Raw genomic sequence first — 111,157 nt, 5'->3', positions numbered from 1 at the left:
AGTACAGGTTATCATATATTGTAGCTTTATAAATCTTTGTGAATGTACCCTGTGGCTTACATAGAGAAGATCCCTCAGTTAATACACTACAGAGAAGTGCCTCTCATGCTTCTTTTAAAAGGAAGACCTGCAAAAAAAAAGTGTCATATCCTACTGACACATGCAATATATCCTTGTGTTTTATACCTGATGTAAGTAATAAGATTATTTGCGATTTGTATACGGTGAGAATTTGGTGTGAGAAAACCAGATCCTCAACAGGATTAATTCGACCCCTAAATGAGCTCAGTGTGAGAACATTTGGTTCTTTGGAGGGCATCTGAGGTAGACAATATAACATGGACACCTTACAATATAAGACAATTAAGAAGAAATTCAAAAGCTATAGCCTCACTTTTTTCTTACCAGAAATTCAACATTAAAAGCTTCACTAAGGCAGGAATGTTTCCTGAAAGCTTCCCTCGAGTCACGTATTAAGACCTATACAAATAGGCATCCCTTTTTATCCATATGTTTTAAGTCTTCTAACTGCCTGTAAAGTATAATTTAATCAGTACCGTCGCTCGGCCACCAGCAGGTGTCGCTGCCGCCGTTAGCTTTCACTTTCCTCGCTCCGTCTACTTCCGCCTACGTCAGTCCCTCTCACAACACGGAATAATGGCGGCCAGCTCAGATCGGAATCCCCCTCCTTTCCCTGCAACAGAGGAGCCCGGAGCCGGACTATCTGACATGGCAGACGGAGACAGTGACGAGGGAGAGGATATCTTCGTCAGTAACGTATGTTCACAGCTAATTCTCGTGAATTGTGTCCTGTTTGTGACGGGTTTATCTACACGAAATGAACGAGCCAGTAAGTCTGCCTCTTTATCTCGTCTGACCTGCATTCATGGCATCCAAAATAACTGGGAGCCACTGACGGAGAGGCGAGAAATGTTGCCGGGTTTTATATAAAAGCGACGAAATTGATTCATAAACTTAGCCGAAGTTAGTTTGCAGCGCTCAAAAAAAAGCAGTTTTGACTCGTATATCGAAAAACTTCACATTGCCTTTGGTTCTGTCGGCCTGCTCTGGTGCTTTATTGATCATTTAAAGATGCTTCTGTTTCGATCTCTGGTTGATGTGTGTTTATTGTGATGAATTGAAGTTTAGCTTTGCTCGTGTCGACCTCACAGGACCGCCCAGCCGCCCTGTTGTTGCTTATCTGTGTTTGTAGCAACGTTAAAACGGTCGTGAGACAAGAAAGCTCCCGGCCCCTCTGCTGTCATCCCTTGTGTTTGTGTATTAAGCCAAGTGTTGTGTCCTTCCTGTCTGCAGAGTAACCCTGTGGCTGTGAGTCGAGGAGTTTCTCAGCCGGATCGTGCCAATGAAGAACCTCCAGATCTGTTCAGTGAGGAGGAGGAGGCCAGCAGCACTCCTGCCAAATCCAACGGAGTTCACTCTGACGATGACAACGACCTGTTTGCTGGTCAGGAGATGTGTTATATTTACTATTTCTCTTCATTTGATCTAAACAAGTCTTAATTTTACTGTACAGAAAAGAAGTCTCGTGAGATGCTTCATTTTAGTTTGGTCATGCTGGTATGTATGCGTGCTAATCTTAAAAGCACATTCCACTGATTTTACACTTCAGTTTACTAGTCATGAGGCATAATTAGTGCTGGAATGTAGCTAAGTATATTTCCTCAAGTACTGTACAACTCTGAGGTACTTCTACTTGAATTGAGAATGTGTATTTTAGTGTCTACTTTATGTATATGCTCCACTACATTTTGGAAGACAGTAGTACAGGTTTTCATAGGGGAGGAGAATGAGTGGAATAATAAGGGTGATATCTCTGGGTCTGCTGTATTGATTTTGATCATTTGCAAGTAAAATTTCCATCATGAGTCTCACGTTGTTATAGGCGTGCCATGATAGACCAGTGGACTGCTTATCAAAACGTGGCACCTGCATTACCCACAATGCAACTTAGCCATTGCATGACATCACTGGAAGCAATTTATTAGATCACATGCAGCTGCCTCTGGTGCCACGAAAGGCTTTATACTACTTTTTTCCACATATGCAGTAAGACCTGTAAACACCCTTTAATGTGTAAAAAATGGTGGAGTTACCCTTTAAGTTGCTTTGCACATCCAGGTGATTAATATAAAAAAGTAAGTCATTGTAATATGATGTGATACACAATCATTCTGAAATGGACCATTCTGCATGTAGGGTACTTTCACTTTTGGTATTTTAAGTATATTTTGGGGCTAATACATTTGTACTTTTACTTAAGAAAGATTTTGAATGCAAAACTTTTACATATAAGAGTATTTTTTACACTGTGTTACTGCTACTTCTTAAGTAAAAGATCTGAGTACTTCTTCCACCACTGGGTGTCCCAGACACTAAAGAGTGGATGTCATTCTAGCTTGGACTAGTGATGCTGCAACAACAGACTACTTTTCTCATCAATTTAACCAGTAATAATTGTTGGTTGTTTAGTTAATAAAACATTAGTAAATACTGAAAAAAGCTAAATTTCCCAGACCCTAGCTTTTGTCAGCTCTCCCAAGGATATTTCTGTTCTAATAATAGCTGAAAAGCTGAAATCTGTAGTGAGTTATTTGAAAAAAAGTTAAAAAGTTCTGATATTATCAAAGTGCATTAGTCGTGTAAACTGTAGCTATTCTGCAGTGAAGTAATAATTACCAAAGCACCAGTTAGTGTTGTGGATAAATCAGGTGTGGTGCTGTTTAGTGACATGGTAAGTGATCCTGTCTGACATTTGTCATTTCTTTTTCTTTTTCCCTTTGGATTGAGAGGGGCATACATTAATCAAACATCTTCTCTTTCCTCAGAGGCGAATGTGGAGCCGAGCCCAGACAAGCCCGGCAGCTCTGATAGGAAGGAGCTTTCCACCTCCTCTGGCCCCCGTCCTGCCTCCTCGTTCACTCAGGGCCCTGCAGCCATGCAGCCCACCTCCTTGGAGCAGGTACAGGCCACACCTGAGCTGAGTTTCCAAGGAACTTGGAATCAATTAATTGCACGCCTGGCATGCTTTTGTAATATTCAAATATTCAGAGGTGTGTGCTTCTTTGTATTTGCAGTTGGAGGAGGAAGAGGCCAAGGATAGTTTTGATGTGGATGTTGCCGTCACCAACCCTGAGAAAGTTGGTCAGTCTCTTTTTTTCATACTATCTGTATGTTAAAACTATGACACAGTTCCGTTATTTCCTGTTCATTCAAAAGTTTTTGTTTTGAAAATGGCTAGATAATTATAACTTTGGACAGTTTTGTGGTTGTAGCTCATTTTAGCAACCTAAATTCTTTAAGTGCACTAACACATTAATTTCAGACTAAAACCTTATTAATTCTATTTTTTTGTTTTTGTTTCTGTCCTCCTAGGAGATGGCATGAATGCATATGTGGCCTACAAAGTTTCCACCAGGGTCTGTATTAAAGCTTGTGTTGATACATGTATTTGATGTACTTTATTTGGCTCCTAAAACTGCTAATATGTCTAAATCTTCACGATTGTTAGTGCCTCATTAATGTCCCTGTCTCCACTTTCAGACATCCTTGTCCATGTTCAGGAGTAAAGCCTTCACCGTGAGGAGGCGTTATAGTGACTTCCTGGGTCTCTATGAGAAGCTGTCAGTCAAGCAGTCGCTCCACGGCTGCATCATTCCACCACCACCTGAGAAAAGTGTTGTAGGTAGGTGCCCAGGTCTTTCTTTTTCAAGTGTAGGTTTTTAAGTCTGAGTTTTTGTTTGCCTTCTGTGACTGTCATTTGCATCAACAGGAATGACCAAAGTGAAGGTGGGAATGGACGACCCATCATCAGTTGAGTTTGTTGAGAGAAGAAGAGCAGCTCTGGAGAGGCAAGCATCTGTACACCTTAGTAATCATTAGTCATTAGTAATGAGATCATAGTAATAGCATTAATTATACTGGGCCTGTTTTTAATTGTTTTTAATTTTTTATTTCTGTAAATAGAGTTTACAAAGTGCTTTGACAGACAAAGCAAAATCAGGACATTCAGGAAGACCGTATAGTAGCATAAATACTCAAAACAGTCAAACAGAAGGAAGCCCAGATTTAGGAGAAGTTAAAACAAGAAGACAAAATGCAAAACACAATATAAATAACTACAAGTAAAAGTAATAAAAGCGATAAAAAAAGGCAAATCAAATAAAAGCTATACAAATAAAATAGATAAATTTTTTTTTTTATTAGTTTTGGAACCGTCTCAATTTAATGCTGATGCCTCTGTATTACCAACATAAGGAAACAAAACTATCAGTGAGAGATTGGCTTTTCTGAACAGTTATCACAGTTATTCATTGGCAGTGGTGCTCATCAGAATCAGAATCAGAATCAGAAATACTTTATTATCCCCGAGGGGAAATTGTTTGTGTTACAGCTGCTCCCATTCAAAGTTCAGAATATGCAGAAATAATAATAGTAATAATAATAATAATAATATCAATATCAACAAAAACAAAACAAAAATACAAGAAATGTACATATATACAGAGCAATAATGCCACACTCAGAGCTAGGAATTAAACAGATTGAAAGCCACACGCAGGAATGATTTCCTGTGGCGCTCTGTGGTGCATCTTGGTGGGATCAGTCTAGTGCTGAATGTACTCCTGTGGCTGACCACCACATCATGGAGTGGATGAGAGCCATTGTCCAAGATGACATGTAATTTGGACAGCATCCTCCTCTCTGACACCACCGTCAGAGAGTCCAGCTCCACTCCCACAACGTCACTGGCCTTGCGGATCAGTCTGTTCAACCTTTTTGCGTCCGCTACACTCAGTTCGCTGCCCCAGCACACAACAGCATGGATTTAGCACTGGCCACCACAGACTCATAAAACATCCTGAGCATAGTCCGGCAGATGTTGAATGACCTCAATCGTCTCAGAAAATAGAGACGACTCTGTCCCTTCCTGTAGAGGGGATTTGTGTTCTTAACCCAGTCCAGTTTATTATCAATGTGGACTCCCAGACACTTATAATCCTCCACAATGTCCACACTGACCCCCTGGATGGAAACAGGGGTCAACGGCACCTTGGTCCTCCTCAGGTTCACAACCAGTTCCTTGGTCTTTGTCACATTGAGCTGTAGATGGTTCCGCTCACACCATGTGACAAAGTTGTCCACAGTAGTCCATACCGCTTCAGTCAAAAATCCTCACTAAATGAGAGCTCCTTGTAGCCTCGGACAAACCATACCATAATATACAGTGACCATGGAACTAAACATTTGACTTAGATCCATGATATATGACGTACATAGCACAAAATACTTGAAGAGATGACTGCACACTCAAACAAATATGGTCTTGAAGTGTAAATGAGAAAATATCAAATACATATACTGTATGAATGTGCACACATTTATACCCATTACATTGACAGTGATGCAACAAGTAAACATCTGGAGAGAACGAAGTAGAACAATAATAACCAGAAATTAGTCATCTTGATTAAAAACAACACAAAGAACAGATGGAAAATAAAATTAAAAATCGCACTTACCAGGCCATTTTTTTTTTTTTTTTTAATTTAAGTGCAGATGTGTTTATAGTCCTTCCAAGGTCTTTGTCAGTACATTTCTCCCCATGTCCATGTGCATGTTTTATGTTTAATTTTACTTCTTATTCTCTTCATCTTGCTGCCACTGTGGTTTTTGTAGGTATCTTCAGAGAGTAGTGGCTCACCCATTGTTGCTACAAGATCCTGACGTCCGTGAGTTCTTGGAGAGAGAAGATGTGAGTATTCTACAGTGGAAACAGACAACATTTCTCCCCTAGAGTGTCCAGGTGGTATTATTTATGGTGCTGCTGTGTCACAGACAACTGGATCGTTTCTATTTTACTCAGAGTAACAGTTACCAACAACACAGGAAAAACATGAGTCTATTCATACATGTTGTCTATAATGGAGACATGAAAGCGGATAGAAATGGTGCCAGGCTGCCAGTCTGGCCGGAACACCAGTCAGCCTTCGTTTCCGTGAAATTTCGCTTTGAAGTTTATAGGGAATCAATAAAAGCACAGTTGGCCTCATTATTCTGTAAGCATTACACTGTGCAATTGGCACTTATTTCAGAGTGATATATTAAAGCAAAAAACTTGTCTATTGCCAGTTGAAGATATAAAAATATTTTCTTGTGGCAAAAAGCTGGATAGTGACTTGATCCCCATTTTTAATTTTGTCACGTACCTTGAGAAGGAATGCTTAATTTGTTTTTGATTAGCAAATGCTAGATTCTTCATTCTCTTCTTGAGAATGACATATTTCCAAAATAACACAAGAGCTATCTTTTGAACCATGTGTGTGTTTTCAGCTACCCAGAGCAGTGAACACGCAGGCACTGAGTGGAGCTGGCTTCCTCAAAATGATCAATAAGGCATCAGATGCTGTCAACAAGATGACCATCAAGATGAATGAGTCTGACACTGTAAGGAGACCACTGTTGCACATGTGGCCTGTATATATAAAAATACATTTTTTAATTCTGTCATGGAAAAATCAATGGTTGGATTTAACCTGAGAGGTCAGTGGAGGCACAAGACCATTTGTGAGGAAATTATTTTGATATATCCTGATTTATTTTTTAATCTGTACATTTTGAGTATATATATAAATACAGTTATTTATAATAATTTGTATAGGTTGACAACTTTATCTTTACTGAATTATGTGATTGTTTAAAATCAAATGCAATATACATTTTATAGTTTAAACTGAAAACAAACTAATTATATGGGTTATTATAATGTATTGTGGTACTGAAAGAGGAAGAACAGGTCTTATATTCTAGATATGATGAGTTTGTTTGGTTTAGTAATTTACTAAATTACTGTTCTGTTTTTGCTGCGTCTCTCAGTGGTTTGAGGACAAGTTCCAGGAGGTGGAGAACGAGGAGCAGCAGCTGAGGAAGCTTCATGCCGTGGTTGACTCCCTGGTCAATCACAGGAAGGGTGAGCTACATCTGACTTTCCTCACTTGTCTTTGTCCACCCAGTTTTTTATGTCAAATTGTTCTTTTAGGGTGAAGCAAGTACACTGAGTATGTTTTTTGTTTCCTCCTCTAAAACCAGAGCTGTGTGGGAACACGGCAGTATTCGCCAAAAGTATGGCCATGTTGGGTAACTCTGAGGACAACACAGCCCTGTCCCGGGCCCTGTCCCAGCTGGCAGAGGTGGAGGACAAGATGGAACAGCTGCATCAGGAGCAGGCAGCCAGTGACTTCTTTATCTTTGAGGAGATGCTGGCCGACTACATCCGCCTGCTTGGCGCTATGCGGGTATGCTAGCAGCTGCATAATGGTAGATATACAGTAGGGCTGTAACTAACGATTACTTTTATTAGTGATTAAGCTGCTGATTATTTTCACATTAAATCGATTACTTGTTTAGTCTCTAAAATGTCAACAACTTGAAAATGCTTATCACAATTTCCCAGAGCCCAAAGTGAAATCTTCAGATTGCTTCCTCTGTCCAACCAACAGTCCAAAACCTAAAGACTCCTCATTTACTATCATAAATGACAACGGATGGCAGAAAACTCTTACATTAAAGAAGCTGGAATCAGAAAATGTTTAAAAGCTTTGTGCTTGAAAAATTATCGATTATCAAAATAGTGTGCAAACTTTCCATCAACTAAAGGATTAATCAGCTAATGTTTGCAGCTTTGTATACGGTAAAAAGAAGTAAAGATTCTTCAGAAGCAACGAGCCCTGGGAAAGAAAAGCTGGAGTTGTTCCTGATACCAGGACTAAAATTAAGAAACAAAACATCTCTTGGGTAGTTTAAGCCACCGTTATCTTGTAAAGCTACATCACTTAAATTAAACTTTATGTATAGAGCACAAAATGTTATCAAAGATGAGGCAGAAGCACCTGTACTGAAGTGTAGTGAAGTGAGGGACAAAGTGCAAGTTAAATGATCATTGCCAAAAAGCGTCAGTGCTACCTGTTGGTACATAGACTGATCAGGTGTTGTGTTACTACTGTCAATCTATGTGGATGTCCACAGGGCTGTTTTGACCAGCGCATGCGGGCGTGGCAGCGATGGCAAGAGGCTCAAAGCACACTCCAGAAGAAGAGAGAGGCCGAGGCCAAGCTGCTGTGGGCCAACAAGCCTGACAAACTGCAGCAGGCCAAAGAAGACATCACTGAGGTAACACACACACACACACTGACCACATAGCTCAGAGGTCGTTACCTGAGTTATGTAGCTGACTTTAGCTAACTGAAGCCCACTCTTCAATAGAAGAGAATGCTTGTTCTTCCAATGTGTAGTTGTTATTTATCAGAACAAAATGATTGACTGCTCATCAAATAATAAGATTTTCATTTTTTATATTGAATGTTGTATTGTTAAAAGCCAAACCTTCACTGAAAAAAATAGCAAAAAATAACCAACAATTCCGATAATTTGTATTGTATTGTATTGTATTGTATTGTATTGTATTTGTAGAGCAAAAAAGCATTTTTCTTGCTGATACCAGCTTCTCAAGTGTGATGATTTGCTACTTCTTTGTGTTTTTTTGTGTTACTAAATTAAATATTTTTGGGACAGACAATCTAGAATCTAGAGAGATCAAGTATCAGTTCCAACAACAGTGCACCGATGTAGCTGTTGTAGTACTTTGGCTAGTACCATCAGTGTAGTATTTCAATAAAAGTGTTTCCCGTTTCTTTTGTGATTTAACACGCCTGCTTCTAACTATGTCAGCAGAGACACGTCAGAGCCACGTCTGTTAAACATAAGGACATCCTGTGTAACAGGTGTCTGTAATCCCTTAAGAAGCAGCCAATGTGTTTTTGTTCACTGTTTAGAAGACTGTTAGGGGTCATCCTCTTAATTTATTTTTTTCCTCCTTACGTGTGTCCTCAGTGGGAGTCACGGGTTACTCAGTACGAGAGAGATTTCGACAGGATTGGAATGACTGTACGTAAAGAGGTTCTCCGGTTTGAGGTATGTATATGTATTTATAGTATAAGTATAAAGTGTCAAAAGTGCTCATGTTTCAGTAGAAACTGAATTTAATGTGACTAAAAAACATGACATTTTAAAGAACATTTGAAACATTGATGAATGAGTCTTGGCCCAACATCCAAATTAAAGCTCAACAGACAACTGAGCCAGACCTGTAGCACATGGTTATAGTAAGAGCTTTTAATTAACTGCAGTTAACGGTTTGACATAAGGCATGTCTTCATGAGAGTAACTCTTTAAGAATAACTGAAGAAATGCTATATGTCGAAATGTTAGCTCACAGGTTTAATGAGTCTCTGTTATCAAATATCTCTTGTATGAGGAGAATGGCAGAATACAGAGTTATAACGGACCTGTATGGTCTTTGTAGGGTTGTATAGGATTATTTTATAGCAGCCTGGTGTCATTTGCACTTGAGTACATGACAGTAAACACAATAGACATCTGTGTGTAATGGCCACTGACGACAGATTATCAACATATCTGTCCTGCTGCCTTCAGATGGCTGCAGAAATGTATAAACAGCAGAAACAGACGTGGTTCAGAGACATCTATTCTCAGAACAGTCTAGACCGATTTTCTACCAAAATACCAAAACTTGCTCTGCGCTGTCTTATTTGAATGAACCTCCCACTTGTTTGCACCTCTCCTCTAACCTGTGCACCATGCATGCTAAACTGGGCACCAAAATACCACACAGACAGGAAAAGCAAAATTTCAAAGTCGGGAAAATACCAAACACTCAAACGCTGGGTGTCGTGCCAGTTTGAAAATGGTGCCAGCTGTCTTTTTGGTTTCATTTATATCAAGAAAATTCTTTTTCTAGTTTGTGGTATCACACCATTTGCCTCCCTACAACTCTTTCTATTTACATTTTCTTTTTAAAGAAGACCTATTATGCTTTTTCATTTTATTCCCTTTCTGTCAGTGTTTAATATAGGTTTTTATAAGAGACAGGAGCTAAAATAGTGTTTTTAGACAGAGGGCAAATACAGTGCTGCTGCATTGGACAGTGTAAGAGACCTGATACATGTTTTTGAGCATTACAGCATGTAAACTTATTTGATACAATTATGAACCTTGAAATTAGCATAATATGTCTCCTTTAAATGTGTTTTATGATGACCCTGATGAAGGCCACAAGCCGAAACATACTGGTACCACAGTTAAGTTGTTCCTCTTCTCAGTGTACCTTGGAAATAGATGAAGGTCTGCCAGAAATCCCTCCAGCTGCTTTTCCTTCCTTGTAAAGAGCTTGAGACGTGACAACACTTTTGTCTTTTCAGAAAGAAAAAGCCAAGGACTTCAAGAGCCAGATAATCAAATATTTGGAGGCAATGCTGCACTCTCAACAACGGGTAATCATCTAACTATTTCAAGTATTACATTCAACATGCATGCTTGACTTTATTAATGAGTAACAAAGTGTTCCTTAGTACTTATTGAAATGTTTAAAGATATTGCATTATAACAACATACTTTAACTTGATTTGTATTCCAGCTTATAAAGTTTTGGGAGGCGTTCCTGCCTGAGGCAAAGGCAATAGCTTAATGAAGAGGGAGACTTCTTAAAGACCCCAACTGCCTTTTTTTGAACACTTTACCTCTTGACCAGGAACTGAGAGGACAATTTTGAAACACACAAGAAACTTCCATCCATTTTTTTCTTTTGTCTTTTTAACCATAGTGTATTCTCTTAATCTTGTACAGTTCTTTGATACATTAAGCTGCCGCATTTACACAGCATTTATCTGGCATAATTTCTTGTTTATGTTCTTGACTAAAAGATGGTATAAAGCAGGAATCCAGCAGAGATGAACCTGGCAGTAGTATTTGTAAAGCCCACTGTCTGTCAGTTGGATATATGTTACTTGCTTTAACCAGTATATAAAGGTGTTAACACTGAGGTACTGCCCTAGAATAACATTGTCTATAGTTTACATTAGAAGAATGTGTAAGTCATTCCAGTCTCTAACAGCTTATGTTGATGGATGCATGTCAGATAATGTTTTAAAGCACTAAAATGCATTGTACAGTTGAAAAAGCTGTTTTTTTTTTAAAATGAAAAACCACTATTGATGACTGAGGTCATTTACCCGAAGTATTAGCACATTGTTACAGTGTATCACAATTAATATTAAATCATAGAAGTCATATTAAAACTCAGATTTGACAAGGTTACATGCTTGTCAGAGTTGTTACAAAATGAGAACAGATATGTGAGGTTACAGTAAGTGCAGGCTGAGAAAATGCAATCACTGCTTTGTTGGTATTTTCTATGATGATGTATTTGCTAGAATCATTTTTATTCTATTAATCCATTTCTTCCACAACAGTTTTAAGTACTTAGATTTCTTGTTTGAGGCCCAAAGGATCTCATTTGGAAGTGCTGCAGAGATTATTAACTGCCCATGTAAATGACTATCAACATGTATGTCCAATACTACAATACTTGAATTGAATCATACCACTACTGTCTGATATTATTAGTGAATATACATTTCTTTTTGATAAATTGGTTTAACAATGACTGAAAGGCACAGACATTCAAGTGATACGGTCCTTATTTTCTTATTCAGCGTTTGTAATTGTAGTTTTACTGTCATGTCATATTTACGTAAGAATGTGCTTTATTTTTGTAACCACTTTGCATTAGCACACACATTTTCCTGGAAATGCTTTACAGGTAGATGTACAAAATAAATATGATTGGTTAAGCTTTGGGCTCTGTTTTCATGGTTTTTGTTAGTTTGCCTTGTTTTGTGTTTGATTGGATTTCTCTTCAGTTCATTTCACGCATGAGGTAGAAAACAATATGCCTCTGAGATAGAAAATGTAAAAAGCCCATTTATTGTCCTTTTCAGTAACATTTTATAGGTTAGCCATGACTATAAACTGACGCCACTGGTTGAAAATTGCACCTGAACTTCTGTATTTTTCCCCATGCATTTCGTCAACTGCTCCCCAGAACTTTTGACAGTAGATTCACATACCAAACCCTTTTATATGCAGTAGTAGAGGTCCAACATTGGTCAACACATCCTAAGTTGCTGGTAATTTGGACATTTTGCATTTCCATGACTTTATCTGCTGATGGTTTTCATGTGATATGACCAAAAGCACCAGAACAGATACTAAGTGACCTTAAATTTGAGATCATTTTGTCTGCTGTTGTTTCCAAAGACAATCATTTTGAAGTTCAATCTTGAACTGTTGTAGCTAAAATATGATCCAGAGATCCCTTCTTTTCACCAAGTTCATCGACTTTTCAACGAGATGTGTAAGTAACTGCTTAAGGCTGCAACTAACATTTATTTTCATTATCAATTTGACAGTTGTTTTTTCGATCATTGTAAAATGTCAGAAATGTTTTTCTTTAAAATAATGCCCAACAACATTGCTTACTGCTCTTCGTCCAACAAATAAGTCATTTTGTTTGTTTGAAAAGTAACTTAAACTAATGATTGCTTATCAAAATATCTCCAGACTGTTTTTCTAATGATCGACTAATCAGTTAACAGACTTAAAGTTAATAAACTTAATAGTTTCAGCAAACTAAGTCTCTGGTTTTGGGGTCCGTTGCAGAAATCCATCAATGGTCAGTGTAGGTCAGTATGGAAAAACTACATTTATAATCTGGCCTTTTCTAAGTTGTATCTGTAATATCATAATTGGTAATAACTTTAGACCCCAGTGGGCCATTATTAATCTGACTGTATAAGTGTCAAAGTTAGCCCTTGTGTTTGGTTGTCAGTGGCCTAATTTCCCCAATATGTTTGACTTCCTGTTAGACCTCTTATCAACAATTCAAACTCCAATTACAGAAAAACAAATAGACATATGTATGATTTGGGAGGGATGATGGTGTGTAAAAAGCAATCACTGATAGAGAAGATTAAAATTCTTTAGATTTAATCATATTTCACAGCGGGGGTCTCCTAAACCTGAACAGACGTAGCTTCATTTTCTGCAGATGACTTCTGGAGCCTGACACCAGTTCAAAATCATGTATTTGAGTAACATTCATTAAACAATAGATCAAAATCACAAGTGTTTTAGGTATTTTAAAGGTGCACTGTGTAGTTATGGGGAAGACATTTTAATCAGAAGACAAAGATCTTCATTGACTATTTTTTTTTTATACCTCTGAACAAACTAAATAACTCTCTTCGTTTTCAGGACTGAATAAACAAACTGACCTTAAAAGGACAACACAATTTCATACTGTTTTACTTTGTTTATATGTGGCGGACCCTGCCACCACTTTAGCTTCAAACTGTGTTCTGGGACCTTATTTTCATCTGAGAACAGCTTGTTTATTCAATTATGAAAAAACATATTCCTGAATTTGTTTTAGTACCTCATTAATGTTGTAAATATTAAAATTCTGACTTATGTTAGTACTCTTTAACCATATAGTGCCCCTTTAAAGAAGGTTTGGGGGTCCTTGAACACAACATTGTGGTTAAAGGGCTGACACACATTAAATCTGGTTTCTCAGATGCGGACTCACATCCAGATGTGACTTGAGATTTTTTCTAACGAGTTAAACATACTATTATATTATATGTCTAATGGTGTAATAGTTAATTATCCTGTCTCTGACCTGGAAGTGTACGCTGTGGAGCGGGCGGTGCCGTTTTTCTACATCCGGTGTGTTCGAACCTTTCACGAGCAGCAAAGACAGACGAACAGCGAAGAATGGAGAGAGCCGCTAACGATACTCCGCCGTTAGCGTGAAACATCAGCAACAACAAGTAACACCGAAAACCTTATTTGAAGCTCCGGGAATTCGTGTACATTCAGCGTGACAAACACACAAGCCGTGTCCTGGTCTCCTGGATTTATCACAGCGAAGGTGAGTCTGTTGTGTTTGTTTGCGATGAGCTAGCAAACCAACATTTGATAGCAGGCTGGTGGTTGTTAGCTAATATTTTCGGTGCTAACAGAGCTAATTTCCTTGTTGCGCTCGGTCCAGCTGTCACCTAGCCATCAGTAGGTGTTAGCTAAGGCGTTAATACCAAGCAATGAGTCTGGTCGCTTTATTTATTATCCATTAACTAACTCAATATGATGATAAATAAGAAATGTTTATATCGCGTTTTTCGCTGAATATATTTTAACCCAGAGCAGCCACTATGGCTCAAATAATGTTTGGCTAACGTTAGCTTTGTGGCTTGTAAGTCTGGGTTTTATCTTGTCAAGCTAACTCAGCTATCGGTTAGTTCGCTTACTGATCGATGTGACCATCAGTAATGTAGACTGACAGGGCAGGCTTTGTCCATGAAACGCTGGCGTACAACTGCCAACTCGCTTCCTTGTTTTGATTCAACCGGAGGCCTGCTTACAAAGGATCGATCATCTTTTTATTAGCCTCAGCTGCCTCTACCAGACACTTCCTCTCATGTTGAAGTATTATCACCGCTTCTCAATGCAAGACAAGGCTGGCAAACACAGAATGGCACAGAATATGAAATTTGCGAATCTATCCAAGGCCCCTCCTCAGCCTGCTCACTGTGGGCAGAGTTGCATTGAAGCATTTAGCGAACTGTTGCAAGTTTGATTTTTGCCAGATGTTAGGAGGCAGGTTATGAGCACATTTTCTCTGCTCATGGCCACATAGGCATAGACACAATGTACATCCCCTTTGCTCTACTGCATTGATGGATTATTACTGAATCAATACAGCATGGCTCCTATTCATTTACCCTCCATCTAGTAAAAAATAATTGATTCCCCTGTTTTCCACTAAATAACACAGTGGCATGCTGTAAGAGGGCAGTGCAAGCCAGTTGTGAAGCTGACATTTTATGGACATTTACCCAAACCAGGGCTGTGTGGATCCATGGTAGAGAATTGTTGGCATCCTTTTACGTAGTCCCACTGGAGGAAATGATTATTTTATTCTGTGTTGCAATTATTCAGAAGGTCATGATAGACACTAAACTCACTGTTTATCATCATAATAATAATCTTTATTTGTATAGCACCTTTCTTAACAAAGTTACACGGTGTTTCTACAAATAAAATACTATACAGATAACTTAAAAGACAGTTAAAACAATGTAATGCAAATACACAACTGATGTCAATACCAGGGAGTAAAAAATATAAATATATCTGCCAATATTCTCTTATAATATACCAGGGGTTGACCTGTATGGCCTTTTCAGGGCCAATACTGAAATTAAAGAGACTGAAAAACTGAAAAAGTACAATTTACTTGATTACAGTTTTGTACTTTACGTGAGTACTTTGATTTTCTGCTATTTTAAACATCCTCTCCGCTGCATTTATTTGATAACTTTAGTTACTGGTTACTTTGCAGATTCAGATTATTCAGTGTTTATAGGCTATTTGTTGTGACGTGTTACCGATCAGATGTTGTTGTGGGCGGGACACTGTGTGAGAGCGTGTTGCATCAGAGCCAAAGTAGCACATTTTCATATTAGTTTATCATATCAGCAATCTGACAGAAAATCTCCGATACCAATAATCGGAAAATGCTGAATATCAGCCCTGATAATTGGCCCGGGCCGAGAATCAGTCTATGCACAAAATCTGTATGTAGACACGCATGCTATGCAATGACCTCAAATGTGGTGATCAAACACTTGTGAATACAATATCTATATTGGAGGCAGGATATTTTACAGTTTAATAATAAACTTTATTGTCCAAAAATGACATCAGTTCACTGAAACAATACATTTAATTGGGAATTTAACAGTCATACATTACCCCAAGCATCTTTTCCTGCATTACATTCTATAAAAATCAAGTTTTCATTTAGGACAACATATATACCGATACGATATATCTCTGATAGGCCAATATTAGTCGATAATATTAGCCAGCCAGTATATTGACTAGGCTCTGCACAAAACTAAAACCACTTGACTAAAATACAGAAAGTGTGAAGCTAAAGCAAATTAGACAACATTAGGAAAATCCGCACTGAGGTAAAAAGTAGACTAACTACATTTGCGTTTCTTTCATCTACGTTTAGAACAATTTTAATCATTACAGATTGCAGGTAATTAATGACAAAGCTGTGGTAAATGTCCTGTTAGTCACCATATGTGCAGTTAATTATTACATAATATACACTACCTCATTAAAGTTCAAGTAAGTTATAAGTTGTCTTTTCAAAAAGATATTTTTCTGCTTCTTGTACAACATTTGTTCAGTTGTTAAATCAAAGCCTCGGCTGATGAAATGAGATCATTTTCACGGATTTGGGTGCACACAGCAGCAACGCACGCATGTGTTGGTTTCCTCTATGAATTTGGATAATTTAAATTCCCTCCAGTTACCGCTCACAGGAGCTGTCTTTAAGGAAAGAGGCAGCTGTTAGTTGGCACTGCCACAGTAGGAGTCTGCACTATTGGCAGGCCCCCCTCTCAGGCTGATCTTTCCACTGAAGGTTAATCACTCCACTCAGAGCCTTTATGTTATTGTAAAAATGAAAAGATGTCAACAGATTAGTTATTTTTAATAGATGCAAATCAGCCAGAAGTATCTCGGTTTTTGTAGATATTTTGACTGGCAAATTTGTGTTTGTAAATCAAGGTTTTCGGAGTCAGTACCTTTTCAGTGCCACCATAGTGTGTTACTGAATGAAATATACCCATGAATAGAGCTGTTTTTTTAAACTAGCTATTAACCAATTACATCAACACTCCTGAAATGGTAGTTTTTGATTGCCAGCATCATCAAACAAGACATTTTTCGTCAGTCAGCCCTGCTGCTATGGTTTTGTGCCTATGATTAAACAGCAAACAGTTGTGTTTGTGTATGTTTTGATACTTTCTCCACACTTCAGCAGGATATTATAACAAGAGGCATTGTGACAATAATACTATTGAAAATGCCTTGTTTATATATTTCTACAAACGCCACATTCCTGCTTCATCATTTCCAGTCAGAGCAGAACTATGAAACAAAATAGTCTGATACATATCGGTGATGACACAGATGTGAGATCAGCAGAAGTTACTGTCTGTAGTCTCAATTTAGAGAGCGTCTTCAGTAATATGATACTCTGCTTGTTCACGAGAATGAGCTTCATTTTAAAGTAGGAAACGGGATATCCTCAGAGTAGAGGTGGCAGCCTTTTCTTAAAAAGAAAAAACAAAAGAAATCCTGGTTAGGTGAATTTGTGACTACATATTGACTGTAGGTGTTAGAGTGAACATGTTACTGTGTGTGTGTGTGTGTGTGTGTGTGTGTGAGGGAAGAAAAACGAATGTGAATCTATAAGAATGTAAAACATTTGTGTATTTTCTGCATTTAATGATAAATATGTAAATTATTAATGCGCTTAAGGATGTTAATATTCCTTAAGCTCTCCTACAGGCCAAGCCAGAGTCAAATTAAATGCCATTATGCAAATGAGCATCAAGCATCAGGCTGTACCGTCATAAATCTATACCACCATCAAACAGGCAGCCACATTTACCACTTATCCAGTCTAGACCAGCACAAAACCCAACTAATGGGCTTTTCACACTATATTCTTAGCCAAGAGTTGACCCTGGGATAACTTAACCCCTGATCACACACACACATTGTTAACCCAAAGTTAACATAAACTCAGGGCTATAAGATTCACACTGCATTTTCTACTAGCCCTTGGTTAAATATCTGTTGGAGCAAGCTGCTCGTGTTTACATGAGTGTGTGGTTGTGGCTCGGTTGGTAGAGCATTCGTCCACCAACAGAAGGTCGGTGGTTCGATCCCTGTCTCCCTCTGTTCTTGGGCAAGATACTGAACCCCAAGTGTGCGTGTGAATGGTTATCGCTCCTGATGAGCAGGTGGCACCTTGCATCGTTGCCTTTACCAGTGTATGAATGTGTGTGTGAATGAGTGAATTCTGGCTCGTGTTGTAAACTGCTTTTGTGGTTGGTAAGGTGAGAAAACAGTTAAGCCTGTTTCACACAGGCACCTTTTAGCCCCATGTTTAGTTGATTTTGACTCCTGGTAGTCATGCAATTCTGATGATATCAGTTTCTTTTGTTTTTTAATGCTGATTAGCGTTGTAAGAAATGTCAAAAATTATGATTTATAATATTTAAAACTGTTTCGATACTCATTTTCAGTTATTCTTTGTGTGTGTAAGTGTGATATTCAGCGTTTACTATAATTATTCCACTGTTCTGTATTAGCCTAGAAAACAAAATAGTATCTCGTTGTCATGTTATAGCCTTGTTATATTTATCTTTTAAGAAAAATCCACAATTTTCAATCAGTTTTTCCCTGTGGTATCAAAAATGGTAATGAGCATCAACACTTTGAGAAATTCCAGTATTGTGTGACAGCACATTGCTTATTCCGGGGCGTTCTTCTTAAACTTTATTTATAGCTTTAACATACATAACAAAATTGTGCACAGAGACGTTGAATCAACAGTGCTGATTCAGCCAACAGACAGAAAGAAAAGAAAAAATGTCCTGTTTCTCAGAGATAAGTACAACTAGCTTTATCTTAATCTAGAAAAAAAGACTAAATGATAATAAATCAACCCCCCAGTTGATAAGCCCAGGCTTAATGGAGCTTGTACGGTCCAAAAGGAGGCCGACTGTATCTAGACCCTTTTTTTAGTCTGTCTACATAAAATAAACAATGGTTGCCATTAGTTATAACATCTGTCAGTTGAGCCTTTAAGAGAATACTACTACTCAATTTCACTTCAACAAAATTAGGTAATTAGCTAAAGAAAAGCGAATGCCACTAATAGCCTGTTGTATGGATATAGAGATACGTCAGGACGTTTTAATATGAGACCTTAACCAGAGTATAAAAGTAAAGGTTCTTTGAATGTATGTACACATTTTACAAAACTGGACAAGGGAAAAATGCTGTATTTGTTGCACAGTTGAAGCAAGTCTGGCAAAACCAACAAATTCTGAGACCTTTGTCCGCAATGCACACCATTTTTAATTACTGTCAAAAAATGAATTGCTAATCAGTGAAGAAAAGGGCCATTAGCTTAATCTGTTCATGTCGTCTCACTCTGAGAAACTTGATTACCTTTATTGGGTGCCAAAAGGTGTATATCCTCAAAGTCATTTATCAGAAGACATGGCACTGGCTGCACAGGGATAAAGCCCGGGGATTCCCCACATTACATAAAATCTGAAGAAGCCTTTTGTTTAAACCACAGAACGTGTTCTATTCCACGTACCAATCTAGTGGAGAGCTTGAATTTGTTCTCCACTTTATTAGGTAGGTCTGAACGTCTGTCCAACATTATAAAGTTTTTGCGATTGCTCAATATTATTTATTTTTTACGAATCCCTCTTGCACACACACGATGAACAAAAGTCCAGGGTTCCCTCCTAAAATAATGCAATCTACTGAAACACTGCCATGTATTATGTCCTGAAGATTAACAACTCTCAAGCAGTTTCAGTTGAAATAGAGTTTTGATGAAGGCAATAGTTATTGTAGGGCTTTCATATTGGATAGCATTATATTTTACAGCTGTAGATGTGATTCCTCTCCCATAATGTGAGCTGTAAATGGGGTGACAAGATCTTTATGACCTAGTTTAGGAAACAATACAGAAGTAGATGAATGATACCTGCTGGCTCATTACAGCTTACAGCGTGATTCACCTTATTTAATTAAAGATTGCAGATGTTTTGCCTCCCTTCATGAGGTGTAGTTTTACTCCTTTTATATAGTCTGAATTAAGTTCCTGTCTTTACTTGACTTTAAAGTTTATTATTCCATCCTGATCCTCAGAACAGGCATGTCTGGACATGTTTAAGATACAGTGTGGCTGTGGTGATCTTACTGGTAAAACAAATGACAGATGCTTAAAACAAGCAAAGAAGCTCTACATTCAGATATTGATATACATATATACACACCCTTTTTTTTGCAATGATCCCTCAAATATGCTTATCAAACATTACGGACAACATAAACGCTGATACTGATAAATCTGTGTTCGGCCGATATCGGCTTAGACTCTAGTTGTCTGCCTTATGTGTTGCATTATAATCTTCATCAATAAATAATTACTAAAAATAAAACAAAATCAGCTTTATATCAAGAAGATTTAAGTGTCTTTGGTGCAGAAATTAGATTTTGAAACGTTTGATCGCTCTTAACTAACACCTATAAACATGTGCAGCCATTTAAAGGGAAAAAGCACATAATCAGAAATAACAGTGCATACTCATAAAATATAGCATCATGTTACCTATTTAATATCTAGTGTATCCATATTATTGTAGAAACAATGTAAACAAACTGAAAATTCAAAACTCTGTCTAGCAGCATTACAAGGTCAGGTAGCAGTTTGGGCTCTTAGGTGAACAGCAGCAGTCAGGAAATCATCTGTGATAGTCTGGTGAGCATGGACTGAACACAGGCTGAGCGTGTGTTTATTATGCTGCGTCCACCGTCTTCAATCAGGAGAAACACCTCACTGAGATAATCTAAACAGTGGTGCACCCTGGATTAGAGTGGCCTACAAATGATTATTTGCACAATGGAAACTATTACAGCTCACCATCAGTCTTTGCCGCAAACCCGTTTTATAGCCATGTTGTTCTGTTCCTGGTTTTATGTAATAGCAACAGTGCACAGTTGCCCTTGAGAGCAAACTAGCTGTCTTTGATGCTGAGATCTGTGCAGGCAATACTGAGCATGAGTCATCCGGAAGCCCACACACAAATACTTTTCAGCAGCAGCCTTTCCATGCTCAGAAATTGTCATGAAAACATTAGTAGAGCTGTTGTTGTTTTTATTGAAAGTGTAAGAAGTTGTGTTTCAATGGAAAACAATATTTTTTAAAGTATATTTTTGGGGGTTATTAACCAGTGAAACTGGTGTTTGCATCATTTATAGTCAACACTTTGTTTGCAGCTTCAGAAGGCTAACTTGCTTGAGATGAGTAACAGAATAGAAAGTCCCAGAGGAGGCCTGCAGTTGATAAACATCATGTGTCTTAGTGATTGCTGAATCATTCACCAAACTGCCTTGATGTTTTATAATCACATAATTTAATATTTGCATAATCCTTGCTCGTGTTAGAAGGGGTTCACTGGAGCCAAAAATATTCTGTTGAGTATTTGACAGAATCAGACCGCTGTCCATCAAGTTAATCTATGGTGTCCTTGTGAGCAGACGTAGCTTTATGTAATTGTTTACATAATATTCCCCACTGACTGACTGACTGACTGATTGTCTGCCAGGCTATAGCTGTGGGTGGTGAAGAGTCTTAGATGCCTTCATGATCACAAACTCTGACTTAAGGTTTGTGTTGATGCTCAAACTTGTCGCTGTGTTTTCTGTGACCACTGTGAATTGATGACTATCTCTTCTTTAGCCCTGCAGTGCTGTTACAGTAAGCCAGTCCTGTCCTCTATTACAATCCTCTACTTGTAAACAGTGATTTCAAGCATTTATAGGACTCATGAGCTTCATAAAAGATTTGTATGGTAACATTAAATTTAGAAAATATTCAGCTGTAAAACTAGTGTTTACAGGTGGACTTCATAGGTGGTCCTGATTCTTCGTTTGATGAGCAAATGGAGCTTTTTCTCAATGCTTAAAATTAAGGGCAACGTAGCATCAAAAGCACCCCAACTGAACTCTGCTGAGACATGCACTTCTTTTTTCAGATTTTTCTGAACATTCTTTATGCATAATAAAACCGTAGTGGAACCTGAATGACAAAATATCTGCCGTTCTCCTGCCATTGCCCTCAACTAAAGTACTTGATGATGATTGAATATGTTCAGCCTGAGTCGATCCCAATTTCTGGTTTATTTGACCTTTGTGTTGCGCATTTTCACTTCTCGAAAACGTTAAAGTGGCTGAAATGGCCTAAATGTGGAACCACTTTTAAAATGACATTTCCTAGGTCTGCCTTGTTAATGTTTTCATGAGGCTGTAGTAATGTGTTTTTATTATCAACCCAATTGTGGCAATATCTATTCTTTTCAAGTGGAATTTTAATTTAAAGGTATTTTTGAATGTTATAATTTTGTGGTAATTGTTTTTATTCTACTAAGAGCTACTAAGATATTCGTACACTTTCAGCTTTTTGTTAAAGAATTAGCTCACTGAAAAACATCAGCCTATATCTTGAAGTGTTCTTAAAGCCGACATTTTTGTGGGATTTTATCAGATTAACATGGGGAGAACTCCTCCAAACCACACTGCTATGTTCCATGTGCTTCTCTGTGGAAAGTTAATGTCTTGTTTCATAATTATATTTTATTGTGTTTGCTACAGGTCATCCACCTTCTCCTTCCTGTGACAAATGCTGAGAACAGAGATCAGCCTCTTCAACAGCTGTTAGAGGTGACAGGCTGAGGACGGGAGGAGTGTCGGTTAGCTGTGCCAGGTCTTGTCTCATGAGAGTAACTGTGCCATCCAGGCACTGCCAGTGACCAGGGCTGTGGCTGTGGTGGGCCCGGCCCAGGAGGCCTTTCTGTACATCACTCCTGGCTCCCACTGACCTGTGCTGCTCACACCATGGATCAACAGAGAGATAAATATGGCGAGCGGCCTGCAAGGGCCGCTAAAGTTTCCCAGGGAAGCCGCAGCGGACACTCGTCCCGACCATCTGGCTCCTCCAGCTCCTCGGGGGTACTCATGGTGGGGCCCAATTTTCGTGTGGGCAAGAAGATTGGTTGTGGAAACTTTGGTGAATTGAAGCTCGGTACGTTGAGTCTTAATCTTGTGTTAAATGGTTCAAGACAAAATGGAATAGTTCACAAAGTGAATTTGGGGTTTTTTATGACATTTCTTAATGGTTCTATGTGAAACTACACTCTGTTGCCAGTTTACCATGAACACCTAACCAAAACTAATGCAGCTCTGCAATAAACTATATCTTCATGAAGGTTGTTTTTGAGGCTTTAGTTTGTGGTACTGTTGAACTATTCAGGGTTCAAACAGACTTTTTTGTCCACTGGCCAAATGGCAAATGATGAAACCTCTCAGAACAGTTTTGTAATTTAGAAATAAAAATAATGTTTATTGCAGGGTTTTTGTATTGGACTTCTTTATTTTTGGTTAAGTGTACCTGGGCAACTGACAACTGGAAAAAAGGAATGACCGGATAATTTTCTGTCACAGACCATTTATACATGGACCTTGCATAAATTTAAATAAAAAAAAAAAAATCATATTCTCTCATTATTCTCTGATGAATCTGTTATAAAGTTTTCAATGGGGTACTGTATCTTTAAATCTATCTAATATGTGCTTCTTTCTGTCTTCTTTCAGGTAAAAATCTGTACACCAATGAGTATGTAGCTATTAAACTGGTAAGTTGTCTGCAGATAAAAGAATCATTTGCAAAATGATAGGTAAAACATGTCCAATGCCTAAAGTGGCAGCCATTTAGAATCAGGATAGAATCAATATTATTGGTAAAGAATCTGAGTATTCATAATTACTCCGATAATATACCTGAGTCAGTTGTTTGAATGAAATAGTTATCAAAAATGACAAAAGTGAAATAGTTAATTTGTATAAACATAAAACAGGCAAACAGATGCATAGTAAAGCACAAATGTAAGATATTTGAATGTTTAGCTTCAGTTAGACATGAATTACATGTATTTCAAAGCCATTTGTATTAATTTCCAGAAATATGACTCATAAGGTTGTGCTGGGACGGTTGTCATACTGGACTGATCTGGTCTTGGAGAGAAATATGAATGAGGTGTAGATTCTTGGCTAGGTGTGTCTTTCCAGTGGCTGTTGGACTGGAAATCATGACTCCTGACTCATGCGTTTATTATTGCTCACCAGAGAGTAATAAATAGTACAACAGTATCAAAGTATTGAGGTTACCAAATGAAATAGTTGTCATGGTGTGCTGACACAGATGTAGTGCTTTTATACAATAAATAAAGTTCTCACTAAAATGTGTTTTCTGTTTCAAAACATGAGTGAACTGGGATGACATTTTAGTATGTGGGGGCACTATCAACACTCTGGGAGTGTCTGTAGTTCACACTCAGGTCAGTTTCCCAAACATTATAACAGACAATGACTTATTTTCCAGGATTGACATTTTTCCCACGCTAAATGTGATGTTTTGGGTGAGTGTAATTTTTGGAAAAAGACTTTAATTAACCATTTCCTCACAGAGAGTTTTCAGAGGACAAAGATGACACATTTATAATCCAGGACATCATTTATATATTTGAGCTTTTGATAGAGGAAGGAGCTGCTGGTGATGTTTGTGGAAGCTACACATACACTCATACTGCCAGTTTGTTTTGGTAGACTAAACTAACCAATGTTACATAAATGGAGGGTATTCTTGCTTCATGCCAAATACTGTAATCACGTTTCATTGGAAATTTGTGAATGCCCTTGAGTGTAAAATGAGTTATCAAAAATAGTTGGCAAAACAGAAAAGACATTTAATTTCTGAATGAAAAAACAATAATTTACTCTCTGGTTTAACGTATCAGTGAAATCCTGTTTTAGCTGTTTTTTCACTGATACATCCCAGTCTCTGAGGTTATTGCCATTAACTGAGTTGTGGTTTGGATATGTCCACCCTACAGGAACCCGTCAAGTCGAGGGCGCCACAGTTGCATCTAGAGTACCGGTTCTACAAAACTCTGGGAACTACAGGTAAGGTCACAGATGTTTGTGGCTCCTTGTGGTGTTTCTGTGTGACTGCATCACAATGATTTGACTGTTTTGGAAGATCAGCGCGGAAGATTGCATCATTTCCACAACAAGTGATTACTCGGGTTACGTATTCATATTAAGCTGTGTCAGCAACTTATTTTAATCTCTTCAGGACTTTGTGTACATGAGTGTGTGAATGGCTACGTACATAAAGAGCCTGTTGAACAGTGACCTTGCTTTACAATAGATGTACCAGCGGTGCAATTCAATATAGCGGGTGTTGACATAAAGTTTGTTAAACATCCACAAACGGATGCAGCAGCTGATCATCTTATTAACTGAAAAGCCTTTTTGTTTTTTTCAAGGCAGAATGCAGGATGTGTTACTGACTTCATTTGAAAGTGTAACTTCTGCTCACTGCAATAGCCTTAATGCACGTGTCCAATGTCCAGTTGTGATTGAGCCAATAATAACTTGAACGTTTACTGCATTATTCAGCGTGTCACACTGGCTTGGTGTGTGTCTCCATGGGTATAATCTGGATGTGCTGGAACATGTTACGTCACAAAGTTGATAAATAAAATGCTTTTCAATTAAAGGCAATTACTTGTTGTGACAAACCATCCTTTCAATAATTTTTTGATCACACTGTGACTGATTATAAGAAGCTTTGAACACAATATTTACATATTATCACCTTACTTAGCTACTGTTGATTATAATCACATCAGGGAAATAAACCTGTGAGGTTTGACCTTAGTGTGCATAGTTATCTGACAAAACCTGCACTTTAATTTGCCTGCGGTGATGTATATCTCCGGTATTATACATTGACATGTTGCTATGTAAAGTGAAGGAACTGATTTATTTGATTAGCTTTCTGTTGTTCCATTAAAACATCCGGGAATACTGAATCAAAGTTACTGTCACTGCATGAGGCTAGACCATGTGGTCAAAGGTTGGCACTAATCCACATCACCAGATGGTCTGTAATTATTTTATGTATTTAAAAGTATGCATGCTGTAAAGTCTATCCAGATATCCGGCAACCATTAACTTCGTGGGCACTTCAGCAAATATCACTGCTGATCATTTTAGTGCACTACTGGTGTGTACTATCTACTACTCATTTATTGTTTCTGCTGTTCAGTTCCAACCCAATTGTCGGAAATGTAGCTCCTCCTGACATGTGAAGGCACATCCTGCAGTCCATTAGATGGTTATTTTTATCACTGCTGTAATTTTTATTTTTCCTTTATGATACAAAATGTCCAGTGGCAACAGTTTCTCCCCTACACTGTGTGATTTATGGTGCTGAATAATGATGTCAACACTAGTGGTACAAATACAGACATAATTGTATTTGTCCTTTGCCAGATCCCATAATCAACAAGGCCCATAATCGACAAGGCTTCTCCACTACTCTTCCTTTAACTGTTTTCCCCTGAGAGTTTCTCAGTTTGTCATAAAAGATTAGTCAAGGTCTGCTGACGCATCACCGTTGCCGCAACCACTGACCAGAATCTTGTGAGGATGAAATGACTACAACAGAGAAATAAATTAAGGGCAAACTTTTTCAGTCATGGTACTAGAGGAAATGGGTGGGACCATGAGAAACAATAGAACAATAGAAAAATCTTTTTTAATAGTTGTTCGCTGCTCTTCTGGTAAAATGGTTAAAAATAATGTATACATTACGCTGGTTGTCACATAAATGCACCTAAACCTGAGCTGTTGATTGATTACAGATACATTTGATCATGCTGTTTGTGAATTTAGTCATTGAGGCATTTATTACAAATCAGTTAAGTCACAGTGTTACAGGTTAAGGTTGGTCTCAATCACAATTTAGATAAAAAAAACAGCTATGTTTTTGTGATGTATGGTCCTTGATGTGCTTTTTGGAGTTCTACATTTATATATGATAACCAGACTGGGAATATAATGGCTATTGTTTTGCAAAGGCAAGGGCTGGAAAAGGCCAACTGTGCGGAAACTCATTAAATATTTAGAGAGTGGGTCTGCCTCTCTTAGTACTAACCTGCCTCTGTCCTCTCCTCCAGATGGGATAACGTGACCTCATTTCTTCTTGGCTGTGTGCTGCGGCACATTCCTCTCAGCCAATGTGGTTGTCACAGTCTCTGTGTGACAGGGTCTTTATGAATTAATGTGGTTTGACTCAGATGCTCAATCAGGTGTCGTATCTGGTGCACAACCAACTGTCACTGGATATTAATGAGGATGATTCAATTAGAAATGAAACATCTCTTTCCAGGCATTATGCAAGAATATTTGTCAGTGCTGTCAATAACAGCTTCAGTGCTGCTCTTGTTTTATTAGACAGCCACTATGAGGCATTAATGTGTTGAGGACAAGACAGTTTTGAAGATCAAGAGGGTTTGTTCAAGGGTGGATGCACACTATTGAGCTGTTGAGGGTATTGGCAGCCAGACCTCCTTGTGAAACACTAAACCAGCTCTGTGACCATTACAATCCCAAGATGTAAACATTTCCCACAGTGACAGAGCTTACTAGATTTTACAAACATGTAAAGGAAAGGCTGGAGGTCTTATCCGGGATATCTGTTCCCACTAATGTGAAAACATGGATCATTGTTAAGAATAGAGTTTCTCTTAGTGCACTGTTTGGCTTCAAGTATTTTAGTCGACTTTCTTAAATTTTACAACCCTACAGTTTTATCAGCCTTAAAATGAGGCATATTAAAAATACTGCACATGTGAAAACTCCTCCATTTTAATTAAAAACTAGAGAATTTTTTCCAGTGGTCACGTGATTGACAAACATTTTTCAGGTGCAACATCGTTGTTTACTGTCATTTTGGCTGCAATCATAAGTCATCATGACTAAGCTGTCTGTCATGAACATTTCCTTGTGAAATGTGATCCGGCATTATAGTCATACCGTTTACAACATGAACGCTTATGTGTATGTATTAGATAAAGCTGAGATCATGCTGTTAATTGACTGAAGTCTGAAGCATGCACCTTTTTACTTTAAAACGGAATGATTCGCCTGTGCCACGTAGCCAGTGTTTCATCGGCACTGAAGAAATTGATTTACTCTGCAAGTCTTTAATATTCAAAAAATCCTATTGAACATGCTCAGACACTTGAAAAGCAAAGACAAAACAGAATGCTCTTCTAGCTGTCGTGCTGCATAGAATGATAGTGTACAAGGTTTGTTTCTTCACCAGAGTTACGATATAATTACAAATGTTTATTTCTTTCAACCCTGACAGCAAGAGTCTCTGACTATCATGTCGCATTGGATGCTCTGTGTCCACACTGAATCCATTAAATATGCACTTCTTTCACATCATGTAAATAAACCATGTACCTATCAGCTGTGTGCTGGAGATCAGTTTGGAGACGTAACCACTCAAGTAAAAGATGGATGAGTTTGCAAAGATAGCCTAATTTCCTACGTATGTACTTTTTATTCAGAAACACATTTTACATTGTGATATTTAGGTGTTTCTTTGCTGGAAGTGACATACAATATAGCCAACAGCAAGTAGACTTTTATTAGCAATGGCCGATGTAGTTGTTCCGTTGTGAGCTTCGGCTTCTGTGAAGCGAGAAGAGGTTTTTGAATGATGAATGACAGCATGTCGGCATTTTATATAGGGAAGGGCTGGCGGCCCTACAACATTCATGTCATCAGGGCCAGCCTGTGGTCTGGTGGAATGCAATAAAGAGCTTCTGTTGAGGGCACGCAGAGGCGTTACCCCATAGTGAGACACGAAACGAATTCTATGAAGGAGAACCCCTCATTTCAACATCATGAATCATACGATCCTCATCAATGCATTACTTTCAGCGTAAGCACCAGGAATAGATAAAAAAAAAATACAGGGTGTCTGATAGAGCCCAACCGATGTGCGGTTTTTGGGGCCGATACCGGTAATGGGGAGTAAAATACTCCGATATCAATATATCAGCTGATATACACACAGTTTGTGCAGTGATCCCTCAATTGTAGTTTTCAAACACTTGTAACAAAGAAATATGATGGAGGCAGGATAATTCACAGATTTACAGTAAACGTTTATTGTCTAAAATGACACAAGTGCAATGAAACAGTAAACATCACTGGGAATTATAATTAATTATTGGAATAAATGATCCAACGCATCTTTTTCTGCATTATTTTCTGTAAAAAAAAAAAAGTTTTCATATTGGCTGATATCACACAACATATAGGCCGATACCCATATATCTGTGATAAGCCAACATTGGCTGATAATATCGGCCAACCAACATATATATCGGTTGGGTCTAGTGTCCGACGAAAGTTCAGCTCAAAACTGCACATTGCGCAGCTCTGCGAGACTCTTACAGCTACTTGCGGATACAGTTTTTTAAACAATGAAAGGTTGCAGATTTTTTGGTCCTTTTTATTAAGTATTTAAAAAATATATTTTTTTTTTATTAAAGTTGATTTTATGTCTCTGATTCTGTAGCTCTGTAACACACAGAATGTAAGTGAATGGCATGGTAGTCAAATAAATGATCAAACAAATGGACAGATTGACAGCCAAAGGCGCAGGTTTCAGTAAAGCAGCTGCTGAACTGAAGCAAGCCAGCAAATATGTCTGACATAAATTTAATTTAAGTAACTAGTCACAGGCTAGAGTTATCGTGCAGGCATCGTGCAATCACAGAAGAGGCATAAAATGTTCTGGAACGCAGAATCAACATGAGCAGCACGTCTCTCCTTATTCTAGGTCGCCACTTCAGTCACAATTTTTGCAGAAAAAAAACAAGTCATCGTTTTTCAATGCAGTACGGTGGGGTACACCCTGGACAGGTGACAGGTCTATCACAGGGCGCACATGCACACACACACAGAGTAACAGTAACATGTTCAGTCTAACACCTACTGTCAATTTCTAGTCACGAATTCACCAACCAGGATTTCTTCCGACTGTGGGAGGAATCCCACACAGGCACAAGGAGAACATACAAACTCCACACAGAAAGGAAGTACACAGTAATCCCAACATAATTAATTATGTTTTCTTTCATCGTCTATAAAAAATGTGATGTTTGTTGACAAGCATGACGACATCACCATTTTTAATCTGTAACATGAACATTTTTGTTGAGTCATAGCCCTTGTGACGTGGTGTAGTATTGCTCTAGCTTTGCCGATGTTAAATATAGTGTGAAATCGGTCTTCAGAGTAGTGGCACACAAAAAATCAAATATGACATTTAAAAATAGACTTGGAGTGAGTTTCTACAACTCTTTGTCTCGTCACAGCGATGGCTAAATTATTGATAATAGAAAAAGTGCTACCAGATGGTCAAAATAAAACATCCAAGCTCAGGACTGGTCTCATCACAGTCCAGAGAAAGATCTGGTCTTTGACAGCAGGTGGAAAAATTGCACACAGAAATTGGTGTGCAGTGAGATTTGGGCGAGTGCCTTTCAGTCGTATTCATTCATCACATTCATCTTCATCATCTTCTCCTTTTGTTGTAAATGACTGCAGCCAGTACCTCTATTAGACTACAGTAATGCAGAGGAAAAGATATTCTTTTGTCCTTCTACACAAGACAGGCTGTTTTTATTAAATGGCTGACAGAGCTGATACATTTATGAAAGTCGTCATAAAACTGTATTACCTATGATTTCTTTACTGATTTTTTAAAATTATTTTCTTATCACAGAACCTGCCACATTGAGGAGTGATGTACAATATGGATTTTTTCCGCCTAAACTGATAACTGACCTGAGTTTAAGATGTAGTAAGCAAAGATGGATGATTTAATATTTATAGCTCTCATATTTGTTGTGTTAAACTTCAGACTTCTTTCCACCTTTTTAAACACCTGTGAAACACTTGCGATTGCAAATTACAATGGTGTCATCTTTCAATGAAACTGTTAAAAAAACAAACTCCCACAGCAGTGATGACATTTTTGGCTTTTCTAGACTACACTACCTGCTCTACCCAGGTGACAGTCATGAGCACGGGGGGCTGTAGTTCTTAGAAACCGCTTTCTCCATCTTCCAGCAAAGAACAGCTGAAACAGGTGCTTTTCAGCTCGAGGACAGCAAACTACCAAAGGAAAAAAGGGGACTGGAGCACGCTGATAGATTTACAGCTTTAAATTGTGCAAACATACGTCTGTTTCAACACTACTGTTACTCTGATGATTGTTTTTTAGCACATTTAAAGGCATTTAAATTTATCAGTGTGCTCCAGGCCCCTTTTTTTCTTTGGAAAGGCTGTACTTCTTCTTTTCCTTCCTCTCCTAATGCTCCGTCTTCTTCTTTTCTATGTTAATTGGCAGATCACAAACCAACTTTCAAGGTGCAAACAGCTGCTTTATATCGGGCCCAGAATGTATTGGTCCTATATATATTGTGCATCTCTATTTATATGGTACATCTTAATCCAATATTTGTAGTTACCTACATAATACAACTACATACTATATATTCTTTGCATATGAAGGCCATTAAAATTAGTAAAACTAACTCTGCGTTCAAATATGCCTATGTTGGTCTGTAAGGTTTGAGCAGACATCATCTACAGTATGAGCTAAATACTGAAATTCAAAAGCTCATTTAACAAACAGAAGCCTTTTTGGAAGCATAATACCTGCAAATGTTGCTTGAATAGAGGATAAACAACCTTTATTTTTTGCCCTGTGCTGTTATGCTCCTTCACTCACTGATTCATGCCGTCAGTGGAGATGTTTTTTTAGAAAATGTTGTTTGTTTGTCTGTGCCACATGCAGTTCTCTTGCCTACATCTCTGTTAAAATCACTTCCAGCCCAAGTCAGTGCTACACCCAGGCATTGCTCTCATTATTTTTTAAGAAAATTGAATGAGAGAAGTCAAAATTGGTACCTACAAAATTGGAGGCTTTCATCAAAGTTTGAGTCTTTTGTACAATTAGAGTATACTTTGCAGTACATGAGACACAGATTCAGTCTCTCGTGAGGACTGCTTTGCTCTATGTAATGATGGTTCTATGATCACTGCTTTGCCTTTGCTGGTAAAAAAGCTTGACCAACCTTGTTAGGAATCGAACAACCCGTTTATCCACTTATTTACAGCACATCTCCAATCTGACACATTTTTAGGCCTCCCACAGGCACCCAGGGTTTCAAGGCACTCATTCCTATGGTACAATTAGCAACCCACAGAACTGCATAATGGTGTCCAGAAACACAGGATGGAGCTCTGCATGACTCCTACATGCCCATATGCTAGCCGACAGCATTTACGCTACCTTTCATACTGCAGTGTATTTCCCATTACCCAGCTGGCAAGTCAGACGTCTTCAGCGACATATTCACATGAATATGTTAACGCACGGCATCAGGATTAGTGTTGGTATTTATCTTTCTGCTTATCAGTCTCTACTAAAACTACTTGAGCAGAATAATAAGTTGATGATGGCAATTTGATCCCTTCACTAAACTTTATTGTGCCAACTACTTTCTCCTTAGTCATGGGACACAAAATATGAATGAATTGAGCACATAACCAATATATTGCATGTGTGCTATAAATTTAGGCTTCAAACTGCTTAATCAACATTTTATGTTAACTTAGGATCAAATGACTGTGTGTAATGTCAAAAGAAGGTGCAAAGATTGAAAAATGCTCAGACTCTCCTCATCTCCATGAGGCATCTTAACATGTTTTTTGTCAGCTCATTGTTTTGGTTTTACAGCCAGAACCACAACTTCAAATCCATGGTCATTTTGCTCCGATTCTGCTGGATGTTTAAAGCAGCGTTCCAGCAACTATTTGCTAGCGTGTTCACCATATCAACTTTATACAGTGATAATATGTCAATATTAAGATTCATTCTTTCTTTGTGATTATAGTTTGTTGCGCTGCAATCATGTGGCCAAATCAATCCATAAATAAACTTAACATGCATAAATGCACTTACACATCATCTCCCAAGTACCCATACAAGACAAACAACACTACTGTATATACAGTAATACTATCTCCAATAGATTTTTTTAATGTTGCAGTCAGCAGATCCTCAATATTAAAGGACTAACTTTCGAATCAGGGACATGAAATGTAATCAGGATGTCCCTACTTATTTTATTTTATTTTTTTCTTCTCTGCAATTATAATATTTCTAAGGACTGAGTGCAGCTTAGGCAGTCTGTTAAAGCAAGGTCTATATGATTGGAGCTGCAGCATTTCTTTGAAGTTTCTTGAGGGGACCTTTTTAATAGGACCCTGACTAAACTTTGAATCATGCTCCCCTGAAGGCAATTAACAGTTTGACCTGATTTCCTAGTTCTTTGAAAGTGAAGTTCAGGATGTGGTCATGAAGACAACAAAGGATGCAGACATTCCCAATTACAAAATGTAAATTGATAAGACTTGCACGTGCATAAAATTTTAAATCCTGCAAAACATGAGGAATTTCATACTGTGCATGCGGGAGGGTGAGGCCCTTGTTACAAAAGTAGAAACCTCCGCTGTGTGCTTTAATATAATGTTATTAAAACTGCATGAATGAAGGAAAAGTTGAAACGCTTCACACCCTGCCATCCTTTTACATTCAAGCTCACAAACTTTTCTAGAACTCTGATAGCATAAGGAGCTTTAACTCCCAGATCGCCAGTATTACAAACAACCCATATGAAGGAGTAGAGGGATCAGAGCACCAGCACTACCATTATTACTATTACATTATACTAACTAAACTGCACAGTGACAAGAAGTAAAATAAGAGACAAGGTGACAGATGGAAGGGATTTTGGAGCAATTAGAGTGAGTAGAGCAGAGAGGATATGATTCAGCTGGGAGGATGTGATATGAGGCAGTGAAAAGATTAGTTTTCAGCCTGCAGTGGAGGAGTGACACACTTCTGTTTGCAGGCACTGTGTTGTATTTTACTTTAAGGTTAATGTTTACCTAGCAGATTTCTCTGCTCGCTCTGCTCAGTAACCTTGTGGTTCCCCTCCTCCTATCTGACCAGTTTGAGGCCTCTTATGGTTAACCTTGGACCCAACTTAGAAATATCATTAGTCAAGAGAGACAGGAATAATAAACACTTTTACCATCTGGACTCTCCTAGAATTCCCACTAAGTATATACAACACATTGGAGGCTTTGCTTTTTTTTCCTGCTTTTTGTTATCTACTAACTAGTTTTGTTTTTGTTATTTTCCCAGCAGTTTGCGATTTATTATCTAAGCTATTAACATTGATCTTTTATATCTTTGATGCACTTCTGTGAGAAATATGCTGATGACTGATGACACTAGACTAATTTCTTTCTCCGTGTGTTTCAGCTGAAGGAGTTCCCCAGGTGTTTTACTTTGGCCCCTGTGGGAAGTACAACGCCATGGTTCTGGAGCTGCTGGGCCCGAGTCTAGAGGACCTCTTTGACCTTTGTGACAGGACATTTTCACTGAAGACTGTCTTAATGATCGCAATTCAGCTGGTAAGTTCATGGCAGTATGACACTTGAAGTTGTTGTAAAATAGCTTCTACTCGCCTCTGAAGACTGATGAAATGTTATTATTCAAAATGTAAATGAAAAAACAAACAACTAGACAGATTTGTGTAAATTCTTCATTAATGGCCAGTTAAAATTGCTGTGAGTGCTGTTTTCTTGAACTAATAGTCCACATAAAAAACCTAATAATCATATTTTGATGCCGTGCATGGTGAATTTAGCATACTGGTAGTTTACATTTTTAGAACATTAACTAAATAATTGCTCAAAAACTTTATGTGTCGTCTGTTTTTAACGGAGAGCTTATTTTCAGTCTCTGTTTCAATAAATCCTACACACTGGTCACCAGTGTTGGGGGCTGACCCACTACAAAAGTAACACATCACAATAATATATTATTTTAACCAGTAATGAAGCAATGTGACACATTTCTAATAGGATTTTCGGCAATATTATACAGTTACCACCCGCAAGCTGTTGAAGTTTTTCTACCTGGGCAGACTCACTGGGTAGTCTTTATAAAGGCCTAATTTACATTAGGACCTTGATATTTTTTATTCCTTTAGTTTAGGGTCCACTGATCAAAATAATCAAAAAGGGTTTTTTATGAAATGAATCCATGTTGTGAATCTTGTCCTGTGAATTTCATCGCTCACAGTCTTCTAGCTACGTTTGGAAAACAAAAACATATTTTCTTTCGGCAGGAGAATGGAGAGCCACTAAAATATGATGAATGTAAAATGGGAAATAAAAAAAATCATGCCTGTCTCAAATAAAGGCCTGGTTCTGCCTTTCTGTGATGTTAATCAAGACGCCAAACGTTATTTTAGATTTACAGTAGTTTTAAGTTAATCTTCAAGAAACTCCCTCTATAGCAGTTTCACAGTGTATTCGAATAAAGTAAAGTGATGTATAATGTGTTGGGTTGAGTCCTGCCTCCAGACCAGAGGCCTGTAGAGGTGTTACCACTGCAGTCTCCCATTACCCAGTCTGCAAATTAGCAATCTGTCAGTATATCTATACTATTGGGCAGAGTCAGGAAGGCTGGAAGCTGTCAAAAAGAGCAAAGCCATCACTGAATCTCATTAGGTTTGAGCAGCTCAGAGGGTGGTTTGACCCAGTCTCTTAGGCACCTCAGACATCTCCAAATTTCTAACATTTCATTTTGTCAGCACAAAATCTGCAGTGCTCTTGTAATACAGATAGCCTCTGCAAATTTGTAAGGAAACCTACAAAACAGCACTACATAAGCATGGTGTTGCAGAACAGAGAGTTGTTGCATCTCAGCCAATCTTTCGTCCTGTATTCATCACATGGGACTTCCCTCTTTATTCTTTGGCACAAATGAGGGATCCCACAATAAGTGCTGCGAGCTAATACTCCTACTCAAGCTCTTTTTTTGGTCTGGTAATAGGCGGAGTGTTTCAGGGTATCAGGATCCCTCAAGATCAAACACAACTAAATGATCTTATTACTCACACCACTGCTTACAGTATTTCCCATTGTGTTTGAGCTGTCATTCTTGTCAATTACAAATCTCTTGGAAGGAAACCGCTATGAGTGCGTGGTTATAATTACCCATTTCTAAACACATTGTCGTTCTGATCATTATCGCTTGTGCTTTTGTTGTCCCAGATCCCTGCAGGATGGTTTGTCTCTCTGTTGGTGTTGAGCCAGATTTTCTAACCACTATATTAAGCTTTTTTTGTGATAGTAGTGGGACACTGTGGCTATGCAACATAGTGCTGAAACAATTACTGAATCAATCATTAGTCAGTCAGGATAAATTCATTGATGACTACTTAATAAATGATTCATCACATGTCAAATTGATTACATCTGTCAATAATGAAAATAATCATTAGTTCCAGTCTCAGGTTATTACAATGACAATGATTTAATAGCAGTAATTGACTAATGTTTTGGTTGATGTCTTTGTCATTATGTCTTAAATAGGATACTCCATTATTTATGTGTTGTACTTCCATAAAGTTTAAACTTATTTTAATCTGCTAGATCCAGATTTTTATTTAGATCTGCGTCAAATTGTACTCATTCATTGAAACCAGCAACCTAAATATGCCTGTTTTTTTTTTCATCCAGATGCATTACATTATTCCCAGAGAAATTAACGAAAATGAGAAAAAATTCCTGGACCTAGACCAAAAGTTAAGGGGCTCTGTTCTAGGCCAAGACCTATCCTCCAGCCATTTTCATATAATCTTGCTGATAAACCAACCAACAGGTTGACAAAAAACATCCTTGGTGGAGGTAAAAATTACAGTCAAACTTGATGTTGCAGAGGCCAAGATATCCTGACTTTTAGTCCCTAGTATGGGGGAAACACTGGATCCTACATTTCTTATTATACAACTCAATTGCATCATTCATCAGACCTTTCCTGACGAGTATAGGTCAACGTCTTTCAAACCTGACACCCTAGTTTGCAACACAAGGTTTCTGTTATACATTTGTGATGTTACTTGAGTAATTTTCACAGACTTATGTAACTGTTTACGCTGTATAGTATAAACCGTGACTACTAAATTGATCTTGCTGTGTAAAATCAGTGGAGCGCTCCTTTAATGTGTAATAATGCTGAAATCAATCACTCAGGAAGTATTGTATTACAATGCTCATGAGACGACTGACATACTGCAGCAGTCAACTGTCACTTTTGACAGTTTGACAGTAATTTTGACAACTTGATTCCCATTTTTGCTGACTTTGTCGTCTGGTTTGTGATTTGATAAGATCTGTGTTCATGTTTCTTTTTGCTGACTCGGTTGTATTCTTTCTCAACAGATTTCTCGAATGGAGTACGTGCACTCTAAAAACCTCATCTATAGAGATGTAAAACCTGAGAACTTTCTCATCGGACGGCAAGGGAATAAAAAGGAACACATCATCCACATCATTGACTTTGGCCTGGCCAAAGAATACATCGACCCCGAGACCAAAAAACACATTCCATACCGGGAGCATAAGAGCTTGACTGGCACTGCTCGATATATGTCCATCAATACACATTTAGGAAAAGGTGAGATCCATTCCTTAGCTTTGTTTTTGTTTTGCTACTTTATTATAGATAAGTGTCTATTGTGTAAGGTGGTTTGGCACTTTCTCAGTGTTATGATATATCTGTTGATATAGAGCAAAGCCGGCGAGATGACCTGGAGGCCTTGGGCCACATGTTCATGTATTTCCTTCGTGGGAGTCTACCGTGGCAAGGACTAAAGGTATGCCAAGTACATGGAAGTGTTACATAGAAAAAAATCTATAAAAATGTAAAACACCTCAGAGCTGACTTGATTTCATAACAGTCTGCCTCTAAATCATAATCTGTTAATAAGACCAGTATCATTCTTTCATGCAGGGTTTTATGACCAAATTGTGTTGAAAGTCAATTTTGCATTAAAATCCAACTTCTGAATTCAAAAGTGAGTCAATGTTAATATCAAAAAGAAAACGTATTTACAAGAGGTAATAGAACAAATTTGAAATTAACCAATCATCACTTTGTGTAATCCAGTAGACGGACAGTCAGGAGTGAAGATTTTCTTTTAACCAATCTGCATTAAGAAAAAAAAAAATATATTAAGAATGTGCTCGACATCAGAAATGGTTCACATGTCTTTCTGATTTAAATCTACTGCAGGCCGACACGTTGAAAGAGCGATACCAAAAGATCGGAGACACAAAACGAAACACTCCCATCGAGGTCCTCTGTGAGAACTTCCCAGGTACACTGATGATTGATGGCTGTAAAATACTTGATCATACAGATATTGGCTGTGATTTTACCTGTCCCCCCCCTTCCCCCCCAAATAAAATCGTTTGAAATGTCATCCCACAACATTATTAGAATTACAGTGTCCATAATAAAGGTTAAACCATTATTATTTTTGTCTTTTTTTGTAATTCAGAGGAGATGGCCACCTACCTGCGATATGTGAGACGGTTGGACTTCTTTGAAAAGCCTGACTATGAATATCTGAGGACTCTGTTCACTGAGCTGTTTGAGCGAAAAGGATACACCTTTGACTACACTTACGACTGGGTTGGCAGGCAGATAGTAAGTGACGCACATAAACTGTTAAACAGAATCTGTTAACAGTACTGACTGCACAGCATTTAACTAATTATCATTCCTCTCAGCCTACACCAGTGGGGTCTGTTCATATAGACTCTGGAGCATCTGCAGTCACGAGAGAGAGCCATCCTCACAGAGACCGGCCCTCACAGCACCAACCGATTAGAAATCAGGTACACAACTCTCACCAGCAACATTCAGTGTTAAGCTCCCGCAAATGAGCTTTTCTGTCTCTGGTATGTTTCTGTCTCCTGATAGACAAACACAGACGGGACAAGCTTCTCCCCCCGTTCCGTCCCCAAATATGATTGGTTGCCTGAGAAAGGGCGATAGTGACAACACTAGTGAAAAAGTCAAAAGTAATTTTTCTGTAGGCGGCTGCATGCTGCTGAATACACAAACAATTGGAGGAGGATACCTGATATGCATTCACATACTGTAGTACTACATTGAAATGAGAAAGATTAAGAGATAATGAAGGCAGAATTAATTTATTTCTTTATTAGATTGAACAGGAGAGAACATTAGAAAATGTGCTCAAGTTGTCAGTGCAGGTATGTTTCATTTCCAACATTTTCAAGGGACTGCAGTTAACCTTTGCATAATTATGTTGTTGTGGTTTCAGAGCTATGGTGCAAATTCTTGTTTTTCCAGCAATTAAGGATTTTAGTGAGTTTAGCGCCGAATGTACATTGGATTATGATTGTTAATTGCTGTCTCGAAGAAAACTCGTTGATGAACAACATCTTGTTCATCAAAAAAATAAATTGATCCAGTACAGTCCGCTACTTCAAGTTTAATTTGTGTCTTATTTAAGTGTAATGAGATTGAGGCCAAAGTTTGAGATGTGAGAGCTTTACCTCCATTTGGCTTCAGGCTCATTAGTTTCTGGTTCAGTTCTCTGGCTGAAGCCTTGCTTTGATTTTGATTTCACTTTTTTATTTTGTTACATTTATTTTTCTTCTCCATTTCTCATGCTGCTTTGCATGTCACCTGGCCTCGCTCACCCATTTACCCATCTTTCCTAACACAACTATTCCATCACTCCCCTCACCCCCACCCCCCTCCCATCGCACCCCCCTCCCATCACCGACGCCCCCGAGCAGACAGCGGTCTCAGATCGACGAGGAGCATGGGAGGTGCAGCCCACACGCCAAGCAAACTCCTCCTATCTGACCTCCCACCTGGCAGCGGACAGGCACGGGGGCTCAGTGCAGGTATACACCCCTCACCTGATCAACCAACAGCCCCACCCAATCTCTATGGAGTCAGATCTGTCCCACGGGATCTAATCCAGAAAAATGCATAATGTTTAAAATTGCATACCTAACGATTCTCAGGTGCGTCAATAAAACGCAATGATCGACTTTTTTAAAGGAAATTTTTTAAGCTGATTTTGGTTGCTATTATTAACTTCAGGCTATTTTAACACTTAACACTCAGATATACTGACCAGGTCATTCAGACGAGATACAATTTATTTTGTATTCATCTAAAAAAAAAAAAAAAACTTCATAAATGTTACTGGTTTATGTAATAACTGCCATTTCTGGTTCTCAAGTAAATGTACAATTGTAGATAAAAGACATTTTACCAGGACATGACATTGATCTTTTAGTTTAGCCTTGTGTGTGAGACAGATCTACACCCATATACCTCCCCCACCCTTTTACCCCCTGGCTGGGAAATGTTATTTTTCTGCACCACCATATGCATGTCATCTGGTGCCACCCACCCCAGATGGTGAAAATGTGGTTTAGCTGTATAAACAGCAGCCCTGGTTGTGGCATTTTGATCTCAGGTCCTACAACTCTTCATGGCGCTTCCTTGCAAGATCAAGAAGCCTCTTGCATGGCAGGGTGACCTGGCTCAGCCGGCTAAGTGCATGCTCTTAAGTCGTAAAAGGTCATTATGCTTAAAGGAACATCCTGGTGTAATTTTGACAACTTGCCATTACCCAAGATTGTCCCTGTCAGTAACAATCTCTGTTTGCATAGGTGTGTACAGTGTAGGCGTTAATAGATCTGGCTATTCTACTAAATGCCATTCACTTCCATTCATGTTGAAGAGGTATGGAGATTTGGTAGTTGCCAGGCAGGCAGTGGGTTTATCACTCATGTAAAAACTATTTTATGTTCACTTTATACATGAACTGTGTCCACTGGTTGGTTTCCATTAAAAGAAATTGATTGATTGTACTGTCAGTTCAGGAGGATGCACAGAAGAGACTTCCGCTGACCGAGCCAGCTAATGCGGCATTCCAGATGCATGGTACACCACCTGCCTGAGTTGCAAAGTGGGAAATCTCCCAGCTATCTCGCGACATTTCACCGAGGCACGCCCCCTTTTGGTCATAATATCAACTGTCCCACTCAGGGCTCCTGAGAGTACACCGAGGAGAGCGAGGATAATCGTACGACTAGACAAACAAAGATGGCTGCGCCCGTAATTGAAATGTATTTTCTTTGTATTTGTACCACGTTGGTCGTTTTAATGTCAATTTTAAATGCTCTTACACACTTGATTACATTGCTGCTTTAATCCGGTCACCAATTTATGCATTGCACGGTCTTGCTGTACGTGCAATACAATGTAAAGTTTTGTTTTCGAGCTGGTTTGCTAAAGAGGCTAATGTAGCTAACAATAACAATGACTAGCCTGCTACTGCCCCTCGTGGCTCGAGAAAAACGCGACAGCACTTGTTGAAATTGAAATAGGCGAAAATGGCAAAATATTATTGAAATGTAAGGCTTGCAATAACGGAGTTACTTGAAATGTTTGTGTTTCTGTAAAAAAAAAATGTTTATTATTATTTCACATTGACAGCCGAGACAGTTGCTGCCCTGATGGCGTCCGTGTTCTTCCCCGACTCGTCGTGTAGCGATGCCCACAAAGACAAACGGGAATGCTAAAAGTGCTACAAGCCAGGAAATTACGTCACGTTCGCGCGTAAGAGCAACTTGGGCGGGTTGGTGTACCATGCATCTGGAATGCAGCATAACTTCCGGTTTAGCCCCCAGCTAACTTGAATGGGGATACAATGATTTAATCATGCTGCCCATTTAGACTGTCCAAAGGTTATCACAACAAATGGCTCAAATTATAATAGTGAAAAGTCTCATCTCGGGTGGGTTGTGATGCTCAAAAGAATGTATCCACTTGTACAACAAATCAATATCTTTGTAACAGGAGGTGGTGATGCTCATACTTTTTGTCCACAGGGGCCACCAGAATCATCAAAAAATAAAAAGTTCCTTGCAGCACCTTTTATTTTGTGAGGTGACTCAGAAATCAACAACTATCAACACTGTTGAGGACATCTTGCTGTAGACATAGCTGATAATGAAGAAGGCAATCCCAAACACAATGCTGTGGATGTCCAGTGAAAACAAAAGTCCTTTTCATTCACACCATGTGATACCAAAAATTGACCTATTTTTCTGTAAACTCTATGACATCGAGTTGAACCCAAACAGACGGCAACATTCTATACGACTTCTTATTAAAAGCAGTGAGCACATAAAATAGTTTGCTTGACGAAGCGTCCTTATCTCCAGCAGTCACACGACCTTCATGTTTTCCCTCGTTTTACCCTCCTCCAACACAGAGTTCTGATACATCAGCAACCTTGAATGAGTTATATAGTTGCAGTAACTCTAATTTTAGAGTAAACCGGTTATTACAACAGCAGTGTTTTTGTTGCTTCCAGCAGCTTCATCTCCTGGAGAGTGTTCTACAATATGAATGGAAGTGAATGCTGTTAAGTTGGCTAAAATTAGAAAAGGTGTACACTGTATGCATTTATGATCACAGAACACACATTCTTACAATAATTACAATGAATTTCTTCTACAGGTTAATGGAACAACCATCAGTGTTTGGCAAGCCATGTCTTTTTCTTTGTTTGTTTGTGTCTGATTGTTCATCCATGTCTTTCTGGCTTGAAAAAGTTGTATGTTTTCTTCAGGGCTGCACAATAAATCTAAATTTTATCAAAATCGCAAAATGGCCAAGTGCAATATTCACATCGCAGAAACCGCAAGTTTTGATAAAGGTAAAGTGCTTTTTAAAAAAAACAAAAAACCCAGCATTATAATGAAGTACTGTAGCACTGGAAGGCTGAGCTGCCCCACAGACTGTGTTCTCCAGATAGCTACAGTTCCCAACAAACGTCACATCGTCATGACTTTAATAGTTTTTTCAGTGAAAATGAAAATTGTGATGCTAAAATGATCATTACCTTTAGCTGTGAATCATATCGCTATTTCTGTCAAAATAATCTCAACATGATTTTTTTTTCCTACTGTGCAGCCTCAGTTATCTTCTATACTGGCATATAGCCTGGGAAGTGAATTTCAAAAAAGCCATATAATTGTTTTGATTCGTATAGATCAGCAGTCCTATTAGCTCCCTTCAGAAGTAAATGTTTTAAACATGCTGTAAATAAAAACTTTACTCATTACATCCTTCAAAGAAATGAGCTGTGTGATTTAGAAGTGGAGCTGCAGCAAAACTGAAACACCCATGGTTCATAATTTTTGCTGAAGTTTTTATTGTCAGCTATGGTCACTGATAAGAACCAAAATTTTAAGAGAATAATACAACTTTTGCTGTCTACTGATGTCAGCATACACAATTATTTGGGTCCAAAAACTCTTTGGGACTAACATTCAGGTTTCACTTAATTACTTTAAACGACTATGACGGTATCGAAAAGAGACACAGACATATTACAGTTGGCTACCGATGTGAAATGCAAGCAAGAAAACCACGTTCATGTTATTTGCTTGTGTTGCCTGTATTGATGTGTTGTTGTTCTTTGAAGCTGTTAGGTGTGTTTCCAAAGAGGAGACAATCAAATAAAGTGAATGGGTTTTGAAATCTCCATCACAGCAGGACCTGTTTTTCACATTGCTTCTGACCAACATCTTCACTGTTTTTGAAGTAACACCCGTCTGTGCCACAGGTGGTCAGCTCGACCAACGGGGAGCTGAACGCAGACGACCCACTGGCAGCTCATTCCAACGCTCCGATCACAGCTCAGGCAGAGGTGGAAGTGGTCGACGAGGCCAAGTATGTGTCACACACCCGCCACACCACTCCCTCATGTCCATCTGTCGCTTCCTCTCTTTCCCGCTCTTCCTCTCTACCTCTCTCTGTCTCTCTCTCTCTCTCTCTCAATTTTTGCTATGCTGTTGAATTGTGACAGCCCCCGTCCCCACCCTCCAGCTGTCATCCTGCTACTGCTTCTCTTATCTTCTGCCTGACTGTGTGGGTTTTTGATCTTTTCTGCTGCCTGTCTCTATGCTGTTCCGTTAATAAGACTTTTTTTAAAGAAAGAAACGCCGATGCAAATTAACTTCTCAGTCATGCTGCTTCTCATACCTGTAGCCTGAGCAGTCAGACTCTAACATAGGCTGCACTAGCAGCCAATGAGGACAGGGTTTCTGTGGCTCCTTTGAAAGTCTTAAAATAAACTAAATGCGATTAAGGTCATAAACGGTCTTTTATTTGCTATAGGTACTAAATTTGCAGATGGTGCATTTAAGACTCAGGGAAAAATTGTCATGCACAATCGCCTACTACTCAAATAGTGTGTATTATATTAATTTAGTATTAGACAATGAGAGACTACACCATTATGGAAGTTTTACGTTACATTTACATTACAGTATGTTCACTAGCTACAGATGTCGGTGTCTGGCTGTGTGTGATCTTTTTGTTGTGGTAGTAAACAAAGCAAGGTGTAATTTATGCTTAAAGACTTTTACCTGAAGGACCTTGGAATTGAAAAAACGTTGAATCCCACTTGCCCCTAAAACGCCATTGTCGTTTGGTCATTGTCAAAAATGTTAGTGTTTTATGCAAAAACCTTTGAAACACTTGATAAATATGAATGATGTTGCTACTGAGCAGTGTTTTTGACACTCGGTGGTTGTAACTTCCGCCTACTGTGACGTCACGTGCATAGCCTCTATTGAGCTATTCAAGTTATCTGGTGAAAATTCCTGTTGCTTTTGTGTGTGTCTTTTTTCAATACCTTATATTTATCGCAGAAAACCAAAATGTTGCATTGTCAGTTTTTAGTAGAGCTATGCTAATGCCTGCATTGTTTGCACACAGTGCACCTGAAACTTCCCCTGAATCCCTCGCAACTTCTCAACGGTAGGCATGAAGCACTTTTGTGTCACTCTGAGAAACACAAGGGGTTGAGGTGCTGAGGGTTCTTTACATGCTGAGCAGGTATCATTCATCACACGTTAGCGCTCAAATTCATTTGTAGAGGTCTTCAAAGGATCTTGAAAATCATTGAATTGACTTTAAAAAGTGTGTAAGAACCCTGGAGGATGTCACTTCACTCTCTAGCAGCCAGACCACTGTAAAAAAAAAATGCTCCACTGTTGATCAACCTGATTATCATGTCTTTAATGGTACCAGTAAGGATTATAATGAAGAATCCTACAGTGTCTCATGCTAGCAGCAAGTTGAGATCACACCAGATTGTCCATGTCACAAACGAAACCAAAAAGAACTGGTAGCAGCCCCTAAACGGCTATTGGTTCAAATCTTCAGCACCAGTAGCTGGAATGATGGCATGCTGCATGGCTGGCCGCCCACTGTGCAAAAACTGCGCTGTTGGCTGAATGTCACATTATTCAGCTGACTGAGAAGAACTGAGTGGAGCACTTCTGAGACAAAAAAAAAATATGTCGAGGGAGAAAATAAATGCTTTGCGGTTGGAATTTATGGTTGCTGGATATTAAAGTAGATTAATTTTGTTTGATGAACAGAAATGGTGGAGTGAAACTTAACTACATAACACAGAGATTTAGTTGCAAGCTACAAATGCACTGAGAGCTACTCTTGCACAAAAGCTTCGTCTTGTGTCACCAATACAACCGCTCATACTAATGTTGAGCCAGTCATTGTATTGCAAGCGTGCGGGAGGAGACTGTTCGATTTGGCCTCAAGTCACCTTTGTTACCAAGCAGGACCTCAATAGTGCAGTTGTTGTGAGGCTTCAGTGTAAAATGAAGACGGTGCAGTTAAAATTGGCTTTACTGGCCTCACTGAAAAACAGTTCATGATGAAAATGGATGCAAAAGATGTAGTATTATGCTAAGTATTAGCTCGGTTGGCCTGTTTGGGGTTGTGGGTATGTAGCTGTAAGCAGTGTACAGGTGGTGGTGTTACATCTGAATGAGTACTAGCATGTATAGTATGAATACTACTTATCTTTAAGCAGATAAATAGCTTTTTTCTTTGACATTACTGGGTTTAGAAGAACACAAAAAAATGATACATAAACAATTAAAACAGTGGAACATTTCTTTAATTCTAACAAAATGTTCTAACATGTGTTTGTGTTCAGTTCAAATTTTTCACAGATATTAGCAGCTTAGTTACACATTTCTAAAGGTTTTACTTGATAGGACATTTAAAGTCCTACTCCAATCAGTCTTTGTTCCTGTTTAACAGAGAATGGGGGTATGGTAATAATCGTATGTAACCAATTACCATTGCAGCCAGACTGCCGTTCTTGCAAGATCAACACTACAAGCATGGATTAGTGATAACATCGATATTAGCATGGATAAGCAATAGCATGAATATTAGCAGGGATAGCGATAGTTGTCAGTCAAACAGAAGTTCTTCTCGTGTCTTGAGGAGCTGCAGAGTTTATTCATGGACAAACGGTAAACTGTATTGTACAATTTCTCCAGATGCTAACACCTGTTTGCCCTGAGCCCAGCCACCGTCACACAAACACTACGCACTGCCCTCTTCTTAAAGGAGCCAAGCTACTCGTAGAACGACTCATAGATTCTACTGTAGTCAATGTGTCATTTTTTTATTTAGTCCATTCACATGAAAGGAAATGGGGGGATAAATTGAGCATTCATGCCAGATTCATGATCATCGAGCCAGCTGACCATTTAAAATGAGGGGGAAGTTATTCAGAAACAAAAAATGTATCGTAAAACAAAATGATCTCTCTGTCCTGTATCGTAAAGTAGATTTCATTCTGTAGCATTGTAATAAATAAGTATGTTATTGCACTAAATCTTGGCATGTGTATTTAGCTTCAGTCGAGCTCTTTTAGAGTTATGATAAAACACGTTACAGGGATTCACCATCTAATCAAAGCCACTGTAAAAGATGATTTTCCTCATGAATCTCCCAGAGGTTCATTCACTTTAATCTGCTCTCGTTTCTATTTCTGTCCAGATGACAGGCCGTCCTCCTGTTGTCTCCATTCACACAATTGTTTGATATGATGATTGGTGCGTTTACTGCCAGACTCTGACACCTTGTCAGACAAGTTAATGTTGGATTTAAGAACAAGAAGTAATGAATGTAAATCATGTGTCTGATACTATTGAATTAATATTTTTCCTTTTTGAGGGAATAACAGTTTTCCATGGTGAATTTAAACCACATGTATAGTCGGTTCTTTTATCTTTTATTTACATTCATGGTCTGAAATTTGCTCCTGACTGTTGAACAGTAAAACAACATTTTCATTTTGTGTAGGATCAAGATAAACTACTCTGGATTTTTTATGCTACAGATATAAAAATCATAAATTACATTTATGCATCTTACAGCTGTATATAACAGCAGCAACAGGGCACTACAGTGTTTTAGTTCATTGAAAACATTCTCATATGTTTATACCAAATTAAACTACTTAACATTTTTGTTTACTAAATGGAGATTTGGGGATATGAGGAGTCCACCCAAGAGATTATACACAAAACAAGGGTTTAATTAAGTTAATTAAAGGTTACACGAGTGAACAGTGATGTGTGGCAGTAATGTCAACAATGCAAGCAATGCATGGATATGTAGTTTAAAATGCTGAGGTTGTGTTACGGTGCCTAAAGAAGGTGATGCAGGATGGATGCCAGCGGAAGGAAGGGGAAAGACAGAGTGAACACATGGGCCAGCTTTTATAGCCTCAGGGCCCAGGTGAGCTTAATCAGCTCCTGTATCTGCCAGTTGTCTGCTGAGTTTGCCAGGACGGCCTCCAAGACTGTAGAAGGGACATCACAACGTATCACTAAATAAAATGGACCATATGCACCATATAATCTAGTTCTTCCATACAGATTAAATGTAACTAAATATTTAAAGTACAACTGTTACATAGCTTACTGTAGTGACTGACAAAACTGTCTAAATCTGGACCTGGAGAATTTTAAATTACATTTAAAAAAAATAAAACAAAAAAACAACAACCTAATTTTACTAAAATTACAGAATAAATACCAATGACTAAATAGATATTTTAAAAGGTTTCACAGTCATGCTCGTCTTGGCCTCCTAAAAATGTGTTTTATGTCAGTTTTGTTACAGCTTGTGATGCTACAGTGACTTCCTGATTACGTGGGTGATTGCTTTTGATTGGACGGTGCTGCAAATGTTACTTAGCAGCTGAGTTACACTTTTCTAAAGTTTTTACTTGATAAGACATTTAAAGTCCCACTCCCATCAATTTTTGTTCCTGTTTAACCTTCTTTCTCAAACAGATGGGGGTTTGGTGATAATCGTATAAACCAAGCTCGGAAGATGACGCATGACTCTACTGTAGTCAATGTGTCATTGTTCCATTTTAGCAACAGCTTAAAATGATTTAGCACAAAATTAAATTATTTGTCAAAAATGATTTAGCGAACAGTGTGGCTCATGAGAGGACTTTTATGAAATAGAAATAGGAATATACACTGGAGTGGGACTTCAATGTTTAGTGGTGCAACCAGATTTAGTAAAACAGTAGTTAAAAGAACAACTTAGAGAGGACTTAACACACACACTGTAGTTTGTGATGGATTTATGACACATAGTTGGGTCACATATTTCCATCGTCCAATATGTTTTCAAAATCCACCAACCTTTATTGTAGTGCAAATATAGCTTACATCACACAACCTATTCTCATAGCCTACGAATGTTCTCTTGTCCTCTGCAAACACAGGAAGAAATCACTGCAGAGTAAATGTTAATCTCTGTAATCTTTTTCTCCTTTAACCTCTCAAACGTCCCCTCTCTGTGTCCACCTGTGTCCTGTTGGTGTGTTTGTGTGCATGTTTGTGTGTGCATGTGCCCAGTCCCATCATCTTGGTCTTGCTGTATTAATCTATCTTACTTTTCTCTTTACACTCTTTCCTCTCTCTTCTTCTGTAGCTGCGTGAAAATGCTCAACCTGTGGTGAGTCCCTCTCTGCTAGTCCACATCAGACTCATGGGACAGGGAGTGGACCAGCCTAGGCTGGGCCCAGTGGAGTTATTTACAAATTTTACCTCGACTCTCACTGGTGCAACTGTACATTATACCATTATGTGTACTACCAAGTTTCTGCCCCTTTCTGCCTTTTTTCCACCGCTGCCCGATGTTGATAGGTGACGGATGAGTAAAGAATACTGTAAACCATGCTAACTTTAAATTCGAAAATGTCACATCAGGGCAGAAAAATACACTTTGTAAACTTTGATATAAGTTAACAAACTCCTTCTTGATGTCGTCTTAATGGCCCCTGTACTATATGTAAGCAATGAGATTTCACTCCTATTAGCAGCACATTTGGCTTCAGATTAAAGGTCTTTAAACTCTTGTTGCATGGTGCACCATCATTCATTATTAATGAATTAATCTAAGAGCACCCAGTCACTGTCCTATGTCTTGATCCACAGCTTTTTTCTTGTCTTTGTATGTTTTTATTGACCGTTCAGGCTCACCGTGTCTTGTGCTCTTTGTGTGCACTGCCCCATTTTTTGCATCGGAGAAAAACTTCCTTCAGTCACTGCAGCAGTTTGTAGTTCTCTGCTGTTTTTCTGTTCTTAAAAACGGTGGGAGGTGAATAAGCATGCAAACACTTGGTGGATGGGAACCCATCCATCTCGTCCTTGATGCTAATGTTTTACTAATCAAACCTTTTGCCAGCTGCAGTTCTCACTATTATGATCCCAAAAACATGTCCAGATTTGGAAGAATCAAATTGTAATATTTAACACACTAATTTAAGCAGCCCGCTCATGTTTTGTTCTTTCTTTTTGCTTCATCTGAAGCCTTTCTCATCTACATGTCGGTTTAATGTCCGTCTCTGTCTGCAGGTGCTGCTGCTTCTTCAAGCGAAAACGGAAGAAGAACACGCCGAGGCACAAATGATCATCCACCACCGGCTTGAAACGCTCCAAGTGTCCGGCTCAGTTGATTGTGATTTCAGAAATCAATAAGGTTCCATTCAGAGTAAAAGAGGGAGACAACAAAGATCTTGATTGAAATGTTCTCTGGAGGGACCCGTTAAAAATGGTTTGTTGAGATGTACAAGACGCTTGTGTCTTTTGATGGGAGTCCTTTTTTTTTAAGTTTTTCTTTTTGTCTTTTTCCCCCCCCTTCTTCCAAGATCTGTGGGACTGTTTTGCAGGCCAGTCGTCCAAACGGGGAACCTTTTTGTTGGAATTGTGCAGAGGATAACCTTGTTTTTGTTTTTCCCCATCCCAAGACACCCAGCATTCATTTTTCTCTCCTCTTTTTGGCACATTCTTTGCTACCGTTTCTCTCCTGTGGTATTGCAAAGGAAGACACAGATCTTCCCTGTGGAATCTTGCCACCTTCAACCTGTCCCATACTATGATTTTTATAGTGTGACTCGCGTTTTCATTTCCCCTCTGTCAAGTCCCAGTTCAAAATGCTTTGCCCCCTGGTTAGATTGCTAACTCATTGAGACACTTTGGTCTTTCCTGGCGTGGGACTGAATGTAAACCTCAACACACGAGGAGCCAAGAGTGTAACTGCCTATCTTCACGTACAGGCACACAAAGAGCATCAGTCTGCCATTTTGGCCCCTGCACTTTTTTTCCTCCAAAAAGAGGTCGACCCTGGCACTGGGACCCGGGCCTGAGAGAACAGAAGACCAGAGACGCCTCCTGCACTGTGTTCTCTGAGGATGACTTCTGCTCACGCTGCTTGGTTAAAGCACTCCCACTTAACCACGCTGTTGTCAAAACACACTACAGTCTCTACTGACTCTCATGCAGTTTTTTGCTCCTGTTGGCTTTGCGATCATTAACGGCAACCTGACACTTTTAGATGGGGCTGAAAAAAAAATGCTATTTATGCTATTTATCTCTTGGTTGCCACCAGTTTTCTTACTAATTCTAAAACATACACACTGAATGTATGGACAGAAGAGTAAATGACTTTGGAGCATTTATATAATCTGTCATGTGCATGGGAAGGAAATTGCAGTTAAGGAGTTGAGACCAATGTTTAGAAAAGGAAAAAAAGTGAGACCAAAACTAAGTGGATTATAAGGTGGGAGGCTCTTAAATGATTTTAATAATGTGATGGTTAATAATGGACTCTACACCAGTACACACTGGGGGATGTTGCTTTGGAGTGACAAGAGAAACTGGCGTGATGTGTTTTGGAGATTGAATCACAGCCTCTCAATGCTACTGTCCAATGCCTTAACCCCCCAACCAACCGACCGACCGACCAGTCGACCACCACATCACATCACCAGATGGAAGTTGGCAGAATGACGGTTATGAGATTCGCAGCGCAATCTTTGGGGTCACCTGTATAATAAAAGCCCAAAGTTGCGGACTGTTCCCAGCTAGCAGTTAATGACTTCCCTTGTAACGCTGATGTATTCCCAAGAGAGCAATGCCAAATGGAAGGTTTGGTGTAATAATCTGTAATGGTGTTACGGCGTCCCTGCCCCCCTGCGTGTCCAGTCTGAAGACCCCTGTGCTGCAAAGCGATGTTTTATGTTTGGATGGAGAGGAAACCTTAGCGGGCGGATAAGTGAACGTGTCCATAACCATTTTGTTTTTAATTTTGTGTCATGGAGGACTGCCTTGAAACAATATCCTCGATATGTCACCTTGCCTATCCTCCGAACATAGAGTGAAACCGTACATAGGTGTTTTATTTTTTTATTTTATATCTTGCTAATGTGAATTTTTTTTAATGCAGTTTTTGTTTTTTTTTTGTTTTTTTTGTTTTTTTTTTCCATTCCAAATAGCCATGGTTTTATGGGGAAAGAGAGGGTAACAAAAAAAGCTTGAGACCATGACTGCACTACATTTGTTGACCCCGGCTTTCCCTGACGAGACCCTGCCTTCTTAATACTGTACTTTAAACGTGCTTATTACTTTAATTGTAGCTGCCTCGTACGCTAGGCCTCTTCCCTATAGGGTGCAGGGAATACACTTTAAATTGATTTTTATCCCCACCCACTCCTTTTTTTTGTGCCATGACACTTCCCCTTTCCTCTCTGCACACACGCATGCACACACGCATGCACACACACAGACGCACACACACACACACACACACACACACATGCAAGTCCTAGATGAATCAGCTCTCAGTGGAGTGTTAGATTTGGCGTTTTGTGGACCTGCTCCATCATCTTTAGAAATGTTGTAGATGTTGCAAACTATCTCGATGAATCAGTATGTAAACCTGCTTGTTGCGTGTATTTACACTGTATAGCTTTTGGTTCCTTCTCACCCCCTGATATGTCAGTTACTCCGGGGTCTAAGTTATTGTGTTAATGAAAGTACTTGAATATGAAAATCTACGGGACCTTTTCTGTTTTGTTTTTTGTCTATTTTCTTGGTCATTATTATCATAGTAATTCCACACATAGGATTTGAGGGGAATGGTGGGAAAACAGGCTATTTGAATGACAGGTATTCATTTGTTTGAGATGTCTTAGTGCCTCTTGAGTGTGTTGGACAGGTGACGTTTGTCAGACTCACCTGTGGACTCCTGTGCTAGCTGGTGTGACGTGCAGTTAGATGTTGGTTTGGAGGTTAAAATCACTTATTTTGTCTCTGTGAAACATTCAACATTATGTATTTTGATCCTGTGTTGGTAAAAAAAAAAAAAACCTTCATCTGCTGCCTGTGATTCTCCCCACAAAGCATCAGCAGGCACCTGGACTGTTTCGTTCCAGCTACTTGAGAAAAGTTGAAAGTATTTCTGTGTAGTGAGATGGATATCCAGACTATATAGCCTTCAATGTTCCCCCTGAATTCCCCGAGTGCCATTCCTGAGACTACTAGCCCATGCCTTTTTACCTGTGCCAGGAAAATATGAAGTTGAATGTTTTTTTTGACCATTCCACCTTATGTCCTCGACGTGTCCACTGTCATTTTTGAAAAATCACGGCTCAGTTCAGAACCAGGAAGTGTTGTTGGAGAGGTTCAAGAGCGTCAGGAAGAAAGAACAAAGTGTTTTGTGTCAGTTTCTTTCTTTTAGGAGAAACCAACACCACTTTTATCGACTGAGTTTGTTTCAGAGTTGTCATCTTTGCAACATTGGCTTCTTCCTCAAACTGTCAGTCGCCTGGTTCTTTAGCTCACGACTGAAATGGTAGATATAGATATATTACTCTGATGTATTTACTTTTACTCTCTGGGCCACATACAGAGCCATATAGGAGTACTCTGTGTGCTTTGTATCTGCATGGCTTATCTGGAGACGACAGCGAGCGGTCTGACTCCAGAGACTTTTCTCACCTGTAGGGCTCATGTACTGTTGGGTCAGTGAGACGTTATGGCTTCCAGTCCTCATGTAAAAATAAAAACCTTCCTCACGTCTTCTCACAGCACATTCCATTTCAGTTCCCATTATTTCTGATAAACTTCACTTCAGTCAGACTTGTGTTTATGGCTTTGGTTGTGTGTAACTCACATTCCTGTGTGTCAAAGCTGTGTAAATCAAAGCAAAGGACAGTTAACGTGTGAATGAATGGCTTCGGTCTTTTTTGGGTTCTCTGGCACTTTTTTCTTGTTGCTGTACTGTAGAATTGTCTTGGATTTACTGTATATTTTTCTTTGAGGGAGAGGTTTAGGGTGACATTTACTGCAATATTGTGATGATTATTTGAAAATTGTAAATTGTACAGAGTTCACAATTATACTCTTTGTTCTTTCTGTTGGGATTCCATATAAAATATGTATTCTTTGATTATTTTTTTGTTTCCCTCTCAGACTGTGGAAAATCAGATTGTACAGCTCCAAGAGTTTATCCTCCCCTCAGCATTGTTTTTTTTTCAGAGCTATGATTAAGAGAAATCTTAAAACTGTAAATAAATATTATTGTGTTGAAATATGAATGTCACTTCAAAAATGTATTTGAATGAGTTAGTCAAGGGCTTCAAGAATGAAGGACCCACATTTCTTCTTTTTATGGTTTCAGATTTTTAATTTACAGAAAGGTAAAAGGTCCTTTTTTATCTGAGATGCCTATGTTTTTTTTTTTTCCTCCTTGGATTCATATAATACAATGTTTCACACATGAACCTTATAAAATCACTTTTTATTCCCTCCACACCTAAAGGGAAACTCCAGTTTGCACCCTTTTTTATGTAAAATAAAAGATCTCTCCACCTTGTGGGAATGTCTTTTGTGAGATGATTTTGTACTAATTGTTTAGATTTGGACTTAATGAAATAGCAAATATACAAACATGTAGATGATGGATCAAGTTAGTTTACCTTAATGTTAGATTTATACCTTCACGTTCAAAACCAGCCACAGTAGCTGTTGTGTTCATGGATGAGAAAAGGTTGTCTCTGTGACTGTTTCAGGACTTCAATCTTTCTTCTCTGAACTTTTTTTTTATCAGATCCATACTGATTATTTTCTGTTTTCAAAGTAAATGAAAACACAGATTTTCATTGTGTATGAACAGTATGAGAAATGGGGAGAGGAGGGGACATTTTTTGTCTTTTTCTTTATAAATTTACTTGATCATACTTGACTCGACTAGATTTTTATCCTTTCCCTCTTTTTTAGGGATACAACAACATAACATACCATCAGGACCATTAACGTGAACATAGACAGCAAATCATTCAATATATCTTTCAAGACAAGAACAGGGCAGTTTACTCTAGAAAACATGTTAAGTCTGTAAATTTAAGCAATATCCCTCGTCTCAGGTAACATACAGCAGTAACTGTTAATACAGGCCTAACGATGTCTATTGAGTCTTTCACAGTTACAAAAGCAAAGTTTAGAGAAAATTAACACAATTTTTCTAGCGAGTACTTGTTCTTCTTTTATTATTTCATTACTCCTAGTTTTATCTTGAGATCATTTAGGGGGCTTTGACCTCGGGGGTTTAACACTGCTGACTTAGTGAGCAAAAATAAATGCTGAACAGTGAATTAGCTAAAAATCCATGAGCCTTGTTTACCAAAAAAAAAACACAAGGCGAAGGCTTCCTCAGCCTCATGGAATTGCATTTCACAAGTTTCGAAAAAATCTATTAGATTGTCATAACAGGGAGTCGTCTGCAAATACTTTATACACAGAAGTGTGATCAACATTTTCAGAGGGGGTAACTAAGGTTTAACTTAGTGTATTGTGTATAAGATCACCACTAGCTTCCATTTTATTTTTCAAGATGTGATTCACCGTAGTGACGTAACTAAGGTAAATGACAGAGAGAACAAAAATGATTAAAGGACGAACGACATCATTAAAAAAAAGGGTTACACATACAAAAACAACTATAGATCACCACTAGCTTCCACTTATGTTAGATTTCACAGGAAATATTGTACATTTCCTATAACACTTACTGTATTCCACAGTTGTTCTTAATAGTTTATTTGCAGATTAAAGCTTAAGATCAAAATGTGTCTATTAAAAAATTAAACCTTGATAAATACACACTATTGTTTCATCTTAATTTTATTTTATTAAAAAAAAAGTCAAAATTACAATAACAAAGAAGTGTTTTATTTGTCGAATGCAAAGTATAACACAGGGTGATTGTGAGTAGAAATTCTTGTGACATGGCAAATGACAACTACATGCATTAAGAAACAACAAATCATCAGATTGTTAAGATTACAAGTAAGGGCAAAACATAACAAAAGAAAAAAGATTTAGAAAACTAAAATATATATAACAAAAAACCCAAATAACATAATATAATATAACAGATATACATATATTGTAATTTAAATATCTATCTTTTAAACCTCAATAACATAAAACATGAAAAAATACAATTACTGCATGACTTGTTTCCTTTCCTACCTGCACTTCTCACCTCTCGCCGCTAGTGGTCGCTGTGGGCCGCGGCGCTGTGACAGCGGCGGCTGTCAACTATAAACTTCCTGTATGAACATCCGGTGCCTCTCTTCCACCGGTCCGAGTCAACATGGTGGGTACAGAACAGATCACTTCACCTCATCGGTCCTCACAATCCTGTTCAATCCTCACTGTTTGTCAGCCCACCAAGCTGTTACAAACATCAGTCTGCACACAAATGGCACAAAGATTTCTAAACGCGGGGTTTTGATGCACATTAATGGAGTTAAATAAATGTAAACACAGGCTAAATGTTCCTGTGGTGCTAGCTAACCGACCACCAAACTGTTAAAACCACTGCCTGAATGTCACCGGTACACATGTAGTAATACTTTTACTGATAAAGTAATAGCGCTGGTTTGTATCGGTTTATGTAATTTTATGCTTTTTATATGTCACTTGACTTTGTTGCCTTTAATTACAGAGAAAAGAGGTCATAACTGACCAGGGCTAATGTTTGATATGATAACAGGGGTCTCACCTTAGAAGACCCGAGCAAATCCTACAACTATTTCAAGATTTTATACTGATCAGGTCAAAACTAATAGACTGAATTCGTTTTAAGCAACACTTTTAGCTTATGTCATTGACAGAGGGGTCATACTGGTGTTATGATATACTGAAAAAGTATGTACACTGAAAAAGTAGTGGTTGTCTTTTACTTTGATTAAATTGCTCTTAATCTGCTCTCTAGTTCACCATTAAGTAGATTGAAAACTCTTGGATGTGCGTTGAGAAAAAATGTAAAATGTCCTCTGCAGTGTAATTGCAGTGGTTTTATGTGTTAAGAACAGTCTGAGGAGATTTGCAGGTTTCGGTAAGAACAAGTGGAAATGTGCCGCTTGAATAAACGGCTGTTGATTTATAGTACTTTGTAATAAGATCATGCAAAAAGGCAGTTAAGTTGTGTGTAAGGTAATGCTCGATGCAGGGGCTTTCTACCTGGACGTTATTGTAACCAAACATTGTGATTTGTACTATTGTGGCAAATTCCCACTCTTTAAGTCATCATATCTCTGCCTAGAGGTGTTTTGGTGATTGTTTTTCTGTCTTTTGAAACATTAAACAATGAATTAGTGACAGATATTTGCTGAATGATTTGTCAAATACTATCTCAGCTGAGAATATTTTCAACTTGACCACCAAAAATGCAATCCACTTTAATACATCAACTACTCCATGTGATTTCCCTTGTTATTAGTTTTACTGCCATGTTTTTCAACTGCTTCTCTGTTTGGTTGCTCTTCAGGGGCGAGTCAGGACCAAGACCGTCAAAAAGGCCGCCAGGGTCATCATCGAGAAGTACTACACCCGTCTGGGTAGTGACTTCCACACCAACAAGAGGGTGTGCGAGGAGATCGCCATTATCCCCAGCAAGCCTCTGCGCAACAAAATTGCAGGGTAAGTAGAACTGGCTGCTATTCTGAGTGTACTGCAGAAACATGCACTCCTGCTAGCTGCTGTTGGCCCCTTCAGATGGTCTAATCAGTTTAATTGATTTGTCCAGATCAAGCGATTGTGTTTGTTTGTTCGTTCCAGGCTGGTTCACCTTTTTAAGTTCACCTCAGATTTGACGGTGACCTGAAAGTGTTTCTGCTGCAGCAGGATAAAGCAGGCTCTTGAGACAGAGAAGTCAGTGTAGCATGATGGAATATCTGTCATTTTGGAGTCCATTTATTAACCTGCCTTGTTAGTGATGCTTGTGCTCATTTTTTAAAAGCTGTTAGGCGTGTGGTGTTGTTAATAATCAAAAGATGAGCAGTAAAGTAGCTGTGTTAACTGTGTTCTGAGGATTAAAGTAAAATATCTGTAGCTGTCAAAATGAGACAGTTGTTTTTGCTGTAGTTTTTGAGCCTTCAGGCTTGACGTCAAAATGAAGTCTGAATGTAATGTTGATGTTTGAAGTGAGAGTGCAAGTGAGTGAGTCAGCAGGCAGTATACTCCCTCAGAGACCAGACGGCTGTAATGTCCTGCAGCTGTTCTTCTAAATTAAACATTTTACCCACTTTAATGAGGTTATTCTTAGAATGGAGGACTTTTGCTGAGAATTTAATTGGTGCTTTTGTTGAAGAAACAGGTGCTGGCTTCTTGTTATACTGCAGTTATTTATGTGTTCTGATGAAAGTGTTCCGATTGCTCCCACCTTCTGTGTGGAGCAGACTTTATCACCTCACTGTGCTCTGTCTGGACAGCTGGAGGTCAGTCGTGTGAATGCTCAGCAGACATAGTACACTGAGTTCAATTAAGCTGGATTTTCTTTTCTTTTTTTTGTACACTCAGACTGTGGCACACCACAAAGTGATCGTTGTTACTGAGTTGATTGATTTTCTTTGCTCTACACTGATGCTGCGAAATGTAGAATAAACTTGATGGGTCCTCGGCCATATTTAACAGTTTATTTGTGGTTACTAATTGAAAGTTTTCCTTTTATAATCATTGACTCAGGCAATGTGGTCATGATTATTTTTCTAATTTGTTTGTTTTGAGTTAGGAGCAGTTGCACAATACCTCAAATTCCAAATGCAACTAAAAAGTGTTTTCAGTATTGCTAAATATTTAGATCGGTCACACTAACTACTTTTTGTTGGACGATGGCCCCAGAAATAATTCACACAAACCATATTATTGTCATTTTAAGACCATTTTATGCTGCTGATATAATAATAGCATAATAATGCAAGTACACACAATTAACTTTTAATTCTTAATATTCAGACTGGAAATTAGAAGAGTATTAAAATATCCAACATGAATCAAACAAAACCACACAACCTAAATAATAATAATGCTGTGAAGCCTTACAATGGAGGGAAACCCTCCTTGTAAACACAACAGGCACTATTGAGGTCAGCAAAAATTATAAAGGACATCGATAAGTCGATAATGTAATTATGAAGACAAGCTTATGAATATGTAGATTTTTAAACATTTTTACAGGGCTGTAAATACAAAAATCTGTTAAGAACAACTAAACATTTTCATTGGTTGATTATCAAAATTTCTTGTTGCATGTCATTTAAATGAAGAAATACATCTTTTTTCTCGTTTACAATCATGTACATAATGTGTTAACAAAGTCAAACTGTGTTATTGGGTGCACTTAAATGAAAAGGTGCACCAGTGCAACCAGTGTGGAAAAATAGTCTGGAGCCCTGCACTTGACAGAATGACAGAAATGTTGCTAAATGTGCATCACAAGTTACCAAAGTAATCTAAAAATGCTGATTAAAAATAATAAAATCAATTGGTTATTTACATATTTCATTTTGTAGTCAGTAATGTGTAACCAGCTTGTATCTGATGTTTTTACTTGCTACAGTAAATCAAATTGTCATACATCAAGTGTCAATAAACTAATATTATAAATGTATAGTGTTTTGCTGTGGACTTGTTTCTGTTACTGGTAATAAACTTCTGTTCCTGTTTATGTCTCAGGTATGTGACACATCTGATGAAACGTATCCAGCGCGGTCCAGTCAGAGGAATCTCCATCAAGCTGCAGGAGGAGGAGAGAGAGAGGAGAGACAACTACGTCCCAGAGGTCTGTTATCACTCTTTTGTCTTGGAAACTCAAATATATCTTGCTGTTTTAATCAGTGCTTTGGTTGTTTGGTTTGGCAATGAATTTTGCTGCCTCAGGTTCCCCAGGTTTGATAAATCGTGTTGTAAAGCAACAAAAAAAGAGACAAAACACCTTTTTAACTTGCTTTCAAGCTTTAAAAGAAAAAAGACCCAGATCAGGCAGCTGATTTGTTGTTTATTTATCTCTTCCTTCAGATTTCTGCTCTGGACCAGGAGCTCATCGAGGTGGATCCAGACACTAAGGAAATGCTCAAGATGCTGGTGAGTGTAAAACATACTCTGCTTCTTTGAGGTTTTGTTCTAAACCAGAAGATTCTCACTTTGGCCGCTTAGTAATTAAAGTCCCTGCCTGTACCTGTAGATATTTCTCATGGGCAGACATTTTGACTTGTAATACCAATTCAAGACCAGTCATTATTTATTGAGCACATTTAAAAACAAATGTTGACCAAATGCTTTACAGAGAGATCAGGATTACATTCAGATAAAGTAATTAATAACAGGTTTTCTTAAAGTAGCTTTTCAGACTTTCCCAGATTAAAATAAATAACCCTGTCTGATTCGCTGCCTGTGATTAATATTCCTGTTTATTTACCTGAATCACTAATGCCTTGTCTTCTTCTTGCAGGATTTCGGTGGCCTTTCCAATCTTCAAGTCACTCAGCCAACTATTGGAATGAACTTCAAGACACCACGAGGACTGTAAAATCATGTGTAGTCATCTTCTTAATAAAGAGAAATGATTATTCAGGATTGTCCCCCTTTTCTTCATCCATATTTTGGATCTTGAACATACACTTCGCAGTGTCGACCTTCAGGCTGCTGAAAACTGTAGAGTTTCACACTGATGGTAATCAGAACACAGGGAAATTCAGCGTTCACTTATGGGTCATTCCTTACCAACTTACCGAGGGCCTCCCGGTTCATGTTGTGGATTTTCTTGAAAAAATTCATGTTCAAACTTATTTTAAATTCATCGGACCTATAAAGTCCTATAACTGTAGTCCAAATACTTTTTAAGTTTGGCCCTCAGAGCTAAATCAGCTTTATTGCAAGTCTTTGTTTCTTAAACCTCACCAATGCTCATTTTCACTGGATTGGGTTGAAATACGTCCCGAACATCCAAGAGACCCTCAAGAAACTTGGCAACATGTTTTCATTTAAATGGTTGTTGCTGAATGGTTAGTTAATAATGGGATGTTTTTTTATGTAAAAGTGTTGATATTCATTGCATATGAGAAATTCAAAGATGTTATATTACACTCGTTTCTAATTTTTTAAATTAGCAAATTTTTCACACTTCAGTGGTTTTATTTCATCAGTAGATATTTATACTTCGTTGACTTCAAGGTTTTCTATCTGTCTGATGCCGACTGTGTTCTGGAAGTTGCAGCTTGTAATGGCTTGGTTTGTTGCATATAGGTTATGTCATGTTCTGTGTGTCTGGACAAAATATGAATAAATCAGCTCAATACACATAATTATACATTGTCAAAAATCTGGGATAATCCCACCTGAAACAGGTTTGGGTAGATTACTGCAAAATGGATTACAATATAAAGTCATTTAAAAAGTGTGTTCATAATTGATCATTTAGCAGTTTTATGTGATAGTGAGCTCATGGCGCCATGCTCACTATATACAAAATGTAAATAATCCTTCTTGGGAAAATCTACAGTCAAAATAACTCAAAATGTGGGTACTTCTAGATGTGACAACTATTAACAGCACAAAGCCAAAATCTGGTTGCAAGAAAGTGACAACTAGTGAAGACATGAATTTTTGAAGATGACAGATTCTTTGTACTGGTAAAAAGAAAAAAAATAGACCCTGTAATCAATTTAATTACTGTAACCATTCAACAACACCCTTTTTAAATGAACACGTTGCCAAGTTCTGGATTTTGGGTGGGCTGACATGGAATGACCCTTTTGTAAAAGCTGGTAGTGATTTATGAACTTATTTTAAATACAACTGGTTATTATTCAATCTCTGACTCAGCTTACCATAGTTTTGCTACTGCAGCATGGTGCAATCAATTACATTTAAATGATGCATTCACAAAAAGAAAACAAATTGCCAAGTGATTTCTCCCTCTGTATACTTCCTCTCCCTCTGTATGCATACTGAACACTTTGTTATTGTGGATGTTGTTTGAATTCAGTCTTAAAACAACCTCTGTCAGTTGTGCAAAGATCATAAAAATTTAAATTTCATGAAAATCATCTGAACGTCAAGATGATATTTGATCCATCTGTGGGCTGATAACAGCTCAGCATGAGAGGGGCTCAACCAAAAAATTTCACATGGAAAAGAAAATTTAAAAAGATTATCCTAGCAAAGACAGAATTTACACCCTTTAAGCCAAAAACTGTAGCTGCTAAGCTAAAGCAATTAGCGTGATCCCCGTCTGAAGTGGGTGCACAAGCTCACCAAGGTGTAAATAACCATCTTTTAAAATCACTCAGATCTCCTGGAGACTTTGATTATACTGGACGAGCTGTATGGAGTCAATCTATGGGGCTTCCCCGGTGTTAAGTCCCCAGCTACTTCAGTTGTTCAGGAAAATGCTATAACATTTTTGCCGTGAAGCTCAAGAAATGTTTTGTAGACTACAAAATTTCATCCGACTTTCCATCGTATTGGGTGAAGAGATCATGACTGAAGGATTATCAAATTCACCAAAAAATGAAAATTCCATCATTGAGTAATTAAAGTAGTAATCAAAACTGATGCCAGCTTCTTGAATGTGAATATTTTCTGTTTTTCACTGCATTCACAGGAAACCCTTTTAGTTGTGATGAAGGCATTTGAGGACATCATATTTGGCTTTAGGAAACGTTGATTGATATTTTAAAGGCCAAAATAAGTGACAGATTAATAGAGAAAAAAAATCTAACAGTTGCAGCCCTACAGAAATTGCTAAATTTATAAATAACCCAATGGCCATTAAACTGACACACGCTGTGTAGTAATCCTAATTTGTAAACAAATTAGCAGCATTTTCCTTTTAGCAGGTAAATTAGATTATGGACCATCATCGGCCAGACAAGACCACAAACATTACAAGCTTCCAAATGAGTCAGTGTGGATAAACAAAACCATGATATTGAGAACTCCAAAAGACAAGCTATATTGATTAAGAGTCCAGACATGTCAGGTAATGCTTAAACACCTTTATTGTGCCCAATCTGAACATACTCCACAACTGTAAGTAGCAGCAAACTTGGCAGACCACAATGAGGTAGACTTTCAAAACTCTAAAAAGCAGCTGGGCTAAAGGGACAACAAGCTCAGCATGACAAACCTAATGGATAAAGAAAAGACACTTGTCTTTGGCACACAGCTTATTATGCATTTATGTCCAACTGGAACAGGAAGGCAAAATGGGATTAAGAAAGCAGTTTAATCATTTACTGGGGTCTACTCAAGCTCTGGATAGATTAAATTTATCATCAGCTAAGTGGAAGTTCTTACATTCAACAGGAAACAAGCAGCTGTTCTAACATAGGCGTGTCCCCCTGCTGATGTACAAAAGTGATTAAAAACCACTGCCACCTCTCCAAACGTGCAAATTAAAAAGTGCAAGAATCAAACTATGTACAATCTGTTCATTCACTCAATTTGGTCTCAACAGGGTCCATCAGTTGCTTGAGAAATTGATGGATTGCCAGTTGAAGCATATCCAGTACTATTGTTACACACATTTAATATAACTGGACTAACAAAGTTTAAAGTAGTACTTCCAACATTTGTGCCCATTCAGTTGAAATTTGGGAGGGCAAATTAAAAAAGAAAAAAATAGCCACAGAAAAATGTATGATGAAAAAAAGGAAAATAAAAGGGGGGGTTCTCCCATAAACAGCCGCCTGGTAGAATTCTGTTCAAAATTTTCATGTCATGACTTAAAACCGTTTGTGTACAAATTAGTAAAAAACTGCGTAAAAATGTCTGAAATGCGACTGGTTAAATGAAGCCCAACATTCAACTCCCAAAAGTAAGAAACACCAGTTGGCTTGCACAGGAAAAACGGACGCCAACTGGGGGTGGGGGAGGGAGGAGGGGAAAAAAATAAAAATTTAAAGGCACTGTATGGCATTTGCCAATGAACGGCAATGAGACTCGCGTGATTGCTCTTCACTATGCAACACATGTAAACAAAAAGAAAAAAGAAATGGCATTTTCATCCACTTCTTAACCTTAGGCTGACTCCCATCTTTCTGTCTGGCCACAAGTCCGGGAAAATGCATAAGTGTGAAGGGCCCCTTGTCTCTCCCAACAAGGTCACTGTGCATAGTGCCACTGTGAACAGCAAAAATGTAGCAAGTGCAAAAGTGAACATTTTCTACAGTGATATCCCCAGTGCCTGGTGGAGTGCCATGGTGCCCTCGAACTGAGGGACGTCTGGCACACGTGCTCTCCTCGGCGGGCAGCCTCGTCCCGTAGAGAGGGACTCTTTCTCTGGCCCTTCAGAGTGTGTGGATTCATCCGTTCTAGCTGGAGTCCCTGTTTTTCTGGTTGCGCATGAGGGGCCGGTGGTTGCTCAAGATGTCCATGGAGTGCTGCCAGTGCCAGCAAGAGCGGCAGTAGTACTTGAAGCAGGCCTGCGTGTCAACAGACAGGGATTGAGCTACAGTAACTTACAACAGCTTGCATGATGTTGGTGAAACATGTTCAGGTGCACAATAGCTCTTAAATTATTTTTAATTTCTGTAATGGTGTGCCATCTTGGCCAGGTCTCCCTCAAAAGATTTTAATCTGTGGACTCCCTGGTTAAATATAAATAAAATAATTTTGGTTTATTGTGACTAAAGCCTTATTTTGCGCTTCGTGTGCACACAGAAATCAAAACTGCCGGGAAGAAAACATGAATGCTTTTAGACCCATTTAGAACATTGGGTAGTGGTGCACTTCAGCCTCGTGGTCAAAATAAGCCTTAAAAAAACATTGCCAAAACCTCTCTGCACTCAATTTTACACAAAAAAAAAAAAAAAAAAAAAAGAATTCCTGAACTTTTTTCCCCTCCAGCACTGACAATTGTGCTATTGTTAATCAAAATTTGAATCATGATCATCAAATCGAATGTCAAATCGAATCATGGATTTGGAGAACAGTGACAGCCCTAGTCTTCACCGTCACTCGATCAGGTAATAAATAAGATTCATTACAAGATCTTAACTACTTTTTTCTGGAGGTAAAATTGAAACTGAGCGCAGGCTAATGTGTTCTAACCCATCATCCCTCACTGCACAAGAAAGCTGCACAGACACGATAAAGCATGGTGGAGGAACTCTAAACACAATTCAAAAAGTGATTTTGCATTGTGTACTTGCATTTTAATCACCCTGTCACTGGATTCTTAATCGTTTTGATTTATTTCTATGCCTTACGAAAAAGCATTTTACATTACAAATTTAAAAGTGCCATACAAATCATCTCTCCTAAACCAAACCATCTCAAGATGATGCAAGTCTGGTGTTTTTGGTAATATTAAAGGAAGCAATTCTTCATCCTTCATCCAAAATTTGTGGTTGTACATGGACCAGTTTGCTTCGTCAAGGAGGGTCAAACATTTTACGCACTGGGGCCCATACAACACTTTCACTGGTAACCTTGTCCAGAGCACAATGTGACAACCTACCATCCAACAATCATCAAGCCCTCCAGGAGGCAGCAAAAAGATGTAATGAAAAATGAGTTTCCACTGACCTGGTCTCTGCAGAAGAAAGGCCCAGGTTGACGAAGGCAAACTTGACACATTGAGTCTTCCAGGTAGGGGTCAATCTGGACCTGAAGGGGAAAGGCAAAGCCGCAGTGAGAAAAAAGCTTCCACCACTTAGTGAGAACCTGCTGATTAAGCACCAGTGACTTTCAAAAATAAACAGTGCAACAGCATTTTTGCTTTACAAGCAGTTCGTAATAGCGGTTTGACTTTCACTCTTTTTAATTAAAAGGCAAAGATTTGAGCCTTATTCATCATTTCCAGTTAGACATTTAATCACAGTCACTCAAACGGCTCTCCACAATAGCAGAGATACTAATTATTGATTACAGAAATTACAAAGACTGATTACAGAGCATCGTCTTACCTTCTTTGTAAACTTGGGGGTTTTGATCTCAACAAATGCTGCACACACAGCCTTCAGGTAACTGCGCTGATTGTTAAAAGTGACACGTCCAGAGCCTGTACACAAGAAGGTCAATAATTTAGTTTGGCAAAGCAAACAATCTCCACATCAAGTTTATATAAACAGATATTTGAAAGCAATGACAGAGGCCAAATGGTCCAGACTGTTTCCTCAACAGTCAGCACTTTCAATAGTTGCATTTTGTTTATGGCTCAAATCCTCACGTCAAAGTTTAATCAAGAAATTGAATCCACAAGTACAGCGAATACGCCGATCACAGTGACCACACTGAAATTGATTGAATACGGTCTTACGTTGTTATGAATGCATGGATTAAAGCAAAAAAAAAAAATCTTTTGACTGAAATGTTTTTTCGAGCTGTAGCCAAGTCATTTGTAATTTGTGAAACATGTTACAGGACATTTTACTTGACACGTGCTAAAAAAATAAGATTAGAATTACAGCCTCACCCCACATCATGTTCTAATGCAGACATCAAGTTTAAATATTTGACCAACAGTGTTTTGCAGGAGGATGATCTGAACAGCTGTTCTATTCACACTTAAAATGTTTTTTGTCTTTTCAATGTAATTTTCAATCTATGAAATCAATGCCTTTTTTTGCCAAGCTTCTCTCAAGTTTTACTCTCTCAAATAATCAACCATCTACAGAACTTTTCAGTACGCTATTTTTCTACTTATCATCATTATTATTATTCATAATATTGTTTAAAGTGAGCCTCTTATCGTTTAACAGAAAAATACATCATACAAACAGCAACTTTTGCAGCCTTGTCAGTCTGATGGCGAGTTATCACCTTTCTGTCATCACTAACATACTGTTAATAATCAAAGAAGCTCTGAGGCTTTGTTCTATATGTTATAATACAAGATTTCAGCATTGAGCTACAATCAGGCAACATTCATGATTCTGTACAGTCAAACTAACCAAAAACTTCTTATTGATCATCATTATAAAGTTTCAGGGCGTTCCTGTAACCATGGTAACTCACGGTGCCAGAGGGGAGGGAGAGACGCTGAATGAAGCAGTTTACACAGATACACTGCAGACAAAGTCCAGACTATAGTTATTTCACACATGTAGCACACAACAGGAGACTCTCAGTGTCAGACGAGTTCTCACGTGCTGACTAAACTCAATTGATAACGTAGCAGCGCGACGAGTCATTGCTAGCTAAGCAGCTAAACTTTAGCGCCGCTCCGTGTTGAGATCCCGCCCTATGTGGGTCACTACACTGTCATTGGTCAGGCGCGCACACGCCGTTAACGGTACAATTGGCTGTAGAGTGTGACAATCTGTCAATAAAAAATAAAAAAATTACAAAAAAAAAAAAAAAAAAAAAAAAAAATCAGCCAACAGTTCTCCGATCTACATTGATCTCACAAGTCGCCTCTGTTAAGTTTGAATGATGGAAATCCGTCGTAGCGACGGAGAACTTTAATCCATGTGAATGTGAAGCATTCTGTATTCCTTATTATTTTGAAGTATACAGAAGCCCTGAGGGGCAAGTGAAGCAATTTTTTTCCTGAGGATCCATTTTCTAGGTCTGATCTAAATTTTTTTCTCCTGTGTTTTCTTAAAAAAAAGTTTTGCCAAGATAGTCTGTCAAAGTTCATTAATGCAACATTTAATTTTCAAAGTGCACATGATTTGATTCAAGATGAATCCTGAACACAGAAACAAAACTGAAGACATGTGACCAATACAAATGTAACTCTTTGTTGAACCCTATAGCTGTAGCTAACAGTATGCTGAAGTTAAAACTAGTGACATCAAATACTTTACAACATGTCTACAAACTGCATGCACATACAAATAAATTTTCCTTCAGCATGTTTCACTTAAAGAACGAAAAGCCAAAAATCTGACCGTCTCACCTATGGGGTACTTGTGCTTGTCCGTGTCGATGCCAGCGTACATGACGCCTCCAAACAGGTCGTTCATGATGCTGGCCAGCGCCTCAGCGTTCAGCATGCCATGCAGCGCACCGACAAACACTGTCTTACTGGGGTCCAAACGCTGGGCGGGGCAACGCACATAGTTACTGTCAGAGATCACCCAGGGGATCACCTGAACCTGTACCAGAAAAATTGACAAGTGTCACAGGAATCAGTTGACAAGATACCAAACTTTGTTTCATTTACTGGAAGAACTGAACTGAAGAACAATGATGCAGGATACAGCATCTGACACAATGATATACAACTGCTGTAGCTACCAAATCTGACATCTTATGATCCAGTCCTGGTTCAAGAACATGTTTACAAGCTTACGTTTAAAGTTAACAAAATTCAAAATAAAACTGCAAATCTTCACATTTGAGAAGCTGGAACCATGAAATGTTTCATGAAGGGAAAGTAAAATGTAGTGGAGTAGAAGTAGAAAATGGTGTGAAAAGTACAAGCATCTCAAATTCGTGCTTCACATTACTTGAAATGTTTGACTGCAGTGCAGGTTTTAGTTTCTACTCACATCCTTGCATCTCATTCTGCGGCTTGACATCTTGAAGTAGTACTCTCGGTTGTCCTCTGGGTGAAACGGGTCCTGGGAGCAGGCGTGCAGCAATGCCCGCACAGACTTGTCATTCTCAAACACCAGATAGACATAGCCTAAAACATAGAATACTTTAGGATCCAGAAAAATGAGCCCCCCTCCAGTGCCAATTTATTGTGGTGTGATTTTAGACTGACAGAATGACTTTCACAATGTTCAGGCAGCTACTATAACGATTATAAAAATGCCAGTAACACAAGTGAGTAGTTATGATATGGCAGTTTGCAGTGTTTTGTCTGTTGAAAACTAATTTGGTCTGGCCTTTTACAAACAATTTGGATTAGTCAATTTTGTTTGTAATCAATATATCTTCAGTTATCTATAATGAAAATAATCATTAGATCAGGCAGTGATTATCTGACTAGGGCTGCAACCATCTGTCAAAGTTTGAGACATTTCTACTTTCACAGACATGTGTGCTCGGAAAGATGAACATTTGCTCAGTCTAACGGCCTAAAACACCAGCAAGTTGAATAAATACCTCTGAAAACCAGAAAACAGTTATAAGCTTCCACAAACAGACACTCACTTTAGGTCTAATGCATTGAGAGTCATTTTGATTTCTCCATGCATCTATCACCATGTCTTCTGCTACATTTGCGCCCCAGTATCACCACCCAAAGTTGCTCTAGAGGCCCGACAGTCAAACTCACCAGCATACCATGTGCTCACCACAGTGCCACCCTAAAACCCTGAAGAATAAAAAAAATAGCCTACCAGCCTGTTGTTACCTTTGGCTACATTACCTTTGGGAGGACAGCGAGGGTGCTTTCCATCCTTACCCGGCCACTCCACAGTCAGAGGGCCGTACCCACTGAAGGTGTTGATGAGCCCAGCTGAAATAAAGGAATGAGGGAGTGAGACGGACAAGCTGTTCATTTAGCAGATGTTTTTAGTAAAATGGAGGTAGTATTTCAGTGAATGTGGCTCTAGTTTTGATGGGTGTGGTTGTGGGAAGTTAAGTTGAGTTAATACTCAAAATATAAACACTTCATTTATTCCATTTTGGCTTCACAGTTCTTCTCTCCTGTTAAATAGAAGTCCTTTAACTCTTATCTTTGTGATGAATTCAGCAAATGATTTTTGCCTTGTTTATAAAACGCACCCATTAAATGAATGTAAATATGAACAAAATCCCTTATTTTGTGTTTTAAAAAAAAAAAAAAAAAAAAAACGCTTTAGTTTTAGGGATGCACAATACGTATCGGACCGACATTGGGATATCTCTTATTGGCCATTTATTTGGGAAATTCTAGCTGATATGAAGCCAGATTGCTTAAGTTGACTTTCCCCAGAAGGAAAAAAACTGAAAGACTGTAAAAGCTCTGCTGGGTCTTTATGGTGATCACATACAGATGCTCTTTGGAAACTTCAGGTGTACTCCACTTATTCAGTCTTGTAAAAAGTCCTTCAAAAACAAAAAGGCCTACAGTGTATAATTTGTGTAAAGTTAAAATGCCTTTATTTTAGCAAAATGAAGGTAGGTCTTCATCAGGATCATTGTCAGCAGTAGCTTGCAAGCTTTTCCCTCTTTCAATAAAAGGATTATCTTATCCTGCTACATCTAAACAGGAATTTGGGATTTATGGAATTAAGCACAGCCCAGTAAAGCTAATCACTCATTGCACACCAATACACATCCATAAAATCAGGAAGTAAACGTGAAGCCGCAGTTACCTTCTGTGATGTCCCAGGGAACGCCACCAAGAAAGACCTTGCAGGAGTACAGAGGATCCTTGTTGATTCTGGGAGGCAGCTGACCACTCCAGGTGAATGTGGCCTCATTCACAGCTGAGGGGTAGAGAAATTCAGAGGTCATATATACTCAAAAGGCACCACAACTTTCATGTGTACCATTTAAGCTGACCTGTAAAAAAAATCTAAATGGCTAAGGATTTGAAGTGTTTACCTGCAGCCTGTCTGTGCAGGCGGGCCTCCCTCTCAATACTGAAAGCATCATCCGACTGGTCCAGCACGTCTGCACCAGGCCACGGAGAGCCAGTACGCCAGCGGCGGGAGATGACTGAGGAGGCGGGGCTGGCACTGGATGGCGGGGTCAGAGGAGAGCTGGAGTCCTGTGGGTCCATACGGGATCCTAGACGCAGTAGATCCTTCTGCATGCTTGAAGCAAGATAAGGCAGGGGAGGGGAAATCCGCAGAGTCGACTGCAGAGAGACATGTCCAAACAACTGAATGTTACTGGAGACGGATTATATTTTAAAAGGGTAACTCCACTAATTTGTTTACAAAGTATTTACATGAACAAATACATTTCAAAATCACTGATTCCAACCAAAGAAACAAGTCCTGTGACTTTCCAATCTGCTGCTCTGCATTTCTCTTCATTAGTAAATAAAACCTGTGTATCTGAAGCAAAGACTGACAGGCTGGACACAATGGATGCATGTGCAGCGCTGCTGCATGGCGTTACCTCTTGCTTTTCATTTCAGCATCCAAGTTAATAGGTTAGACCGTTCACCCTGGATGCCTGGGACACGCTTCTCACGCGCATGTCAAGCATGGCTGCTGCGTCGCGTCATTTAGAGATTCGGAGTCTCACCAATTTCTATCGCAACTGTGTGCCGTTATCGACCTGAAAACGACCTGTAGACAGTCATATGGGCATCATACCAGCATTTCACTACAGTTTTAATGGCCGTCTATGTAGAATATGTCAGACATGAAGTGAATACATACAACAGGTGAGGGGCAGTTTTCCTGTGCACTCACTTTCCCTCGCTCCCCCTCCAGCTTTCTTCTTTCAGCAGGGTAAAGGAAAATCACCTCGTCATATTTATTGATAATTATCAAAGTCAAACTCCATGTAAACAGATGGGGCATGCAGGAGCTGCTGCAGCAGCAATGCAGCTGCAACATAGCCCATGTGAACACAAACACACGAGTGAGACGCAGCAGCTCGGTAATGCAGCCGCCATGCAGTACACAGGCATCCAGTGTGCCCAGTCTGTGAGATGGTTCAGGCAGCCGTCTGAATCTGCCGTTACACTTGCATGACTTGCGTATTAAACATGGAGATGTACTGAAGCCATCTGTCATGTTTACTCTGGCCTGCTGCCTCACTGCTCACCTGAAAGCTAGGCAGACACTCGTTTCTGATGCTGCCACCATCACTGCTGTGTAAAGCATTTTAAAGGCTCCGAGTCTAGCTTCACCTTTCTTTACAAAAAGGAGCAATAAGGTCAGAGCCTGGACACTAAACACTACTGTACTTATATAACCCTCAGAAACTGAAATCCTTTGTCTTCATTTTGCATTTTATGCTACCGTCATTGAGACTCAAGATTTCCTGCAGATATTACACAATAAAAGTCTAGCAGGACAGGGAGGGGTTACAGCTTCAAGGACTTTAAAATGAAACCTCTGTAAAAGGAAGTGATTTTTATTGACAGCAGCTTAACACAAACAAATGGAAATTAGAGAGTTTGAACAATAATTCTGTAAGCGAAAGTCAGACCAACAGTGCCGATTATGGCATGACTGTATTAAGAATAGGGACTATAAAAGATTTTAAAAATGAGTAGATGTCTCCCATCTGATGTGATAGTTTAACAACATGTAAGGTTAAACTGCCTCCAGTTGCAATTTCAGTTTTAATATTTTAATGATTACTGGGATAATATCATGTTTGACAGGATAATCGGGACATGAATTTTCATATCGTCTCATGCCCAATTTAGTTTTTGTATTTTTTTTTAGTACTATTGAAAAAGTACTTTAACATGAAATTTATCAAGAAAACTGGTACAGAAAATGTTGTATAAATCACAGAAGAAACAGCAAATTAAAAACAGGAACAGATCCAAAGAGTGACATGTCTTCCTAAAATATATTAAAGTTTGGAATATGGGCCCATCTCTAATAAAAGCCTCATTTAAAAAGCCAGAGCAACCATTTTATCATTCATGTTTATCTACATGTCAGCACATTGTGACCTGGTTGTCAAACAGACAAATGTTCCCCTCCTGACTGGCCCCTTACAATCAAACACAAATCAGGAGTTGCAGATTAAGTATCATGGCCTTACCAGCATGTCACAGAGATGGTCTGAGCCAGAACTGAAGCCACTGGTCTCCGAGTCTTCAGGACTGCTGGAGCGAGAGTCCAAGAAGGAGCTCGAGTCCAGACGGTTTGCCATGCGAGCCATGCTGGGGAACTTCTCCAAGAAGTCAGCAGTCATGCTCATGGACTCAGGAGGCAGGTAGCCCGGGGGCTTCCCGAGGATGCTACTGAAGGGACTGTTCAGTATACCTAGCACTGGAGACAAAGGACAATTATACCATTTACAGTCTCATTGAGATGACTCAGCCATTTCAGTGATGTAGCCATGGTGATATTTACCCTTAGCTTGTTTGATGTTCGCAAGAGGATGAGCAAACTGGAGAAAATAGGATGCGTGTGCTGAATCTACAGAGCCATATTGATTTGTCAGGAGGCATGCTGAATTGCTTTCTAAAATGTGTATCTTTCGTTGCTCTTTTAGGGAATCTGGATGAGCAAAGTGAGTAAAATTGGCTTTGTGTGCTGAATCTGCAGACCTTAGAGGCTTTAACGCAAACTCATGTATCCAAAATTAGCATGTAGAAGACACTGTGCGAGTTGGCAGCCAACATGCCTGGTGAATCGATGGTCATAGCATTTTCAATTTTACATTCAGTGTTTTTGGCTGCTACCAATCTGAAACACAATCTGGTAACAGAAGCTGCACGCCTTTCCCTTAGCACAAACACTGCAGGCCAATTCCTATGACGCCTTCTCCAAACAAAATCCAGTGCAATTCCTTACCTATTAACCAGCATCTTCCTTTTGATAACAAAGTGAGTCAGCTGGCAACTGACAGATATGTAGTGCGTGGCCTGTAACAGTGAACATGAGGCTCTGAGGGGATTATTCAGCTGTAGGCCGCATTCAAAGCTCTGTCCCACTTTGTTGCGGGCCCAGTTTAGAAAGCTCTAAATGAAGTTGTGCCTGGTCGGTTTGGACATGCAACAGTAAAACTATAGCTTCACAAATGGGGTCACGACAAGTGGGGCATCGTCATTTGTGATACCTCTCCAAAGACTGGTCTCAAAACTGTCAGCGTTTACATCTGTATTCACACGTTAATCACAAAGTTGAACGGTTAGTCCTGTTCAAATGTATGCATTCTGGCTGAAAAATATTAATATCTTGGCATGAGTTTGATCAACAGGTTATACACTTAAATATTTAGAAAATGATTGAACTTCTTAGTTACAATTTAAAAAAGAAACCTTACATCCTGTAGGTTTGTGGAAAAGAAAAGTAGCTTCACTGGACTGTTTTTGTGCCTACTGAATTACTAGAGACGCAGTAAAAGGAAAACTGCTACATCATCCTCCCTGGTGACGCTACAGCCTGTTCCCACACATACAGACTGAGCCACCACCACATATTTCAATAGAAATGAGAGCTACATGAATCAAAGCACACAGCCTCACAGATGTTACATGTTGAAAATAAAAGAGTCATGGTGAGAGCAAATAAACACGTCGGAAAACAACTACCACAACTCACTCTGGATCATTATGTTGAATAAAATATAGAGAGACCAGACCTCATAAAACAATTCAAGTAAATAAAAGATTGTGTACTTACTGGAGGGTGAGCTGGTCTGAACCTGGGAGGGGGGTGTGTGTGTGTCTGTCTCCTGGCTGCTCCAGGGTCTGTCCCACCCGGACAGCCGGAGGGACTGGAGGCCCAGGCCCAGGTCTGTGACACCCGGTGGGCCCCTGGATGACGGCATCTCCTGGGAGCCCGGCATGCTGCCACAGTTGGGGAAGAGCATCCTCCTGCTGCCCACCGCAGCCAGCTCCGACTCTTTTCGGTCCAAGGTCCAGTTCAGAGATGTAGAAAAAGAGGAGAGGAAGTGTTAGTCAGCTAAAAGAGAACTGTTGTTTCAATCTACGTTACATAGAAACGGGCTCAGAGAGAGTCAACACACAAAACTGTTTCATGTTAAAATAAAAAAATAAAAAACTTCCCTCATCACATCTCCCCCTACCCTGGCTGACGGGGGAGCTAACCTGCTGCCTCTGTGCTCGGTGAAACTGCCATGCATCTCCGTCCGCATCACTGACCCACCTAGCAGCATGTGACATGGCTGCTGATGCACTCGCACACCCCTGCTAATGACATCAGCTCTCCCCCACCTCCCTGCTTCCTTGCCTAACAACTGTGTAATGAAAAATTCCTGTCGGAGCTATTGGCTTGTTGATAGAAGTACTCCCCTCTCTGGTAGGCACAGCACGCCTCCGAGTTGGTGAGAAGACGGCCGCCACTGCTCCCACTGTTGCTGCTGCTGCTGCTGCTTACTCTGTCTAGCTGCGTTTCCTGAGCGAGCTGACAGAGGGAGGAGGAGGCGAGGGGCAGAGCTACAGCGGCATGGTGGGAGGCAGCATGGGAGATGGGAGTGAATGACTCAGCAGACTTTATTCTAAAAAGAGCGTCAGGCTTGAGGCTCAACAAACAAACCTGGATTTAAATAACTATCATACACATGACTTTGTGTTTATTTTACACACAAACACCCACAGTGAAGAAACAGGCATGCAGAGGCTCGCTGTAGCAGAAGCAGCTGACTGATCAGATGTTGAGGACGGAGCGATTTGCACCGCCAGCTCCTCCCTTCCCTCTCCAGGCCTGGAAACCATCCAGCTGCCAACTACAGCCCTGATTCAGCAACACCAAGCTGGGGTGGTGGGGCAGAGAGGCCACACCAGAAGTTCAGCTCAGTTAACGTCAAGATACGATTCACTTTAGTATCACTCTCAGAACATAAGTGTACTGCTGCTTAGATCAAGCCGGTCTATTATGACTTTAATGCTGTATAATTATCTAGATTAAGACTGCAAGTCACAACCATGGACATGCCTTTAGCAAATTAATTCAAGAGAAGGACACAGGCGCTGCGCTGAGCTTAAATCTTGGCAAATCTTACTCTTGAGGTAAAAAAAAAAACACTTAGAAGTGCTGCAATGCTGCAGACCAGCGATGCAGCATGAATCAGCTGCTGGCACACAGATCATAATGACAAGGTGAAGGAGTTTTAACAGTTGCAAACTCCAGCTGAGAAAGTTAAAGGTGATCCTTTGACGGGGATGCAACTTCGCCTTTAAATATGAAAAAACATTCATTCTAACCCTGACGTTTAAGTATTGTTGAAGCTTTCATTCAAGTCATTTTATGGTGTAAATGTAAAGCTACAACAAAAATGTCACCTGCTGAACAGCAGCAGGAGAATCCAACATCGGACACTGAGATCATGTCTACTGTAATTTAGTTTTTAGGGAAAAAAACCCCAAAAACTTGCAAGCTTTGCAAGTTTTTTTTAAAATTAACATTAAAATGAAACAAATTCGACAAGGTCGAATGGGGTTTCTGGGAGATTGAGACGGGCTTTTTCACAGTTTTCTGACATTTTATAAAACATTGATTCTAACATAAATGAACAGTTGGGGATGAAATTCCATATAATTTGATTAAATTACAAACTTTATCGATTTCTGCTCAGAGGTCAAGTGGAGAGATCTGACTGACTCATCTCAGGTTTTCAGCTCCTGAGATCTGAGGAGCTGCAGCTTCTCTTGCAACAGAACAGAAATCTGAAGAGGTTTCTAAGAAATTGAGGGAGCTTTGTCAGTTTTCTGACATTTTATATCACATCAAGAGTTTTGCTTAGAACGAAACAGTTTAGTTGATTACCTTTGGACCAACAATAAAGACCTCATTTACTGCATGTCCAAACCAAACGTATGGAACTGAGACAGCATGCAGCCCTGAATGTGCAGAGTTATACGACAAATGATTAAAGTCTATGAAAATCCAGACTGATTAAACTACAAATTTAATCTGATTTTTGCTCGGAGGTCAAGTGGAGGGTTTTGACTTGGAGTTCTCCATTTGCTTATCAATTTTCAGCTCTAAAGCTGTGAGGACTTGGAGCTTTTCTTTGTTTACTTGACATTAAAATGGAAGCGAGCAGAAGTCTGAAGAGGTCAAATGGGGTTTCCTGTAGCTAAACCATTTAAACACCAGCAGCGTGGATCCTTTTCTTTGTTCATCAGTGAGACACAAACGACACCTCACCACACAGCATGTCTGCTTTCCCCTTGGAGTTGTTGGGCGTGTTGCACACACCGGTGAAATCCAGAGCGTTGCCCAGGATGGTGTTCATCCTGCGGAAGATGTCCGCGTTGCTGCAGGTGGACAGGGCCGCAGACTCGGCGTCCGGGCTGCTCGGCCTGCGGGGATCGTTTCTCTGTAGGAGGGAACCAGAAGACAGGAGAAGTTAACCTGCAGTCATGCTAAGAGCGAAGCTAAAGGCTAGGAGACCTGGACACTGATGTTCAGACCACTTCTGGTCAAGTTGTTTCAGGGTAGGAATGAAAGTTTTCACACGTGGTAGTTTGATGGCACACACAAGGTCAGACGACGGACGAGGCCGAATCATGAAATTCACAGTTTAACTTGTTTTTTTAACTCACCAGGGAAAAAGCCATGATGTGAACTGACGACCTAACAGAAATGCCACAGTATCAACCGCTGCCTGCGATGAAAGCTCATATTTGGCTGTTTGTCTGTCGGCAGTTAATTAGTCTCAATGTGATGAACGTGCGCTCCGCCAACCACCGCGGCTCACGTGCTCCACATCAAAGAGAAACACTGCACAGCTACAAGCACGTGTCAAAGCGAATTATAATATTAAAAACAATAAAAAATATAACATTAACAGCTACATTCATTTAGACATATATATATCATATTATATCATTAATATTGTCTATTTTGTAAAGTTTATTCCTGCAGTCATCCTGCACAATGCATTCTGGGACATGCCCCAAAGTATTAACCTCTCTGGGGTCGACGGAGGCGCCAGCGTGTCCAAATCACATGACCGATTTAAGATGACGTAGCAGCAAGAGGCGATTTTAAATTTTGTTGATAGGCCAAGTAAAACCAGACTTATGATAAATAAGTCACGCCATGCTTTTTCCTGGATAACGTCGTCACGTTTGGTGCAGGAAGAAACTGTAAAAACTGGCTATTCTCAGGAAAGTGCTTGCAAGCAAAAAAACGTGGCTACCATTATTTTTTCTATTGGTGGATAAATGCACCACATCAACCAATCAAAAAAATGGCATTTGGTTGCTGAGGAACAGGGGAAAGTTGTCGGAGTGATGGCAGCGAAAGAGACAGCGATACCTAGCAGCTAGCCATAGTGAGTTTTGAGATTTGAGAGATTTGTGACATTCAACGTGTTTGGAGTGTATAGTTAGTGTGTAGTGTAGTGTGTTTGGTGTGTAGTGTAGTGTGTTTAGTGTGTAGTGTAGCCTCTTTTTTTGTTTTGTGTGTCAAAACAATGAGGCGGCTACTGAAAGTGGAGCGGGCAGCGCAGCGCTTCTCTGAGCTGGGAGGAGCTGAGGGAGACGGAGCCAATCCAGAGAGTGAGGACTTTGACCATGAAGTGGGTGATCCATCTTTTGTTTCGGTGACACCATGGAAGTGTCAGGCCTGTGATGTGTCTCTCTGTCTTGTGGTGGACAGGAACTGTTTTTTGGAGTCGCACAAATAATTTGTGTGGCATCTTATTGTGACACCTGGTTGTTTTGTAAATGGTTGTAAATAGTTGCTTGAGGCATTGCCTGTATTTTAATGTGAATAGTTGTATATAACTTTGTAAATTTCAAAAACTTATGTACAAATTTAGCAAACAACAATTTATATTTGCATTCTAAGTTATAAAAATTGTTTGTTAAACATGTTTGTGGTTTTCACAGTAAAAACATCAAACTTTTCCTACTCAGATTGTATGTTTTTTGTGTGATTTTAGGTCCAGTGTGTTAGTACAGTATGTCAAATTGAAACTGTAAGGTCACACATGTGAGGTTGTGCTGAAAAACAACAAAAACGGCCAATTATACCCTGGACCTCAGAGGGTTAACAAATAAGATACTGTTAAATAGGCCTGCTGTAATAGTCTATTAGAGTACACTACTCAAAATTAGTTAGGGGTATTTTAGTGTTTCACGTGATTGTTGATTCTGTGACATATCTGAATTTTTATATTGAATATATGAATATTTTTGGTCCCCAGAAAATAATGCCACACAATTCATTTGACTTTTTTCGCATATCCATGCACATGCATATATGCACCCTTATCCCAATATCCCTAACTAATGTTGATGAGTGTATATAATAGTGTATATAAAGCTATTTGCAACTTATCTCAACCATAAGAGAAGGTTTCTTCCTTCCGTCATTCTTAACTTGATAATCAGACTAAAATTACATTTCATTACATTTCATTTCATTCCCTTGAACAAAACTAAGATGTGGCCATTCAGATAAGAGGTCTTGAACCAGGGTAGTATCTCACTAATTCAATACAGGTCATATGGAGGCTCATCCCTGGCCTACAGCATGTTTTTTAACAATTATTTATTTCCGAAATCTCACTGAGAGTTAATATTTGTTTGGCAAGAACATCCTGATCACTATGACTATGCTTTCTTGACTAGGGGTCAAGTGATATGGCTTTTTCAGGACCAATACAGATACCAGTTATTAGAAATTAAGCAGAATGAAAACAGATATTTGCGACGGATATATCTGCAGTAAAAATGAAACTTTTTGTGTCCAAATTTTGAACAACCAGCGATGAGATAAAGCTAAATACAGTTTACTCAAGTACTGTTCTTAAGTACAATTACTTTACTTGAGTATTTCCATTTACCGCTACTTTATACTCCCTCTTCACTACATTTATTTAATAAATTTAGTTACAAGTTACTTTGCAGATTCAGATTATTCAGTGTTTATAGGTAATATATTGTGATGTGTTACCAATCAGATATTGTTGTAGAGTTGTTGTTGTTGTACATCAGAGCCACAGTAGCATATTTTTACATTAGTTTATTATATCTGCAATCTGACAGAAAAATGACTGATACTGAAAATGCTGAATATCAACCCCGATAATCAGCCAGGGCCAATACTCGTTCTACCCCTACTCTTGACTGTGGAGATAGTCATTGTAATAAGACTTGGAAGCTTTGATTGTGCGTTATCTTTCTGTTAGAGAACAGAAAGGAAAAGCAAAACAAGGTTGAGGGTGAACGTTAATGATAATTCACTTAAAAGAATATTTCTTGTACTTTCGTGCTGCTCATTATATTATATTATATATTGTATTACTCATTTAAAACTACTGCTCATCGGATCAGATCTTAGGACTGGTTAATTCTTAATACTGCACTAATAAATACTGAACTTGACTAAACCTCTCATTTAGGAGCTTTTCAGACATGCTTGTGAATGTTTTAGATGTGTTTGATTGTGTGCCTTCTTCTCTTTCTTCACATTTTTTCTGCTGTGCTCAACAGATCTTGATATCTATGAGAAAACCTGGTAAAATGAAGATAATGATCTGACTGGTTGCTGCCCAGTACAACTCCACTGACCGGCTCCACTGGAACAAGTTTGGATTCAGGGTACCTCGGTGGTGGCAACGAGAGAGGAACAAGAGCTGCTCTTTTACTTTCTTCACCCGGCCTCCTCTAACCTTGGTGACACTGTCCAAGTGTACTGTGCACCTGCAACAAGATAACGTAAGAAAACTCTTCCTAAATAGACACAGAAAGCTCCTGTATCAAATCTCGAAAGCTTATACCAACTTAAAAGTGGACATTTTCATTCATATTCATGACTCATCGGTTTACCAGCTCTATGTTTGGATTAAGTCCTTTATTGTCATACATGCACGACTGTGACAATGAAGCTGTGGTGGTGATTTTTTTAGATTTCAGGCTTCCTCCAACAATGCTCAACATAAAGGTAGTTTCTAAGGAAGTTAACATTAGTAGACCTACTTTGACCCCAAGACTGAAGAAACATGGGGATGTTTTGAGTTTAAAATCACACACAGTAGATACTCTCCCCTCACACAGTAACAGCAGGGCAGATTAAATGTGAGGAGACTTAAATCATCCAGTTAATTGACTGTTATGACCTTTATACTTCATGTAGAGCTGGCACTTAATAAGAAAGACTTTATGAGAATGTGATCAGAGGTAAGAACTGTCATCTAACTGAATTTAAGATAATTTAAGGATAAGATGGAAAGTTATTGATCCACATGGGAAATAATGTCTGTGCAGACACAGCAGAGTCACTTCAGTGAGGACAGAGAATAACAGAACATGAGCACACAAATAGAAATATATCAAATTAGAAATAAACCCTAACCCTTCATATGGTTTGATAAAGTTTTGCTGGTTCCACTTTAAACTGGTCATTTGCAGTGTTGGTTGAAAAACTGGGAAAATAGTACAAACATGTTACTATGGTGTATATACATATATTAGCTGCAATAAGAAGTATAACAAAAGATCAGAATGAGAAATGCTTTACGGATCCCAGAGGAAGACATTAGAGTCACAGTAGAGAAAAATGATAAGGAAAAATAAATAGAGAAGAAGAAAGTTTGTGGATGAGCAGGGCTGCACACATCATGTAGTCATGTATTGCTGTGTGAGGACTTGTGATGCATGTTTCATTTAATATTTATTCATTTATTAGTGAGGACAGGACGCATAAATCACATTTCTGTAAATGTGTCAGCGTTAGCCGGCTGAATCATTTTCAGCTGGAGTCCTTTAGTGTGATTTTTTTCAAAAATAATAAAGTGATACATTTGTAAAGACAGCAACAAAACAATAACTCTCCAGACAAAACACAAGACATGCAGAGCAACAAGAAGCCAGTGGTGGAATGCAACTAAGTACATTTACTCAAATACTGTACTCAAGTACAATGTTGTACTTGCTGTTCTCTGATAACAGCTTGTTTATTCAGTTATGGAAAAAGTAAATATTTATATATATAATTATATAATATATGATATAATATTATTACCTCTAACATTGTAAATATTAAAATTCTGAGTTTGAAAACGAAATTTGCCCCTTTTAAATTAATTAATTTATTATCACAATCTGATTTAAAAAAAACTGATTCTGATAATCAGCGAAGCCGAAAATCAGTCAACCCCAAGTATACAGTACATATATGTGTAAATAAATGTATAATTCACTTTTACTTGTGCTTTTGATACTTGAGTTCATTTATAGCCAGAAAATTGCTTTTGATACTTAAGTAGGCAACATTTAATACCAGATTCTTTACTCAAGTACTATCCGTATGAGTGACATTAACTTTAAACAAAGTGATATTTGAATACAGTATCTTTACTTGACTTTTCGGTACTTTTTACAACACTGCATATAGCCATGCAAGCAACACGAAGGAACAACTTGCAGATGTAAACAGAAGACATGAATAAAATAAAACAATCATGTTGATCTTCATAAAATGAATCAAATGACACAACTATAGAAAACACATACCAGATTGTTATTAAAATACAAGTAGATATTCCATACTACCCAGGCCATGCATATGTTAAAATGCATATTTCATCTGAAGGACAGTCCTGATGTTTCTGAGAGCACAGATGACAAAAAGACACCTTTATCAGCTTGCTCTCTGCAGCTGGTCATGTGGATGTTGGGCCAGTAGAGGGCGACAAAGTCCTGCTTTAAAATCTCCAGGCCTCCTTTATGGAGCCTCCTGCCATAAGAGGCCGTTTTTCTTTATTTCTTATATGCTGCATCTTCATGATTTTAAAAATCGTGTGGCCCAGACACAGTTCTTTAAAAATGTGACAAAAACATGACTTGAAGGGTTGTCAGTGTATTGTTTACACAGAAACAGAATAAACAATGTAAATGTACATTCATTTATATATATACTATACAAAAATGTTTATCTGACAATCATTTGTTAGAAATATAAGAAGAAATGCAAAAAGAAAGATGTTTTTTCTCCTACAATTTTCTGAAGGACAAACAATGATTATCAGTGTATTTTCATTTCAACAATCTATAAAATACGGATGCTTTTATTGCATTGTAATGTATTTATTACATAAAACAACTATTCTTATGTCGTCTCCAACCCTTAAATATACTGTCGATTTACTTGACAGGGACGTCTTTTATTTTGTAGAAACAGTTTTGGTTCCTGAAGGAAAATGTTGATCCCTGCTGACACACTGCAGGCTGGAAGGACGACTTCAGGATAAATACACAAAATAAACTGACATTTTGTTTTATACAGAACATGACATACTGTGCATGTTTCTTGTGAAACAATCACAAAAGAAGAAAAAAGGTATTAAATCCTCTCAGCAACAGAAGAGATAGGACATGTTTAGGTTTATATCTGATCCTGGCATACTGCTCGTATCTGCAGATGAAAACAGCGGAGAGAAGCGAATGTCCTGCCTTCCAATCCGCAGCATCCCCGTCTTCACACTCTGTATTGATTTCATGTCAATCCAAATATTCTGTGAGAAAGTGATGTTAACTGACCCGTGTTTCCATGAAGGGCAAGTGGCTGATTCTTGAGAAATATTTGCTTCTTCTGAACCGTGTTGTTCGTTTAACATTTAATTGATCGGCTCTCTTTTGGACTTTGTCAACAACCATTGATGCATCACAGAGTCCTAATGATTCATCTCTGTTATTGAATAATCTGTGGATGAGTTCAGTTTAGAAAATGTCCAAAAACAGTGAAATTGTTGATCAGGGTGAGGTCTTTAAATGTTTTTACATCTCAGGAACAATCCTAAACCAAAATATACTCAGTCTACAATGAGATTTAGCAGAAAAGCTGCTCAGCACCACATTTGAGAAACAAATGTTTGACTTTTTTACTTGATTATTAACTTCTCAAAATCAGTCAAATTATTGTTTCTGCACTAATCTCCTTTTGCACCTATCCTGATGTTTGATTAAATGGTCAAAAAACTAGAAATACAGAAATCAAATACATTTAATGTACATGTATTGTACCTAGTTGATGTTTAGTTGGTTTGAAAAAAAAACAGGAGGTACATGATAGAGAAAAATGAGTTATTAGATTTAACATATTTAATTTACGTTGACCAGATGACATATTTAGGTAGAGTTGAGTTTATTTGTTTGATGTGTGGTTTAAATGTGTGTAGTTGTATGATTGTTGGTCTTTGTTTTATTGATGTGTGAGTGTACATTGTATCTTGAGAAAAATTTAAATAAAATCTTACATATTTGTTAAAAAAGAAATCGATTACATTTAAACTGGGGTTGCAGCAGTGCACCAGTTTCAAAGTATAGCATGTTATGACAATTGACAATTAGTGTGTACATCTGCTCATCAACGGTATTAATGTTTACTCATTAAAACATATTTCAAGTTTCATGTCTGTCAGGACATAATATTTTGTGTAATTATAATAAAGCCTTTGTTTACCCGAAAGAAAAACCCATTCATTTAAGGGTCATTGTAACTGAATAATCGTGTATTATCGTAAACTGTGATATTTTCTGAGCTGGTTATTGTTCCATGAAAATCTTTCACTAATGCAACCCTAATTCAAACCCATAATACCTTGAGCTTAAAGCGTCAACTTCAAACCTTCGCTCACTGGACGCTGATGTAAAGATTTAAAAATGCCACACAGACACGTAGAACACAGATCTTTTAATCGGAGACATTCCTTTAACCCTTCACTTTCTCCTTTGTGTCTCAAAAATAGGTACCTTAACGCATTGCTTACGGTCATGTCGGAAATTACAAAAAGTATTTGTCTGACTTACTGTATGGGATGGAAAGAATATTTGACAAGGATTTAGAAATAGACCCAATGTCTCTGATTTGGGCCTTTAAAGTAGGAATTTAGCTGCTGTAGTGTATAACATTATACATTTGCTTCTAGAAAAAATATATCACAAGCTCCCTTCTGTTAAAAGATGGTGTAAAGTTATATTTTAACTGGTTCCTTGGAATATCTTACAAATATTCTACATGCAACAGCAGATCAGTTCAACTAAGGTTGGCAGCCCGATCTGAATCATCTTGTGCCTGACCTTTCTGTTCCGCCATTATTTTACAAGAGTTTCCTGCAACTGGACTGTAACCTATGATTTTAATTTGTGGATCTGAGCTATTTTGTTTGTTCGTGTTACTATGGTCCATGTCTGTGTTATGTTCTTGTGGTAAATAAAATCTAAACATATCTAACAAAACAAAAAAAAGCCACACAGATGAAGCTGTCATTGAGTATTGGATCAAATGTTGTCAAACCCATCCTGTATGTACCATAACTTAATTGGCACAATATGGACATATGTTTACAGTTAACCAGCAGCACCTTCACCACCACAATTAAGCAGCTGGTCACATTGAGAAGCCACTTAAGAGTCCCTCGAGGAGCCGTCATGGTTGGATGAGCAGCGCGTCTTACCAGCTTATGAGGGCAGAGTGTGGAGGTCAGCTCTGCGCATGATGCAAAGAGACACTAATGCAGCGGTGCATTACAAATGAAAAGTTGGCATGAATTATTGATGTCAACATCTGATGTCCACAGAGTTTAGTTCTTGGAGTCAGCATGGAGTGTCAGAGCGTTTGTTAGCTTTTGATTGGCTCGCTGCAGTGATAAATGACAGATGCCCAAACAGGAATGCATTCACTTCTTTTATTCATAAGATGGGAATATTTTGTACATCTTATGCACAGCAGATACAAAGACAAACATGTTCTAAACCACAAACTAAATTCCTCCATCGCTCTAATCCTGCGTCCCATTTCAAAATGGCCCCACAAAAAAAAGCAACCCTTTACGTTTGTAGTCCAGTTTCACATTCTGAAAAGATCGTTTTACAGCAATCTCATTTTAGCAGAATGGCACAAGCCACGTTCAGAATACCATTTTTTGACAGATAACCCACTTTTCCCCTTTAAACAAATTGCACTTTTTTCCTTTTTAAAACTACGTCAACAGGATTATAGGATCAAAAAGTAACACCAAAAACACAAGAGACGACTAAACATCCAACTTATACAGGTTCATTATTTAGTTGCACAAAAATGCATAAATATACATTACGCAAAAAAGTACAAAAATATTTGTACTTTCCTTTGCTCAAATAATGACAGACATTGATATGATCATAGGGACGGGGGTTGTCATAGAACGTAGGGATGCATTCACAAGGTCCATGCGAGATAAGCCATTTACAGAACAGCCTAGCTTTCACAGAGGTAAGACCAAGGTTCTACAGGAAAACAAAACATTTCGCTGTCTAGGCCAAGGTAAAGAGGCAACACAAACACTAAGAAAATTAGGATACACAGAACTCTGCGTTCTAAATTCATGCCAAAAAGACTAACATGCAACGACTCTTAACGCTTCTAAACCTCCCAGGAGCAGCGGTTACCCATGGAAGGACTAGCTTAACAACTGTAGCTTCAATTCAACAATTCTCCTCAGCAATTACGGCCCATAGAGTTTGACTAGGCTTTGCATGAGGTTGTTGGTTTTTATTTTTTTTTATTGAAGATGGTACCGCAATAGTTGCCCAGGATAAGCTCAGATTGTCGACAGCAAAAGATGGTTTCATCTCACACTCCCCCCAGAGACAATCGGGAGGAGATATAAATACTGTTTGTTTATAGTAATGCATATTTGTCCATTAAATAAACCTGATTAAATTAATGAAGAGCTTGGCAAACCTCACTTCAGCTGGACAAAGGTGTGGTTTCCAGAGGCCTGAAGGAAACATGGAGAACAGGAGTTAGTCCAAACATGCCGATAAGCCTCATTTCACAAAACACAAAGAACTTGGGGAACAAGTCTTATTATACTCTTCTTACTGTAACTTATCCATGAAAGCCCCAAAACAACATGTAACAGTCTCAAAATACTTTGACTTCCCCAGCCGGTCAATGGCTCTCAGCTCCAAGCCAAAATAATCAAACAGGCCACAAATTTGTAGCTTTAGAAGTAAATAGTGTTTACTGGGAACTAGTTTCAGCAGCAGAGTAATACACATTTGTTGTGCTATTAGGTATTTGATGGCAGCAGGATGGTGAATGTGGAATTGACTCAAAAACCACAGCACAAAGTATAATCTGGTGATATTCTGTATTTTTCTTGTCAATAAATCCCATGAAAATGCCAAATAAGAATTTCCACCTTGTGGTTGCTCGTTGCTGCAAACTGTAAAACATGGATGCTCACACACGTCTTCAAACCGGCAGCACAGACGATCTCTACAATCGCCAGTTTCAAGGTGGACACCCAAGATTAGTGTCAACAATCTAGTCTCTGAAATGTGAAATATAGTCACAATCTTTCCTTCTGTTCCTGAGTTACTGCGCTCAGTAAGGGCCAGAAAAGTGCGTTATGATGAACATTATGATGTCACAGTGAAGTTGACCAATGGGATATACAAAATGTCATCACTTCATTTTATCCTGTTAGAGATTTGGCAAGAATTTATACTTTGATTTTGACAGAAATTCACACAAATTCTAATCAGCGCTAATCATCCTCGAGTCCAAATGATTTTGATTTATTTAATAGCACACAAGAGAACATTAGCAGAATATTTAAGCAAGGCCAAAAGCCTAAAGAGTCTTATAATGTCTCCCCCCAGGTTTGATCAGAAAAATCAAACAAACTACTGATTACAACTTGAATACAAATGTTTAGTCGACAAGAAAAAGTTATTATCCTGTAACACAGTGGACATTTATGTGCCAGATTCGAAGAAAATCCCTCAAGGCTTTCCTGAGATATAGCCCTGACAAGAACGTGACCGGTGGACATGCGGACAACCTGAAAACATAATGCCTCCAGCCAGACAGCAGCAATGACTCAACCCTACAAACTGTATCCAAAGCCCGACAGCTTATTCATCTGAACCGTGGAACTCATTGACCAAAAACTATTAAAACCCAATCAATGAGCCACACTGTTGGTAACATGTTCCTTCACTTTCAAAAACCCTGTAGTTTATTTTGCGTCAATCCCACAAACATCATCCTACTGGAGCAGCGCATTCATATTCATCAGCATCTCTAACAAATGAAGATTCATTAGAGTAACATTTAAAAACTACAGTGACCAGCTGTTAAAGAAAACAATTCATGGCCGATTACAAAGATTTATTTCTTTAGTAGGAATAAGTTGGCTTGTTGCTGAGCGCCACAGACAGGTTGGAGCGGACTAACGCACTGTTGGTTTTGATATTTTCATGGGATTTGTTGACTATGACACCTTAAAAACACCAAATCAGTTTTTGGACATTTTCATTCACATGACACATTCTGTAGTTTCAGTCAGACATTGTATTAGTGCAGGTTTCAGTTTGCGTGACATCAGGTTAACAGAAGATAGTGGGTGGGGGTTTGCAAATCTAAAACACACGGTTGGACCAAAGGTTACTCACTAAATATCTAACAAAACTGCCGGGACTTCCATCCAGGCTGGGAAGTCTCAGAGGGAGTAGGGTACCAGCGCATCTAAAGAAACACAAACATAGTCATGTACACCACACCAAAACCAGGCTCCAGTCCTTCAATCCTCAACTAACACAGTTTGAAATGTACTTTTGACCAACAGGTTTTGGAGGACTGTCCCTTTAAGCCCTGGTCACTGAAGCCATGGGAATGTGGGTCACGTAGCTGCTCATTGAGGACAATAGTCCTCGAGTAATTAACAGGCATGGAAATGTGGAGAGTTGAACCTCTCCATGTGTTAAACATTTCCACAGGGTGAGAGCTGGTTTACCTTTTCCATACCTGTGACTAAAACCTGAGGCAGAATGAGGCCTCGCATTTCTACACTATTAAAACAGGACAGAGGCCACGACTGCAGGCAGGAGGGTATCAACAGTTGTTTAGAGACCTCTGGAGCCTCCTGACGTTACATTTTTCTTTCAGACTAACAAGGCCTAGAGTCAGGGGAAGAGAACTGGGGGCGTTTTAGGGATCTTTCATCAGATTGCAATTAAAAAGGCTTTTCCCCCCTTTGTGTGGCTACACAGTCGGCTTATGTTCCAACAGGACAGTGGACAGTAAGTTGGCACCTCCAGAGAAGGCCATCAGGTCTGACAATTTCTCAAAGCAAATACCTCACATTCCTCTGCCTCCTGTGTCCTACAAAATGGGTCTATGTAATAGCTGCCTACTTTGCAGTGCAGCACTCCCCTGTGCTGCTCTTACGTCGCAGGAGGAAGTTGGATCACAATGAACTTGAAATGACCCAACAAGAGAAATATTTTCCATTGCTATTGTTACCAAAAGCCCTGCCCACTGTAGTCACTAGTGCCGTCACATTTAGACTGCCAGCAGCTTACAATGTAATCAATTTGTACCCATTTCTCCCCATCTTGTTTATTCAAATCTGGAGGACATGATGGAAGATGTATTAACATGTTTAAAACAAATATCTGGAAGAAGATCCATGAAAATAAAAAAAACGTTTTTAATTGATTTGAGACACTGCCAGCATGTTAAAATGTTAAGATTACAAGTTAAAGTGCAGCTGTCTTAGCTGGGTTCAAACTTCATCTTCAGTTCAGTTCAAAAAAATGCAAAAAATGCAATATGCAAGAATTCGTCTTACACAGTTGTGTAGTAACAAGTCCTAAACCTGGAAATTCATTAGCATTTTTCCAGTAGCATCTAGTTCCCTCGTCTCAAAGTTTGAGTTTTTTTCAATTGGTTTTCCGTTAAATGCCTGAAATAAGATCTGTAGTTACCACATGCTTAAGATATTTTCACGTTTTGTTCCACGACATAAAATACATCATTGAATGTCCCACAATTTAATTACAAAGCTCTTACGTGTCTTAAAAACAGCAGTTGCTAACCAGTGTCTAAGTGAGACTGCAGAGGTTGTCACGGACACGCAGACTCATCTACTTACAGGTCCAGGTATCAAGTTTCAGAAAACGTGTATAGTAATTGTGTAGTAAGACGCTTAGTGGTGTTTAAATGATGCGACCTCAATGTAGTTTGTTTGTAGCCTAACGTTAGCTTTTTACTTCTAGCGAAATAGGTGAAAGAATATTTCCTTTCTTGGCATTTTGTGAGTTAAGTTTATTTATTAGACTAAAAAAGCTAAAAGAACTTGTGGGAAGTAGACAGGGAAGGCCTGAGCTTTACCACCTGGTCTATCGCCCCCTGAGGTAGAAAGTGGTGTAACAAGACAGGACAGGCTGGTTAGTTTGCTAATGTCAGCAGATATCTCTGCAACACAGAACATAGAAGCCTTTAACATAACGACAAACCTGTTATTTCTTCACATTCTGTTGATTTTAATTCATGTTTGAATGCTTTAAAATTAAAATTTTTACATATTGCACCTTAAAGGGTTAAATGTCTTTCTGAAATGACTTCTACTTCTTTAGGTCACGTTGCTGCAGAACAAAACATTTTTTATCAGCACGAGAAGCTTTTATCCTTCAGTACACTGACATATGGAGCTCCATTACAGGAAAGATTTACACATCCATGTCTTCACAACAAAGAAGCCATGAGCCAAAAACAGCCAGATGACAACCACAAAGAGGGATTTAGGGTTTAGTGAACTGTAAGGTTACACCACATCAAAGAATGCACACATCACTTCCACTGATGGCAGCAGTCGTGATATTTTCCATTTCTAAATGACAAATCTTTTTATTACAACATAACTCAGGATTTTAAACTTAGATTCATCCCCCTGTTACTTAATATTAAGAATGGGCACAAGTTGTGCCGCCAACAGCAACTTGAAGACTTGATATCTGGGATGACTTCAGCAGGTCTTTGTGCCGTTATTGTGATACCCCAGAGTGCACCATGTTATTTAGTTTAATGATGCATCTCTGCAATCTCAATCATCTTTTTCCGCCCCTCAAGAACACATTTATTTGTAGCTGTGACGGACAAACTGAGGAAGATGAAATCACCTGCACACTGAGACTAACACAAATCATGCATTTAATGGCAGCCGTGCAGGAGCGTAGCTGTGTGCAGGCATTCAGTTTGTGTGTCCAGAAAGGTTCAAAGGTTCCCTGTAGTGTGAAAGCTGAACGTGAACTAGAGGATAGTGAACTAGAAATTAAATAGAAGATGAAGATGAAACACACCGGTTGGTCCCTCACCTGGGCGTGGAGGGCTGCAGCAGCGGCAGCGGCCGCTGGGTAAGTGAAGGCTGCGTGAGGGAGGCCTGGGGTCAGCTCCGTGGTGTACAGGGGGTAAGGAGTCCAGGCATCCGGAGATGCTGGGATCAGTGCTGCCCCTGTCAGATCATCTGGGGAAGTACAGGGTGGGAGGAAACAAGAGGCTGACTGACCTACCCTTGAACATGTATCATGTAATCAATCAGTAAACAGGCTGAAAGTTTGAAACAAGGAAGAAAATGTGTCATCAAAACATGCTGCAAAAAGAGAGAACTGCTTTGTATCGACATAATGTGGCTTTTAGGTTTACTGCTGACCGTTAGAGGTTCTTATTGTAGGAATAGCTTGTACTGTCAATATTATTCGCTTTTACAACCTTAAAAAAAAAGGTGCAGTCAGACCAGATTTCTTCTTCATTTCTACATGAACAGACGGGGACACATTCGCTTCTGGTTCAGGATTGACCTGCCTCCTTCCCTTTAAACAGTTAAATCTGATTGGTCAGACTCCAAGACTTTCCAATGTCCAGTCAGTTTGAGAGCAGGTGGAACCGTCCTCTCAATTAGGATAAACTGTATTAGTTATATTCTTGGTTTATAACTGCATTATACAAACACCTGATCTCTTTTCACTCTCCTTAGATTAGCAACTACCCACAACGCACCATAAAACGTGAGTTTATTCATTCATTTTGTAGTGGAGACGTGAAAGCAGATAGAAATATTGACTGGATCGACGGTCAGATTTCATTTTCCCTGGAGATTTTGTGCCCGGTGGCAGACAGATGAAAGTGAGGTTTATAGGGAACCAATCTGAACGTTAATGATGTCATTATTCTAAAACCATTATATCGTGCAATCAACATTTACTTTATAATGATACGTTCAAGCACAAAAATGTATTGCTCCGTAAAAGTTGGTTTGCGATCCGCCGAAAAACATGAGGAACAAAAACTAGCGCAACTAGTCAAACTGCTGCAGCTGTGTAGAGCCACGCAGTTCAGACTAAAGAGCCAAACATGTCGTCGCCAGTAGTGACTTTTTTCACAGTTCAGAGGAAGACATTTATTTATTTATTTATTACAACAAATCTTATTAGAGCTATGGAATATTAAATTATCCATCTTTGGCCATTACATCTTAGCCTCTCTTACCCTCAGGTGTGCATAAACTACAAATTAGTAACTAATTTTTTCAATAATAATAATAAAAAAAAAAATCCATAACAGAGATAGATGTGAAAGTGAAATGATTGATATATATAATTTACACAACAAAGTGCAGTTATTAACCTAGCTTCTACTAGCTCCCGCAGTTTTTGTTTAAACGCACCATTTCCTGTCTGCTTTTTTTTTTTTTTAAAACACACTCCAGGCGAAATCTGGTCTGAATGCATCCAACCCCGTCGTCAACCATCGCCTGTCCAAAACTAATGAATCCAGCAGGTGTTTTGGCAAAGAGAGCAGAGACACAACTGCTGACTGAACCCTGTGTGAGTGGGATTTCCCAGCTGGACAGAAGCAAAGCGGCCGTCTTTAGAGTCGAGATGACACATGCATGTGGAGGTGAGTTAGTCCTGAGTTTGTTAGACACTGTTTTTTAACCCCTGCCCATTTGTCTTTAATGCCACAACATCCTTAGACAGTTTTTAAAAGAAGGCGAGAGGCCAAGGTGAGAGTGGATGAGAGAGCCTAGAGTGGTGCAGCCGTACAACTTACATGGGTCCCGTGCAATGAAGTGTGCTCCTAGAGCAGGGTGGATATTTGTGGGGTTCGGTGTGGCCATCAGCTTACTCTTTGCCATCTTCGTGTTGGCTTTAGCAAACTCTAAGCGCAGGGTCTGGGGACTTTCGGGGTCAAAACGGATACCCTGGGGGAAGAGACGGAGGAGGGGAGGAGGGGGACATAGTATCGTAAGGGAGGTGGGCTGAGTTTGAGGGGCTGTAGCTCAGTAGTCTCACACGGCCTCCTTTCCTAAAGCCATGTTTTCGATACTCAGGATGTATCCTTCAAGCTTCCCTTGAGCTAAACACCTTTCTGTCCTCCTGTGGTATTCACCCTTCTCCACCTGACTGCTTTCACTAACATAAAAAAAGTTCAAAAACTAACAAAAAGAGGGCAGACTGAAGGATACACTCCTGAAATATTTCAACATGCTTGCATCTCTTTTTCCTCATGACGAAATCAAGAGCACAGGCGACTGGAGGAGGAGCCGCACGAGCCAGGAGGAGAGGGAGACGAGGAAAAGGGCCGATGACGAGACTTATGAGTGTAACTCCTTTGAGGTGGTTTAACCCTGCTTGTGTTCTTGTGCCCTAAGCGTTGTGCCCACATGCAGGTGAGTAGTATTTTGGTGTATGTGTGTGTCTGTGTGTGTGACTGCAGGTGTGTCTAAGAGGTGATGCTCATAAGGAAGGCTATAGGCTATGAGAGAGAAGTGTTAGATACTGCCAATGTGGGCTACTGGGTGACAAAATAAGAGGTTACACTACTGAAGATGTGTCCAAATAACACTACAACATGTGGCTAGAGAACAAGTATTACAGTAAAGCAGTGATATGCAACATAAGAAAAGCTATACCAGACTAAGAAGGGATGTGTATCAAGGTCAAAGTAAACTACCGTAAGGCTACGGGATTCTGGCCTCTTTCCAAAAATGGCCCTGCCATTGAATTATAAAAGACAAAATGGGTTGGCTTGGAGAAATTTTGAGGGAAAGAAGAATGTTTTTAAACTCCCAATCATTTTTTTTTTAGGTTTAAGCAAAGGTTAGAACAAATACAAAGCAACATATTTAAAAAAGGAGATTAATAAAAAAGGGGAAAATCAAAACAGCAACAAACTCAAAGACAGGAAATAAAATCAATTAAAAAAAACAAAAAAAAAACAGGCAATGCTTACATTTAGTGCATTTTTCGCAGCTTCAGCTCCGGACCGACTGTCAAAGGTTACAAACCCGACAGGCTGGAAGGCAAAAGGGAAGAAACGCACTGTCATAACAGACACCAACAGAGGACTGTCTTAACACTGCATTTTGTCAAATATCACATTTTTATTTAATTATCATAATCTTCATGCTGTGGTAGAAAATCAAATCAAACAGCAAGAATATAGGAGAGGCTATCCGTTTTTTTTCTTTAAGGGACAGTTCACCTCCAAAATCACAAATGCACATCTTTCCTCTCACCTGTAGTGCCATTCATCCATCCAGATTGTTTAGGTGAGACTCACACCTTCTGCCTTCTCTCCAATATAGTGGAACTCAATCACATTCAGCTTGTGATGCACCAAAAAAATGAATTTGAAAAACTCGACAGCAATAATCTCTTCAGAAATCATGACCCAGTTCCTCAAGATAATCCACGGACCTTGTATTGAACAGTTTCACATATTTCAACATGCAGAAGGAAGCGTGCATCTATTCATGGTTGAGAGGCTAACTAACAGAAAAAAACAAGAAAAAACAATTATTTGTTTTCAGCTTCTCAAGTGTGAATATTTTATGGTTTATTTCCTCCTCTAGGACAGTAAAACTGAATATCTTTGGGTTGTGGACAAAACAAGACATTTTAGCACATCATCTTGGGCTTTGGGAAGCACTAATTGACATTTTTCACCATTTTCTGACATTTTATAGAAGAAACAGCTAATCGATTTATCAGGAAAGTACTGGCAGATTAGCCAACAATGATCATGTTCATTCCTATAAAAAGCTGCTCAGTGGCGCTTGAAGCCAAAAAAGCTTGACTTCCCGTGTATAAAATTACCCAGATCTTCCAAATTGTGCGGCCTATAGAGCGTGCACACTAGAGACTTTCACCGACTGAGTCGGCTAACTTCCGGTTTCCTGCCCGGCTAACTCAAAGGGATTAAAATTATTTAATATCGTGTTGCTCTTCTGGACTTTATATCGCATCGAATGGTTCAAATTATGGTAGTAAAACAAGTCATTTCGTGGGGGTTTATCCACCGTTTTACAGTCGCATTTTCAAAATGTAAGCTTATGGGGAAAAAGTCCCAGGCCCCAGTGCATCACGTGACATAGTAATCGCACCGTTTAACCACTATGAATGTTGGCTTCGAAGCCTGGCGTTCTTCACGTCTAGTCCTTGAGTAGATGCACAGTTCCTTCTGCCTGGTGATGTGGCTTGTGGGAATAGTTCAGAAAGAAAACAGTTCCAACATAAAACTGCTCACAACAAGGTCTGTGGATTATCTGAGTAACTGGGTCGTGATTTCTGGGCAGAGAATTGCTGTTAATGTTTTAAAATGTATTTTTTTGGGGAGCATTTAGCACCACAAACCGAGTGCCGTCTAGTTCCATTATATGCAACAGAAGACAGACATCTTTACAGCTGATATCTCCAAAACTCTGCAACTCACACCAAAACAATCTAGATGGATAAACAGCACTACAGGTAGGAAAGAAAATGTAAATTTTTGGTTTTGAGGTTAACTGTCTTAAGCCTTCATGTTGAAGTTACAAAGACAACAGCACTGCCTGCGCATCTGTTTAGTATTTTAGTTTAGCATTAAAGCAGTTTCTTCCACTCATGGATGGCATCTCACCTGTTTTGATGTTAACTTAATCAGTGACCCTTCATAACCCTGCAGGGAAAAAAGATAGCCAATTATCCACCCAGGAGTCACATGCAGGAAGTCAAGCATGAACACTTCTCGCTATAAGCGCAACCTGCTTGTGTGCGCCTTCACTTTGAGCTGCCATCACAGATCCTTCTGTGACAGTGTTGTACTTACATTTGTTATGGTAAAATGAAGACCATGTTTAGTATAAAAGGGGAAAGCACATGTTATCAGATATGTGAGTTTGAGCAGAGATTGAGCAGAGATTGAGCATGACTTCCAAATAAAGCCAGTGGTTCTAAACCAAGTTAAAAACAGCACAAGTGTCGGTTAAAGCATGAGCAAATTCCTGAGAAACGAAGGGGAATTTCTCCTGACCAGAGTATTGATAGATGGGATCTCTCCTGATCCTGATTTACAACCATGGAAAATTAAGCAACTTTCACTGGCTGTGATAAATCTTGAGAAACAAGCCGAGCCAGATTTAGCTCCAGTAATTCAAGGTAGAAAAGCATTAGGTAGAATATAGAAAATATTAAAAGGTTCCTCTTGTAAAGAAAAAAAAGGTTTTTCTGGATCAAACCTGAATGTAAACCTTCAATGAATCAGATCCATTCCCACACTCTCTGCTGTGTGTGCCTACTGCAGAAGTAAAAGTTATAATGACTTAAGAAAACAAGACATTTTAGTGGTTTCACAATCTGCAAATGTTACAAGAGGAAATAAAAATTTCCCTACACGGTGGGCGAGCTGGGTCACAGAGAGGGTTGGTTGGCCAATCGCAAAGGCTACTCATTTACACATTCCAGGAGATCATCCATGTGCGAGGGATACCTCTTCCAATTTAGTTAGTGAGGACACGGGTGGGAGGGGTGTTTATGGAACTGGAGCCCGGTCAAAAAACAGAGCGATGGACAAACAATGATGTGGCCTCATTTCCATATATGCAAATATCTGGACGTCCATCGCTGGGAGATTGTTTGATTCAACTACAAAAACAAGGAGCGCTTATAAACTTCCTACTGTGTGGACTGAAGCATCAAATGCTACAGGAAGTGATATCACTTCATCACACGTTCTACTTCCATAAAAAAAAAAAAAAAAAAAAAAATTGTGTGCAGATAATCGTATTAGAAACACTTTCCATGCAACATAGATCATGAAATAGTTGAATAATACTCTGATTTGGCATCTTTTCATAATCATAAATGGTCCCCCGGCATAAATAATTCAAAATAAACCAGGAATCGAATTCAAGTCACTCGTGAGGATATAAACAATAATCCCGAGAATGGAAATTCTACCCCTCGGTGTTTTTATCCTGATCCCTGTTAAAATCTTACATCCTTCCATTCTCAGTTTATTCCATGTATATACCCAAAGAAATGTGTCTGGTGGTAACTTACCTTAAAGGGTCTGAAGAGGAGGTAAAGTTCCCGTGGTTTGATATCAACTGGTAGGCCACTGACAAACAGTGTTCGTACCTACAAACACAAAGACAAAAAACCACATTTGGTCTGATGGAGGTGACTAAAATGTCTTTTCATGTTGTGCCTCGTCTTTATTTTCTAGGAAGACATCATGTGAGTAAAGATCTGAGACCTGCACAGAAAATATATATGTACATATGCATGCTTGGCCATGGTCCCAACATCTCTCATTCCTCCTTAATAACCAACACACGTGTGGATTTAGAGGAACTTTCCATAAAACTGTACGTGCAGCTAACATTCACAGCATCAAAGTCCTGGGATATGAGAAAGAATACAAACAGAAAATAGGTTTTATTTTTGAAAGTTTAAGATAAAAAGGATCAAAATGTGACAGAAGACAACACAGTTCTGTTTAAAGTTATAACTGATTAGTTGTTTGGTCTATAAAATGTGAAAAAAGTTCTTATTTTGTCCACAACCCAACGATACACAGTTTACTGTCAGAGGAATAAAAAAACCCAAAAATATTCACATTTAAGAAGCTGGAATCAGAAAAGTTTGACTTTTATTTCTAAGAGAATTACTCAAATCGCTTATCAAAAAAGTTGGGGATAAACTTAATAGTTGACACCTAATCGATTAATCATTGCAGGTCTAGTTCTGCATGTCTTGAGTTGGACATATGAACTGAGTGGAGAGTCAGTCGTGTTTATTCTGTACACTACAAATGTTGCTGGAGATTTAACCCTTTAAACCACTGATACCCAACTTTATTTTGGTTTGTGATCCCTTTAAACGAATGCTGCGTTTCAATACTGATTCTGCCATGCCATTTACTGTGCCGGAAACATTTAGTACACCCCAATATGTAGCATGTCATGTGCAGCATGCCAAAAAACAGGATGTCCTGCTGCATCTTGTCATATTTTGCAGTGTGCAAAGCCGGCATGCTTTTCTGGCTATTCTGACCAAAAATCCTCCATGCAGCGGCGATGTGTCACACCAACTGCAACGCCAAGAGAGCTCAGAGAAATGACAGTTAAGCTGCGTTCCAAAGCGCATACCATTTAATTTTTACTTTAAATATAGTGCTACAGACTGATGGATCTATGAGTGAAGGAGTCACGGTTGAATGCGCACTGCTCTGAGTGTTGTTCTGTATACTACATACGGCAGTAAGTACTTTGTAAGGGCTGCTGTAGTACGTATTTAACGCAAGAAGAAAGGATGCGATTTGGAACGCAGCCCGTGTCTTCTGGCAACCGCTCATCAGTTTACGTTTGAGCAGGTTTACCCAACGAGTGATTTTTCTTCATCTGAATTAGTAAGAGGCATGAAAAGAGGTCCAATTTTTCCATTACATAATAAAGCAAAGATTAGAAGAAAGGCTTTAAAAAATATGATAGAAATCATTTTGTTCTTGGCCTGATGAAGGCCTCCACAGCTGAAACAAGTAGGCATGTTTTTACCGTTATGATTCATTAGCCATCAGATATTTTGTTTTTTTACTCATCATCCTCTCAAGTGCCTCAGATTTCAACTATTCCCATCAAGTAGGATCCCCAAATTGAAGCGAACCAGAGTGACACCATTTTCACACCTGAACAGCAGAAATGTGTTTAACCATCTCACAACTCTTTGGCTGGGCCCCGACCCTTAGGTTGGGAACCACTGCTTTAGGCTCTCAAGACCCAAAACACATGACCACTTGCCGAAACTGATTTCAAAATAATCCCCTCAGGATTTAAAATTTGTCTCATTATCACAACCAAACAAAATTATTTGATTAAAAGCAGTACATTTGCTACATCCTATCATTCCTCCAACATGTTACGAGCTAAAGGGGGAACATAAGATGCTCTTCATCATGCTGGAGACCCCTGCATCGCCTTCAAGGACCCTTGAACTCGCCTTGAGCAGACATTGAGAGCCGATACTGTGTACAGATCAGTGTGGCCGGGGAAAATAAAGTGTGCGAGGCCCATTAGTTCCCAGCCGGTTGGGAGGCCCTCAGTACAATGGGGCTGCCAGACGAACAGCACTGGACAACAGTGCACAGCGTGACACCATTTCCTTCCTGTGACCCGCGGCTCCAACCCTGCCGGCCCTCCGGCATTTTTCAGGTGCCGCACAGCAGCATTTCTCAGGCCTTTACAAGCCAGGACATACAGATATTGAAGGCCGGCTCAGCGGGACACAAACTCAATGGAGATGTTTTAATCTGTACACCAGCTCCAGATCCAGGAACTCTGACGTTTTAATAAAATCTTTATTGCATCAGTTTTATATTTAGGTGGATTTCTAGGAAAAACAGACAAGACTTTATCTTGGTGATTTAACAGGTCTCTTGACAAGCATTTTGGCCTGTTTGCTTAATCTTTGCCCCGTAATTACAAGGAGAAGAAAAAGACAAGAGCAAATTAGGCTAAGAAAAGTCAAGTGGCCTCATGCCGCTTTGTTGTAAGATAATGGGAACAAAGGAGGACCAACAAAAGGCCCAGCGCTCCCCTCAGTGTCTCTCCATAAGGAGTCATTAAAGAGGAAATACAGCCGGCCACACAGGACTGAAGAGTGGCAGCTGTAAAAGAGTCAAATCCAATTAAATCAAGACGATTTAAAAATGTGGAGTATTCTAGAACTGGAAATTGCAAATAAGGACAGAGCCCGGACATTTATTTGTCAGTGTCATGATGACCTGGAGCGTCAAGTTGTGAAACCTGCAGCGTTCCTGTGACGCATCTTGTCTTGCTTGGCACCTGAATGCAAACAAAGGCAGCTAGTGACGGCAAATAAACTGAGCATGCTGAGGAAAATGCCATTTTGATAATTAGGAGGCACAAAATATTTAATTTATAGGACATTTTATTCCTTTTTAAAATGCTGATTTCACTCATTTAAAGCACCTTTAACCTATTTTATTTAATATTTTGGATTATATTGCTGCTTTTTTTAAAAAAAAAATAAAATAAATCTAACATACATCATGACCTTTTTTTGCAGTACAGGTCACAAAAACAAACATTAAGTTTAGGCCTTCAATAAAATGTTTAAAAAACGAGAGAAATACACGTTATGAGCTTAACTGCTTCATTTTAGTGGCTCTTTGTCAGAATTATTTCACACCTGCTGACACATTTTTAATCAGTACAAAAAAAAAGAAGAAAAAAAAAAAGACGTCACTGCAAGCAAACATTTTTGAAGATATTCCCAAACTTTGATACTGGCCCCTTTAAATTGTCTTCCTCATTCTTTATAAACTGCTTCAGGAGTTCAGCTGAGAGCGAAAAAGCAGCAAAAGCTGATGATAAGTCACCCGGCAGACTAATGTAAAAGTAAGACTGATGAAAGTCAAAGGAAACATGATGTGTCGGTCTGCCACTGAACGGGTCAGAGCCCGGTGCAGCGGAGGAACCAAACTTTTGCTCACTCACCTCCTCCTCGATGGAAACGTTGTTGTTCGGCTCTGCGTCAGTTTTGAGACTCATATCGTCGGTGGCCTCGGCGGCTGCGGCTGCACACAGTATCAAGTCTTTCTTCGTCGAGTGATATTTCCCCCAAGTGCGTCTGAAGCTGCAGTGAATGTCCTGGTGGCGCTTCTTGAACTTGAGCGGAGAAGATGTGCCGAGGCGGTGAGGTCGTGGCGCGGCGGCGGACGAGGGCGGCGAGGTATCCGAGGATATCTTCGTATGGCTGCTGCGAGAGAGAATCATTCATAAAAGGGAGGAAAAGGGAAAAGGAAAGAAACACAGACACGCCGCTAAACTAAAGGTGAGAGGGTGGATTTGTGCTCCGTGTGTGAGGGTGAAAGATGGGGGGAAAAGAAGTGCGCGTAAAAACAGAAAGCCTCTGCGCTCACATCAACGCTCTCAGCTGTGGGGTTAATGTGCGCAGGAAGGACAAGTAAACTTTTCTCATTGGAGCGCGTCTCTCTCTCTCTCTCTCTCCCTCACTCTCTCTCTCTCTCCTCCTGCCCCCCACCCTCTCCTCCACCCTCTCCTCCTCCTGCTTTTCAATTAGGTCATCAATTATGTTGGAGTCCGCTGTGAGCCGTAATCAAGCTGCAGATCCGCCTCAGCTGTTGCAGGAAGAGCCGGCCCCTCCGCCGCTACATCACCGTTTCTATGGGAGCCGGAGAGCCAATGGTAACTTATCTCAGTCACTCTACACTTTATATTAGATCACAATTAAAATCATATTGTTATTATTCATTCATAGCGCTATTTATGTTGTAAATTATCTTGTTTCTTTAGGCTACATGTTTGCTGTGACTGTAAACTAAACAAAAATAAAATAAAACTAGACTAAAATGGGACTCTACTCTGTTTCTGTGACACTGTACCAACTGCTCAAGGTGTGACTTCATCCTGGCAACACATTTGATTTATTTTATTTAATCTTTTTAACTGTTTTCCGATCCTTAAAGGGGCACTTTGTAGTTTTTTGGAGAAGAGATTCAAACTCATAATTTTAATATTTACAATATTAATGAGACAATGATACAAACAAATACTTATTTTTTCCATAACAGAATAAACAAGCTGTTCTCAGGAGAAAATAAGGTCCCCAGAACCCTGTTTGAAGCCGGAAAGCTGGCAGGCTCCGCCACATATAAACGAAGTAAAACAGTATGAAACTGTGTTGTCCTTTAAGGTCAGTTTGTTTATTCAGTCTTGAAAACGAAGACAGTTTGTTTATTTAGTCTTTCTCTTCTGATTAGAATTTCCTCCAGAAAACTACATAGTGCACCTTTAAAACCAAAACATGTAAGGCCTATTTAAAGGGGAATTTAAGGTAAGGCAGTTTTATTCATGTAGCACATTTAATTACAGGTAATAATATTACAGAATCAGCTTTATTGGCCAAGTATGTGTACACAAACAAGGAATTTAACTCTGGTTAATTTTGCTCTCAGTGTACAGGGAATAGTATAATAAACATAAATCATTAATTTAAAAAAATTGAAAAATTTAGATTAACGTGTACAAGATAGAGCAGAACATTCAGCAGTATTTACAGGTTATTGCACCGTGTTTTTCTGACACTCTGACTGTTCAGTGTTCATCAGAGTGACAGCATGGGGGAAGAAACTGTCTCTGTGTCTGGTCGTTTTGGCGTGCAGTGCTCTGTAACGCCTACCAGAGGGGAGGAGCTCGAACAGTTTGTGTCCAGGTTGTGAGGGGTCTGCAGAGATGTTACCTGGTAATTGTATACAACAACATGGATTCAGTGATAATAATTAGAGCTCAACCGATGTGCAGTTTTGGGGGTCGATGCTGATACCTGTATTATGCTGATTCCTCAAATGTGGTTATCAAACACTGTGAAAATATCCTGCTTCTGTTACAAAACAGAGGCAGGATATTTTACAGCTCAACAATAAACTTTATTCTCTGTAATCTAAAATGACATCAGTGAACAGAAACAGTAATCTTTACTTGAAATCTAATAATTATAAATCACCCCAGGCATCGTTTTCTGCACTGTTTTTTTTTTAAACCAAAAAGTTTTCATATCGGCTGATATCGACATATCGAAATATCTCTGATAGGCCAATATCAGTTGCTAATACTGACCAACAGATATATCTGTCAGGCTAATAATAATAATAATAATAATAATAATAATAAACGTTATCTATAAAGTGGCGTTCCACACCAAAGTTACAAGGTGCTGTACAATGCAAACATTGAGAAATAAAATAGAGGATTATAAATGATAACCGTTGATTATATGGTCATAATTAACTGTTGATGTAGTTAGGTCAGACCTTTTCACATTAGGGCTGAATTCATTTCAAAGAAGCCATACTGACAAGTGAAAACAGACATTCACATTGCCAAAGCAAGTTTGAAATAAAAAAAACAATAACAAAAATGTATGTAAACAGAGGAAATGTAAATCTTGCTGTTAAAAACAAACAAACTATATATTCAGGTGAGTAAAATATGAAAATAAATTAGTCAAATAATAATTGATAATTGTTAGTTCAATAGATTGTGCAGCTATTTGAATTTGTTTGAGAAGAGTTTCACCCTGATTATTGACGGCTAATTGTGATGTAACCCTCTTTTTTACGGTTAAAGGAAATAATTGCTCAGTTGCAGCCACGCACACACACAAGCACACACACACAGACACACACACACGGATGATAAAGATTTAGAGAGAAGAAAGCTGTAAAGAACGTGAAAATAATTTGATGTGACTGGATTTTATGTGCATTCAGATAATGGTTCTGATTCTGACACTATAACCGTAAATCTATAATAATAATAATAATGGTAACAGTAAATGATTCCTGTGTGTGTTTTACTCGTTTGGTCCCAGGCTGATGTAAGAGTGGCGTGGGTGGAGAAACGGCCCGTGTTGTGTGTTGAGGCTCGGCCCTGGACGTGAGCCCAGCGTGCAGTGTGTTTCCTCACAACAAGGCAGTGCAGCTCTCAAAGGCCAGACAGTTTCCTGACTTTGTATAAGAACACAATCAGCCCTGCGGGGCGAGGAGGGGGGCGGCTGAGGAGGACGGACGTATTCCCGCTGTACTCCTTCACTGATTTGATCTAAAAATAGTGAAGCTCGACTGTGTTTTCGCTGTGTGTCTGTACACACTGAACCCAATGGTAAATATACAGTATAAAAGAGAGCCAGTCAGTCGATGAGAGGAGCTGCACATAGAGATATCAGGGCAAAGCTTTAGTGACAGATGAGAAAAACAACCTGTTTTTCAAGGCAGCATTAATTCCTTTTAGATTAAAGCCCTGATTATAATGAAATGAGAGATGAAACAGTAGTTGAGAAGTCGATCAACAGAAAATGAATCCACAGCCTCTTACTCTTTAGATAAACGATGAATCATTTTGCTCATTTTTTAAGGGTCAAACATTCACTGGTTTCAGCTTCTCAACTGAACATAATAGCTGCCTTTCTCTGTTTTATGTTGTTTTAAACTGAATATCTTTGGGATTTGGACTGCTGGTCAGACAACACAACAGTTTTATAGACCAACCAATTAATCAATTAATGGAGGGAATAATCAGCATATCTACATGAAATTACGGGAAATAACAACTGATTCTGATTTTACCAGTTTCAGAATTATACACAGCTGTAAATGATTTAATGAGGCAACACCTTCTTGAATGTGGGAAATTATGAATAGATCTGAATTAAAAATGACCTGATTTGTTTATATTTAAAGGGAAGCTTGCGGCCTCTTTCTGTAGCCGGTGAGCTGCTGTTTAAACTGTCTGCACCTCATGGTTTGGAGTATCACGATATTCACGTTAACCCTGATTTTAAAAAAAAGAAATATTGATATCTTGTTAAATAATACACACAGAATAATATCATGAGAGAAATCCAACAAACATGTTCATTATAAGTTCATCTGCTTGCCTTTTCATTAGCAGTTGAGAAAATGATAGCAATTGTTCTGTCTTATCTATTTTTACAGTCACAGTCACAGACTCTCTCCACCTCCCTACATTTGTATTTTGAGGGTAATTTATTTGCCGAAAAAGAGACAAAACACACAGTAAACAAATTTCCAAATTTCTATAGATATCGTGATAATATCATTACCGTTAATGCGTTCGGACAAGATAATAGTATAGTGGAAATCTGACATCCTGACAGCCCCAGTTTGAAGTATTGAAGTACAGGCTGAAGTAAAGGTAAGGTCGGTCATGATGATAATGTGTGAGCCGTTAATAAATGGGTTGGATGATGATGGCTGGATGCTACATATTTTTCTTTTATGATCTTTATATTTTGCTGTTTTATGCAGCTGAATTGAGAGTAAGGTACAGATCTACACAACAAGTACAGATAAGTATAGATTTCCCCATTGCAGGATCAATAACAATTTATTTTATTATCTTCTACAAATAAAGCAGATTAGAGTAGATCCGCAGAGATCTGCCTTCAGTCTGAAGCTGTATCATACTTGAGTTTTGAGTATGTTAAAAAAAGACCTATATTACGCTCTGTTTGTCATTTTAGTAACACTCCCTGCCTATGAAATATTGACTGTGCTGCTGAGTGTTCATTAATTTATTCAGCACATACAGTTCGTACAGTCTGTACTACCAGGTCTTAATGCACAGGAGGCCTCCATCTTTATACAACTCGTCTGTGGATTCAGGACGTCGACATCTCGTCCGCTCTCTTTACAGTCTACTAAAAGAAGACACAGTTATGCACATACTTTGGTCATAAAGCTGCATCTCTCTGTTTTGTAGGGACGGGTGATAATTCAATATTGTCTTTATTGATTTCTTAATGATTTCATCTTATAAAGTAATCCACATTTCTTTGTCTGAGGTTTTTTTTTGCTTGAAAACATGAAGAATTAAAAACAGTGAAGCAGTTCAGCACAGTTTAAATATTAGTTTGATTACTTAATATGTGCATACATTTACCATATTTTTATATCAGTAGGCCTAAATATTGTTATTGATACTGGGATAATGATTTTAACCCTTTTTTGTCCAGCTCTATTGCTACATATCTATCTGAATATGAGACTTTTTTAAACCCTTAATGAAGGATATGCTCAAAACAAAATAAGATTATTCCCATTGAGAACAAAATATGTAGAGATATTTTAATTTTTTTATTTTGTCGCTGAATTCAGACAAATCAGATCATTTATTAAGTTACTAAAACTGTCATTTGAATCTCTAAACTTAGCAGCCCGAAAAATCCTTTTGGGTGCGTTTGTTTCGTGTCACGTCATCACTCTGTACTTCTTCCCACAACTCTTTAATGCAGCCGTCTAAAAATACCAAAATTCCTTTAAAAGAATCAGTGGTTGAAAAACGTGACACACTGGCAAGCAAACGGTTAAATAGCTAAAATGACTCACTGAAGTTCTGAACCTTTTATGCCCAAAGATGTCACTGCCATCTTCACAGCCAAAGATAGCTTTGTGTAGATGCACTGCGTGAACTACAGTATGTCTTATTCATACGTCTCTTTGGTTGGATTGCTTGACGTTGTTTGGAGCTAAACTCGCAGGCCTCTTCGCTCTGAGTGTCGGCAGAGAGGCCTTACATAATTGAGAGCTGAGACTTGTATAGTTGAAATTATCAAGAGATGTTTATTTTTTTAGATTGCTTCAGAACGTCAGTGCCTTTTAGGACTCAAATGTGCTGCTGCTGCTTCTCATTAATTGAATGGACTGTTTTGTGGCCTGCTGGGTGGCTGTCTTCTGCTTTAACATCACAGTTGGTCCCACATGCCTCAACCATTGCTAGTTTGGAAATACTGTAGATTGTAAGGACTGAATGGTGTCAGTTCAGGAAGTTGTTGTGTTCTTAAGATCGCATGTGCATGCTCTCTTTCAGCTAAATTATTAGTATTGGATATACTGTAGCTGGAGAGTAGGTTCACAACATTTTTGACTTTTGACCCCTTAAAGGTGCACTTTGTAGTTCTGGTAAATAATTTCTGAGAGGTAATATTACAATATTAATAAGGTAAGAATACAAACTCAGAAATATGTATTTGATATCCATAACTGAATAAACAAGCCATCATCAGAGGGAAATAAGGTCCCCAGAATGCTGTTTAAAGTTAGAAAGGTGGTGTAGCCATTAGATTCACCTTAATGAGTCCGAACTAATCTACTTATATTGAAATGTATGATTCATTTCTAAAATGTCAGATTAATATGCGACACTCTCCATAATCAAGGTCGTATCCAGTGATCTATTACTTTGAACTCTCCTGCATTCACATCTGTTTTATATTTAATGCTTTAAGACAATATAAATAAGTTTTTATGACATTTTAACATCTTCATCATCATTTTATGTGGTCTTAAACTGTACTGTCTAAATGGTGGGTCTGCCAAACACTGTTTAAACTAGGGCTGGGCAATATAATGATAATATATTGTTATCATGATATGTGACTTTATATCATTATAGATGTTGGTTGTATTGTGATGTCATAAGTGTTGTCTTTTCCTGGTTTTAAAGGCTGCATTACAGTAAAGTGATGCAATTTTCTGACTCACCAAACTGTTATACTTGTTCTAATACTTGCCTTTACCCTTTTAGTCATTTTATCCACATTACTGATGATTATCAACCAAAAATCTCATTTTTAAAATATTTAGTGGAAGCACCAATAGCCATGTTGCAATATTGATCTCCAAGTATTTGGTAAAACATACTGGGATATTTGATTTTGTTTGTAACGCATAGCGCCCTATAATAGCCTACTCATAAACTTAACACTAAGAGAGAACTTTGTAATTGTTTCATGCAATTAAAAACTCTGTGTGAGTGTGTGTGTGTGATGTGTTCATGAAAATACAATACTTTATATGGCCAGAAAACTATTTGGTGAAATTGTATTTTAAGTCTGACTGAGATCTGAAGAAAACATATAAAAAATAATTAAATCGAGCATTTATGAGGGGCTGTGAAAGAAGATGTCAAAATATTGATATACATGTTATATCGTGATATAAACTTATCTTATCGTGATATTATTTAAAGGTCATATTGCTCATCCAAAGTTCAAAACACAGAATTTTATGTCAAATTCTAGTCTAGATCCCAGCGTTCCTCAAGATATTAATATGTTGGACAAAACTGGGGGGGAATGGGCGTGTATAAAATAATGCAGAGGATATAGAGAATATTTTCCATTTGATTATATAATAAAGCCATAAAAAAAAGTCTTGGGTTTGACTCATTAGATGTACAAATTAAGCTTCAATCAGAAGCTGAAGCCGAAAAGATACAGTCACATTATGTGGAATAAGAAGGTTTTAACAACATTAAAACTGCTTCAGAGGAAATCAAAGTGGAAAACTGGATTTAAATGAGTTAACAGGATTCTGCATGTTGCCGTAAAAACACAATATATTTCACTGAATCGCCCTTTATTGTGTCTACCAGATAATCTGAACCATTCAGGAGCATTAAATCAGATTTTCCCCCCTCTCTTTCTGCACACAAACACCTGATAGAAACCGAGACTGTATAGCTCAGAGGCTCTGGATAAGCCTCATGTTTTATTTGCGAAAAGCGGCCCCATTGTCCCATAAGTCACCTCGCACAGCACTCTTCTGCTTCACGCCACACTGAGCCTGTCCTGCCGCGTTAGCATCACCCACTGCTAAAGCACTTAGCTTGTGTTCTCCGTGTCCTCTGTGGTACAGCCAAACATCCATTTGGAGGTCCTAGGAAACTTTGAAGCCTTTTCACCCACACACTGAGCGAGGGAGGCGCGGGGCGCATTTGTGACGTTTCATGAATACTTTGTCCAATAAATAGCCCTCTTCACGAATACATTAAAGCTAATTGAGGACATGTATGTAGCTGTGTCTTTCAGCCGCAGAAGCATTGTGGAGATGAAATTGGAATCCTTCATCTGAGGGATTTTTATTGAAGTTTAAACCAATAATATCCGTAATGCTCTATTAGCGAGAGATAGCACCAGTTATCCATTTGGTTGCCACATTTTATCTGTTGCCCTTTTTTTCCTAACACTTGTCAGACATTGTCACACCTGCTGTGAGAGTGAACAAGGACAGAAGGAGGGCGGAGAAGCTCCCACGTCTGCTGGAAATCAATCAACCCTCATATACTGCGACGCCGATACATGCATCAAACATACCGCTGCTTTTGTTTTATTGGCATGAAGTTTATTTAAATGGTAATCTGACGTCATTTGTGTCAAAGCACTTCACAGCAGTAAGTGTCAGAGTTTTGTGGAATTGGTCAGTGGACACAGTTGTTCCAGCAGGCGACATAAATAACAATTTAATGCATTGCTCTCATTTGATGTCACAGCTGCACTCCAAAGCAGTTTCACAGCTGCCATTTTCCATCAGCTCTGTTGAAGATGTAGTTATTAAGAGGGAGTTTTCACAAGAGGCATATTTTTAATAGATGATGGTGGAAGTGAGTTGTTTCGTTAGCAGTTCAGTTAATATTTTACAGCAACCAGAGAGAATCCTTTAATTTTTAAGCAATTGTTTTATCAATCATGTGCATTACTACCAGCTACATTAACTCTAACCAACTCAGCTCCAGCAGCTTTTTAGCTGTTCTATATCGCCAAGCTAAAATTAGGTATTCAAAGCTAGGGTAGGTAAGTAGAAGCATTTTTTGTTATCTTTGTTGAAAATCTCTTAACATCCTGACAGCAATCAATATATTAAAGCTGCTCAGTGGAGTTTTGAAGACAAAAAGGCTTGACTTCCTGGCTATAAGATTACCTGGATTTTCCATGTTGTGAGGCCTGTAGAACGTGCGCACTAGAGACTTCCACCGACCGAGTCGACTAACTTCTGGTTTAGCGCCCGGCTAACTTGAATAGAAATAAAAGCTCATCTAGAATTTCACAATTTTATTAGACTGAATGGCTCATATTATAACATTGAAACAAGTCATTTTGCAGGGGTTGTGACACTTAAAAAAATATTCTTTCTCAATGTTAGCTTATGGAAAAAGTTTTGGGTCCCAGTGCATCACATGAAGATGTAATTGCACAGTTTGGCCACTTTTCGTAGTGGGAAAAGCGGCTTCAAAGCCTGGCGCTCTTCCTGGGGGCTTGGTGAGTACTGACAATAGCAATGTTGTTGTTTATGTTTACATTATGATAATGCTAGGTGTTTTATCACATCTGAATGAGACATGAAGGTTTTGAATACAGTGAGTAAGTATGTGCAGCGCTCACAGTTCACAGCCTCTGAACTGATAAATGTGCACTACGGCAGAAACAACCTTGTTTAGCAGCTCACCTGGTTAGCACAAAACACACTCCCGCAGCAGTAAAGAGTAACTTTTTTCTACAATTTTATATAAATATAACAAAAATAGTTCTAAAATAAAGGCTGATTTATTGTTGCATGTTGGCTCTATGCAGTACCTTGTTCATTTATACATGTGCGCTGGCATCAGAAGGGACTGCAACAGCTGAAAAATGCAGTGTGTTTACTGGGGAAACTACAGGTCACAATCTCCTGTATAACCACTGACGCTAAGCACTGGAGAAGAGACCGGTAAATGTGATGCTACCAGAGGGCGGAGATTCAATGCAGAAGCATAAATCAAGCTTAACCTGAGATTAAATCAATTATCAAAACAATTTTCTCTCAGTCAACTAACTTAATCCATTAATCAACTAATTGTTTAAGCTCTATACTTTACTGGCCGCTGCTTCCACTTCACTTCTGCTGCTTGCTGCTCCTGCTATGACATGTCACAATATCTGTTGTGAAAAGGCCTATTACAATCCAGTATGGGAATGGAATAGAAAATACAGAAATGTGTAAACTTGACAAAATGTTCATGAACACAAAACACAGTTTGTGTATTACTAGTCTTTAGCTTGAGATGCCATTGACACCATAATGATGACTCATAACAAACACAGCAGCTGGAACAAACCGTTTTCTCTCTCCATCACCTCCTGGTCCAGATGTGGACCACTGACTATCTATATCAAGCCTCTGAGTGACGCACTTTAAGAAATAGTTCACAGCATTACTGCAGAGGCCTTTGAATGAGGTTTCTCAGTGATGATGTAAACCATCGATTGCAAGCAGGCTGTGCTTGTGTTTTGCACATCAGCCTTAATCATTGTTCAGCTACATGAGAACTTCAAGGCTCAAAATCTGCCTTCCTAACATTTGTTGAACACAGTAACCCCAGTTCATTGCCTCCGCCACTCCTGGATCACAGGACTGTTATGTTTTCTACAATGACAACAAAGTGCGTGCCAGCAGCGACTGTGTTTATTGTTTCATACAAAGCAGAAAACAAAACTATGAGCTCAAAAATGTTCCGAAACATTTGCCAGATCGGGGGGAAACTACTGTGAGATTGTGTGTGAAATAATGTTTGCAGGTCAGATATAAAAATGTTTCTTTCAAGCAGTCTGTCGGTTTCTGTCTTTCTCACACACTTTTTTCTTAGGATTTTGGAAAAACGACAGGACGGAGATGATCTTGCTCTGGATCTTATAACTTGTAGAAACAGACTTAAATCAAAGTATTTCCTATTACGCTGAAACACTCCCACTCTAAGCATTCCTAACAAGAGGAAATGCTGAAGAAACGACCCACTGGAACCATTTAAGCAGTCATTTTCTCATGAAGTGAGACAAGAAGATAAAAAAGAAACTCCACAGAGATTTTCCTCAACATGGGAAAAACATGTGAAAAAACCCCTTTCTGAATACATTCCTTACACATGGAGCCATGTGAAAGAAATAAGATTATTATTATTTGAAGACATTTTAAGTTTCTAAACGAACACAATAAACCAGCTCATTTCTTCATATTCCGGAGGTGAAATGTAAAGTAACTGTAAACTAGTTGAAAAATAAACACTTTCACAACATCCTCCCTCCGCAGTAAGGTCCTCACTTCCTGTTTGTGTATGGAATATGGGACACAGAGGGTTATGCTATTTAAACCAAAGGGCAGCAGATTCCCAGCCAACAGAGGATGGTGGGATCTGAAAGTCTGCTGCCAGCTCCTCAAGGGGACGTCAAGTGGGTGGGAAAAGCAGGAAAACCAGGAAAACAAGATCATCGTAGAAAAGAGGGTGGAAAAGAGGGTAATTAACCAGAGGAGGGGTTGGTGTTTGGTCATGTAACTGTGAAGCAGAAGTACATGGAAGGACATTAAATCTTTACAACTTCAGATTATTTAAAGAAGTTTTGATAAAAGAAGTTTCTTCTCCACATGACCACAGTGTATCTGCAGGGATTTGTTGCTGTTACTATCAGCAGAATGAATCCCCTCAGAGTCGACACTGAGGGCTGTGTAAAATGTCTTATTATTATTGTCACAACAGAAGGCAATGTTAAAGCAACATTATGTAAATATTTTACCTTAAAATAACAGCTTTATAATCCACTCCGCCCCCATCACTTCTTTCTGTAGTATGTAACATCAGTGGAGGGTAGGATCATAGCGTTACATACATGTTTACTTCAAAACATAACACTGTTATGACGTGATGAGTATTGTTTGTAGTTGTAGCACCTACATTAGGTCTGACAAATTGTGACAGACCTGGGATTTAACGACAGTGGTGTTGCACTCAGGAACTGTGGGGGGCTTTAATATATTGTATGGTGACATTTTGTGTCCTTATTAGCCGGTTCACTTACGAAAAATAAGGCTTTTAGAGTCTTTCTGTCCATGATGGGCTACAATCAGCTGTACCTCAGACCTGCTGAAGAACAGAAAATAAAAATGATAAAAGTATCGATCTCTAGTCTATGATGTTTTTGATCTGTAGTAGCACTACGCAATATTTTAAAATAAGCACATGAGGACGCAATGCACAATCCTGCCAGTGTACAGGTCACAAAAAATGCATTTAACACCTGTTTCACCTCGAAGATACACAGTGCATTTTGGTGAGTAACAATAAATGTAAACATAAATTTAGTTTGTTTACA

General features: G+C 38.9%; 5 protein-coding genes across 8 annotated transcripts; 3 read left to right on the top strand and 2 right to left on the bottom strand.

Moving 5' to 3' along the window:
• Window positions 1-650: 650 nt before the first annotated feature.
• Window positions 651-11,726, top strand: LOC140995189 (sorting nexin-1-like). Its single transcript, XM_073465146.1, has 15 exons — window positions 651-777; window positions 1,315-1,465; window positions 2,847-2,980; window positions 3,096-3,162; window positions 3,394-3,437; window positions 3,562-3,703; window positions 3,791-3,869; window positions 5,698-5,773; window positions 6,352-6,465; window positions 6,895-6,988; window positions 7,108-7,313; window positions 8,044-8,187; window positions 8,908-8,988; window positions 10,296-10,367; window positions 10,511-11,726. The coding sequence occupies exons 1-15, from the start codon at window positions 658-660 to the stop codon at window positions 10,559-10,561; spliced, it is 1,575 nt and encodes a 524-aa protein (XP_073321247.1). The 5' UTR covers window positions 651-657; the 3' UTR covers window positions 10,562-11,726.
• Window positions 11,727-13,726: 2,000 nt separating this feature from the next.
• Window positions 13,727-53,614, top strand: csnk1g1 (casein kinase 1, gamma 1). Its single transcript, XM_073464204.1, has 13 exons — window positions 13,727-13,867; window positions 22,264-22,693; window positions 23,263-23,303; window positions 24,561-24,630; window positions 33,941-34,092; window positions 36,913-37,147; window positions 37,261-37,346; window positions 37,766-37,850; window positions 38,034-38,182; window positions 38,266-38,373; window positions 39,307-39,417; window positions 43,167-43,273; window positions 49,315-53,614. Exons 2-13 carry the CDS (start codon window positions 22,507-22,509, stop codon window positions 49,367-49,369), a joined length of 1,386 nt encoding a protein of 461 aa, XP_073320305.1. The 5' UTR covers window positions 13,727-13,867; window positions 22,264-22,506; the 3' UTR covers window positions 49,370-53,614.
• A 1,748-nt stretch (window positions 53,615-55,362) lies between these two features.
• On the top strand, window positions 55,363-59,659 carry LOC140994952 (small ribosomal subunit protein eS17-like). Its single transcript, XM_073464810.1, has 5 exons — window positions 55,363-55,399; window positions 56,576-56,727; window positions 58,762-58,867; window positions 59,104-59,169; window positions 59,537-59,659. Exons 1-5 carry the CDS (start codon window positions 55,397-55,399, stop codon window positions 59,612-59,614), a joined length of 405 nt encoding a protein of 134 aa, XP_073320911.1. The 5' UTR covers window positions 55,363-55,396; the 3' UTR covers window positions 59,615-59,659.
• Window positions 59,660-62,069: 2,410 nt separating this feature from the next.
• cpeb1b (cytoplasmic polyadenylation element binding protein 1b) lies at window positions 62,070-76,237 on the bottom strand. Of its 2 annotated transcripts, none has more exons than XM_073463908.1 (12): window positions 76,133-76,237; window positions 75,735-75,906; window positions 73,245-73,466; window positions 71,656-71,885; window positions 69,520-69,775; window positions 69,288-69,401; window positions 68,342-68,446; window positions 67,530-67,666; window positions 66,935-67,133; window positions 64,998-65,092; window positions 64,618-64,698; window positions 62,070-63,512 (listed from the first exon to the last, which is right to left on the bottom strand). In XM_073463908.1, the coding sequence occupies exons 1-12, from the start codon at window positions 76,145-76,147 to the stop codon at window positions 63,402-63,404; spliced, it is 1,737 nt and encodes a 578-aa protein (XP_073320009.1). In that variant the 5' UTR covers window positions 76,148-76,237; the 3' UTR covers window positions 62,070-63,401. The 2 variants fall into 2 exon arrangements, with proteins under 2 accessions (XP_073320009.1, XP_073320010.1); XM_073463909.1 differs by having other exon boundaries at window positions 75,786-75,906.
• Window positions 76,238-84,214: 7,977 nt separating this feature from the next.
• LOC140994842 (RNA-binding protein, mRNA-processing factor 2a) lies at window positions 84,215-99,652 on the bottom strand. Of its 3 annotated transcripts, none has more exons than XM_073464655.1 (9): window positions 99,579-99,652; window positions 99,154-99,415; window positions 95,696-95,773; window positions 94,275-94,313; window positions 92,607-92,669; window positions 91,425-91,575; window positions 89,675-89,838; window positions 86,987-87,059; window positions 84,215-85,302 (listed from the first exon to the last, which is right to left on the bottom strand). In XM_073464655.1, exons 1-8 carry the CDS (start codon window positions 99,635-99,637, stop codon window positions 86,994-86,996), a joined length of 882 nt encoding a protein of 293 aa, XP_073320756.1. In that variant the 5' UTR covers window positions 99,638-99,652; the 3' UTR covers window positions 84,215-85,302; window positions 86,987-86,993. The 3 variants fall into 3 exon arrangements, with proteins under 3 accessions (XP_073320756.1, XP_073320757.1, XP_073320758.1); XM_073464656.1 differs by having other exon boundaries at window positions 89,690-89,838; XM_073464657.1 differs by lacking the exon at window positions 86,987-87,059 and having other exon boundaries at window positions 89,690-89,838.
• Between the last annotated feature and the right edge of the window lie 11,505 nt (window positions 99,653-111,157).

This window comes from Pagrus major, chromosome 4 (assembly GCF_040436345.1).
Source record: "Pagrus major chromosome 4, Pma_NU_1.0".
NCBI lineage: Eukaryota > Metazoa > Chordata > Actinopteri > Spariformes > Sparidae > Pagrus > Pagrus major.
The sequence above is the reverse complement of the archived record's forward strand: the minus strand, read 5'-3'. Positions and strand labels throughout refer to the sequence as shown.

What these genes read in the sequence shown, in the direction of transcription:
- LOC140995189 (XM_073465146.1), top strand. Translation starts at nt 658, where the DNA reads ATGGCGGCCAGCTCAGATCGGAATCCCCCTCCTTTCCCTGCAACAGAG. An exon ending in ACCTGAGAAAAGTGTTGTAG is followed by an intron (nt 3,704 to 3,790) that starts GTAGGTGCCCAG and finishes TTGCATCAACAG; the next exon opens with GAATGACCAAAGTGAAGGTG. An exon ending in AGATGAATGAGTCTGACACT is followed by an intron (nt 6,466 to 6,894) that starts GTAAGGAGACCA and finishes TGCGTCTCTCAG; the next exon opens with TGGTTTGAGGACAAGTTCCA.
- csnk1g1 (XM_073464204.1), top strand. Translation starts at nt 22,507, where the DNA reads ATGGATCAACAGAGAGATAAATATGGCGAGCGGCCTGCAAGGGCCGCT. An exon ending in AGTATGTAGCTATTAAACTG is followed by an intron (nt 23,304 to 24,560) that starts GTAAGTTGTCTG and finishes TCCACCCTACAG; the next exon opens with GAACCCGTCAAGTCGAGGGC. An exon ending in CCTCTGTGAGAACTTCCCAG is followed by an intron (nt 37,851 to 38,033) that starts GTACACTGATGA and finishes TTTGTAATTCAG; the next exon opens with AGGAGATGGCCACCTACCTG.
- LOC140994952 (XM_073464810.1), top strand. An exon ending in GAGACAACTACGTCCCAGAG is followed by an intron (nt 58,868 to 59,103) that starts GTCTGTTATCAC and finishes CTCTTCCTTCAG; the next exon opens with ATTTCTGCTCTGGACCAGGA. An exon ending in AGGAAATGCTCAAGATGCTG is followed by an intron (nt 59,170 to 59,536) that starts GTGAGTGTAAAA and finishes TTCTTCTTGCAG; the next exon opens with GATTTCGGTGGCCTTTCCAA.
- cpeb1b (XM_073463908.1), bottom strand. An exon ending in TCAGACCAGCTCACCCTCCA is followed by an intron (nt 71,886 to 73,244) that starts GTAAGTACACAA and finishes CTTTGTCTCCAG; the next exon opens with TGCTAGGTATACTGAACAGT. An exon ending in CAAGCACAAGTACCCCATAG is followed by an intron (nt 65,093 to 66,934) that starts GTGAGACGGTCA and finishes TCTTGTGTACAG; the next exon opens with GCTCTGGACGTGTCACTTTT.
- LOC140994842 (XM_073464655.1), bottom strand. Translation starts at nt 99,637, where the DNA reads ATGAGAAAAGTTTACTTGTCCTTCCTGCGCACATTAACCCCACAGCTG. An exon ending in CTGCGAAAAATGCACTAAAT is followed by an intron (nt 91,576 to 92,606) that starts GTAAGCATTGCC and finishes CTCTTCCCCCAG; the next exon opens with GGTATCCGTTTTGACCCCGA. An exon ending in CTTCATTGCACGGGACCCAT is followed by an intron (nt 89,839 to 91,424) that starts GTAAGTTGTACG and finishes GTACTTCCCCAG; the next exon opens with ATGATCTGACAGGGGCAGCA.